The sequence below is a fragment of the Grampus griseus genome (assembly GCF_964374135.1).
Source record: "Grampus griseus genome assembly, chromosome: 11".
Classification (NCBI taxonomy): Eukaryota; Metazoa; Chordata; class Mammalia; order Artiodactyla; family Delphinidae; genus Grampus; species Grampus griseus.
In genome coordinates this window covers 97,708,807-97,850,440 of record NC_139005.1, presented here as the reverse complement: position 1 = coordinate 97,850,440, position 141,634 = coordinate 97,708,807, and the positions used below count along the sequence as shown (strand labels likewise).

The 141,634-nt window shown below is 54.8% G+C and overlaps 1 protein-coding gene across 3 annotated transcripts; it reads left to right on the top strand.

Annotated features, from left to right (window-relative positions):
- Positions 1-53,319: 53,319 nt before the first annotated feature.
- Positions 53,320-125,900, top strand: SHISAL1 (shisa like 1; the record flags this gene model as incomplete). Of its 3 annotated transcripts, XM_082666870.1 has the most annotated exons (5): positions 53,552-53,604; positions 81,178-81,273; positions 84,791-85,004; positions 95,903-96,220; positions 125,707-125,900. In XM_082666870.1, coding segments are annotated over exons 2-5 (597 nt in total). In that variant the 5' UTR covers positions 53,552-53,604; positions 81,178-81,209. The 3 variants fall into 3 exon arrangements, with proteins under 3 accessions (XP_082522995.1, XP_082522996.1, XP_082522994.1); XM_082666869.1 differs by lacking the exons at positions 53,552-53,604; positions 125,707-125,900 and adding an exon at positions 53,320-53,394 and having other exon boundaries at positions 95,903-96,224; XM_082666868.1 differs by lacking the exon at positions 125,707-125,900 and having other exon boundaries at positions 95,903-96,224.
- Positions 125,901-141,634: the final 15,734 nt, after the last annotated feature.

Sequence of the window (141,634 nt, the reverse complement as noted above, 5' to 3'; positions counted from 1 at the left end):
TCTCTCGCTGAGCCTGTGTGGTCCTTAACCCAGCCGATAGACTGCTCCTGGTAACGTCAGCCATCTCCAGGGTTCGGAAACCCACCTGTTCTCTCCTGCCTTTCTTCCTTCTTATCACTCAGCACACAGGCAGGACCCGCCCAGGGACTCTGCCCATGGGTTGGGGGAGGGAGGCTCAAAGGTCATGGTCACCAGCAACTCTGGTTAACAAGAGAGAGGAGAGACCAGACGAGAACGCCCCCATCCCAAATGGGCCCCCTGATTACCGCCCCCTGACCACTGCCCCCTGACCAGTTCCAGCCTTCGTACTTGGGCTTCTCTGGGCCCCGCCAGGGAGACCCACACTCCCTCTCCCCTCTGTCTGAGGTCTACTCTCCTCCCATCTCTCCAGCCTGATGCTGTCCAGTCTGCAGGGGAGCCGACTGGGTCAGCCGACTGGGTCAGCGACTGTGCGCTCCAGCGCACACTTTCTGCTCTTAGCAGCCCGGGGTGGGGAGGCCAGAGCCCCAGAGCCCAGTGAGCCACCCGAACAGGGTGCCTTGGCTCTCTTTCCTGCCAAGTGGATTTACCATGTTTTTGTTTCTTTCCCCTGAAGTAAATATTAGACATTGCTTTTCTCCCTGGCTTAATCAGGGCACCGGGTCCTCTGTCACCAGTCATCTGTCAGGCATGTGTGGTTCACCCGCTCCCTGGCAGCTCTGGGGAAGCTGGGCTGGGGCGGTGCAGGCAGAAGGAAACTTGATGTATTTGTTTGTCTTCTGGGGCCGTGGCCAGGTGTTGGCCTGGCGGCTGCGTCGTTACTCTGTCTCCCGGCCTTTCCAAGCCAGGGGTGAGACATTGGCTCCCTTGCTGGTTTGCGCTCTGCTCTCGGGGCTCCCGGCAGGGTTTGGGGAGCCTCCTGCTGCCCCTCGTTGGTGTGACCCGTGCTGCACCTCATCACCTGTTCCCAGGGCCCTGAGTGCGTCTCCTGCACAGGACTGGCGAGGCCCCCAAAGGGCGTGTGACTTGGGCCAGGCTGCCCGGCTTCTCAGCCTCTACAGCGCCTGGGCTTGGAAAATGCCTTCGGGACAAGTAGGAAATGCCTTCAGGGCCGTTAGGAAAAGCCCTGTTCCCGCCGTGCTGGAGTCTGCAGTGGGACAACCGGGTCCTCATGGAAAACCACCCAGAGAGACAAGAGGGCGCGGCAGGAATACCTGGCAAGCACCCTGAGAAGAGCCCGCGCTACTCCCCGAGTTCTTATCGCCCACCTTACATATGAGGAAACGGAGGCCTAGGGAGGCGGACACCGCGCCCGAGGCAGCAGGCAGGTGGCAGAGCTGCCAGGCCCAGCCCCATCTGTCAGCCTTCAGCTCCATCAGTAGAAAGAAGTCTACGTAACTGACGTCTCATAGAATTATTTATGAGTGCCTGAGACCCACAGAAGGGACAGGGGGCCGCCTGGACTGGGCTTCTGGAAATGGCAAACAAATGGTGTAGCTGGAACGCAGCAGGCAGGTGGAGAAGAAGAGGCCGGAGCTGGGCTGGGTCTTCAGAGCCCCGAGTGACACAATCACGTTTGCATCTTAAAAATCACTCAGAGTGCAGAGGGGAGAGTCATCTATAGAGGAGACGCAGGCGTCAGCCAGTACTCAGGACTCTGGGGCGGCCAGACCGGGAAGCCTGCCTCCCATTTCCTTCTGCCTTTCCTCTCTGCCCCTCTCTTCCTTCCAGTGCCCACGTCTACCCACCCTGCTTCCCAGGGGAACAATCAGGTTGTAGAGGAAAGAGAAGGTGGGCCAAAGGTCACCAAACTCTGGTTTAAAACTGACTTTCAACGTGCTGTGTGACCTTCAGGAAGTCACTGGACTTCTCTGAGCCACGGCTCTTTCTTGTCTGAAAATACAAACAATATTCCTGCCACCAGGACATGTGGTGAGGGCCCAACAGGTGATAAATGAGAACAGAGCCTGTGAACAGGAGGCAGGCGGCTGCAGGGAGGCAGCTCATCACGGCCACATTAGCATTCATCAATTCTCCGTCTATATGGATGTCCTGCCCCAGGGAGAGAGGCTGCCCAGCCACCCGCCTCTGACCCCCCCATTGGCCACGGGCTCCGAGTTCAGGCCATCCGCCTTCAGATGTTGATTTGATTAATGTACATGCCACTCAGCAACACTTCACCGAGGGGAATGCGGTCGGGAGAGTAATTATAATCAAGGTTGAGGAAAGCTGATGGTATTAATGAAAATCATTACACTCCTAGCAGCTAATCCCAGCAAAGGGAGGGACTGACTGTGTTTGAATTCCTCCTTTTACTGTTCTGCTGTCAATCAGGCACACTTTCAAACGCCTTGTGGGGGAGAGGCCGGCTTCTCATACCCACGCGGGCCCTTCCCAGCATTGCAGGCAGAAGAGGAAGACGCCGGGCCTGCCTGCTTTTCCCGGATGCTCTGTGAACATCCTCTGGGTCTTTCTCCCGCCGGTCTCCTCGTCTGTCTGTCTTTCTTGGAAAGGCTGGTCAAGGTCTCTGACAAAAGCACCTGCCGGATGCTGGGGTCCAGGCCTCCTCGCCAGTGCTGGACAGAACTTCCCAAGACCCACATCAGCCCAGGTCCTTCCCACCCGCTGAAAACTCTTCCCTGGCTCCCCGGCGTCCCCGGGGCTAAAACCCACACTCCCGCGAGGGCCTGTCTGATCCGCTCCCCTCCCCCATGCCCCCTCCACTGACCTCTGCCTCCCCCTCCCCAAACTCTATCCCAGGTCTGGGCCTCAACCCTCAGCTCGGCACACCCAGACGTCCAGAATCAGCCCTCCGTGCCTTTGTACACGCTGTTCCCTCCGCCCAGACACCTTCCCTCCTTCGTCTCCCTGGTCAACTCCTACTCATCTTTCGACACTCACCTCCTGCCTCGGTCTCCCTGGGAAGCATGTCCCCAGGTGCCCCGCCACCTCCACGGCCATCGGTCTGCTCCTCTGTGCTCCCTGGGCCTCCCGCATCTCCCCCGAGCTACAGCTCGTCTTTTCGACTCATGCTATGTGTCTGTCTCCCCCGAGGGACTCGAGTTCCCCAAGAAAGAGCCCCGCGCACCCCTTCCACAGCCCCAGAGTCTGGCTCGCAGTGGGTGCTCAGTAAGGAGCTGCTGACTCCTACGTCTTCACTGGCCAGTGGAGACACATAGACGCACAAGTGCCCAGCAGCCGTCACCTGAGGTCAGGGCGGGAGGAAAACAGTAGAGTCACGGTGGGCCTGGCGTGGGGCTCCTGCAGTCCTGACATCTCATGGCTGCAGGCAGCTCTGCGCTCAGCCTGTCCCTCACCTCCCCCCCCCACTGCCCTCCCACCGGGACCACCCAAAGGGCACAAAGGGCAGGTGTCATACGCCTCACCATCTACTCAGGCAGGCTGTTCTTACGGAGGACAGCTTTGCCTTCTAGAAAGTTCCTCCTTAGGTGGAGCCACTCCTGGGGAGCTTGCCCATCACGGTCGTCCTGGCACAGCTGGGCCCCACCTCCCCGGGATGGCCACCTGATGGGAAGGCATACGTGGGCACGCAGTTTGCAGCATCGTTCTCTTTCTGAAAGATGCCCGCTGGTGGGGGAGACCCTCTCGCGCTGGGGTAACAGGACCACCCTCCTTCCGCACCCACGGTGGCGAGGGGAGGGCTGCAGGCTTCGCACAGGCCGACGGTTCCCCGCGCAGGGCCTCACGCCTAGCAACTCCCCAGCCTGGGCTTCTCGTGCTCCCCAGTGGAAACTATCCTCCGGGAGGAAGTGGGTTTGACTCTCACCTCTGCCACTTACCGACTAAGTGAACTCCAGGGAGTGTCCACAGCTCTCTGAGCTTCAGGGGATGGTAGCACCATCTGGGGGGCTGTTCACAGCAGGCAGCAAGTGTGTATGGAGACCCAGCTCTGGTCCTGTGCCTTTCTAGGTGGGGATGGGGGGAGTTAAGCACCTAGTGTGTACCAGGCCTCACCTGGGAAGTTGTCAATGCCCCAAACTGGCATGGGCCCATGGGCATGTGGCCCAGGGCAGGAGGCGGACATTAGCTACCCAAGAGGGTGAGCAGCTACAAGGCAGATAACTGCTCTGAGCCCACCAGGGAGGGAAGGAGGCTTCCCTGAGCTGGGATCTAAAGGATGGACAGGACTTAACTAGGAGGAGAGGAGGGGAAGAGGGAGGAAGAGCATTCCAGACAGAAGGAACAGCATGTGCAAAGGCCCTGGGGTGGAAAGGAACCTAAAGTTTATAGGAAGAAAAAAGTTCAGGGCTTCCCTGGTGGCGCAGTGGTTGAGAGTACGCCTTCCGATGCAGGGGACATGGGTTCGTGCCCCGGTCCGGGAGGATCCCACGTGCCACGGAGCGGCTGGGCCCGTGAGCCATGGCCGCTGAGCCTGCGCTCAGCAACGGGAGAGGCCACAACAGTGAGAGGCCCGCGTACCGCAAAAAAAAAAAAGTTCAGAAAACAGAGTGGAGCAGGATGTGAGATGTGGCTGGAGAGGTGGGCAGTGGCCAGTCCCCAGCAAGCCTTACACAGAGCTTTAGCGTGAGGGCGACCACAGGCTCCGGGCAGCTCAGGAGAGTCCCATTTACACCCGTAATCCTGACGTTGTTAACATCTCTCTTTTACATTCAAGAGTAAAGACGGGTTTGGACGATGCATTATAAATCTGTGGGGGATTTGGGTGTTCATCCTAAAGGAAGGCAATGGGCAATCTCATCATGGAGCTGACACAGTCAGGCAGGTGTTTCAGGAAGAAGCCCGCTGACTGTGTGCAGGGGGATTCGGGGGACCAGGGGACCAAGCTGAAAGTGGTGGCGGCTCAGCCTCAGGTGTGGCAAATGGGGTGGAGGGAGGTGATGAGCACACACTCGGCCCCTCCCGCTTGGATCCCCAGGCCCGTGCCCCCATACGCACGCACCTACGCGTGCATGCACACGCCACACACGTGCTGGGCGCATATGCACCTGCCCTTGGACTCATCAGGGCGTGTTCCTTACTGGCGAGCAGGTGGTCTGCACCCCCTCGGTTGCCTGTGGCTTGTCTTCCACATTTCTCCCCGGGATGGACTCTCCGTGTGGACCAGCTGAGTGGCACTGGCTGGAGATGTCCCCTTCACTGAGTGACTGAGACTTAGCTTGGATCAAACTCAATGCCACCCATGCACGCAGGGCCAGGGTCCCCGTCCCCACTCACCCCTGCCCCCCAAGGCAGAGGGCAGGTGGGCCGCCGGGGAGGTGAGGTCAGTGCCAGGAGCCGCCCACACCAGCGAAGCTCAGTGCCCCCTGGGCCAAGCAGCCCATCCGCCTGCACCAAGATTACGATGTCTGCATGGACCGTAGTGCGCTCTGCCTGGGTGCAGCCCTGCGCAGGTCACAGGACAGTTGCAAGGTCATACAGCCTTCAGCTGAGCTGGAACAGGGGCCCAGCCTGGGGAAGCCCTGCCCTGACCTCCTCCAGATCCACTTCCCTCCCAGGCCAGCCGAGGTCCTCTCCCCAGGGGAGGGGAGGCGGGAGTCAGCACCCAGGAATCACTACATAAGTTGTTACCTGCCGGCCAAGACTCCAGACAAATGAGGGTGTCTCCCTGCGGCCCTGACGACAGCGGGCGCCACAGGTAAAGTACACACACATACATGCACACGCTCACAGGCGCTCCTGGGGCGTCTGCCGGGAGCCCCGCTCTGCCGCGTTCCCGCTGCTCTCCAGGGTCTGAGCCCAGGGACGGAGGAGCCGTGAGAAACCCCAACGCTGCCAGTGTTCGGGCCTTGACAGGGCGTGTTTGTGCATGTACACGACACGTGCATGTACGCGGGAGCTACGGGGACAGAGGCCACGTGTCTCTTGGCAGATGGGGAAACCAGGGCAGGGACGCGCCTACCTGCTGGTGTACAGGGGTGGCCTGAGCACGGAGCTCAGCCTCCCAGCCAGCACTCTGGGATGTCCTGAGGGGCCCTGGCCTGGCAGACAGGGCGCCGTTTTGAGACGTGACTTTGCCACCTGCTGGCTGTGTGACATGAGGAAAGCACCTCTTCTCTCTGGGGAGGATGTCGTGAGGGGATGCCCAGGGGGCTGGAAGAGGCGTTCATGTCCCCAGGTGGGGAAGAGGCTCCCTCAGTGGGCAGGTCCTCCCAGTGTTTCGACTTTGGAATAATTATATCTGAAAACTTGGAAAAGAGAGAAAAGCACAGAGAATGAATCTTCCAGAAACAACCAGAGGCGGCTGCTGCAGACGTGAAGGTCCACACATCTGCCATGAAGGGAGCGCGGGCCTGGAGCGCAGGGAGACCTCAGAGCCGACACGTGTGGGTGGGCACCTTCTGCATACAGTGGGGATAAAGCCAGGGTTGGGGGGCTAGCCAAGGAGGGCGTGGACAGAGGGCTTGGGGCCAGCACCTTCTGGGGGCTCTGCCACAAGGCTAGGGGCAAAGGGGGGCAGGGGCAAACACCCCAGGCCCTAGAGCAGAAACACAGGACAGGGACGGGTGGCCAGGGTCACCGCCACTTACAGCTATGGGACTTGGGCTGGTCCCATCGCCTGCTGGTCCCCAGTGCCCTCATCTGAGAAATGGGGTGATGTTGGGCCCCTCAACAGGCCAGTGCAAGATCCCGAGAGGGAGGGTTAGCTGACGACCGGGAAAGCATGAAGCCTTATCACGAGACCCCCAGTCGGAAGGCCCATTGTCGTGTGGCTCGGAGCAATTCCGGGGCTCTACTGAGATCCAGGAGGTGGACGGACCTTCCCTGAGTGCAGTTCCGACCTCTGACCTCAGCAGCGACCCCAGTAGCGACCCCAGTAGGCTCAGCTGAGGGCTCCTCCCTGGACGGGGCGACACTGAACAGATATCAACTGCTCCCTGATTTCCCCTCCCCCATCTTCCCCAGCACCTCTCCGTGTAGCATTCAAACCATGAGCGGGTCCTGCAGCCCCACCTTCAAAGCACATCCTGAATGGCCTAAACGGAGACGTGTAAGTCAGGCAGACAATGAATGAGGCACAACGACACCAGGGCACCGCAGCGCTGAGCAGTGGCGGGGTTGGGGGTGGGAAGGGCAGGAGGAGGTTAATAACCGCAGGCGTTTAGCCTGTGCCTGGAACCGAGCCGGACTCTCCCCTCTGCTTATCTCCTTATTTTCTCAGCAACACCTGCAGGCACCTGTTACTTTATACCATTTACAGATGAGGACCCTGGAGTTCAGGGAAGTTAGGTGACCTGCTGGGAACAGGCAGAGCCGGACTCCAGCCCAAGGCTGCCCAATGAGAGCCAGGCACTCAGCCTGGGAGTCGGGCAGACGCCGGCCGGTGGGCGTCTGATGCACATCGAGGAAGGTCTGGACGCTATCAGGAAGGCAACCGGAGTCACTGGAGACTTTAGGCAGAATGTCAGAGTCGGACTTTTCAAGGTTAATATGCAGGGGGATGGGCGTACCAGGAGGGACCAGATCAATCTGTCGCTGAAAGCCCCGGAAAGGACATCCCTGGAGGTCGTCGGAGCTGTTTGGGGTGTGGCCAGGGCTCACCTGTCACCTGCCCCCCGCCCTGGGAGGCACAGTCCCACCTGAGCTAGTCCGGTGGCCGATGGGGGAGGGAGCAGGGCTGCCACCACTAAGGTCCCTAACAATGAGGTGATTATGTCTTGAGCTTTGCTTGAAAAACCTTAATGGATTTTTTCTCCACTCCACAAAGCCGCTCTGTGATGCAGGAATGATGATTGAGATCCCGGAATGATGATTGAGACTAATGCCGCTGAGAGAGCATCCACTCCCCACCTCCAGCCTCCTGGCTGCCTCTCTTGATGGAGGACAGGAAGTTTCCAGTGGTGTGAGGTCCGAGCTGTCCATCCAGGCCCTCAAGCGTGTGACAGTAATCCTAGCCAGTGTCCCTCCGTGCCAGCACTCTGCCCAGGCTCTGCAAACAGGAACAAATGCAGTCCTCACGGCAGCCCTGCAGGATGTTTGCTGCTACCATCATCACATTCTCAGGATGCCTGTGGGCTCATCCTTTGTACCAGCCACCCCTCACTTCTCAGGAGGTGGGAGGGGGGACCCCTGACCCAGGAGCCCCACCCCTGCCTCCAGCACCGAGGCTCGCACACCTCTGGTGATGGGGTGCTCACCACCATTCTTCACAGTCCTCCTTGTGATCCAGCTGCTCTGACCACGTACCACGTGGGTGCAAGATGTCACAGCTCGTGGCCTCTCCCTGTCTTTGTCTCTGCCCTCCTCTCTCAGCAGCATCACTCCCTGCCTGGCCCAGGAGGCCCTGGGGGGAGTGAATGGATGGATAAGGGCCACATGTCTCTTGCACCAGCCGTCCCTGTGCTTTTCCCCCACAAGGGTCATCCTGGGCCCCCGCTTACCAGTCCAAGGGGTTTCAGAGGGAGTAACACGAGGGTGCCACCTGGCAACTGGATTCCTCTGTCCTAGAGCCCTGTCTCCTCTGAGCCCTTGCTCTCCTCCCCACACTCCTTGCCAGGAAGTCACAATGATTAACAACAACCACCACAGCCATGATAATAATAACAGCAGCTAACACATTTGCAGGTGCCAGGCCTTGTTTTCAGCAGTTCACAGACAGAAACTCCTGGAATCCTCTCACTATTCTATGCAGAACACACCATATTGATGCCATTTTACTATTGAGGACACTGGGACTCAGAGAGGTTAAGATACTTGCCCGAGACCACACAGCTCCCTAGATGAGGGGCACTAGGGAGAATTGCTCTCATTCTCTTGGGATCAGGAAGCCACAGGGCCTTTTGGTCCCTGAGGGGGGCCTCTGACTAGGGAGCAGTGCCCCCCTCCCGGGGTCTGGGACACACAGATAACTGGCGCTCCTGATGCCAGCTCCTTTCTCTGCAGAGCCGAACACCCCCAACCCCGTGCCTGTCACCAGGCCAGATGTTTACTAGAAAGAGGCTCTACTCAGGGCCTGTGCAATGCTGGGACCCCTTTGATCCCCGAGTATTTACAGAGTTCAGAGGTCCCTTGCTCTGTTCCCCGGAGTCCAGCAGCAAATGGGTCCTAGGGGACAGGAGGGCTCAGGGTCCCACGCTGGGCCCTGCCACCAGCCCCAGGCAGGTGACTTGGGCAAGCAGCTTCCAGTGCACAGCCCTGTCAGCCCCGTCGGCCTGAGAGGGCGGGGTCGCTATTTCCTGCACACTTGCTGTGCGCCAGGCCCCGGGAGCAGTCTTTTACCTTCTTGATCAATAGTCCGGTGAGGTGGGTGATGTTCCCATTTCACAGAAAAGAAAAGTGAGGCCTGCAGAACAAGAATGGGGTCCGTTCAGCCGTCATGCTGCTGACCCTAATCCCCGGTGCCGTGGGGGTTCTGGGGTTAAGAGCTCCCTCGTTCCCAGACCAATAGCCATCCTTTTACTCCCCAGGCTCTCTGGCTGTATTCCTCCCAGGGCCCCGTGTGACCCCGGGGCACAGAAGGAGAGAAAATTGGAGCCAACATTTGGGTCCACTTTCTTCTGGAATTGGCTGGATGAGTAAAGAATGCACCCAGTATGCTGAGAATCATTTTTATTTTGCATCTTTGAGCGCTGGCCAAGTTTTAGCTTAAAGAGTACAGAGTCGATTCACTCACCAGCTCTTAACACGCTGCTGTGCCATTAGCCCCCTGTCTCCCTCCCCTCCCAGGCCACCCCAGAAACAGTGTTATTTGTAAGCAGAGAACATCTGGCCTGCAGAAGCCTCAGGCCTGCCAGGAAGAGGAAGACAGAGACAGGCCCGCCCTGGAGATGCCAGGCACGACATGCCGGGGAGCCCTGCCTTGCCAGGACACAGAACCTCTGTGGCCCACCTGCTCACTCCTGAGGCCTCTTCTCCGGCCCAGGCCACTTTCTGTTACTGGAAGCACAGGTCGTAGCGTCGGATCTATGTTCGCATCACGGCCCTATGTGATTTGGGGCAAGAGGCTTCATTTCTCTGGGCCTCAGTTTACTTTTCTGTAAAATGGGTTAGCAACACGTGCTTTGCAGAGCTGCATTGGGAATTCAGAGAGAGCGGTTGCAGAGTTCAGCACCTGGCAAACGGCAGGTGCTCTTTTCATCCTACCCTGACCTGCCCTCACACCTGCCACTTTCTGAGCCCATTTTCTTCAAGGGGTCACACTGACACCCCACCCCCCTGAGGCAGCCCCCTTTCATGCCCTCGTATGCCTGCTTGCCTTTGCACACCGTGCTCAGATGTACATTTGTGTCTGGCTTGATAGTGGGTCTGGAATCCAGTTCTGTGAGTTCCAATTTTGTTCTCCTTTCTTGAGACTGTTTTGAACGTCATAGATCCTTTTTGCTGGCGTATACATTTTAGGATCAGCTTATCAGTGCCCGCCCCCCACAAACATACCTACGGGCCTGCTGGGATTGGGACTGGGATAGCATTCAGTGCAGATCAATTTGGGTTGATTTCAAATCATTACAATATTGAGTCTCCTTATCCATGAATGTGGCTCATCTCTCCACCTTTTTAAGGATCTTATTTGATTTCTCTCAAGAATGCTCTGATTTTTCCATGCAGATGTCTTACGTGTCTTTCATTAGGTGTGTTCCTGGGTGCTCTGTGCTTTTGATGTTATTGTAAATGATTTCTTAAACTGTCATTTTCTAATTATTTGTGAATGCTATAGAGAAATACAATTGATTTGGGCATATTGACTTTGTATACGGCAACCTTGCTGAATTTATTAGCTCTAATAGATTATCTGTACATTCATTCTTTTGGATTCTCTATCATAACCAACTATGTCATTAATATATGCTGACAGGGAATGCCGGCCCAGGAGGCTCGCAGCCCCGCCAGTCCCGGTTGTACCCGGTCTGCTTTCCTGCTTCCAAAGCACTGATGTCACTACGTTGCTTTGGTGACCTTCACCAAGGGACAATGAGATTTGTTCTGCCAGATTCCTTGTTATTGCATCCCCTCCTCCACCCCGTTTATTAGGAATGGATTCTCAATTGCTCCGCGAATTTCAGTTTCTGGATGGTAGGGAGACAGGATGCTGTGCGGGTCCGAGCTCGCAGCTGTTGTTGAGTTAGAGGCGGGCCGGGAGCAGGGGCACCTACTGCACCGTCGGGGGGCGGGGGACACCTTTACAGGAACGTCACTGATGGCTTCACCGAAGTGATGAGATCGTGGGCTGTGGGAGATCACTTGGCATTGAGCTGTGACGTTGCCAAAGAACATGATGTTCAAAATACTTTTGAAGAGATAGAGAAAAATTTAGGTCGAGTTAATTTCTTGGTAAATGCAGCTGGAATTAACAGGGATAACCTCTTAGTAAGGACAAACGCCGAAGATATGCTATCTCAGCTTCATACTAACCTCTTGGGCTCCGTGCTGACCTGTAGAGCTGCCGTGAAAACAATGATTAAACAGCAGACAGGGTCCATTGTGTATGTGGGAAGTACTGCGGGTGTAAAGGGCAGTCTGGCCAGTCCGTGTACAGCGCCAGTAAAGGCGGGCTAGCTGCGCTCTCACGCGCTCTTGCTAAAGAGGTAGCAAGAAAGAAAATTAGAGCGAATGTAGTTGCACCAGGTCAGTGGAAACTTCTTTTTCCTTTTAATTTATATGCATCTATGGCTTTTTACAATAACAGTAAAGACTGTTCTTGTGTCTGTAAGTACGTCATCGTCATCAGGCACTTCTCAGAGGTGCTGGGACAGGAGAAGGGGACCCGCACTGTTACTCGGTCCTGGAGCAGCGCCGCCCGGGAGGGCGTGACCTCGGTCTGATGGGACTCAGGGGGCCGGGAAGCTGCATCTGTACTAAAACCAGAAGAGAAACTTCTCATTTAAAAGTGAGTCGTATTGGGCTTCCCTGGTGGCGCAGCGGTTGAGAGTCCGCCTGCCGATGCAGGGGACACGGGTTCGTGCCCCGGTCCGGGAAGATCCCACATGCCGCGGAGCGGCTGGGCCCGTGAGCCATGGCCGCTGAGCCTGCGCGTCCGGAGCCTGTTGCTCCGCAACGGGAGAGGCCACAACAGTGAGAGGCCCGCGTACCGCAAAAAAAAAAAAAAAAAAAAAAAAAAAAGAAGGGAAGTTTTAAAAGTCAATTGTATTTAAGTTAAGACCTCTCAGGAGCTGGATGTAAGAATTTCATGTAAGTGGGGTGGGGCGTGCTGGTGGCATACACCCTGCCGTGGAACGGGTCCGAGTTGTGTCTCTTTGGAGAACTGTTTCCATTTTGTCTTTCTCCTTTTCTTGGGATGTTTCATTGATTTGCTGCTCGCTGGGATACAGTATTTGTTAATTTAGACTTTGTCAGTTTGTCAAAGCAGAACTTTCCGAGTAATGCATCTTTTACCTGATGTATTCCATACGTCTAGATTAAAGAAATAACACATCTTTATATTTAAAATATCTGAATAGCTCTATAATGCAATGTGCTTTTAATAACAGCGTGAACCAGAGGAGATAATCCCACAAGGCTATGTAGATGATGTCATTTGCACATTTCACGCAGTAATCCCCTACAATAACTGACGTACTGATGACCTCAGAGACACCGCTGGTTCGGTTCCAGGCACCGCAGTAGAGTGCATGTTACAATGAAGCGAGTCAACAAACCTTTTGGTTTCCCAGTGCATAGATAAGCTATGTTTCCACTATACTATAGTCTCTTAAGTGTGCAGTAACACTATATCTACAAAAACAGTGTTCATACCTTAGTTGAAAAATACTTTATTGCTAAAAAATGCTAACCATCATCTGAGTCTTCAGTGGTCAAGTTGTAGTGCTAACATCAAAGATCACTGATTACAGATACCACAGCAAATACAGTAATAATGAAAAAGTTTGAAATATTTTGAGAATTACCAAAATGTGACACAGAGACATGAAATGAGCAAATACTGTTGGAAAAATGCTGCCGATAGACTTGCTTGATCCAGGGTTGCCCAAAACCTTCAACTTGTAAAAAAAACACAGCGTCTGCAAAGCGCAATAAAACGAGGTCTGCCTGTACTGCAGAAAGCCAGTGTTTGTACAGAGAAAGAATGACCAGAGGTCACCTATGTTTGTTTTCAAAATGGAGAAGACACCTTTCACTGGGTGTCACTGTGCCCCAGGGAGCTACCCCGTATTCACGTGAGAATTTTAACACAAAGAAGAATTTGAAGGAAAAACGCTATTTCACAAAGACTCAGGAGGAAGAAACATCTTTTGAAAAGTCACTCTGGGAAGTAGTAGGTTGTAACAGTGATTTTAGCTGTGGTTGCCTCTTTAGTGAGCAAACGGGGCGCTCTGAGGCCTGCTGTGTGATGGTGCGGGGCGGCAGGGGGGCAGTGGCGGCACCTGGTAACAGAAGTGAGGGCACGCAGGCCGGCCGCCGCAGGTACTAGCCCGTGTGCGGGAGGTATTCCTCCGAGGAACTCAGGCTGCTAAAATCCGACCTGTTTGGGAGTGGCCGACAATGAACCTGGTTAGAGAGGTGGGAATTTAAGGAATCTTCAGGAGTAGAAGTCACGGGGCGGGAGGCGGGGTGGGGGGTGGTGCGCGGGGGATGGGACTCGCAGTAGAGCTGGCCGCCTGTGGAGAATCCATCAGGAACACTGGTGTTCTTGTGAAGCCTGTAGGAAGACCAAGCCAGCAGGGCGCAGGTCCCCTGGAAGACAAAGCGAAGGTGATGTGGGCTCGGTACCGCGGCAGTCAGAGCCTCCTGAAGAAGGCGAGGGGGGCGTTTCACAAAGTGCACCTGTTCCTTTCACTGTGCTGACTTGGGGCACTCCACACGAGTTGGAAATATTGATGGATTAACTAGGACACAAAGCCGGTTTAGCCTGGTTGGTCTGTTACAGGTAATTGGAAAATACTGAAACAGAATGATGGGAATTATAGTTTAGGTTGCTAAAGGCTAAAGAAATTCTCCAACTTGTGCTAAGACTTTTAAAATAAATTCGAATGTACAACTTACAGCTTGGTTTGTTGGTTTTCAAATGAGTTGCCCCAGTTTGTAACCAAGTTTATTCCGTTTGGTAGCCATCTGCACGCATGAACACAAAGTATTCTACAAACAACTGAAGCCCCATTTTAAACTTGGATTTCCACGGTGTGCCGAGTGACCTTCAGGGCAGAAGGGAGAGGGGGTGGAGTGACTGTGGACGCACTCCTTCGAGGCAGAGCTGCAGAACCAGCCTTTGCCTGGACCAGAACAGGTGCAGGATTAGGAGGAAAAACTTCCGCTGAAGCGCAATTCAAAAAGGTGAAATTGCCCCAAAGCTCCAGTTTTAGACACACGTCTCCCTTTCTGATGGGCACACGTTTTGAGCCCCCCGGGAGTAACTGAGACAGCCAGCGAGCACGCAGGCACCAGAAGACAGCACCGTGGGTGCGCGGAGTCCACAGGATGGTGGGAGCAGCTGCGAGCGCTTCAGAGTATGTACGTGAAAACGTATCAGATGCTCCCAAACGTGAAAGGCAAAGTCCCCGGGACTGTCCTGTTGGAATAGGCCAGAACCACTGAGGGTGCGAGTACTAACGACGGTGCTTCTGAGTCAGAAACATACCGGGTAGCGTCCCTAGGTGTACAAGCCAGTTAAGCACGTACAAAGTTAGTACTGGTCCAGTTAGAAATACAAAATGAAAATTATGGAAGCTGCCTCAAATATCTGGGATGCCACAAATTTACAAGCAGACCTGGGTAAAAAAGTTGACTCTAGTTTTAAGAAAACATTGCAGTTCAAATACAGTCTCAGGTCCCAGTGGTAGCCTCAGAAATCACGTGTCTGGAGAGTAGAACCATTTATACGTTTGTACAAATTTGCAGATAACAAAATAAACAAAAAAGTAGAAAAGAAAAGAAATATATATATATGCTGACAGGTTTTTTTCCAAGTCCTTACACTTTTTCTTGTTTTACTGTACTGTCTTAACGTTGAACAGATGTAGTGACGGTGAGTACCCCTGACCTGTTCCTGACCTCAGGGGGGTATGTTTTTAATCTCTCATCATTAAGAATGATGTTTGCTGAAGGCACTATAGATGCCTTCTAACAGATTAAAGAAGTTTCCTTCTATTCCTAGATCGCTAAACATTTAAAAAAATCATGAATAGGGCTTCCCTGGTGGTGCAGTGGTTGAGAGTCCGCCTGCTGGTGCAGGGGACGCGGGTTCGTGCCCAGATCCGGAAGGGGAGGATCCCACATGCCGCGGAGCGGCTGGGCCCGTGAGCCATGGCCGCTGAGCCTGCGCGTCCGGAGCCTGTGCTCCGCAACGGGAGAGGTCACAACAGTGAGAGGGCCGCGTACCGCAAAAAAAAAAAAATCATGAATAGTTGCTGAATTGTATCAAATGCTATCTCTACGCCTACTGAGATAAACATATGATTATGTGTGTATTATATTCTTCTAAAGTGGTGAATTTCACAGATTGACTGTCAAAAGTCAAACCAGTTTTGCATCCCACAGTAAATCCAACTTGATCGTCATGTATTGTTCTTTGTCTATATAGCCAGACACTATTTGGCTAATATTTTGTTTAATATTTTTGCATTTTTAATTTTTGGCTTTTAATGTTTTCCTTTTGTGTTAGTTACATATTGTTGAATAAAAACTTGCACTAAAGAATATTGGTTAAAACACTAATCTTATCTCTAATGGATTCTGCGGGTCAGGAATTCAGATGGGGCATAGCAGGGACAGTTTGTCTCTGCTCTACAATGTCTGGGCCCTCAGCTGGAAGACTTGGAGGCTGGGGACAGGATTCACATAAAATCTCAGTCACTTACAGGCTGACTGTTGACAGGGGACCTTGCTTGTGCTCCCTCACAATATGGTGGCCTGAGGCCAAGAGCAAATGTCCCAAGAGGGAGAGAGGAAGAAAGAGGGAGAGAGAGGCAGTGAGGCATATGCTCTATTCTTTTTCCTTTGTAGACCTAGCCTGGGACCTCACATAACATCACGTCTGCAGCTCTCCATTGGTCAGGGAGGTTACTAGACTCCTCCCAGGTTCAGAGAGAGTGAGAAGAGGGTCAACCCCCTTGTAAGAAGACAGGGCAAACATATTGGTGTGTCTGCCTTTGGAAAATACATTCTTCCCCCTTTCTTTTAAAGTTCTTCTCAGTTTTAAGTATGAAGGCTCTGCTTTGCCTCTAAAGCAAGTAGGAAAAGATTCCCACTTTTTTATTCTGTGTGTGATTTGTACGTGACTCATGTTATTTCTTCCTTAAATGTTTGGAAGCATTCATCACTGAAGCCATGTGGGCCTGGAGAGTTCCTTGTGAGAAAGTTTTAAATTATAGATCAAATTCTTTAATAGCTATCAGACTATTCAAACTTTTTATCTCTTCTTGGTTAGTTTTGTTTTTCTAGGAGTTTGTCCATCTCAACTGAAATTTTAAATTTACTGCCAAAAAGAGGTGTTCACAATATCCTTTTTTAATGCGGAAAGGTCTGTAGAGATGTCAGCTTTTTTTTTTGTTTTTTGTTTTTTGTTTTTTTTTTGCGGTACACGGGCCTCTCACTGCTGTGGCCTCTCCCGTTGCGGAGCACAGGCTCCGGACTCGCAGGCTCTGCAGCCATGGCTCACGGGCCCAGCCGCTCCGCGGCATGTGGGATCTTCCCGGACCGGGGCACGAACCCGTGTCCCCTGCATCAGCAGGCGGACTCCCAACCACTGCGCCACCAGGAAAGCCCGAGATGTCAGCTTTTAATTCTTGATACTGCTTTCCATGTTGATGATCTGTCATGTTAGGGATTTATAAATTTTATTATACATTTGAGAAACAAACTTAATACTTGGTGGATTTTCACTATTCCATGGTCATTTTCTATTTTACTATTTAAGATCTCTCTCTCTCTTATTTTTCCCTCTTATTTCTTTGAGTTTACTTTGTTTTTGTTGTTTTACTGCTTCTTGAGATGTTTATTTAGACAATTTCTTTTCAGCCCTTTTCCCCCTAAAATATAAGTTTTGAGACTATCAGTTTTTCTCTGAGTTCTGCTGGAGGTTCATCCCTTATTTTGATGATTCACTTTTATTATTGTCCATTTCAAACTACCTTCTCATTTTCATTGTGATTTCTCGTCCAACTCACTGAATTTAGAAGTATATTTAACTAGTTTACAAACGGTGGGCATAGTCTAGTTGCCTTTTTGGTTTGGATTTCAGTAAAATTCCACTGTAGTCAAAGAACATCTGATTTTAATTAAATGACATTCGTTGAGACTTGCTTTATGACCTGCATGTAATCTAGTCTTGTATATGTACCAGGTGCACTCGATAAGAACGTGAATTCTGCTGTTTATTTTTACAATGTTCCTTATATGTCAGTAGATCAGGTTTATTCATCATATTGTCTAAATTTTGTATATCCTAAGTTTTTGTCTACTCATTCTGTTAATTACTGAGAGAAATGCACTGGGCCCCCCCCCCACACGACCACTGCTTTGTCTATTTCCTCTTTTGGTTCAGTCCAGTTTTTGCTTTATTTATTCTGAGATTATGTTATAAAGTGCATACAAATTTACAATAGTTTATCTTCTTGGTTAATTGTCCCTCTTTACCTCTATTTATGATTTTTGCCCTAAAGTCTACTTTGCCTGATGTTATTATAGTGAAACCCACTCACTTCTGGTTAGAGTTTTCACGATCTTTTCCTGTTCCTTTACTTTCAGCCTATCACATAAGTCCTTTTATTTAAGATGTCTTTTCCAAGCAGCATATGGTTGGGTTAAAATTAAACCAGTTTAAGTGAGATGATATTTGTCTTGTAAGAAAAGTATTTATTTTCTACTTATCCCACCTCTTTTATATTTCTTCACTCACTTTCTTAATTTTAGAAAAATCAAAAATTTTTTATTATTCAATTTCCTCCTTTCCATTAGCTTGCTAGTTATCCTTTCTTTAATTGTTCTTTCGGTGGTTACTCTAGAGATTATACCATGCAAAGGACTTGTTATAGTCTAATTTAAGTAACTATTTTTACCGCTTCCTAGAAAATGCAAAAATGCAAGGGCCTCAGAGCATTTTAACTTTATTTGCTCCTTCTGTATATTTTTCTTATTGTTCCGCTGTACCCACATAGTCACACATTTACCTCTTCTTCAGCTTTTCATTCTGCCTATATTGTTATGTGTCTGCCTGAAGAACTTCTTTTATGGTATTTCTTTTCTCGAAAGTCTACTGAGAATAAATTCTTCAAGTTGTATTTTTCTGAAAGGATCTTTATTTCACTTTTGTTTTTGAAAGGAATTGAATATTTTCATAAGGTATATAATTCTCGGTTGGCATTTATATTCTTTTAGCACTTTAATGAAAGATGCTCTTCCATCGTCTCCTGGGTTGCATCATTTAGTTGAAGGGTCACCTGTCGGTCTTATTGTTGTTCCTTTGAAGGTCATGTGTCTTTTTTTCCTGGCCGCTTGTAAGCCTTTCTCCTTGTCTTTGGTTTTGTGACAGTGTGTTAGGGGTGACTTGGTGGCTCATTAAACTTCTTGAATCTTGGCTTAAGGTCATTCATCAGATTTGGAAAATTCTTGGAAATTATTTTGTCATGCATTGTTTCTGTCTAATTCATTTCCCCTTCCTCCTTCTGAGATTCCAGTTATACGTATGTCAGATCTTTTAACTGATTTCTGTGTCTCTTATCATCTTTTCTGTATTGGTCCTTCTTCCGTCACTCTGTGCTGTAATATAGATTTTTCGCACTCACTCATTTTCCAGTTAATTAATTCTCTATTCCGCCTAGTCCACTTTGCTCTCAACCCCATCAACTGAGTTCTTATTTTCAGTTATTATGTTTTTCAGACCTAGAGTTTCCTTTTGCTTCTTTTATTTATTTATTTTTAATCCTGGCTTTTGGCTGAAATTCTCCGGCTTGTCACCAATTTTCTTGAATGTATTAATCACAATAATATTCATCTCTTTGTCCGATAACTTCAGGATTTGCATCATCAGTGGGTCATTATTTTGTCTGTTTTTTCTCTTGTTCCAGTTATTGGTAGGCCTGGGAACTTTTAAATGAATATTGAACATTTTGTACAAACTTGCAGAGCCTCTGTATAATGTTATAATCCTCTCAAGAGGCTCGACATTCGCTTCTGGAGGCATTTAGAGTATGGAGAGAGAATATTAATCCACTCAAGGCCTGAGCTGATTCTCTGCTGGGGCTTAGACTTTCTCGGGCTGTGTTTATCTCTGACTTACCCTTATTCCTAGGACACAGCCACCTTCATGGGTCCAACTGTGTTGACACTCCTCCTTGGTGGTCCCTGAACTCCAATATTTTTTTTCTTCTCACGATCATGAATCTGCTGAAAGTTCTGCTTAGATTTTCAGTCTCTTAGCAGCCACTTTCTGCCAGCCTCATTCTGCTTAGGAGTCGGCAAGTTTCTGGAAGGGGAGATGGGGAGAGTGAGTACTGGGCTCACTTCTCTGTGCTTCTCATCTCCTGGAATTTAGATACTCAGGTCCTGGGTACCCTGACAGCCCTCAACTCCAAGTTTCATCTCCCCAGCCCCGTGAGATTTCTAAGAGCTCAGATTAGCTGCCACTGTCTGCCTAGTTTTGTTTTGTTTTGTTTTGTTTTGGCTTAGCTCCTTGGCCCCTAAGAACAGCTGCTACAACTTGTCAGCTGTCTCTGGGGAGAATCAGGGTAGATGATCATCTTTGCCTTAACGAGTTTCCCTTCTCTCCGGGATTTGGCCACTTCAGTCCTGGCAGCCTCTGTAGCTCTCTCAAGCCTTTAAACAGACGTGTCTTGCATTGTATCTCACTTTTCTCTTTGCTAGGAGATCAGGAAGGAAGGTAGGCAAGAGGCGATGCTGACCTCAACTCAGCTGGTGGCAATGGAGATGGCAGAAGAAGACAAATTGAGAGAGATGCTGTTGTGGGAATTTATTACGGGGGGAGGAGGAGTGCTAATAAGTGCAGATTGTTTGTGCCTCTGAGAAGCTGGGCACACACTCACCAGCACCAGGCTTCTGCAGGCTCCCCTCTGGATGCCCAAACCTCTTCCCTATGCACCTCCCCCATTAGAGCCCTGACCCCGCCGTGGGCATCTTTTGTGTCCTTGTCCACCTCCTTCACAGCTGGGAGCTCTGTGTTCCCAGCGTTGTCGGCACTGAGATGGTCACAGGTCACTGAGGGAATGAATTAATTAAAGAAATGCGAATTTGTCTAACAATGACCTGGGATGAGACTGGCATCTCCTGGGTCCAAAGGCGTCTGGCACCGACCACTGTGGTCCAGCTGGGTGTGCAGTGTGGCGAGGCTGGGTTTTCCTAGGAAGTGCTCCCCGGACCCCAGCCCTTCTGTTCCTCCCGGCAGCTGGCATCCCCAGACCCCACGCTGACTGGGTCACTGGATGAGTCCCAAGGCTATTCCCAAAGCAAACCCCTGGGCTCCCAACTGTGCCCAGCCCTCATCCTTGCCCGGCCAGGCCACATTCTCATCATCCCTACTCCCTTCTCAGGCCAGAGGTTGTGTGTGTCAGAGGCAGGCCTCTCCGTGGCAACGGGAGGGCTGGGGGAGTCAGGGTTTACAGCAGCTGGAGGAATAGAAGAGATGAACACTGCTGGTTCCCCCCCTTGGCGTCTCTTTCAGTGTAGGATTTAGACCAACAACAGAGGCCACCCCTTGACACCCAGAGCTTCCCCCCACCTTGCCAGCCCCTCCCTGGCTGCCCATTCCTCTCTGCTGATCACGTAGTGAAGAGCTGGTCCAGCAAGTTGCCACACACCTCTGACCATCCGGGCTTTCTCTGCGCAGGGGAGCGAAGGTCCCCACAGGGCAGGGGCCGCGGGACAGAGGAAACTCACGGGAGAGCCAGCTGGGCTGGCACAGTGTGAGGGAAACTCCTTTTGGCCTCAGATGGAGACTTTCTGAGGAGCTGTGGATGGGTTTGAGTGGGCAGGGCTGGGAGGTGAGGTCGGAGGAGGGGTATATGAGGTCATGTGGCCTGAGGGTACTGGGCTAGGGTCTCAGGTGCTGGATTCCGGTTCTTTCCCGAAGCTCCAGCAGCTTCTGGCTCCAGGTCAAACTCCTAACCACTGCCCACTGCCTCTTCCAGACCCTGGCCACCCGAAGGACTCCTCTTCCCCCCTCAAAACTGCAAGGCTGCCTCCTCTGGGAAGCCTTCCTCAGCCTCACCCCTCCGTCCCAGAGAAGGAACCATTCTTTCTCTAGGATGCCTCCCTGATCTGATTTCATGCTGGGTGGGTTGTCCTGGCATCTGTCTGCTCGGCCACTGCCCAGATGTGGGCACCTTGAGAGCAGTCTGCCTCAACCATCCCCGTGTTCCCAGCTCCCAGCTCCTTGCTTCTCTGAGGCTCAGCCACTCCCCTTAACTCACGGGTCACCCACAGGGCATGTCAAGGCCTTTGTCCCCACCGTGAGTGGCAGAGCCACCTGGATGGTGACCATCCAGGGCTTGTTTGCAGGCAGTGGAGCTATTTTCTAGGAAGCACATCTGGGGCTTCTCAGAATCAGAAACCGGAACCCGGCCAGGAAAGGGGCCAGGAACCAAGGCAGCCTGGTGGCTGGGGAGCCAGGCAGATCTGGCCGTGGAGCAGCCGGTCACGTCCCCCAAGGCCACCCTGAGAGGCCTTGTACAAGCTGCACTCCTCACTTGAGCCACTGCAGCCGGTTCCCGGCCACCGAGTGGCGGCAAATGACCCCCAACATGCGAGGCATCAACGGGTCAGAACCAAAGCCCATGCCTGAGGCGTCTGGTTTGCATATTGCAGGAGAAATGCCTAAAGTGCCTTCATGCTGACGGGGCCTGGGGTGCCAGGTGACGGGGGCTGGTGGCCAGAGAGAGGCTCCAACATCCAACCCAAGAGCCGTCAGGCCTAATGACATCACCCCACATAAAACCTCCAAGCACTCTGGTTACCCTGGGGTAAAGACCAAACATCTCAGCGGGACCAATAAGGCCCTGTGGGTTCTGGCCCAGCCCTTGACCACCCAGCACCCCTCCTTCTCTCAGCTTGGGCCACCCTGAGAATCCTTCATTACCTCAAATACATCTTGAGGTCCTGCCTCAGGGCCTTTGCACAAGCTGTTTCCCAGCCTGAGAATGCTCTTCCCCACCCTCTCCATGTGGCCAGTTGATTTCTCCCCACCTTGGGGTCTCAGCTTGAATGTCCTTTGCTTAGGCCAGACTCCCCACTCTTCAGTTTGCAGCCACAGCTTATTGGTAATGACCGTTTGATGCCCCCTCAAGGGACTGCAAGTTCCACAGAGAGCTGGTTCGCCGCCATATTCCTCTGACGAGCCCTGTGCCTGCCGCATAATTGGTGCTCCACGAATGTTTGTTGAATGACTCTGTGAGGGATCTCTGGCCTTGGCAGGCTTGGATCTGCACTCCAGCCTTCCCCTGCCCTTTACTTTTTATATGATCTCAGGTGTTTTTGAGCCTCAGTTTCTCCTACTGGCAGAATAAGGTTATTAACCCTGGCCTGTCTGCCTTGCTGAAAAGATGGTTTGGGACACAAGAATCGTCATATGAAGGACTCATTAATTTACCCAATGTTATGGAGCACATGCAATGTGCCAGGCACTCTTCTAGGCAGTGGGGACAGAGCAGTAGGACAAAACAGACAAAGTCTCTGTCCTTGTGAAGTTAACATCCTTGGGGGCGGGACAGACAAAGAACCAAGCAACAGATGACATGAGAAGTAATAACAGTAAAGCAGGTGAGGTGGCAGGGGGGAGAGGGGCGGGCAGAGTGGGCTGTGAGGCCTCGTGGGAAGGTGCCACATGGGTGCACACCTGCAGGGGTGCTCTTCCCAGCTGCCGGCGTGGCTGGGTGTACAACTGCCTTTGGAAAGAAGATCAAAAGGCTGACTGTAGGGCATCCAGGCAGAGGGAGCAGCGAGGGCAAAGGCCAGGGGGACGAGGCCAGTGTGGGCAGCAGGCTGTGGGGTGCACCGCGTGCTGGGCTGCACACCGGGGCTGGCTGAACCTGCCAGAGGCCTGAATGCCCTGCTGGCCGCTGCCCGCACCGCAGGTGAGCAGCTGAACTTTGCCCGGGGGTCCCTTGCAAGCAGCTCTGTGCAAGACAGCCTGAGGAAGACTTCCGTCTCAGCCGCCGCCCGGCGCCCAAAGCTCCCTCCTGGGGAGAAGGAAGGGGATTCGCGCCGCCCCCCACCCACCGCCGTGTTCCCTGTGCCCCTGTGCGTGCAGACACACACCCCACCCGCTTCTAGACGCCTGCCCATCTTGCACACTCTGCCCAGACAGATCGAGAAGGGCCCCAGCTGCGGCAGGGGCCTCCAGGTCCCCCCAAGGCGTGGAGGAATTAATTAGGTTGGAAGCAGCTGATAAATGTACCCATGGGCTGAAGAGGCCCAGACCCATTGCACAAACCACCCCAACTCCCCGCCCTGGGCAGGTGAGGGCCCTGAGCCGCTCCCACGCTGTGCCATTGCCAGAGGCAGCCCAGCCTGCATCAATTACCTCAAGCCATCAGCCCAAGGAGCGGTGGGAGGCCAGGCTCCCGCTGACAACTGCCCCGGCCCGGAAGGGTTCCCGGCTCCCTCGCCCCAGCTACTGATCATTCTCTGGGAGGGGCTGCAGGGGAGGAGCCCTGGGGGCTGGCTGTGCAGCGGAGTGGGGTCTGTCTCTCTGCCGGTGCGGGGAGGGGAGTGGCGTCGACTCTGGTACGTGTGACACTGGGAAAGGTTCACTTTGGTACGCGATCCGACGTGCTGGCTGGTTGGAGTCCCAGCCCTGACACGGACCAGCCAGGACTTTAAACGGCCCGTCTTGTCCTTCTGAGGCTTCCTCTGTAAAATGGGCTCCCACTTGCCTCCCTGTGTCTCCCGGAAGAGTCAGATGAGATTCAATGACTTCCTCTGGGGCAGGGCCTCCCGATCGTTCTTCCCCACTCAGGGAACCTGACTTCAGGGCACGGGGTGGGTCCACAAGCCAGATATCTGTCTGCAACTGTGTCTAGGTGTGTTTTTCAACTCAGGACTTTAGGGAGAAAATGAAAAGTGTGCTGCAGATCTTTGCTCTAGAATAAGAAACATGTGTCTGGTGTATTAGATCATAAACTGCACTATCTATATAAATATATACTGTATCTTAGCATATGCCATATGTAAAGTCATACAGTAAGATATAAGGATAGATCATGGGCTTCTGTATCCCTTCCCCATTTAGGGCTTGGAGAAACCCCTTAACTAAGAGAATTAACTCTGGGTCAAAAGAGAGGCCACAGTGTCCTTTGTCCTGAGCTATTTCCTGTGAGACTCATTGCTTCCTCCAGCAGGACCCTTCTTGTTGCAGAGAATGTTCAGGCTCTTGGTCAGTTTTCCTTTGCTAGTCCCTGAGGTCATCACCAACCACATTTCTAAGCCTTGTCTCCCCTCGCGGAGTCTGCAAAGTGCCTGCCTCCCAATCCAAGTCTTCAGGAAGGACGTGGGCTCTCTGCATCTGGGCAACTTTGCGGGTCAGTCAGCTGCTCTTTGAGGCCTGTGCTGGGCAGAGGGGGTTGTGGCAACTTAAACTTTTGGTGCGTAAAGAGTAATTTCCACACCAGTCTGCCCTGAAAGCAACTACCCCAATGCACAGAAGTCTTGAACACTCACACCAAATACCCAGCGTCCCAATCAAATATTAATGGCTGCATCAGTCAGCTTCTGCTGTGTAACAAACCATCCCGACTCTTTGTGGCTTTAACAACTGTTTATTTAGCTCATGATTCCATGGGTTGCCTGAGAAGTTCTGGGTCTGGGTTGGCTTAGCTCACTTCTGCTGGGCAATCTACATCTTGCGTTTGTGGTCAGCTGGCAGGTAGGTTGGTGATGGAATGACCTAGGATGGCCAACTCACATGTTTGGTAGTTGGCAGGCTGCTGGTTGGGGCACCTTGGTCTCCTCAACGTGGCGTCTCCAGCAGGCTGGCTCCGGCTCATTCACCTGTTGCTCTCAGCCTCCCAAGGGCATCACCAGGGCAAATCCCAAAGCCTCTGCTTGCATCATGTTAACGTCCCCTTGCCCAAAGCGAGCCCCATGGGCAAGTCCAGAGTCGATGCGGGAGGGACTACACAGATCAAGGCAAGAAGGAGGGGAAGAATGCGGCCAGTTTTGCAATTTAAGATCATTGTTATTTGTATAAGGAAGACAGGATTCATACAGCGGGTGGGGAAGTGGGTGGTGAGCAGTTCTCCCTGTGGCCATGCGCACCGTCTTGGTTGGTTGGTGGTGCTGGGGGCAGGGACACATGCTAGCAACCCCCCAGCCAAGGTGCCATTAAAAGCCAGCCAGTGTTACTAAGTGAAAGAAGCCAATGTGAAAAGGTTACCAACTGTGGGATTCCAAGTCTATGACATTCTGGAAAAGGCAATACTATGGAGGCAGTGAAAGATCAGTGGTTGCCAGGGGGAGGGGGGAGGGGAGGACAAAGAGGGGGAGCACAGAGGATTTTCAGGGCAGTGAAGCTCCTCTTATGATGCTGTGAAGGTGGATGCATGTCGTTATACATTTGCCCAAACCCACAGAATGTCCAACACCAAGAGTGAACCCTAATGTCAACTATGGGCTCTGGGTGACAGCGATGTGTCAGTGCAGGTTCATCACTTGTAACAAATATACCACCTGATGCGGGATGCTGGTAATGGGGATGGCTGTGCATGGGGGCAAGTGAATCTATTAAATAAAAACCCAAACAGCCAACTCCACTTCAAGAGGACATCCAGTGTGAGGTGAAGGCAGTGCTGGGCAGTGCTGGTGAACAGAGAGTGAAGCCAAAACAGGAAGGAGCTGGGGGCTAAGAGGGGTGAGAGAGCGCGGGGCCCTTTGCAGTAGGGAAGCTGTCACAGATGCACAGATAGGAGCGGCTGTGGCCCCGCCAGGCAGCCGAGGGGAGGGGGAGGGGGCTCTGCCGTCTGTCTGGCTGCCTTCCACTCTCTGTGGCCACCCCTCACTCTGCTGTGTGACCTTGGGGACTCCTTCAGCTTCTCTGTGCTTCCGTGGCCCTCTCTGGAAAGTGGGCCTGGTGATAGGCTCCACGGAAAGGGCCCTGGCGAGGATAAACGAGTGGCTACCTGGGCGCTTGGAGAACCCCGCCCATTGTGCAGGTGCTAGAAGGAGCCAGCTTTATCACTGTGTTATTCTCACTGCTCTTCAGAAAGCACCCGCTGGTTCATTCCCTCATCAGTTTGGTGTACGTCCTTCAAGCTGACTCAGACCAGTGCCTGCCCTGAAAGAGCCCCCAGCCGCAGTGCCAGGGCCGAGACACGGGGAGCCCGGGGCTGGGAGGGGAGCCGGACGAGGCCCACCCTCTCCCCTCCTAAAGCAGCAAAGGCCTCCCAGGGGCCGAGGAGTCTCAGAAACGCAGAGCAGCCCCGTGTGTGACCCTGAGCAGTGTCTCCTCTTGAGGCCTCAGGTGGACATCAGGCAGGAACAATGCATCCCTTTACCTGAGCCTCCGGCACCTCGTGCTGAGGACAAGGGACCGTGGCGGGAATCAGGTGCGGGGGAGCTGGGAGGTGCAGGGAGGCGGCTGGAGAAAGCTCAGCCGGGCTGGAGTCTCCCGAGCTGGATCCACAGACATGAGGAGACCCATAGTCCCTTCCTGCCGACCTATGACCCACTGGGAAGGCTGGGAGGCGTGGATGCCTGCCCGCCGAGGCCCCGGGAGGGCAGCCCTGGCCGCCGTCTGCGTGAGCCAGGGCTTGAGGCAGGAACACTTCTCTCTCGCTTTACTTAATTTCCACCAGAAACCATGCTTTTTTTGGATCCACTTGGGCCAAACTGCTGAATTTCTGAAACGGCTTAGAACAGTGAGGGAACTCCGGTTCCCACTGTGCCCCGCTCTCGCCCCAGGCAGCACGGGGCACGGCCACCCCCTCCTCAGGACAGCTGTGGCAACGCGGGCAGTGTGCGTGTGCGTGTCTGTGTGTGCCTGTGTGGGCATGCATCTGTGAATGTGTCAAGTGTGTGTGTCAGTCGATAGCTGGTGTGTTGGTCCACAGGCTAAGAAACAAAAGTGCAGATGGAAGCCCAAAGCATCCCTTCTTCAAACATCAGAAGCCCACGTCGTTATTTCAAAATCTGTCTCAAGTTTTCTGATGGCAAAAGAGCCCTTCCAGATGTGTGCTGACTCGGCTTCAAAGGCCTCATTACAGCGGCCCAGCTTCCGGGATCTCTGGACATGGAAGCGGGTGCCCCAGAGCCGGGTGGGAGCAGGAAGGATGCACGTGGGCGCTGACCTCTGGGAGGGGTGTTTTTAACCAGTGCACGGTCAGGGACCCTGCTGCGGGGCTGGGTCTTTGATGCCTGCAGCATTTTGCCCAGGCTCAGCCCACAAGCCCACGTGCCCCCTGCACAGGGCTCCATTCCCTCTTCACCCCCCGCCCAGGGGAACCCCGTCCCCTTCCCGCAGGTCTGCTCTCCAAGCCCCAATCAACTGGCTGAAGGCTCTTCATCACCACCACTGCCCCCCTCAACAGACACGCCCACCACGCACTCAGCGTGGGTTGGGGGCTTGGGGGTGGGACCAGCTTCATTCTCCATTCTGGGCCCTCGCTCCTAGCCGGCAGACTCTTCCCTCCCTCGCATGAACAGCGAGGGTATTTTCTATAGTTTTTCCAGGCACTTTTGGGTAATACGAAGTCCAGGCAAGTCTAATAATAAAACTTCAGAGCCTCGTGGAATTTAAAGCTCCTGCCTGGCCCCGCTCAGCTCAGCGTGGTTTAGGGGCCTGGGACGTGGTCAGTTTCTCCTCTGTCCCCCCTTCTCCCCCATTGCTGGGGTGCATCTTTTTTTTTTTTTGTGGTACACGGGCCTCTCACTGTTGTGGCCTCTCCCGTTGCGGAGCACAGGCTCCGGACGCACAGGCTCAGCGGCCATGGCTCACGGGCCCAGCCGCTCCGCGGCATGTGGGATCTTCCCGGACCGGGGCACGAACCCGTGTCCCCTGCATCGGCAGGCGGACTCTCAACCACTGCGCCACCAGGGAGGTCCATTGCTGGGGTGCTTCTTACCCCTCGGAGCTGGGCTCATGGCAGGGCTAGAGGAGGGGCAGGGAGGGTCTCCTGATGGGCGTGGCCGTCTTCAGAGACCCTCCCCAAGGGCCCCTCAGCCTGCGGCTCCCTGGGCAATGCCCTGCCCTCTGCCCCAGCTTCCAGGATCCATGCTTTCTTCAGGGTCTAACTTGGACCCAAGAATGAGCCCCGTCGTCCCACTGCTCCTCATGCGGTCCTGCCTCTTGGCTCCCCTCCAGCAGCCTCTTGTCCCCAGACCTGGATTCCCAGAGGACCCCAGGGGCACTGGTCAAGTCTGGGGGTGGTTTGCTTGCTAGCCCCACCCATCTTCCTCCAGCAGCTACTGCTACATGCCGTGCCTTTGTGCAAATTACAGCCAGGCCCCTTCCTCCAGGCTGACCCCCTGGCGTGGCTTGGCTTCGAGGCGTGGCTGGAGTCCAACCTCATTTGCATCCCCAGGCACAGCGATGGCTGCCTTTGGGGCCTGTGCCGGGGTCCGGGCTGGCTTGGGTGTGCACCGCCTCCAACGCCTTCACCCCGGGCTCTCTTGTCACCTTGTGCCCCCCCATCTCAACACTGACTACCTGGCCTGGAGACCACCGCTCCCACACAAGGTCTTAAAGGCAGACACTGCTTCCTGGACAGGAAGGCCTGGCGCACGGTGGGACCCCCAGAATATCAGAGTGACTTGGTGAGCAGACAACGTTCCATGAAATGGGGCCCAGGCCCATCTTGGGCCAGGAAGTCATAACCCTGGGGGGATGGGAGCAGCTGCTGCATCTCCGGGGATTGGGTTCCCCATGGGAAGCCACCCTCCCTACCCGTCCTGCTGCCTTGGGGGGAGTCACATGACCCTCTTCCCCACACCCAAGGTAGAGGGGCCCTACCCAATTCCTCCTTCCTTAGGCCAGCCAGTCTCCCCGCAGGAGGTGGGATATGGCTGACCCCACTGCTGCCATCAAGAATAAGGGCAGGACGACGGCAGCAGCTGCTGGAGGGGAGGCCAGGGTGGAGGCAGGGCCCTGAAGGAGCACAGCCACCCTGGTGATTGACAGGCAGCATCCCCCGCTGGGCTCAGTCTCCTCATCTGTGAAATGGAGCGGTGAGTCAGGCCCATCTAACTAAGGAGGTTTCTGGGTCCAGGTGCTCCGGGGGCCCCCACACACTCTGTCCCTCCTGTGATGCTTGGTGGCTCTATCTGTGGACCAGCCCAGAGCAGGCGGCTGGCGCAAGCACTGGTTCCAACAGCGTCAGACAGGGAGCTCAGCGGGGATCCGGAACGCCCTGGAAGAACGCTGGGTGGCGTCCAGGCGCCGCCAACCCGCTCCACAGGGAGCCCTCGTTACCGCTCAGCTGTGTCCTGATCCCGCGGCCGGCCCTTGCACAGGGCTGGGGCTGTCCTGGGCAGAGGGGCCTCAGGATGTGGGCCTGCGCCGGCTCCTTCTCTGAGCCCTGGGCTTGCTGACGAGGCTCCCTAAGGCAGCTGCTTGGCCAAGGAGGGACGGGAGGCCCAGGGAGAGTGGCCACGCCTGGAGGCTGCCCGTCCTGTGGCCACTCATCAGCCGCTCACAGGACGCCCTCTCTGAGCCAGGCTCCAGGTGGAGTCATCCCCGCCCTCCCAGAAGTCCACACCACTAGAAACAGTGTCCAGTGCTGACCAGTTCAGGCTGGTCCTCCCTGCCTCTCCCGCAGCCGCGCAGGGGGCTCGTGGTGGAGAGGTGAACTCGGAGACGCAGCAGGGAGCGGTGGCCTGAAGCGAGATCTTGATTCCCTGCCCAGGAATTGAACCTGGGGAGCCTGGATGAAAAGCAGGAATCCCAGCCACCACGCCCCCTGGCTCTTGCCTCCAGTGAAAAATGCATTTCTCACGGAGGCAAAACTGTAAAAACACGTACAAAGTTGATTATTAGAGACACAGCACAACAAGTGGGAGAGCATACAGAGAAGCAGTTTGCTTAGTTAGGACAGAAGCAGGGCAGAGATGCACACGGGGAGAAAAAGGGTGTGGGCGTCCCCCCAATGAGGAGGGGCCCAGTAAAGAGGTGGTGACATCGTTCATATAGGGCAGTTCTTCCGGGTTTGTTTACCTTTGGCCAATTACCTGGCTTCTTTTTCCACACGTGACCTGCCCTAGGACCCTCCCCAACACGCGTGCGCAAATTTTTTCCAAGGTGGGTTACAGCCCACAGGCCTGTGGGACGGCCTTAGCATCACCTATTATGGGGTGGTGCCCCCTCCTTTCTGACCCCCAAGGAGCCTTCCTGCGCACGTGCAATGTTTCCCTTGCCCTAAGGATGGGAGATATGTGACCACTTGATCTTTTAACAGGGTTTAGCCCCGCTCTGTCCCTGCCACAAAAGTGTCCAATGTCCAGTCATCTACCCTATTCCTGTTGTTTCTTATATCGAAGTGCAGATCTTGAAATACAGACAGGAGCCTGGTCACAAATATGTATTCTGGGGCCCGTTGGTCTCTTGCCTCTGGATATATAAACAGGGGGCTGGTAACGAATGTCTGGCCTGGAGCCCATCTATCTCCTGCCTCAGAGGGAGCCCATTTTCCAGCTGAGGAAGGGAGCCCGGCCAGGCGTAGGGACTCACTCCAGACCCCACAGCTGCTCGCTCCAGCAGTCACTCAACACGTGTGCTGAGAGACAGGGTTGCCCAATGGTCACACACTCTGCCGCGGGGGCCAAAGTACCATGGGTGGATCCTGGTGTCCCCACGTCCAGGCGTTCACCTTGGGCAAGTCACTTAGGCTCCCTGGGCCTCAATCTCTTTGTCTGTGAAATGGGCCTGATCACAGCCCTTGCCACAGGTTTTGGGCATGAGGTGGGAGTGCAGAGTGGAGCTGGCACACTGCCAGTGACGTCAGCATTTGCTGTCACAGTCACCTGCCGTGCAGAGCCTGTGTTAGGTGCTGGGAGGGAGACAGAGAGAGGGACGGAGTCTGCCTTCAAGACACCAGGACACAAACCAGCAGGTGCCAGAGGAGAGGCCTCCTCCAGGAGGGGACGTGGATCAGGCCTCGGCGATCAGACCCCAAGACCTTTCCTCCCTCTCTATGGCAGATAGAAAAGGAGCGCTGCAGGAGTGGATGAGAGAGAACTCCTCTCTGATCTCTAGTCCCTGAGCCAGCAGAGATGCCCTCCAGATGCCTCCCTCATCACCGGCTCGCTTCACTTCCCGTGTTCCTTTTAAAACTTGTCTTCCTTTCTCACGTGGCCCTGGGCATGATTTTTAGCCTCATAAAATAGGGATAAAAATATCTATCTTACGTAGGATGCTAAGAAAAATAAACAAGATAACTATCAAAAGCGTTTATCAGAGCCAGGCCTCATACAGCCGTTCAGAATCCATTAGTTCCCTCCTCCCGTTTCCCTCTGTAATTTTCAGACGCACTGAGCTCAAGCAACTTTAGAGTCTGTTGGGTGGACCCGCATGGCTCACTTAACTGCTTCTCTGAATGATTTGCTACCATGAAGACCACAGCAAACATCTCTGTGCCCAGGGCTTCCCCATGGACCGTCCCTGGAGGCGGATGCCGGGGCCTGGGTGCGACAAACTCCAGCTTCGTGCCTGTCGGGAATGGTGGAAGGCATTTCCTTTGAGAAAAGCATCTGGGATGCTCTGAGTGAGAACGGTTGGGGCCGGCTCAGGTTGGCCCTGAGGGGCCCGGGGGCTCCACAGATGTCATGCAGTGTCCCACGGCGTGTACTCGTAGGTTGCAGGTGAATTCAAGCCCAAGAGGCTCTGATGGCCATTTGACTCTTCTAACGTCAATACTGGTTGTGATCGTTTGCTGGGGCCCCTGTCGACCGGGCGGCGTAAGCAACAGACATTTATTTTCCCACGGTCCCGGAGGCCTGAAGTTCAAGCTCGAGGTTTCCGCAGATTGGTTTCTTCTGAGCTTCTTTCTCTCCTCGTGTCCTCGTGTGCTCGTCCCTCTGTGCGTGTCTATGTCCTCATCTCCTCTCCTAATAAGGACAGCAGTCCTACTGGATTGGGGCCACCCTAATGACCTCGCGTAAGCTTAATCCCCTCTTCAAAGGCCTTCTCTCCAAATAGTCATCCGCTGTGGTACTTCAACATATGGATTTGGGAGGGGACACGATTCAGCCCAGGACACTGGTGATTCATCATAATTCTAGAATTTAGGGATCACTACCCCGGTAACTCCTATAAAAACAGTCCCCCAACGCCAAGACTTCCGCCTCCGACGGGAAACCGTGGCTGGAGAGACTGTCACTTGTCTATGGTCACACAGCCAGCCGGGGGCTGAGAAGGACTTGGGCCAAGGCCTGGCTCATCCCCGAGTCCGTCAGCTTTCCACGTGCTACAACAGCTTCGTAAAATGGTCAGGGAAAGTTCTGGACTTCCGACAAGCCGCCTTCAGGGGCTGGGACACGGCGAGTTGCTTTATATCAGGTTGTCTGTTCCAGCCGGGGGCCCAGTCCTGGAAGGCGCTTGAGGAGACAGAACTTCAGACCTATGTATCTCGGCACCGCGGTGCCCCACCCCTGCCCGGCACACAGCAGCTGCTCGGGGATTGCTGGACGGACCTGAGGATGACGCAGGCGCGGTCGCTGCCCTGGGGGAATGCACTCACCCCGCAAGAGGGCGGCGAGCCAGCCGCACGTCCCAGCAACGGGGACATGCAGCCAAGAGCCAGGCGCTTCTCCCCTCTGGTTTGGGCTCCGCCACCCTCCATGCAATGGCCTCTGCGCATCTGCTGGCGGGGCTCAAGCTAATTCCGAAGCGCTCAGCTGTCCCGGAACTGAGTCACGACGGAGGTTCGTGGGATTCCTCGGCAGCAATCTGGCCCCCATGTGTTTTTGCCGGTCCTCAGCGGTGCCAGTGGCTCAGCTCTTTGCTACACCACCCAGAAATACCCAGAGAGGACGCATCCTCTTGGAATGAAAGGCCCCGCTGGCCCCAGCTCTGAAGTCCTCGCCACTTGTGGTCCCAGCCTGCTGCCAGCTGTGAACAGCCTAACAAGACGGCCCCGTAGGGCCGGGAGCTGCAGTAGCAGAGAACATGTGTCTTTGTCCCAGTTGGAATTTTCTCCCCAAATTACATTGGATGCAGTGGGCCTATATGTGGCAGCTCAGCTTACAAACCCCCAGGCTCCGGGGCAGCGGATCGGGGGAGGGTTCATAACTGTCAAACCCCTCGTATGTGCAGTCGCTGCTCCTGTGTGTTCTCAGTCAGCACCAGGGGCCCCACCTAACAGACGGAGAAACTGAGTCAGGGGGTCAAAGCACAGCCCCGATCGCCTTCTTCCTGGTCCCAGACATTGGACTTCCCATCGCCACGTCCCGGGACATCTCCGAGCCCTGCCCAGTCCCCAGAGAGAGCTGGATATTCACACTATGGCACTCGACCTCTTTCTCCTAAGGGTCTCCCCTCCACCTGACAGACTCCCTCCTGGACCAAACTTCCATCAGGCTTCCCGAGCCCTTTCCTCCTTGACCCTGACCTGCCAAGCCCAGTTTCAGCCAGGAATCCTGCTAAGCCAGGTTATCAAGGATGCCCTCCCCCATATCTTCATTCTCCCGACCCTTGGTATCGAAGTCCTTGACCCTTTAGCCAGAATCCTTTGGGGCCAATTTAGCAAGAATTCCCCTACCCGGGAAACCTAATCAAGTCTCTCTTAGTAATTTTCCACCCGCTGATCCCCTCACTCTGCTCCTTGGCTGTACGTCCCCAGCTGTCCTTGCTGTATTCGGAAACTGAGTTCAATCTCTTGCCCCTATCGCAGTAGCCTTGAATAAAGTATTCCTTGCCATTTTTAGCAGAAGCCCAGTGCAGTTTTTCTCCTTATCACGCACCCTTTGGCCCCCACCGATCTGGCCATCCTCCCAAAGCTGCTCAGCTCTGAAATCTTACTCTGGGTCTTGGTCCACAGCAAACTTGACAATCAGAGCCCTGACTTCACTTCCTGCTGCCCTCCCGGGGGGGTGTCTCATCTCTAAGCTCCCGGCACCGTAGTTCACGTCTCTAAAATAGGAACCGGGGAGAGGAGAAACCGCACTCACCGCGCACAAGGCAGCCCTCCGAGCGGAACATGTGTTCAGCAAATGGGCGTTTCTTTCCCCTCCTCTGGCTCCTGTTTACAAGATGCCTTCAATCTGGCAGCAGAGAAAGATTCCACGTTGCTGGGATGTTGTCTTCCAATGGGGAGAACAAAATCCCAGGTGGCAGGCGAGGGGCGACTCTCCGAAATGGCGACATCTGTCCAGCTCCAGCGTCCCCATTTATCGCTCTATTTCGGCGCTCAAAAAGGACAGGCAGGTGGCCAGCCGCAGAGCTGAAACTGAATAAAAGAACCGGGAAGCTACTGGATGGTCCAGGCTCGGCCCGGCTGGGTGTGCGTCTTCAGAGAGATTGCTTTGGCTATTCGTTTTCTCCTCGACTGGAACAGCAGGGCAGGGGGTCATGAAAGGGTTTAGATGTTTGTCCAGAGTTTCTTTTCTTATCCTCAGGCATGCAGCTCTCAGAACCGGCCGAAATGTCGGCCACAGCCTGCCCTGCTCAAGTGCCTCATGGGACATCTGGGTCCTTACCTTGGTTGGCTTTGAGGATGGGGCCTGGGTACTGGAGATGCTTAGCAGGGTGACTACTCCAAGCTCTTCTGGGGGATAGGCCCTTGGTGGCCTGCGTTTTTCATGCAGGGAGGCAGAGGCCCAGAGAAGGTCAAGGACCAACCCAAGGTCACACTGTGCTGTGGGAGCTGGGAACCTGGATGCCCAGATTCCCTTCCTTTTATGCCCTTTTCAAAAGTCACCTACTCTGTGAAGCCTTCCCTGCACCCATCACCCTATCCAGATAGGCCGGATCTGGTGCCCTCTGGGCCGCCGCAGCCCATCAGCGTCCTGTCATCAGAGCCCAGATCGTGCTGCACTGCGATCACCATTGGTGCGCCTCCCTCCTTGGGGACAGATGCGTCCAGGCACAGAGGTGGCAACAGTGACTGTGAATGGATCACGGTGCGCACATCTGGCCCTCTCCTACAGGCCGTCTCCTCTCCTGCACACAGCGGTGAGCAGAGGCCCCACCACGAGGCTTTCTGATCTCGACAGCCAGCTCAGACCTGCCAACTGACAGCTAATTACAATCATGCTATTAATAACAACAATAATAAACATAACCATAGCACTGCCGCCACCAATTACCAAGCCTTACCACGAACCAGGTGCGTTGCCACTGTATTTAATTGAAGGCTTGTGACAGCCGTGGGAGGTGGGTATTATTATCCTAATTTTTCAAACTAGGAACCAGGGACTGGAGAGCTGCCTCTTTGTTTGATGAGCGAGGGTGTCCCTCCCAGACAGACAGTTCCAGACTCGGTGGGGCTGCAAGTGGAGCCGCCGGGTGAGGGCCGGGGGCCGGCCAGTTCGAGCTTGGCACCGGCGTTAGTGTCCTGGGGCTGCTGTGACAAGGCACCGCGGACTGGGGGGCTCAAAACAACAGACATGTGTGCGGTCACAGTCTGGAGGCCAGGATCTGAGATCAAGGGGTCTGGTTCCTTCTGAGGCTCTGAGGGGAGATTTGGGCCAGGCCCCTACCCCATGTTCTGGGGGTTTCTGGCCACCTTTAGCGTTCACTGGCTTGTAGCCCCAGCACCCCCATCTCTGCCCCCATCTTTACATGGCCTTCTCCCCGTGTACATGTCTGTGTCCAAACGTCCCCTTTTTATAAGGACACCAATCATGTTGGACCAGGGCTCACCCGACTCCACTATGACCTCATCTTAATTACATCTGCAACAATCCTATTTCCTGATAAAGGGCCACATCCTAAGGTGCTGGAGGTTAGGACTTCAACGTGTAAATCTGGGGGGGGGGGGACACAGTTCAACCCGTAACAGCAATCCAAGGGCACCCAAAGGGTTGCTGCTGGTAATTGGGGTCAGCCACAGGCTCAAGGAGGCCAGGCTGCGTGCCACGTGGGCCCTGGGGGCAGGCCAGCTGGAGGAGGGGCCCGATGGGAGCTCTGCAGGCACCAGTGTGCATGAGGAACCAGCAGCTGGTCATGGAAGTGTGGCCTTGGTTCCCCTCCTACCCCGCTCCTCAAACCAGAAACCTGGGGTGGTCTCCGCCCCTCCCTCTCCTTCAGCCCCCAGATCTGACCCCCCACCCACATAAAGAACTCTTGAGTCTGTTTGCTCTTCACAAATAAGCAAGTGCATATATAATATAGCAGACAGCAATAAATGTCTCAGGGAAAAAACGCTGAGAAGGCAGGTGGGAAGCTTCAGGAGGTGAGGGGTGCTCTAGAGAAGGCTCTTCTTGAAAATGACATTTCAGCCAAGGCAGGCAGGAAGGAGAACGCCAGCTCCGGGCATATCTGGGGACAGCAGAACTATCTGGGAAGCAGGACCAGCCAGTGCAAAGGCCCTGAGGCAGGAGTGGGCTTGCTGGATTGGAGGAAGAGTTGGTGGGAAGGGTGGGGGGAAGGGTTACCTCGTGTGCCCCTGACCCAGGACTCAGCCTCTGACCCGACCTGGTTCTCCCTGTCAGGTGGCATGAAAAGCCTCAACATTCGAATCCCAGTCCTGTCACATCAAGGCCCCCAGGCCAGCCCTCTCTGCACAGCACTCCTGGCTCCCAAAATGGCAAGAGCAAACAGTGCATGATTTTCATTATTGAAATCACTTTATATAACAATATCATGAAACCCTGGGGAAGAGCAGTGAAGAAAACCCCCAGAAATAATGAGATAAAGACGACGAAGGCCTCACTATGAATAGAAACCCCATTTGCAAAAACCGCTCAAGGGATCACAGTATTTCTAAATCTTCCGGTAGCTTCTGTCTAACTGCTACGAAGTGCTGTTTTCTTCCTTATGGTTTGATCAACCAGTTTAGATGTATTACCGCGCTCGACTCCGCCTTGATTTCTGATAACTGAAACAAAAATATTTTAAAAACACTTGCACAGTTGAGAGCGGCGTGCCCAGATCCCTGCCCACGTCCTGCCCGGTGTTTCTGCAGAATCCTGGTTGGTTCGTTCATTTGGCAAATTTTTGCTGAGGGCCTACTGTGTGCCAGGCCCCAGGGGCACAGCAGATACGGAGCCCAGCCCTTGGCTGGTGGAATTTCCAGATCGAAGGGGATTTGTAACAACAGAACAAAGGACCAAAGCGTCCAGACGATCAGAAGGCACTTTGCCCGTAGCGGGAGAAACAGAAACCGAACTGAGAAAAGGAATCTTGATGGGGGACCGGCAGTGAGACCCCCTGAGGCCTTATTGAAGAGCTGATATTTCAGAAAGGATTTGACAGAAGTGAGCCAGTTTCTGTATGGGTCCCAGGACCAGTGCCCTGCGGGGAAGGGTGCTGTGAGGAGGCTTTGGTCTGGGTGCCGTGGGGCCCTGGAGGGTGTGAGTCCCATGGCTATCATTGACTGGCCCTGGTGAGTTCTCAGAGGGACAGACGGGCATCTACCCACAAAGCACCTGCCACACACCTGTTGGGAGGCAGAGGGAGTGGAGGTGGGGGACCACCTGGTCTCCACGAACAGGGATTGAGCTGCCAGCAACGTGTCCTTCATGAAGCTCAAATCTCCCCCCGCCCACCCCCTGCCTCAATCCCCTGCCTTAGACACCTGGGGCCAGACTCTGGGCTGGAAAGGGACCCTGCCCTGGCCCTGCCCACGGTCTGGAAATCTCCACGGCCAGCTCATGAGTCTCCATGTCAACACAGGCATCTCCAGGTCCCTAAGACCCAGGCCCAGGCAGGAGAAGGCCCAGGGCCCCGCACATCTCACTCCGATGGGCAGCGAGTGCCACCGGCCTGGCCACAGGGCTCCATGGTCTGGGCCAGGGACAGGGCCGCTCAGCCTGTGGAGGGAGAGAGGGATTGCGAGCCCCGGACAGAGGCAGGACCCTGCTGTGTTTCCCCCGGAGGGAGGAAGTAAGTCAGCAGAACCGCAGCCCCCTGGGCTCCTAACGCAAACCCCAGCCCAGCTGCCGCCTGTCTTGCATCCCCCAGCCTCCGTCGCCTCCATCGTGGTGGCTTCTCAAATGCGGATCCCCACCCCCGGGCCCTGATGCTCTGACATCCGCCCCTGGAAGACTCACTGTTGGGGTCCCTTGTTCTCCCAGGTGGGCTCTGGGCGCCATGCCTGGTCCACAGGACTCAGGTAGGCACCTTCGCAGGGACAACCGTGGGGGCGTCTCCATGTCCATCCCTGCTGTCTCTCCTGGCCTCTCCTGGAGGGGATCCCCAGGCACCCCAGCTCCAGCAACACAGGACAGACTCTCCAACCGGCCCCTGCCGGGCTGGAGGTGAAGGAGGCGGCAGCCCCCTCCCCTCGGGGACTCACAGTAGGACAGTAAGTCCCTCCAGCCTCTCTCTGTCCTGTTACGGTTGGGGACCCTGAGGTTCGGGGAAGGGTCCCTGCTCACTTTCTGCGTCCGGGGAAGCTGCACCACTGATACCTCACTGACATGTCGGTTAGAACTTCAGCCTTATTTGTCCAATGCTGGTGCTGGACGGACCCTGCACTTGGTGGCGGGGGGAGAGGGGAGAGGATGACCCCAGGCAGCTGCTGCAATTGTCAGTTATCCAGGTGAGAGTGACGGTGCGGTGGTAGTGGATGGAAGTGGACAGACTCCAGCAATGGTTAGGAGGTGGGGCCCACAGAGTCTGGGAGAACCAGGGAGAGGCATCTGATTGGAGGGCAGGATGCAGCAGGCGCAGTGGAAGGGGACGGGCTCGGGGCAGGAGGACGCAGAGTTCCACCACAGACTTCCCTGCAGACCCGGGGGCCTGAGGACCTGGTGATGTGGTTTTGCACTCAGGAGAGATTTAGACCCAGAGATTTGGTACTTGGCGGTCCACAGATGGACAAGAGAGGGAGGAAGAAGAAGTGGCAAGGTTATAAATATAACCAAGAATCAATCCCTCCCTACCAGCTTCTCTCCAGGTGGAGCAATTCCTGATCTGTAGTATTTACCGCTAAACCCTACTGAATGAATGAATTCTTATTTCAGGCCACGGTGGGAGGGTTTTAAGCTGAGACCTAAATGCAGAAACTGGCCCTCATTACATTGATTGTGTAAAATGCCCCCGAGGGCGCGGGGTACGGAGATTGTCAGAGGGCTGGAGGCGCACACAGGTTGCTGCCTTGGGAAAGCACAGCGACCTGCAGGGCAAGGACCCCGTGGGGGCGGGCAGACAGCTGTGCCCTCTCCTGCAGCGGGTCCACAGGAGGAGGAAACCGTCCGTGCGTTTGCCAGCAGCTCAGGACTGTGCAGCCACAGGGCCGGGAGGTGGATGGGCCAGAGAGCTACCGCCGGAAGCTGCAGGGCAGCCACACCTTCCCCTCCGGGAGCTACACAGTCTGTCTCTACCAGACCCAGATACAGATAAACCCCAGCGTCATGAAACCCCGGGGCAGATACCGATCCACGTACGTGTGAGTCGCTGTTGCAATCTCCCCAGGAAACAGGGGACCAGATTATTCTTGCTTGTCCCTAGGAATGGGGAGCTCTCTATCTGAGGGGACAGCCCATCCTGCCTCTCTCATCTCTGATAGTTGGGGCTATGCCTCCATCCAAATCTGCTCACACGGTCTCCCTGCCGGTCCCAGGCCTCTCCCTCAGAGTCACAAAGAGCACTTCCATTTCCTCTCCTCCCCAAACTGGCCTAAAACGTCATTCCCTGTGCCAGTCACCACGCCCAGCACTTCCCACAGGAAGCATGACGCCAACACCAAGCACCTACTATGTGCTTCCGAAGCACCTACCATGTGCCATTTTTGCACGCGTATCTCCCGCCACAGCGCTATGCCCCTGAGATGGGCCATAACCCCCATTTCATAGCGGGGGAAATGGGCTGGGAGAGGGCAAGTGACTGGTCTGAGGTCACACAGTCTTTGTGTGGTTTGTCTGGGGTTTGCCCCAGGCTATCAGGCTTCAGAGCAACGCTGTGAGCTGCTGGACGCTCCTGCCTGTTCCCACGGACGCAGGGGCGGCCACACGGGGCGCTCCCTCGGCAAAGCTAGACGGTGGCGGGCAGAGGCCTGGGGCGAGGGTCTCTGCCCTCCAAGTGCACTGGCAGGGGCCAGGATCGGGTGGGGGTCCCCAGGCCAGCTCCACACCCTGAAGAAAGGCATGTGAGTTTCCTCACCTGGAAAACAGAGACCAGAGGACAGGCGGCTGGCTGAAGGTCTCCCACTAGTAAGTGGCCGATCGGGGACCTTTCCCTGCTCCAGGCAGGACCTCCAGGACCGAAGCCAAGGGCTGGCTCAGCACTTTGGTTGATGGAAACCCTCCCTCCCCCTGGCTCCTCTCCTCCCGAACAGCTGGCAAGGCTCAGCCATGCCCCGAAGATGCCAGCAGCAGCTGGCCACGCCGCGGCGGGGCAGGACACGTACCCCCCTCTGCCACCTCGCACACACGCAGGGGAGGGAGGGCGGTGGCACGCTCGACTTCCCAGGCTATTCTTAGCTCCTCGGGACCCACAAGCAAGGTCACCCTGTTGTCTGCGAGACAGAAGTGACTCAGATTCAGACATACTGACAGAGGGCCTGCCCTGCTCTGGAAGGCGAGGCCTGTTCCTGGTTCCAAGAACCGACCGGGGCGAGCAGCTGGTGTGAACCCGGCCGCGAGACCCTTTCGCTGGTCTTGGTCGCTGTCGTTTAGTGATTCGACCGCGGATCACCTTCCTCCTGTAGGTGCCACAGCCCTGACCCTCGGGACGCCTGGAGTCACTGATGTATCCCAGCACCCAGGACAGTGCCTGGCACACAAGAAAGGCTCCGTCAATACCTGTTGAATGAACTGACTAGTCTGTGCACCAGGCCCAGTCTTATTTTTGAGAAATATACTGTCAGGTGGGGGGAGGCAGACACTTTATTAGTAATGATCATAGCAGCCATTCGCAAGCACCCCATGGTCAGGTGCTATAGTGAGCGTGGCCGCCTCATCCATCCTGGTGACAACCACCCAGGCGAGAAGTCTTGCTGAGGTCCTTGTTTTACACATGAGAAGGCCGGCCACGGGGAAGCCAGGGGTCGCTTCCTGCAGGGACCCCAGAGCCCAGCTGGAAACCGCTGTGGTGACTTGAAGATGGTGGGCAGTGATGGGAACCCCAGGGAAGAAGAGATTTCACTGGGCCTCCAGTGGACGGGGGGGACTGGCTTTCCAGAAGGGGCACTGCATAAACAATGACCCAGGAGCCTGAAGGCCCCTGTCATGGGAGGAAACCAGGGCCCTTTAGTGTGTCCACAGGCACTGGCTATGGAAGGCTGGGCACACCAAGAAGGCTGGGGGCCCACGGGCATTCGGGGTCAGAGGAGGATTTTAGCGAGATCCCCTTGGCTGCCATGTGGAGGGCACACAGGAGGGCCCAGGACGGCTAAGGGGAGCTGGGGGCCAAATCCAGCCACAGTTGTCGTGGGTGTAGACAGTTGGAGCTCCGAGGGTTGGTGAGATGGAGGGTGAGACAGTGGCCAAGGTTGACGCCAGGCTCCTGAGGTGGGTGTCTAGGGAATGCCACGCCCTTCCCTGGGGTGGAAACAGAGAGAAAATATCCAGGCTGTTGCCCATCGCTTTGACCTCTCGTCCACTGCTCCCTCCACCTCACCTCCCAGCCCGCCCGGCATCCCATCTGCTTGACTGAGCTCCTGCCCACCTCTCATCACAAACACACACCAGCCCGGCACCTGCCTGCCTGTCTACCCACCAAAACACCCATTCAAGCATCCCTCATCTCCCAATCCAGCACACGTTCCCCTCTAGTGATAGTTACAAGCATTAAATGAGCTAATGAATATACCTGGAACAAATACTTGGAACAGTTCCTGGAACCGCAAAAAATATTAGCTCTGGGCAGAATATTATTATTGTTGTTATTGTCTATCCAAAGACTCACCCACCCTTCATTCACCTGTTAACCCATCTAGCCACATATACCCATCCACCCATCATTCACTTATCCATCTGTCCATCCAGCCCTCCCTTCATTCATCTCTCTGTGAAGCTCTCCATCTAGCCAACCATCTTCTTGCATATTCATCTTTCCATGAACCCGCTCACCCATCATCCACCCACCTACCCATTCGTCCATCCATCCATCCATCCATCCATCCATCCATCCATCCACTCACCTACCCACTCATCCATCCATCCACCCGCCCACCTACCCACTCATCCATCCATCCATCCATTATCTATCCATCTACCCGCCCACCTACCCATTATCTACCCATCTATTGATCTATCCATTCATCCATCCACCCACCCACCATCTTTTCACTCATTCCCACATTCCTCAATGCATCACAAGTACTGGTCACCGAATACCCAGTCCTCTGCTCATTTCCCAGGATGCAAAGACATGGAAACTTGAATCCTACACGAGGACTCTCAGTGTCATTGGGAGGGGCAGGCCCACACAGAGCAATCACCTATCAGAACAAGGGTCTCTGCTCTAAAGGCCAGAGGGAAGCAGAAAAACCCAATGTGAGTGGACTAATCAGGGGAGTCTTCCTGGAGGAAGGGGAGTTGCCTGAAACTGTGATTTGCCAGGGCCCTCGGCAACACCAGTCCACCCAGCTAGCTTTGCACAAACCAGGCTGCGGTGCTACTCCACTCCACTCCCTGCCCCTCGCCTCTTCAAAAATTATCTTGTTATTTTTTTCTGATGACAAAACTAAGCTGTTAAGACAGCAAGCTCGTGCATGGCTTTATAATAACAATAATAAATTAACACTCCATCCCAAAGGTTCTGAGACCACCTGCTGGCCCAGGGGAGGGAGGAGTAGAAGTGGGAAGGGCCCAGGAGATGCGGAAGAGAGGATTCTAATTACACTGTGCAATGAATCCCAGGCACCTTTAAGGAAAGGACTTCACACATCATTATCTGCTGTGGGAAGAGCAGCTTATATGGGGTGTGGGGAGAATTAATTAAGGGTGGGGAGGTGCTCAGAGAGCTGAGAAGGAAAGGCGTAAGGCCAAATGTGCTTATTAATAAAATATCGGCGCCAAGTTGCCGACGCGGCCAGACTGGGCACTGGGTGTCCTGGCAGGAGCAGAGAGAGTCAGTCGTTCTTGGCCTCCTGGGCTGAGCCTGTTAGAACCACTTATGCAACTTCTCACACCGAGGCCCGCTCGGGGCTGGGCCCTGTGGTGGACAGCGTCGGCAACACGGAGCTGGGTCAGACCCAGGCCAGCCCTAAGGGAGCTCCTGGTGGTGACAGAAGCACAGACAGTGTCACTCAGTGTGGCCAGGGCTGTGATGGGTGGAGAAGCCCAGAGGAAGCAGAGATCCAGCCTGGCTCAGAGAAGGCTTCCAAGAGGAGGAGACAAATGACCTGGGTCCTCAAAGATAAAAAGAAGTAAGACAGGCAGTCCAGGAAGAGAAAACAGAGAGAGCTGGGGTCTGCTGACCTGAGAGCACGGTCTGATCAGGAAAGTAGGGAGGCAGAGCAAGCCTAGGGTGCCCTTGTGGCAGGAGATGGAGCTCAGTGGCAGGTGGAAGACAGACTTTATCTGGAGGCAAGTAGGGAGCCGTAGAAGGGCTTTGAACAGCAGAGCAATGCTGTCAGATTTGGGTTCCACGTGGATCCCTTTGGCTCGCATTGGAGGATGGCCCACTGGGTGGGAGAGGAGAGTCAGGGAGACTGTTGGCTACTGCACACGTCCAGGCAGGAGACAGTGAGGCTTGAACCAGCAGCTCCAGTGAATACTGGGAGGAGCGGCTCAGGGGCTGCCGGTGGAGGGTTCGGGGGGCTCTGCCCGACGAAACCAAGACACCTGGTGGCTGGTAAAGGTGTGAGCCTGCATGATCAAGGGCAGAGTGCCCACACAGATTGGTCCCTGCGTCCACGGCACCGACCCCATCCTGCTCTGAATGCCACCAGGGCGGGGCCTTGGCCAAGGGCATTTGTGGACCATCAGCCCCGTGGACTCTCCCTCTGGGGTGGTGCCCAGCAGCCTGCAACCTGCAGCTGTTGCCCACCTACATCCAGCCCCACACACTCCCCACTGGGTTTGGCGATGACCCTCCTTCCTCCTTCCTCCCCAAGCCAGCTCAGGTGTCCCCTTTTGGGTGGAGGACGAGACCTCAGCTTTTCAGACAGAGGTTCTGGCCCAGGTTTGAGAGCTGGGCTCGGGGGTCAGGCAGACCTGGGTTTTAGGAGTCTCGGGTAAGTTACTTCCAGCCTCAGTTTCTTTGTCTGTGAGATGGGCGTGGCCACAGCCCACATCACGTTAGCCCATATGATGCTTGTCAGATGCATAGAGCAGTGCCCAACACGAGGCTCAAAGACGTTGGTTGTGGTTATTTCCACGACGCTGAATATGCAAAGCGCGCAGTGTAGTGAGTCACACATACTAGGTGGTTAAGACCTAGTAACTGTTATTATGACCAGTAAATACCAGACTCTAGGCACTAGCTACCAGCGGGGTAGTGGTGGGGATAGCCAAGTAGCGGCCCTACTGTGTGCCAGGCTTTGTGCTAAGGCACTTACTAATATGGCCTCAACTGACCACGTATCACAGGGCCCCTGAAAGGTAGGAACTGTTGCCCCCATTTCAAAGATGAGGAAATCGAGGCTCAGAGAGGGAAAGTGACTTCTTCTGATGCGAGGCAGACCCAAGAGTCTGACCCTGAAGCTGGGGCTTATTTTGTAATTTTCACATTAAAATAGGACCTTAAGGTGGCGAGAAGGCTTAATGTGCGAGGTGACCTTGGCCCAGTCACTGGACCTCTCTGAGCCTCAGTTTCCTTATCTGCAATTAGGGCTCATGCTGCTGACCTTGGAAGGTTGCTCCAGCAGGCCATGATTCTGGGGTTCTCTCTCTGCAGGTGGTATGCCAGGATATTCCCATGATGCCCTGGGGGCAGAAAGCAGCCCATCCTCTCTTCGGCTAGGCTCCAGTACCAGGCATGGTGCTCTGAGGAGGCCTTAGAGCAATATGTGAGGAAAACTGACTGCAGAGGGCCTGGCCCCTCACGTGGTCTGGGTCTCAGATGGGGAGGGCTGAGACAAAGTCATCTCCTGGACACCAAAGTGGGGCCACATTTTCTCTGATCAAGAAAGTGATGTAGGGCTTCCCTGGTGACGTAGTGGTTGAGAGTCCGCCTGCCGATGCAGGGGACATGGGTTCGTGCCCCGGTCCGTGAAGATCCTGCATGTCGCGGAGCGGCTGGGCCCCTGAGCCATGGCCGCTGAGCCTGTGCGTCCGGAGCCTGTTCTCCACAACAGGAGAGGCCACGACGGTGAGAGGCCCGCGTACCACAAAAAAAAAAAAAAAAAAAAGAAAGTGATGTAAATGGTATAAAGGGTTCTGAACTTGGAAATCTAACATACGGCAGGCAGCAGCTTCCACTTACCCACTGTGTGACCCTGGGCAAGGTATTTAACCTCTCTGGTCCTCCCTATCTTCAGCTGAAATGGGGCAAAAATAATAGTGCCTTGCTTTTGGGGGGCCAGTGGGGCTCAGGAGAAAATGTTTGCAAAGCCCCAGGCCTGGCACGAGGTACCTGAATCCAGGCTCTGAAAGCTGGAATTTCCTTTCCCTTTCCCCTCTTCCAATGGAACCAGGGCTTGGCTGGCCCCGGTCAGCCAGAGGAGACCTCAGACAGGGCCGAAGGCACCCCCACTTCATTCTTATTCCAGCCGCTTCCCGTCAGGCCCCTGAGTAGCCCTTTGGAGGTTCTGATTCATCACAGATGTTGACCGGTGAACAGGCTGTAGCTGGCAGGCAGCCAGACAGGCGGGGGCTACCTGGCCAAGGCCACGGGCTCCACCCTGCGGCCCAGGCCGGGGCTGGCTTCCCCACAGCTGGGAACCTCACCAGAATAGAATTCAGACAGATGCCGGAACCCACCACCAAAGGCTCCTCTTTCCCTGGGTTCTGTGGAAACATGAGATTTTGCAATAACAAAGGTCGCTCTGTGAGACCGAGCCAAACCGTTTACAGCATCGGGAGAGGCTGCTCAGCAAAATCAAAGAAGCTTGGAGCTGGGACCCCAGCCACGGGAGCCTGATCTGTCAAACCCCGTACAACCTGCCTCCCTACGGCTGGGCTAAATCTGCAAGGAGCCAGAGCTGGGCTGAGTCTGCCAGGGCCTCACGCTCTCTGAGCCAGAGGGGCCTGACCGGCAGTGAGAACGGAGCAGCTGGGGAAACTGAGAAATGGGGAAGCACAGCCAGGACGTGCTCCCATTCCAGGGCCCTCAACTCTGTTCCTCCTTGCATCAAGGTCAAGAGCACGGGCCTGGAGCACGGGCAGGGGAGGGACAGACCCAGGTTCAAATCTTAGCTCTGCCACCTCCTGGCTGTGTGACCCTGGGCAAGTCACTTAACCTCTCTGGGCCTGTTTGTCATCTGTCAACAGGAATAAATAGAAGCAGCTCCTGGGACGGTGGTGGGGATTCAAGGAGACCACCCAAGTGACACTGGGGGCCACAGAGCACCCAGTGAGTGGGAGAAAAGGTTGATCTTTTTCGAGAGAAAAGGTAGATCCTCATCCCAGAGAAGTTAGGCAACTTGTCCAAGGCCTTATTGCTACAAAGCTGCGAATCCTACCGTAGTCTAGGTTGCCCTGCCCTTGGGGATTTAAAATGACTGATCTTTGGAGCAAAGCCCCCACTCCAGTCCCCTAGACAGAGGCTTCTGAGAAGGGGCTTCCAGAGCAGTAGAAAGAGCACTGGCATTGGAGTCCTCAGATTCCTGCCTCTCGCGAGCTGTGTGACCTCAGGTCCATCACACAACCTCTCTGGGCCCCCGCCCTACAGCTCTGAGATGAGGGTAGATCCCTGCCCTGACTCCCCGCATTCTTTTCAAGGTGTACATGGGTGTGGAGGGCATGTGACTGAAAGGCTCTGCTTACGCCAATTATCCTGATTACCATTGTTGTTATTATTCCCCGGCTGCCCGTGGGGAGGGCTGGGCTGTGTGGAAATTAGGCCTCCATCTCGGGGTGCTTGGCTCAACCTACCAATTTGCACCATATTAATTCTCATCATCTGTGCGCTGGGTTTGAGAGGCTGGGGAGACGCAGGGAGGCCATGAGAGCCGCCGCCAGCTGTGGCAGAATCCAAACCCGGGATAGACACAGGGGATGGAGCTGTCGCCGTTCCTATAAGCTGATGCCTCGAAGGTTTGGAGCGGGGGCGAGTGCCCCGGAAGTAAGGGTGGGGGGTCTCTCATTCCACCCCAAAAGCACTCCTCTGCCTTCTGCCATCAGCCTCGCGCTGTGCCTCCCTAAGCCAGGAGACTGAGGCCGGCGTCATCCCAATTCCGATGAGGAAATGGTCTTCGAGAGGTGAACCGATCTGCCCAAGGCCACCAGCTGGCACACAGGGAGCCAGGACTCAAAACCAGGGGCTGTGAAGCCAGGGCTCTCTCAGTCACCAGCTCCCCCTGTAACCCGGGCGCTGGGGTCACAGCGCATCACCACCTGCGAAACTGTTACAGTGACAGATAGGATACCGGCTCCTACCCCATAGGCTTGTTATGACTGAGACCAGAGCCTGGTGCCACCTGAGTGGAGGTTATTATCAGTGACAGTGTACGGATGAGGAAACTGAGGCTCCAGGAGGCCAAGGGCACACTGAGTCCGCTGGGGTTTCTTGTTTTCCAGCCTTGGGAAGGGTGATTGGGTGCCCATCCCCCTACCCCCTCCACTCCAAGCCTTCCTAATTCCTGCTGCCCTTTTGCATCAGACATGCTCCCAGGAACCCTGGTCCACACAGCAGGCTCTGAGTCTTAGGGTCCAGAGGCAGGCAGGTCTGCAAAGGGGGTGGGGGTGGGGTCTTCCGAGTTTTGCCGTTTCCCTGGGATTGATTTCTGTTGCCTTAATCAGCTGCCCCAAGCAAGTAGCAGGGCCCTTGCTGTCAACTCTCTCCAGACTGATGAGAACGGTGTCTTTTCTTCCCCGTCTTGAATGTTCTAAAACGTGGAATTTGCAACTGTGCGTAGAACATTGGCTGACGTCTCCCCAGTATCCACATAAGCAGCTATCGGGGATGTATTTAAAGAAACGGAAACACTTGGGAACATGTAGGTGCTGAACTTGAGTACGGGGAACCGTGATGATCCCTGACATGTGCCTGATGAGAGACCCAGGCTGCTCTCTGAACAGCACACGTCGGGCAGGGCCACTCGTGGGGACGTGGGGGAACAGGGTTCAGAATACAGGGGGCCTTGAATGCCAAACCAGGGGCTCAGACATCACCCTGAGAAGGGGCAGCCATGGAAGGTCTGCAGGCGGAGGGGCGGCTAAGTCAGGTTGTACAGTACAAAGACCAGCCCAGGGGTCTGCAGGGGGAGGGATGGGCCGTAAAGACCTTCGCCCCCTAAAAATAAAGGAATTGGCACAAGCGGTTGCTGGGTATATTGGTTTCTCTGTGGCTTGTAGCTAATTCAGCAGCTTAAAACCGCGCCCATGTATTATCTCACCGTTCCGTGGGGCAGAGTCAGGGCGGGCTCCGCGAGTCTCTGCCTAGGGTCTCACGAGGTGGAAATCAAGGCGTCAGCCAAGCGGGGCTCTTAGGGGAGGATCTGGGGAGACTCCAGGCTCCTTCAGGGTGCTGGCAGAATGCAATTCCTGTGGTTGCAGGACTGAGGCCCCTGGTCTCTTCCTGGGTGTTGGTTGGGGGCTGCTCTCACCTCCCTGCCCTGAGACCCCTCCACCTCAGCGCCAGCCTCCCTGATGTCAAATCCTTCCTTTGGCCGCCATCTCTTTGACTTCCTTTTCTGCTGACAGCGGAGAAAAGTCTCTGCTTTCAAAGGCCTCCCGTGATTGGCTTAGGCACACCAGATAATCTCCTTATCTCCTGATCTTACTAATCAACAGATGAATAACCTTAATTACATCTGCAAAACCCCTTTTGCCACAGTGGAGTAACAGCAGGGGGAAGGTGATGAGGCCCTCCTGGAACTGGGTCTGCCACGCGCCTTTCTGATGCAGACAGGGCGCAGACGGAAGCCCCGTTTCCTCCCGGCTCAGGAGGGCTGTAGGTAGTTCACACCCAGGGCCAGGAGGGAGGCAGGCAGGAGTCGGGAGGAGGCCCCCCCCACCCCGGTGAGTTTACAGCCCCTGGCCCAGCGCAGGTTGGAGTCAACGGGGTGTGTCTGGTCAAGGAGGCTTCTGGACCAGATGACCTACTCGTCTCCCAGATCTCCAGGACGACAGGCAGCCGTAGCAGCGGGTTCCACACACGGAGCACCTCCTGTGTGTCTGGACTGGAAGAGTCAAAAGCCACAGCGTCTCACAGAAGAGCAGACTGAGGTGGAGAGCACGGCCCGGGCCACTGTGGGCTGCCAGCTCCGTGCCCGGCTCCAGAGCCAGTGTTCTAACCACTGGCATGCCCTGCCACCCACGTGACCCAGCCCTGCAGCCACGGGGAGGCTGCGGCTTTGCTGCCACACGTAGCTCCCACGGCCAGTTGGGAGAGCCGGAGCAGCAAGGGCATAAGGATGGCTGTGACCTAAGCCTCGAGCTTCAGAGGGGCAGGGCTGGGCAGCAGGGGCCCAGCTGGGGTCGGGCTCCTCCAGGGGCCTGTCTCCTCCCAGGTAAACGGGGTGTAGCTAATGCCTCCCAGTGGCGGCCGGCCGCAGCCTGGGGACCTCAGCCTCTTTGGACTGAGAGGGAAACAGGCTCAAAGAGCCAGGCCTCCTGCCCACCACCTTCAGCCACTTCCTCCTCGAGTGGCCAGCTGGCCCGGAACACGAGCCCCCAGGCCAGGCCAGCACTTCACACTCCAGCTCGGCCACATCCTCCACGGGTGACTTGGTGGCGGGGGAGCCCCAGTTCCTTATGTCTTGAATTAGGGAAATGGGGGCTTGGAACCCTGAGGTCTTGGGTTGGAGAAGGAGGGACTTGGGGGGCTCCTGGGAGGGGGAGGGCTGCTCCCCAGAGGGAGGTGGGGATGCTGATGCAGAGGCAGGGTGCCAGCTGGTCGTGGCCCCTCCCCCTGCCCATCCCAGAGTCTCCCTCCCCTCTTCCCAAAGGGGCTCACGGGCGTGGACCTCGCTGCCCCCAACTTCTAATTAAACGGCAGCAACTTTGACGTGGCAGGTGATCTTCTCGGGAAGCCTGGCTTTAAATTTAGCTCCCTCCCCAGCCAGCTCTTTGAAAAGGCTGCTCTCGGCAGTGAGGGAGAGAGCATGAGTCATCCTCCAGGCCGCCAGCCCGCCCCGGGGCGGGGGGGGGGGGGGGAGTGCGGGGGGGGAAGCATTTGCGGGGGAGCAGGCCTCCCGAAGGCAGAGACATAGTAAATAGGGAAGGGATTAAAGGCGACAGAGCGCGGAGCACCCCGCCACCTCGACTCACAGTAGGTGCTCAGAAATGGGGGCAACGTTTCCCACGCGGTCTGGGTAATTACCTGCACAGCCCCGACCCCCTTCACCTCTCCCCCAGCCCCGACCAGAGTGGAGACACACATGTTTGTTGAATGGGTCCACGTAGGCTAGTCTTCATGCTAGTCTCTGCTGATTCTCCCAGCGGCCCTACCAGCCCAAGCTGCCCTGATCGCAGATGCACAGAGTGTGGGAGGCTGAAGATGCCCCCCACCCCAAAAGAGACCCCCGTCCTAGTCCCCGGAATCTGGGGACCTTATCGTATGTGGCAACAAGAAAGGAGCTTTGTAGATTTGATTAAGGTCAGGATCTTGAGATGAGACATTATCCTGGATTATCCGTGGGCCTTAAATGCCATCACAAGTGTCCTGAGAGGGAGCAGAGGGGCTCTGACACACACAGGGGCGCAGCCACGTGAAGACGGGGCAGACAGAGGTGGGAAGATGCTGGCCTTGAAGGCTGGCGTGACGCGGCCACAAGCCAAGGATGGCGGCAGCCACCAGGAGCTGGAAGAATTCTCCCCGAGCACCTCCCAGGGAGGCGGCCCTGTCCACACCTTCAGCCCAGTGAAAATGATTTGGGGATTTCTGGCCTCCAGAACTGTAAGAGAATAAACATATGCTGTTTTAAGCCACAAGTTTGCGAATGTTGGTTATGGCAGCCCCAGGAAACCAGTGCACAGGGGTTGGGAGAAGCGAACTTGCCCAAGGTTACACAGCTGGTGAATGGCCAGGCTGAGATTCAACCCTAAGTCCGACCAGTTCCAAAGCCTGCTGCCCACTCTACCACCTCCTGGAAGGACGGAAGGGCCACTCCTGCAGATCAAGGCCCTCATTTATTTGGGAAAATCAACAGGACCGTCTTCTGTTTGATACAGCCTCTTGTTTAATCTTCATGCTGACTCTGGGGTGAGTGGAATCATTTCAGTTTTGCAGATGAGGAAACGGAGGCACAGGGAGGCAAAGTGGCTTTGTCCGAGGTTGGGGAGCCTGCCTGTAGGGAAGGGAAGGTACAGGGCCCTGGGAGCGCACGGAGCGCAGCCCAGCCTAGCGCAGAGGATGGCCAGCTCCCAACCCAGCCCCACCCGCCTCCAGCACTGGGCCCTTCGGTCTGTTTCTTAGCCCCCTTGGTCCTTGGTTTCTATCATCCCGTGGGATGATCAGGTTCCCCACTCTTGGGAGGGTTTGCAGAAGCTGGGTGAAGTGCTTCAGATATCCTGCCTCATCTAATCTGCGAAACGTCTTGTGAGGGAGACGCTACTGAGATCTCTTTAGGGAAGAAAACTGTCACAGGTGGGGAGCCTGGGCCTGGAAGTCGGGGGCATCTGGGCTGGAGCCCTGGTTCTGTCCCTTGGCGGCTGTGTGGCTCAGGGCAGGTGCTCTAACCTCTCTGAGCCTCAGTTGCCTTACCTGTAAAACGGGGAAGACACTCCCCAGCACTGTGGTGAGATCTAAGTAAAATAAGGTGTATGAAGGGCTCAGCCTAGTTTCCGGGGAGGTTCAATCAACATCTGTAAAAATGGCGCCAGATCCAATGACGTGGGAGACACAGAGTCTGCCCCGCTGGGATCAACCTGCCTTCCGGAGCACTCAAGACCACGCTCCCTAACCCTGCACGACATAAACCATCCTCATTGCCGTCCCCTCCCTCTGCGGGGCCTTTGAAGAGGCTGCAATGTCCCCCCACATGTACTTCTTTACCACCAGAGGTCACTGGGCCAGGGACAGGTGGGGGTGAAGGTGGGGAAACTGAGGCTTAGTGAGGTTGGCTCACTGGCCCCAGGCCACACAGTGAGTCCAGCACGGGGTTGTCCTGCAGGTGAGGGGTGAAATGGGGGTGGGGGTGGGCTGCTGGGGAGGAGAGGTGGAGAGAAGGGGGCCCGGAGCAGGAGAGGGGTACCACCGCCTGGGGAAGTCGGGTTTTCTCATTGAAAACTGCACAGAAGACCTTGTCTGATGTGAAGGATTCTCCTGCCCAAGTCTGACCCTGCCATGGACCACCTCCGCCTGACCCTGACTTTGACCACCTCCCGCGGTGGCGGGGTGGGGGGGGGCTGGCTGGAAGGAATGTCTTGCTTAGCACCGCAGGGGGAGGGGCACTGCAGGTGGGGCCCTCCAGTGGCAGGCTGCGGGAGGGGCGGCAGGAGGGGCTGGCAGGACAGCGGCCACCTGGCTGGAGCGGGTCTGGTGTTCCCGCAGGGAGGGGCTGGGGGAGCCCGCCTCCCAGCAGCCGGGCCTGGCCGAAGGCTGGGGAGCCGCCAGAGAGGAGGCAGGTGAGCTCGTGCGGTGGGGCTGGGGAGACAGAGAATCAGAGATGGGGTGCCGGGAGGAGGAGAGAAAGCAGAAAGGGAAGGAACAGGAGGAAAAGAGGGAGGAGAGGGGAAAAGGAAAGGAAAAGTAGAAAGGAAGGAAAGGAGTGGGGGGAAGGAAAGAAAGTGAGAAGAGAGTGGAGCACAAAAGAAAGGAAGGAAGAGATTGCAAAAGGGAAAAAACGAAGACAACACACACGGGGAGAGAGCGCGCGAGAGGGGAGAAAGAGATTGCGAAAGAAAAAAATGAGAAGAGGAGGGCGAGAGAGAGAGGGAGAGGGAGAGAAGAGAAAGAGAGAGGGAGGGAGGGAGAGGGAGGAGGGCGCCGCGGGCGCTGGGGAGGGAGCGCGGCGCGGCGGCGGCGAGGGCAGGACGGCCGGGCGCCGCGAGCCGGGAGAGGGGGCAGCAGAGGGCGAGCGGCGAGCGGCAAAGAGTGAAGTGGGCACCGCGGCTGCGGCGGCGAGCGCGGGGCCGGCGAGCATGAGCGCGGCGGCGGCGGCGGGCGCGGCGCGGGGCTCGGGGCCGGCGGGCTGGCGGGCGGCGCGGGCCGCCCAGTAGCGGCGGGCGCTTGGCGGGGCGGCCGGCGGGGCATGCGGCCGGCGGCCGGTCCGCGAGCCGGAGCGCCAGCCCGAGCCCGCGCCCCGCGCGCCTAAGAGCGGGCGCTCTCCCGGCGCCGGCCCCGGAGCCCCGAGTCCTCGCGGCCCCGCAGCCCCCGGAGCTGGGACAACTGTTGCGGCGGCGGCTGGGGCACCGCGGGGGCGTGAGCGGCCCCGCGCCCCGGTAGGCGGCTTCAGCCCCGCGGGCGCCGGCTCCCGGCGGCGGAGCAAGGAGCGAGCGGGCGGCGGGCACAAGGTGAGCGGCTCCCCGGGCGGGCCGGGCGGGGACCGCGCGGGGGAGGGGAGCGCCGGGCCAGGGTCCGGGCGCAGGGGTTGGGGAAAGGGGTCGGGGCGGAGCTCCTGGCGGAGGAGGGTCCCGGCCAGTGGGGGGCGGGTCTTCGGCGCCCCGGCTTCCGAGAAGGTGTGCGGGCGCCCGGGGCGGGGAGAGGTGGGCCCGCTGGGAGAGGTGAGTTCGGTGCATCGGGGGTCAGGGGTGCTGTGGAAAGGGACGGGGTACGCCCGGGGAAGACTCTGGGGGCAGGAGCCTTGTCGGGCAGCCGGTGCCCTGGCATTGCGGTCCGCGCCAGGGCTCGCCAAGGTCGGGGTCTCTGGACCTTGGAGAGGACCGGGCCCGGGTCCGAGGACCAGTCCAGGGCGCACCGTGCAGGGACGCGGCAGCTGGGACCGGCATCCGCGTCCGAGGTGGGGACCGGCGTCCGAGGACCAGTCCTGGAGCTGAGCGAACCGGGAGCTCCGCGCGCGCCGGGCAGGGTTCCGGAGCCACGCTGGGGACCCGACTGGTTCCGGGGGTCCCAGCTGGGCGGCGCGGGCTACCAGGAAGACCCCTCCAAGTGCTTGCCCCTCGCTCCCCAGCCGCCGCGGGGCCCCAGGGGAGCCGCCGCCGCCTCCCGGGGCCGAATCAATATTGATCCCGCGCCTGGGGCCGGGTGGCCTGGCGGCGGCCTCCGAAGTGCCTTAGCTCCAGCGGTTGCCATGGCAACGAGACCCCAAGCGTCTTCAGGTTATATTTATTCTAATTATTATTATCATTGTTAGTATTAGTATTTGTTACTCAGCCAGAGGAAACCAGAAAGGAGGGAAAAAAAAGCCAGCGCGTCCCGGCGCCTCCAACTGTCATCTCTTTAGAGAGAACTGATGCCGGCTGGTGGGTCAGGGCCGTCCGTCTGGGTCTGGTGCCCTGTGCCGTTGCCGGGGTGGCAGCCCTGGGGCGGTGGGGCTGGGCAGGGGAGTTATATAATCTGCCGTGGGAGTGTGTCTGTGGGCCTCTGGTGTCTCCCCTGCCTCTCTCGGCCTCTCTGATCCCTTGCCTTAGTGACGGCTCCTCCCGCCCAAGGGAGCCCGGGGAGCCCAGGCCGGGATGGGAAGAGCAGAAAGTGCCTTGCACCAGGAATCACAGCCGGCGGCCTCCAGCCCCCTCTCCCCCGCTGTGTGACCTTGGGCAAGGCGCTTGACCTCTCTGAGCCTCTGTTTTCCCATCTGTAAAGTAGCATGGGCGCCATTCCCACCGCTGAAGGTTGCTGCGAGGCCACGCCAGGAAAGCTCTGTGAGTTCTGACGGTGTGACCCTAGGCAGATGCCTGTTTCCAAGTCTGTGGAATGAGGGCCTGGACCCCAGGGTGTCTGGAGTCACGGTCGTCCTGTGAATTTCACTCCGGGCTGCGATTGAAATACTGTTGAGCCAGCAAGCTGCGTTCAGACCAGGCTTAGGGGAGCTCCTCCGTCACCCCCTGTTCCCTCACCTGTCAGGTGGTCTGAAGGTGGTGGGGAAACAGGCAGCCCAGCCTTGGTCCTTGGTGTCAGCCAGGACAATACCCATGCTGGTCAGGGTGGCCCGGGATTGGGGGTCAGTCCCCCACCATCCCCTAGACCTGTGACAGCTCAGGGTGGGACACCTCCCTGCGCGAATCCATCTCCCCAGAGAGGCTGTTGGCTGTGCCTGTCCTGGCTGGGGGTTGAATGTGGAGCAGAAGCAAGAGGTGGCCAGAAAGTTCGCTGCAGCTAGGCAGCCCCAGCGCCTCATGGCTCCAGCTGAAAGCCCCAGGGAGGGGTTTCTGCCTGTTTCTTTACTGTCACCAATCACACTGAATTCTTGACTCTGTCTCAGGCATCTGGGAGGTATGATGGGGAAGCTGGGGGAGCAGATTGGCTTGGAGCCATGTGGTGTGTGTGTGTGTGTGTGTGTGTGTGTGTGTGTGTGTGTGTGCGCGCGCGCGCGCGCGCGCGCGCCCCACCCCCGCTCTCCCAGGCCCCCAGCCTGGAACTTATCGGGGCAGCTGGATTGGACAGGATGGGTGGGGGCAGGGCGAGTGCTGCTTAGACCTTTGTGAGTGAAAGAGAAAGGGAGTGAGGCCTGTCCCGAGGGAGATCGGGAGATCAGGAGACCGGAAGAGAGCCACTCCCTCGGTCCCAGTCACCCATCCATCCCTCCATTTATTCATTCTTTCACTCACTCCCCTTCTTCAGCCAACTCGGCGAGCCCCCTGCCTGCTGCGGAAGGGCATCAGCTCTGCTCTTGAAAGCTTTTAAGGAAACAGCCCCCGACAAGCCAGTGCGGCTGGAGCCCTGCCTGGGGGAAGCTGAGTGGCAGGGGTGCAGGTGGGGAGCATCTTCCCAGAGAGCCTGAGGTGGGTTCGGGGCTGGGGGAGCCTGGTCCGGAAGGCAGGCCTGAAGCAGCCAGAAGAAGAGAGGAGCAGCAGTGTTCCGGGCAGAGACCCTCCACGGGCAAAGATGGGGGCCCACAGGGGGCAGGGAGGGAGGCATCTTGTGGACCGGCGGGCGGGGCTTGGAGGGGGGCGTGGTGGGGCAGGGAGGGGCTGCAGCCGGAGTGAGCAGGGGAAGGTGGTGCAGCTGGAGCAGGGCTAGGGCAGGAGATCTGGGCACCACCACCACCCAGCCTGGGTGTGGGTTAGATAGTGGGGGTGGGGCAGGGAGGAGGGGCGGATGGTCAAGTTCAGCACTTGGACACGTCCATGGCCCGTGGGTGGAGCCTGTGATTGGGGTGAAAAGAGGGAGGTTTGCGAGAAGGAGAAGAGTCTGGTTTCCAGCTCTCTGGGGCAATCGGCCCAGCCCTTGCAAGATGCTCCCCACTTCCGGCCACATGGGGGGAGAGGACTGCCTCCCCGCCAGGCCCTTGGCTGCTAGGAGGGGAAAGTAGCGAGTGGACATCAGGTCAGGCTGCTTTAACCGTCCGAGTCTGTGATAAACGACTTCACTGCATGAGCCTAAGGACGCACCTGCACGGCAATAGGATTGCGCTCGACCACAAAGGCCCAGAGGCCTGCTACGTGCCAGGCGCCGTGCGGGGCAGGCACTGAACCCCATCATCCCATTTAGTCCTCACACCAACCCTGTGAGCTGGCCGTGATCGATCCTGTTGTACGGCTGAGAAAACAGGCTCAGAGAGGCTAGAAATGAGCCAGCTATTCTCACGCTCCTAACCGCTGCACTCCACCACCTGGAGCCCAGCCCGTGCCTGATGGCAGCCATGGTAGCTCTTCAGACGCCGTGCAGTGAGCCGCTGCAGGTCAGGGTCTGCTGAATCCCACATCCTACTCATTGTTCTGTTTTTTCTCTTTTGGACGGATCCAGAGCGTGGCCCGTGTTAGGCTCAGATGAAAGATATCACCTCCCTTCTTGGGGATGCTCTACCTCTATAAATTCAGCCTCTTGCTTGAGCTTTGACCCAGCTGAGTCACACGACAGATTCATATTGATCTTAGAATGAACTCAGAGCCCATCTCCGGCTCTCCGAGAGTGGCTTTTCCCAGCCCAGCCACTCTTTCTAAAAGTTACTGAAGCAGTAGTCAAGCCCTAAGAACTGCGGGGCCTTGTTTCCTAAACAGTCTTCTGTAAGGTGGGGTCCTGAACGTCTGGAGCCAGTGAAAGTGAGAAGGGTGACCAGGGGCCCTGCCCACCCTGGGCCACGCTCTCCTGGGAATGCCGGATGTCACCCACTCTGTTGGTGTCGGTCTCGCCCCGCACAGGGACTGGCAGGGAAGAGGTCCTGTCTCCTCCTCCCCCCTCCCCCCTCCCTTTTTTCCTTCCCTGCCTTCGCTCCTCCAGCACACACATTCCTTGACACACGCCCATGGTTGACCCCCTAGAAAGGTAAAGAACAGCCCAAGACCCCTCAAACCCGCCCCTAGACGTGACCAAGGCTCAGGATCTGTTTGACAACTGACTATGTGAGTAAATAACTCTGAGCTGAGACCGTGGCTGTCCCAGCACCCCTGGCTCTGCTAGCGTACCCCCTCCCACACGCCAGCTTGGCCCACTTGTGACGGGCTGCTCCTTCCTTTTCCCCCTTAGCTGTGAGCGGGTTGGGAATCTTCTGGAGGGCCTCCTCTGGGCATCCCGGTGTTACCACTCTCCAGCAAAGCCCTTGCCCTCTGAGCCTGGGTTTTCCCGTTCAGCAATGCAGAGACTTGGTGCCTGTCTAGTGGGTTTCATGAAGGTGGTGGTGGGAAAGGGGCTGGCAGAATCTTCGGTGTGAGGGCCTCCACACTCCACATCCTGTAGCTGGGGGGAGGGGCAGATAGAGTCAAGGACCCCAGCATCTCCGAGGCCCCTGTGCTGTGCTGTGCCGTGATGGTGGGAAGCCCGAAGAGCTGCTGCTTAGGGGCCTGATAGGGAGCTAGAAGCTTGTCCGCTTACCCATGTACGGTTGGGGACACAGAGGCCCAGAGCGGGCTGGTGGCATATGCTCAAGTTCACAGTGAACTGGGCGTCCTCGAAGGCCAAGGATGTTCATGACACGATGCAGACCCGGGTGTCAGCCAGAGCCGCTGAAGCCGCTGCCCAGGGTGGGGGAGGGGTGTAAACAGCTCCTTGGATGGTGAAATTTGCCCTGAAAACCCCAAGGCTCTCCCATCAGGAAGAGGCTTCGGAATCTCTCCCTCCCTGACCATCCAAGCGGAAAAGCAGAAGTCGAGGGATGAAGTGCAAATGCCTCCTGTCCCGTATTTCCGGCCATCAGACATGAATGGAGCGTTCCCTTTTGGCGTATTTTGGACAGGCTGCCCCCTTCCTCCCCTGTCTGGGGCACACACTCCCGTCACCGCCCATCTGTCTGCATGCACACCTACCCCAGCAGATGCGTGCAAACTCGCCTTTAAGAAATTAAGAAATAATGCATGAGTTTCCCGAATTACACCAATTTAACACTGCATTAAGTTCTGGAATCTCTTAACAGGACCCTGGGAGGGGCAAACATTTTTTTTTCTGTTTTTTTTTTTTTTGGTTCACACTTCCCTGGAAAATGAGACAAACCGTGATCTTTTAAAACCCAGCTACATAATCTGATTATTCCTTCCTGGCAAGCGTCTGAGAAACGCCCGGCGGAGGGCGGAGACGTCCGCCGCGCTGAGGCTGCGAGATTTGCATTGGGAAGCGGGGCTGGGAAAGTTTGTCTCCTGTGCCAGGTCTGAAGCTCCTCGGCACACGATGGGCTGAAAATAAAGTGCCGCTTTCTTAGATATTGGCACAAATGAAAAATAAAGGCCAATTCCTTCCGTAATCCGGCGCCGTAATTTCCTCCGCGGCTCCCTGAGCAGGTTACCGAGCCGATGGTGATTCGCTTTCACTTTGAGTTCCTTGCCTTTGTCGGGAGAATCGTCCATGTGCAGCTGGATTTATAGACCAACAGAAAACGCATTTAAGCGTTGGCTCATTCCACATTTCCGGGGCACCCACCCTGTGCCAGACATAGTGCCAGGCTCCGGGGACAAGAGACAATTAAAACAGGACCCTGCCCTGGTGGGTTTTGCGGTGTATTTGTTGGGGGCAGGAGAACAGAAGAAAAACAGTCATCTGCAAGGTCCCACCCTGCCTGAGGTCAGGTCAGGGAGGGCTTCCTGGAGGAGGTAACTTTAGGTTTGAGTCTTGAAGCGTAGATAGGCGTGTGCCAGGCAGAAGTGGACAGAGGGCATTCAGGCAGAGGAGCAGCCTGAGGAAAGTCTTCAGTGGGTCTCAGACAGGCATGGCCTCCCAAGGGCATCTTCAGATTTTAAAGTTTGCAGTTCCTTTATTGCAAAGCCCTTTCTTGTCCATTATCTTCCAGCACCCTCAGGCAACCCCAAGGCCAACCTCCAAGTCTCCCTTTCCCTAAGGAGAACAGCCCAGAGAGGGGAAGCAGGTGGCCGGGGTCCCAGCCAGAGCTCTGAAGCCCAAGGCTCTGGGTCAGATGGGCTCTCTGGGGACAGCAGAGCAAGTATCAGTATCGTAATCTGCTAAAGGGAAGTTCTAACAATTAAAGAATTACAGACAGTCATACCAAAGTCTGGAAGATCCCCTTTCTCCCTCCACCTGAGCCCTGCTTCTCCTTCTCGGCTACAGCCCAGGCTGGGTTTCCGGACAGGGGTCCCAGAATGTCCGTGCCAGAGCTGCCGGGCTCGGTCTCTGCATCCAGAAAATCGGGGGACGGAGCCTCTCTCTACCCATTTGCGGGAAGCCTGGCATCCTCACCGAGCCCCGGAGGCCTGGCCAGCGGAGTCCAGCCTTCAGCTCAGTGGGAGGACAGCACGCCCTCCCATGGGCTTGCTTCTGAAGGGCTCTGTTTAGATTTTTCCGGGAGCAGATCGGGAATATGGCATCACCTGGGTGTCGCTGCCCGGAATCTGATCCCTGGGACCATGAGGCCTTTGGGGAATGAGCAGAGCCTCTGAGCTGAGGCCCATCGTCAGGGCGAGAAGCAGAGCTGCAGGGAAGCTCCTGGCGCAGATCGTGGGGGAGCAGCCTCGGATCCACCCTGGACATGTCTCCCCCTCTGCTTGTTCCTAACTCTGTGACCCTGGTCGAGTTACATAACCTGTGAGCCTCAGTTTCCTCATCTGGGAAACGGCTTATTGCACGAACCGGGTAAGAGGAATTTGCAGCTTCCTTAGTGCATCGTGTCTATTCAAAGACAGGTCAGCTCTTTGTAGTCTCACCTTATTAACTGTTACTCTGCCAGCATTGCCCCAGCCCTTCGGGGAAGCAGCCCGGCAGGAACCAGACCCGATCATCTGGGAATCCCCCGCGCAGGGGATTCCAAGACTGCCTGTGGACTGAGTGAGGACATGAATCAAGTGAACCGTTAGACCGCTCTGGTGCCTGCCCAGTGCCATGGCAACCACAGAGCAGGGCGGCAAGGGAGCCAGCTCTGGATCTCACCTGCCTGTTTTCACACACCAGCTCCACCCCCTACCTGTGGCCGGTGCTGGGCTGCTTATCTCACTCTCTGAGCCTCAGTATCCTAATTTTTTAAATCCGCTTGAGAAAGCTGATAATAATAATAATAACTTACAAGGGTGATTTTGAGGATTAAAGGTAAGGACTGTGACATTCCAGGCCCCTGGATCAATTACAGTGATAACCATTATTTATTATCTTATCCCTGAGTTCTGAAAGGGGCTATCAGGATTTGAATCCCAGTTTCCACCGCTAATAGCTGTGTGACCTTAGGCAAGTTATGTGACCTCTCTGAGCCTCAGTTTCTTCCTCTAAAAATGGGGATAGCACTTACCTCGCAGGGTTCTTGCAGGAATTAAAAGAGTTGATTCAAGGAACGTGTTTGGTGTAGAGCCTGGCACATAGTAAGTGCTCAGTAAATAATACTGTTAGCATTATCACCACATTTAATAACAGAAACACCCAGTGGGCACAGAAGCAGTGGAGTTTTTCTCTGTCCTCAAAGGGTAGAGACCACCTTGTTCCTGGTTTAGCTCTGTAGCCAGCTTCTAGCTCAGGCATGCTTCAGACGGGTCTGTGAATGAAGGGATGGACTGATGGATAGATGGGTGGATGGATGGATGGGTAAGTAAATGAATGAGTGAGTGAGTGAGTGATGGCTGTCAGGAAACTTCAAAAGCCTAAGTTCGGGGAAGCTCTGGAAGGCGCCCAGGGACGGGGGCAGAGGCTTCTCTTTGAGGGCCATGAGCCATGAGATGGAGTGAGTTTTTAGCCAGATATGATCTCTCTTCTCTGCATGAGCTTCTCCCCCACTTCCAGGCACCAGGGTTGGTGACCCGAGTCTGGGGCCCCAGGTTGCTTGGTGTCCCTGACAGTGCGGTTTTGGTGCAAGAAGGAGCTGCATTCAGACTGTGACCTCCTCCCCTTCAGGGCAGGGAAGTTCCAGGGCTTATCTGAACCTCTCTTTCTTCCTCCATAATACGGGAGAAGGCTGTCTTCCTCTGGGGGGACGGTGATGTGCAAAGACCACGCACTGAGCGTGGTTTGTGATCTGTAAAGGTGCACGGGAAGTCAGAGGAGATGTTTGGGCTCCACGCGGCAGACGGCAGGTTGCAGGGAGGTTCTGGAGCTGGGGACGGGCATGGTGCAGGCAGTGTGGACCACCAGCCTGTGGGCCATCTGATTCCTTCCCAAGGGGGCTCCAGGCACGGAGTCGGGGAAGGAGTGAGGGCGGAGGGCACCTCCAATCTGCTGAGGCCACGGAACGGCCCCAGGGATGGGGTGCTGGGCCCAAGGGTCCCCAGAGCCCTGAGCTGCTGAGAGCTCCTCCCGTCTACACCGAGCCCTTTCCTGGGTGCTTTACAAACACTGCCTGCTTTAATTCTCAGAACATACCTGAGCAAGGATGGATTGCTGTCCCACCCAAGGCTCAGAGAAGGGCTATGGCTTCCCCAGGGGCACACAGCTGCTAAGTAGCAAAGCCAGGACTTGGATCTTCTCACGTGGGGTGGGGGGAAGGCAGAGTGCCCTCAGTGGTCAGGAGGGCGCATGCGTGGGGGTACGGGTCACCACACTCCTGTGCCCACCCCTTCACATGTGGGTGGCGTTGCCCAGCCACCTCCGTCCTCTCTGCCTCAGTTTCCTCCTCTGCAACGTGGGTCCACCGCAGGCCCTCCTGCAACGCGTCCAGTGAGGGTCACGGAGGCAAAGCGCTCCAGGAGGGAGCCCTCCACGCGTCCCCACTCATTTGTCACTGTTATTTGAATTCCTTCTCTTTGGCGGAGAGAGACATGGGGTAGCGAGCCCCTAAGGACGGGCGGGGCCTGGCAGGAGCCAGTGAGGGTCTGCACTGAGGCTGCCCCAGCGTCGTCTGGGCCTGGAGCTTGAGGGCAGTGGGGTCCTTAACATCTGGAGTCTGGTTTCTGCTGCCGCCTGTGGCCTCCTCCAAAGGGGCTGGCTGTCAGACAGGAGCGGCCAAGCCATTAGCCTGGGTATGTGTCATGTGATCATTCCCTCCAAAGACTGCACCCAGGGCTTGCCCTGGTGGGGCTCCAAGTCCGCAGGAAGGCTCTTCTGCCCGGGTTCAAGTCCCACGTAAGGGATCGCACCGATGTGGGTGAGAACAGGAGGACAGGGCAGGGACTCTCCCTGGGGAAAAGGGGCCAGACATCAAGGAGGACTTGTCAGAGGAGGTGGCACCCAAGGAGATGGAGGATGAGTCGACCAGGCCGATAGGCAAGGGGTGGGGTGATCTTGAGGTAGAGGAAACAATGCATATGGAGCCCAGAGGAAGAGGTTTGAGAAACTTCTGGATAGCATGGCTGTCCCATGGTATTTGTGGAAAGCTGTGGAGGTGAGGCTGTAGAAGTCGGCAGTGGCTTGATCTCCAAGGACTCTGGCTAGTTAGGGAGTTTGGACTTGACTCTGTAGATGCAGGATGGCAGATATGTGGCTTGTGTACCACCACCAGCCACTGCTGTGCCTAGGGCAGACATTGCTAATCAATCCATCACAGCATCGAGTCAGGATGTGCCTCGGCCCAGCCCCCCAGGCAGTCCCAACCAGTCGATCCTGTAGGCACCCAAGATGACACCTGTTTGCCCTGCTGCCATAGTCAATAGGAATAATGACAGCACTTCACAGTTGCTTATATTGTGTGGCTCATCCAGGCACCCAGAGTACTTTCCTGATAGGAGAGGAGGCAGGTGGCAGCCTCTCATTCCACCTGGGCCACCAGGCTCCTGTGTGGCTCCAATGCCTTACAGTGTTGGGCAAGTTTGGTCCTTCCTGGGAAAACAAAGCCTTTCTTTCCAGTGGGTCCAGGCATGAGCACCATCTGGGAATGCAGACCCGCCTATCCCGGGTGAGCCCCTGTCTATCACCTACAAGTCCATAGGCCAGCGGGCAAGTCCAGGTCAGCCCCGGACATCCAGCTGGGGGCTGGCCGAGGAGTGGGGTCTCTGGGGGAGGGCTGGGGCCAGGCAGAATTCTGGGCAGGACTAGGGAAAGATTAGGAGATTTTTCTCCTGAAATTTAAACAATTGGACAATCTGTTCTGGATCAATTTAGAAGCAGTGAAGTGAAAAAAAAAATCAGAAAATATAGTGTGAAAGCTATTTTCTATCTCAGTTGGGAAGAGCGATGAGCTGGAGTTTATTCGTAGACTGTCCGAGGCCATGGCCGGGGCCTTTCACCCCCTCACCGCCCGCTCCGCCGCTTCCCTGGCCCCCTCCTACCCCCTGCCCAGTGCTGGGCTGGGCCGCCAGGGGTCTCGGAGGGACGTCCTCCCCGGCTGCAGCCTCGGGGAGCCAGCAGTCTGCAGGGGCCTCAGACATGGACGTACCAAAAAGGCAGACCAAGGCGTCTCCATGCCAAGGACCGGGTGTGTCTGGTTCACTCCTGTATCCTCAGGGCCTAGAGCTGGGACTGGCACCTAGTAGGTTTCCTGCCTGAATGATGGATGGAAGAGAGGGAGGGAGGAACAGAGGCTTTGAATGAAGTGACCAGCTCATGGCCACCAGTTTGTTAGTGGTGGAGGTGGGATTGGAACCAGAGCTGCGACCCCAAGACCTGGATGTAGCCCCCCACCATCCCTGGGGCCAGGAACCAGGTCTGAGAGCCAGGAGGCAGGACCTCCCCTCCAAGGATGCTTTCTTTTCCTGCCGACACAACTCCTGAGGGGTCTTTCACCACTGGGGCCAAATGCTGATTATTTTAAAGTAAGCTTGTTCAAAACAAATAAAAAAATAAGCTTGTTCAGTGTGGGGCCTGAGCAAGGGGGACTGGGGAGGAGGGTAGGGGGGCAGCAGTGCAGATCCCCCCTCTCCGCTTTCCAGTCTGAATTGTCCCCCAGAGGGAACAGACTCCCCGGGGGCTGTGATGCATTGAGTTCCAGAGGGAGTTCAACCAGGGGCTGGACCTTTGGGGAAGTCCTGAGTGCCGGGGCGGTGGTGGTGGGGGGAAGGGGAGGGCTCCAGTGCTGGTGGGAAATGAGACCAACAGATTCCCATCCCCAGAGAATGGTCTCTTCTGTTTTCCTCCAGGCATTGGGAGAGGGGGAAATTCCCAGTGGTTTAGTTTGGGGCAGTGGCAGCTCCCTCCTTCCCCAGATACTCAAGGCCAAGAGCCTAAGGCCCAGAAAGAACCTTGACTTAGAAACCAGACCAGCTCGGGCCCAAGTCCCAGTAGCTCAGCAGCTGTGTGACCTTGGGCAGGTGACACAACCTCTCTGAGTCTTAGTTGTCTCATCTGCAAACTGAGCGGTCGTCCCCCTTTTTTTGAAAATTAAAGGAGACCATATTTGTCAAATGCCTGTCATGGGGCTGGACAGCACACAGTAAGTGCTCAAGAATGGTCTCATTCTCCTGTTTCCACTGTGTGGAAGCCCAGTCATTAGACACTGCTTAACTCTCGTTTGGGTTCTGTGTCTGCACCCTGGAGCCCAGTCCAGGGCAAGTCGCCCCCAGCTGAGAAGGGGGGTTATGCCACAGCACGGAGGGCCCTGCAAGCCCCAGATGTCTTCGCGCCCACCCTTAACCATGCCGGGGATGTGCAGACTGTGCTGGGCGAGGCCAGCTTGACATAGTGGGGGGAACCTGTGCTGAGACTCTAGGGCCCCAGGTGCTAGTCCCAGGTCTACTCTGTCTGAGCTGTGTGACCCTCAGAAACGACAGCCTCTCTGAGCCTCCGCGTCTTCAACTGAGGCTAATAACCTCCCCCGGCCACTGCTCAGGATCACGTGCAACTCACCTAAGAGAACGGATGTGACAGCATATGCGACAGCTCTAAGCCAACCCCCAGCCAGTCAGAGGATGGGAATGGAAGCCCTGTTTACTGAGCACCTACTGAGCTCCCAGCTCGGGGGCCAGGTTTCACTTCTACTATCTCATTTAATCTCACACCACCCACGTGAGGCTGGGGTGAGCACCCCACTTTCCGGGAGAGGCCCAGAGAGGCTAAGTGGCGTGCCCAGGGTCACAGGGCAACCGTGTCCCCTCCTGCAAGCCTGTCTGCACTCTCTGTCCTCTCTCTGGCCGCCCTCTGCCCGGCACCGGCCTAGCACCCACCTCCCCTTGAAGTCCCGCCCTCGCACCCCAGTTCTGATCCGGTTTCCTGTCGGCAGGGCTCTCCCGTAAATGCTTTTTGATGTTACCTCTCCGTTCCCCAGAAATTTTAGAGCCAGCATTCCCCACAGTGGCACACGAATTAGACCTCCATAATACTGTTTACCTAGACGTCAACTTACACTATAAAATTTATCAATTTTCTCTGCATGATAAGCAATGTTCAGTTTTGCAAAGGAGGAAGCCTGCCATGATGGGCCCGGGAGCTGCGTTTGGCCCCTGTAGGACCCAGTGATAGAGGCTCATCCTGGCACCAGCCTCTGCCCCAGTAGCAGGGACCACCCCTGCTGGGAGGGGCGCTGTCAGCCTGAGGGCGGGGACTTCCCTCCATCAGGGGCCTGTGTTCAGCCCCTTGCTCCCTGCTCCCTCTTAAGTGTCTTAGGTGTCAGAGCCCACCTGGGGGACGGTCAGAGGGCTCTGGCCTCTCTGAACGCCGCCCGAAGGCACATTTCTTAGCAATTCTTTTGTTTCCAGAGTGTAAAGTCAGAATTGGAATGGGTCACCAATGTGGGGAGGAGAGAGCAAAAGCAGAGGGAGTGCGGGCTGCTACCGGCTTTGCTGGGGAGGTGCCCCAGGCTGGGAAGACGGGCCAGCAGACAGGAAGAGAAAAATGTCAGTGAAATGGCTCAGAGCAGTTTGGTCTGATTCCAGAATCCAGCCTCTAACCAGACACCTGACAGCCCCTGGACATGATGACCTCGGGCCTGAGAGCTGGGCTTCCCTCCCGTCTCCTAGGACATATGACACTGCCGTCCTCCGAGACCAGGATGAGGACTCAGGGAGCGCCCCTGAAGGGGCGCGCGGGAGAGGGGTCTTCCGTGTCTCTCTCTCCTGGCCCCTGCCCCTCACTCCACTCCGGTGGCGGCCACTCACGCTTCCTGGGACATCAGCTAAGGGTGGGGCCGGCAGAGGGAGGCAGCAAAGCCCAATGGGCTAGGATGGCTGAGGAGTTCAGTTTGGGGTGCAACAAATGTGGGGTGCCGGGGCTCCCAGGAGTGGAGATGGGCAGGAGGAGGCCACTGTCTGTCCAGGTTGGGGCCCGGGAGAGCTGGTGGCGGTGAGCCAGAGTTTGCAAGCGCTCGGGGAGGCTGGCCGAGAGCCGCCTCCTGCCCGCTTTGGGAGTGTCCTGTGTTCCTCCATGTTCAGCCATTGCCGCCAGGGAGCCCTCTTGGTGTGCAGCACCCCCTGGCCGGCTCCCTGAGGGCCAGGCTGGCGACCCAGGCCTGGCGAGCCATCGCTTTCAAACGGGGGGCTGGGGGGCGGATCCGCTGTCTCCGGGTGGCTGCTGGTTCACCTCCCTCTTGGCTCAGCCGCTCTGGTGCCAGTTTACAGAGAATGTGGGTGGCAGGCTTGTTAATCCCCAGAAGTGGAGCTGGTCCATGGGAACGTGGCCGCGGGCCCTCCAGGCCGGCCGCGGGGGGTTGAGAGTGCCGGGCTGGGTCGGGGAGCCTACTCGGCACCACCCCTGTGGTCTCTGCTGTGGCCCTATTTGCATAATTTTGAAGTTGATTGGCCTAAAGGCAACTTCACTTAATCACAGCTAAGTCTCTGGTTGCAACGGCAGCTGCTTCCAATTAGCCGCGTTGGTACCATGGTTTGTTAGACTGGCTAGGCAGCCCCTCTCCCAGCTCCCCCGCCACCCGGCCCCCCTTAGACCCAGAAGGAACCCGCAGGGCCCGTAGCTGCCTGCAGAACTGAGTGTGGACAGGTTAGCACACAGCCTGGGATGCAGCAGGTGGAGGCCCTGCCAGCTCCCTGGAGATGCTGCCGCGATGGGCTGCGGACTGTACTTTGGGTACCAAGGCACGGGGGTTAGAAAACGGGGCTGCCTGGCTCTGTTAGTAAAGTTTTATTAGCACACAGCCGCTGCCGTGCAGCCTGTATTGTCTAGGGCTGCTTTCTTGCTGTAACGGCAGAGCTGAGTCACTGTGATGAGCCCTCCTGGCCCACGAAGCCCGTGATATCTGGTGTGTGGCCCTTCACAGGTAAACGTCCCCGCCTCCGACCTAGCCCACTGGTTCTCATACGTGAGTGTGCGTCAGAATCCCCCGGAAAGCTGGTAGAACGCATATTCCTTGCCTCATCCACCCTTGTTCTAATCCGACGGGTCCCGGGGGGCCCCAGACCCCGCGCTGCTAATGAGCTCCCAAGCGGAGCGCGGGGCCACACTCCAGGCAGCCCCGGTCCAGCCACCTCCAGGGTCCCTCACAACAGTTTCCATACTCCTTAGACGGAAGAGAAAGCCAAGGCTCTGAGAGGTCCCTCGCTTCTCCGAGGGCCTGAGCTGATGCACTCTTCTTCCCCAGCACATGCTACACCCTCGACCCAGGCACCTCACCCCGGGCGCACCACGTGCCGGGGCACAACAGGCCCAGCTCAGTTACCTGGCCTGGTCGGTTCCATGTCTGGGGTCCACACCGGGCTCCGCCGTCGGGGACAGTGACGACTCTTCGGCAAGTCAGAGTGTGTTGCCTTCCTTGGGTTGGGGGAGCGTGATGGCGGGAAGGCAGGGTGTCAGGGGCACAGCTGAGAGCGCTTGGCCCCTATCAGGGGCTCTGCTGCCTCCCCCACCCCTGGCATCTGCACTTTGCGGTGCATTCAGTTACCAACGTCTGTTTGGTTTCATCCCCTGGCTCAGGCAGAGACCCGGGCTGCCACCCCCGAATCATCTAACGTCACTTTGTGAATGATCGAGGGTACCTCCCACACGGCGCCCTCTTCATCTCTCATCTTCCCGTGACCTGGGAGGGGTGGGAAGGGGCAGGACACCCACTTACAGAGGAGAACCTGAGCCTCCCCGAGGCCAGGTGACCTGCCCGGGCAGCTGCGAGGTGGCGGTGGGATTCCATGCCTGGGTTACCTCACAGGGGCCCACCTGGTTGGGGCGCGCTGCCGGGCACAGGAGGACCTTTCAGGGCCAGCGTCCCCAATTTATAGGCGAGGAAACCGAGTCATCGACAGCTCATGACCAGGAAGTACTTGACGGGGCAGAGTGTCTGGGGCTCCCCGGAAGGAGGAGATCAATCCTTGCTGGAATCAGAAGACCCCAGCACAGGGATAAACATCCTTGAACCTGCCAGCCAGCGTTAACAGCTGGAACACCCCCCGCCCCGTCCCCTGGGGGCCACACCGTTACCCCCGCTCCTCTCTGTGCCCTTATCACGGCTACACGCCTTCTACATTTTTAAGCTCTTTTTAGCTTCCTAAAGTGGATCGTGCAGCGTTTGATCTGGGGACCGAAGTTTCTCCCTGAGCCCTGGTTGCTAAAATGCCCTGTGACGTTTGGTGTGGCGACGGTTCAGTTTGGCCGCTGTAGAGCATTCAGTGTTTGGACATCCTGCCATGCGTTCTCCCGCCTATCCAGCTGGGCCACCTCCAGGGTTTTCCTCTCAAAAATGGCCTCTGAGAACGTTCTCGTACCTCGCGCCCGCGGGGGTCAGCAGGGCCTTTGCTGAGCCCAGGAGGGGTGTTAGTGCCACTCATCCCACAGTCACTGAGGACCCACCGTGCGCAAGAGGATGCCGTGAAATTAGCCTCCGCGAGCTTGCTGTGGGGTTGTGCTCTCTCCAGCCCGGCCCCATCCCCCCTTCCCCCGCCCCCCACCAGCCCGCCAGGCAGGCTGGTCTGTGCTGGGATCACAGGCTCTGTTAAAGAGGATAGAGGAATTCCTACTGCATGGGGTCATCACCAGGAGTAAAGGCAGTGACACAGCTGCACCTTCATATGACGTAGGGGCCCGGGATCTGGCTGAGGCAGCCCAGCTCAGAGAGGGGAAGGCACTTGCCCAGGGTCACACAGCTGAGAAGTGGCAGAGCCCAAGCATTAGGACCCCAAGGTCAGAGCCCTTCCTTCTTTTTCTCTGCTGCTGTGCTGACCCTCAGACCACAGGCAAGACGGGAAGCCCCGTTACCTGGGTGAGCACTGCCCCCAAACTGGTCCCATATTTATTGCACTGAATGAACCCTCACTTTGCCGCGTGTGTCTTAGTCTCTCTGCCGGGAATGCCCTCCCACACTTACTGGTCCATCAGGAGTTACTGCCAGACCCTCTGGTGAGTTGAATCCCAGCTTTACCACAGCTAGCTGGGTGACCCAGGGCAAGTTACTTAAACTCTCCGTGCCTCAGTTTCCTCATTTGTAAATTGAGGATAATCACAGCACCTCCTGATCGCATGAGGATTAACTAAATCCCCATCCCCCCATCCCACCAGACGGTTGGGCACTTCTCCTGGGCCATCATGGCGCCCTGGTTTCCCCATCACAGCCCCAGTCACCCTGGGCTGCCACTGTCCACCTGGATGGTGACTAGATAAGGGGAACCCAGGCCTGTCTGGACCTGGCACTCTGTCTGCCGTAAGCAGAGCACCTGTGACTTCAGGGGATGAGAAAAGAGGTTTATGTCTGGCCCAAGGCAGGATCCAGCGATGGGAGGGAGGGAGAAGGAGCCATCCTCCTTTGTGGCCTGGCTTTAAATGCCACCGTAGCACTGGCCACGACAGAAATGCCAGCTATGGGGGCACAGGGGGCCCTGAGTGTGGAGATGGTGGTGGGCGGGGCAGTGCCTGGGGGCAGGGGAGACCTGGCTGTAGAGGCCTAGGGCCCTTTGACTGTGTCCAGATGGTCACATGATGTGTTGCCAACAGCAGCTGGAGCGGAGAGCCCTCCGTGGTGGACAGGTCTGCTGCCGGCTGGAGATGGGCTGGGGGTGCGTGGGAGGGGGCAGCCAGGAAGGCAGCCCAGCTTCGGAGGCAGGTGGACAACACCCGCTCCGTGTGCCTCGGTTTCCTTCCTCAGAGGGCAGGGGGCTGAACGCACTCACGAACGCACTTCACCTGGGCAGTGCCCGGGATGGAGGACGGTCTCCAGCGGTGGCATCACTGACCCGCATCTGACCAAGGACGGATGTTGAGGGCCTCGGGGGGAATCCACACGCATGGTCTCTCATCCTGTGAAGTGTTAGCCCAGATGCGCCCCTGCAACCCCAGCTCAGCCGCTTCCGAGCTGTGAGACCTCCCAGAGAACAGCCTCAGTTTGCTCACCTGTAAAATGGGACTTTTGGTGAGGCGCTGTGAAGACACCAAGGCAGGGGGACCTGAGCCTGGCCCCGGGGACAGTCCCCAGGTGGCGGCCCCAGGCCTCGGGCTTGAGCTGGGTCCCCAGCGGTGGCGTAGGCCTGAGGCTCTCTCCAGCTGCTAGCCTCCTCGTGGCCCCGGAAGAACCAGCTGAGTTCCTGTCCACACAGGCCGGCAGCCGTGCTCCTTTGCCGATACAAGGCCCGACTGAGTCACTCTCATTTTATTGGGGTGCAGGGTTGATCGTGGTGGGGAGTGGAAGGGACAGGGTTTCTGGTCTCTGCCATCCAGAGCTGGGCAGATCAGGATGTTCCCAGATCCACGGCGTGCAGAGGCACGACTTCCTTCGGGAGCAATAAGGGTGAGGGGCTCACCCTCACTGAGCCCAGCCGCGAGCCCGGGTCCCTGCCCTGGACGAGCGCACAGCCTGGGGAAGGAGCCAGGCGGGGCCAAAAAGTGACCCTCAGTCCCAGAAGGATGTGAGGGGCCCCAGGGGAGGCTGTGACGGGCAGGTGTGGGGAGAGCAGGCTCTGGACACAGAGGCTGGGAGCCCTGTGTAAGGAGCGCAGATGCTGGCCCCGGACCACCTGCTCAAGTTCCGGCTCCTCTGCCTGCAGGCTGTGTGATCTCGGGCGAGTTGCCGACCATCTCTGTGCCTTAGTGTCTTTGTATCAGGAGCTTAGCACACAGGGTGGGTGAATAGAGGGGCAACGGCTCCGACAAGCTCCATGCTTTGTGGACCAGTGAGGAAGCTGGGATGGGAGGGAAAACAGGGAGTGCGGGGGAGGCGTGAGGGTCCGACCTGGACCACCTCCAGCCTCCTCCCTCACCCCCACTCCATTCTCCCTTCAAGCTCTTTACCGAAGTCAGCTGCCCTTGGGGCCCTGCCCTGGTGACCTGGTGCCCTTTCCCACCTCCCCTTTGCACCCAGCTGCCCCAAAGGTCTCTTCCTGTGCGCGCACCCAGCCGGCTGGCCCGGCGTGGCCAGGCAGAGGACAGGGTGGGCAGAGCCCGGGGATGCCCTGAGGGTCATGGCTGGTCCCTGTGTGAGCATGGGCCAGCGCCTCCCTCCTCCCCTCACCCGGCAGGTTCGGGCGTGAGACTGCACAGCTGTCCTGGTGCGCAGTAGGTGCTCAAAGGACTCTACTTGTCCTCGGCTCTGCTCCCCGCCCCTTCCTCACCTGAGAGGGCCAAGCCGCCGGTTTCTGGTGGCCCTCGTGACCGGTGGGGGTGGGCGCCAAAGAGACCATTAGCACCCACTCCGTGCCAGCAGCGCCCACTGCCTGCCGGCCGCGCCTCCTTCCCTTGCCCTCCCTGAGCTCGGGCCCACCCCTGGGCCTTTGCACCTGCTGGCCTCACTGCTGGCGCGCTCCCTCCCCAGTCCCGCCTCGCCTGGTCCAGCTGAGCCTGCCTGAGATCTGGCCTGTCAGATCTCGTGTTCCCTGGGGACACCCCCAACCCAGACCAGGTCAGGGCCCTCTTCTGTGCTCAGGTGCCCAGAGTCGCCACGTGTGGTTGGCTCCACAGGGGCAGGAGGGGTCTGTTTAGCCCACCATTGTGTCTGCAGTCCTTAGCTCAGGGCTGCCCAACATCACACTCGGCAGGGAATGAATGAATGAATGCCTCCATCACCTCCACGGCCCCTCCCAACACGCCTTCAAGGGGGGCGTGTTATCCCCACTTACAGATGGGAAACTGAGGCTGGCCTTTGGTTTCTGTTCTCCCCAGTGAGGGAAGGTTCCTGGGGCCAGAGCCCCCTCCCACGGAGGGGGGCTGGAATAGAGGCTCCCAGAGTGGGGAGAGAAATCCAGGGCTGCCCTCCGACGGTCTGTGGGCCTGTCTTTCCTCTTCCTGCCCTGACACTTTAAGTGATCCATTCTTCATGTGATATTTTCATGCTTCTCCAGTGGGAAGAAAATGCCGCTGGGATTTCCAGGGGTTGTTTTATCTGAATGGTGTAGCCAAATAATTCGGGAGAACACATAGGGGCAGAGGGCCTCACGAGCTCTCAGCTAAGCCCTCCCCTTAACTGGGGGAGCCATGCGCCTGGTGATCTGGTGTGGCTCTGAGCAGGGAGCAGAGCGTCCGGGCCTTCAGCAGGACTGGAGTTTCCAGCCCAGCCTCTCTTAACTGCGTGCCCTCGGGCAGATCTCTCCCCTCCCTGGGCCTCGGTTTCCTCACCTGTGAAATGGGAGAGCAGCAGTGCCTACCTCAAACATTCAGGAAAGAGACATGCACGGAGGACCCGGTGAGATTCCCAAGAAGGGATGATGGAAACAAGCCAGGTTTGGAACTTGAACCCAGAGCCCAGTTGGCAGAGGTTGGGGTGGAGATGTCGCTGAGGAAGGAGAGCCCTTTTGGGAACCAACTAGCATGTCCTCTTGAAGGAGGGACTTGGGGGGCAGGAGTGGTTTCCAAGTTGGTGGTGACCTGCACACCATCCCGTGGTCACACGCACGCCGACACCCCACACCGCACTTTGCAGAGCTCACCTCTCCCTTCCTGAGTTGACCCTACACTAGCCCCATGGAGCGGGGGACATTGGGTGGGGGTCAAGGGACGTAGATCCAGGACCCTGCGCTGTCCCACCTGGGCTCCCCTGGACTCCGGAGTTGGGGTTTCCTGGCTTAGAGGAGTGGCATCCACCACAGGCTGACGCCCAGGTTCCCTCGTGGTGTTGGCAGTGAAAGTTGACACCCCGTCTCAGTGCGAGTTGCACTCGGGCCTCTGCCTGCATCTCTGCTGTTGCCATCAGAATGTTTGCTCTTTGCAATAAAGTGGACCCCGCATCCAGGCCAATGAGTGTTGACACAGTTCCCACTCTTTGAACAGCAGCACCTACTGTGTGAAAAGCCTCCTCTGTGGGTGATAGAGACACAGAAGGCTTTGTGCCCTGCAGGGAAGCAATGAACAAGCAGGCGGGGCAGAAGGAAGTTGGTGCTAACTCAGGGCATAAGCCCTGCATGAAAGGAAGAGTTCAAACACACTTTCCTCTGCACAGCAACTTCCCAGGGACCTAAACCACCGGCTTTGGAAACAACAGTGGGCAACACCAGATAAAAGCCATTTACGGAGCACTTGCTCGATGTGCCGGGTGCCCCGCTAGCGCTCCTGGACCTTTTCACCTTTCTTTAGGACCCCAGCAAGGGGTGGGGGTCATGGTTCCCATTTTACAGACGAGTAAGCTGAGGCCAGTGAAATAACTTGCCTAGAACACTCAGCTACTTAGCAGCAGGGCTCAGATTCCAGGCCGGGGGAGACTGACTCCAAAACCTGTGCCATCACCCCAGCACCCACTTTGAGCCCCTGCTTGGAGTCAGACAGACCTGAGTTCAAGTCCCAGCCCTGCCAGCCTCCAGTTTTAAGCCAATCACTTAGGCTCCCTGAGCTGCGATTTTTTTATCTGAAAAATGGAGATGGTAAAGCCTGCACTCGCTCAACCAAGCCAACAAGTGTTTATAAAGTGCCTACTGTGTGCCAGGGCCCATGCTGCGTTGTGAGAATCCAAAAGCGAGTCAGCCAGGCCCGCTTCGCGGCGTGCGAGCCACGCTCAGAAGGGCCCGTGCTTGGTTTCATGCTCCGCCGTCGCTGTCTAGAAACGCTGATTGATTTTTGAACAAAAATGGTTCTCTGCATTTTTCATTTTGCACCGGGCCCTGCAAGTTACGCCGCCGGTCCTGGGTCACAGCCCTTGTCCAGCTTACAGTCTAGGGGAGCGGAAGACGCAGCTCAGAGAGAGCCACTGTGCAAGCGTGCGACTATAAACCACTATCTGTGTGTGAAGGAGAGGTGGACAGGCCGTGAGCACGCACGGCAGGGTCCCCGACCTCGTGTTGGGGTCAGGGGACGCCTCTTGGAGGACACAGGCACTGGGGGATTCCTCTGAATCTACCGGGTGAAGGGAAGCCACAGGGTGGGGTGTGGGGCATGGTGAAGGGGCTGCAGGATGGCCAGTGTGGCTGGAGGGTGGGCCTCCCTGGCCGGGGAGGTGCCAGGACCCTGGCAGGAGTCTGGCCTTCCCCCTGCCCATCCCCCCACCCCGTGCCCTCGGAGGGTTTTAATCAAGGAGTGATGCAATGGGGTTTGCATTTTGAAAGGCAGCTGTCTGGCTCCGAGGTGAGGGTAGGTTTCGGGGACAGAAGTGTAGGGGGGCCCCATGTGCTTGACTGATTCATGGGGTGGGGTGCAGGCCACCGAGATGGGAGCAGCGTGGACCTCAGGGCCGGCGTGAGGTTGAGAAGATGTGGGAAGGGAAAGGGGCTGACCGACACAGGCTGGGCCCCGGCTGGGGTGCGCTTCACGGTGGCCGTGCCTGCTGGCCATGCAGCCCAGAGCCCGGCTGCAGGCAAACCTGTCGCTGTCTGACCCGGTTCCGTCTTGTTTCCTGCTTCCCCACCCGCCCGCCACTCCCTCCGCAGGCCCCAGGGGTCAGGAGGACACACTTTGATCTTGCTTCACACTGGCGTCTATTCCTGGAATTCACGTTTCATACTGAGATTTCATAACCTCCAAGTGTGTGTTGCCCTAAAAATAAAAGTTCACAAACTCAGGAATAGGTCTGCATCGCCAGAGAAAGGCCCTGGAAACTTGGGGACTTGCTGGAGGATGAGGTCGCCGCGGATAACGTGTGTGCCCGTCACATGTATGTCTGGGCAGCAGGGGGTTGTGCATGCATGTGCACGCGCGTGTTGTTGCAGACGTATGTGTGCAGGCGTGTGCTGCCTGGTGAGTGAACACGCCCATCTGCCCATGGAGACAGGGCACAGGAGCAAAGTGCGGGCTTGGCATCCTGGCTCTACCCCGCCCGTCCCTCCATCCACACCCCGGGGAGGGCGGTGGTACAGCCTAAGGGTGTCAAGAAGTCAGTGAGCGCATCATAGTCAAGCGCTCTGCAGGCCTCCTGGCCCAGGGTGGGCGCCCAGTGGCTGTCTCCAGGGTTATTTCCAATACCTGTCTATCGGGCACCTGCTCTGCCCACAGGACTGTTTGTGAGGCCCCAAAGGGCTCTATCCTTGTTTAATTACTAATTCATAATGCTCATACTACTATTAATAATAAGAAGAATGCCCAAGCTTAATTACTAATTCATCATGGAATCAGTGGCTTCCTGACTGTTGCCCCCAGGCCGTCGTCCCATGGCGACCAGACCTGGTCCATCTCGTTCGTGGCTGAATCCGACCGCCACCCAGCGCTGGGTCTGGCCCCCTGCAGAGGCCCGTTAGGCATTCACCGATGGGCGTGCAGAAGAGGACCCACTCCCTGGACGTTGGGGGTGGGGAGGACAAGTAGCCGGGGCAGCTTCATGGACCAGGTGGCATTTGAGCTGGACCTCATGGTAGGTCTGATCTGGACATCTGAGTTGGAGGAAGAGATGCCCGGGGAAGGGCCAGCCCGAGCAAAGGGCCCGACTCCTGTGCTCTACCACCAGCACCCAATGCCCAGGAGGCTGGGTCGGGACCCATCCTCAGCCCGCCCGCCATGGGGCTGACTGCAGATCTGCACCCCTGCAGGGGTGGGGCAAGGTGGGATGTGTCTGGGTGACAGGTGTGTAACTAGTCACGTGCCCTTCTTTGTTCTTGCTGCTGGGACATGCGGGGCTCAGGTGGCCGGGTCTAAACAGGTCAGGCCCCTACGGCAGGGGTCTGGGTTCTCAACGCCCCCGCCTGCCACCCGTTTTCTCTAACCCATTTGCTCTCAAGCTGGGACACAAACTAATCAGGCAGCATGGTCCCGCCCCTGCCAGCCTCGGGAGCCCACCCAGGGGAGTGAGAGAATCAGAGGGAGAAAAGCTTTGCTGAGAGACGGGCGCCGCAGCTGAACCTCAAAAGCTGGGTCCAGGCTGCCCGCCTGCAGGACAGGGGAAGGGTGTCCCCAGTGTGGGGACAGCGTGTGCAAAGGCCCAGAGGAGAGGCACATCCTGGAGGGCTGAACCTTGAGGAGTAGAGAGAGACAGAGGGGGCAGCAAGCCAGACCACCTGGGGCCTGGGAAGTGAGCATGGACTTGAACCTGGAGCTGCCAGGACCCCTAAGGAGGTGGCTGGGTGGTCAGATGGGCATTTCAGGAAGTCAGTAGGACCTGGATTGGTGGGCGAGGCTGGGGCAGAGGTATCTAGCGGCACGCAGCAGTCCCCACGCGTATTTTGAGCTCCAGCCCCATTCCAAGCACTTTGAGGCATTGCTTCATTCAATCATCACAAGGACTCTGTGAATTAGATGCTATTTTCATCCCCCTTTTAGGGCCGAGGAGACTGAGGACACTTGTCCCAGGTCACACAGGGTGTGGCTACAAAAGGTGGAGCCAGGCAGTGTGGCCCAAACCCAAGGCCCACCCTCCAGGCCACCCGGCCCTCGACCTGGTCCAGGCAAGAGGGGGTGCTCTTGGCCACGCCCAGGGAAGGTCATGGTGGGCTAAGCAGGGGTCTGGGTAAGCCGAGAGAGGATGAGGAACCTCCAGGCATTGAGCCGGGGGCCGCCAGGCCTGGGGGGTCCTGGGGGGTCCGTGGCAGTGCCCCCTGCCCCACATCAAGGGCCCGCCTCCCCTCCCTCCCTCCCGAGCCCTGCCTAGTCTGGCTGATGGAGAACAGATCTGCTGTTGTTGCCAGTGGGGTTTAATTCATCTTCGCCGGCTCTGTTTCTCTTCACATGCCCTCCATCCTCTCCACTCAGGCCTCGCCAAATTCGGTGTTTAAAAATAATCCTCAGATCTGGGAACAGCAGTCCCCGGCTGACCCAAGGAGTGGATGCAGAGATGCGTGCTTGACTTGTGGTTCTAGAGGCAGTCAGCCTGGGGGGTCCTGCTCATCCAGAATGTTCCCCCTGTTGAGATTTATATCACTGGCCACCAGCTACCATTGTGGGTAGATTACCAGTGTTCAAAGAAATAGAACCCGGGTCAATAAATCGAACCTGTCTGTGGTAAATGTGTTTTCTGAGGAGCGAGGGTTGGGGGCTCCGGAGGCTCTGGAAACTCCTATAGTGCCAGGAGGGAGAGTGAGTTTCGAGGCTGGGCTTGCTTCCTGTCTGAGACACTGAGTGGCTGTGTGACCTTGGGCGAGTCACTTCACCTCTCTGAGCCTCAGTGTCCTACTTTACCAGATGGGAGTTTGATATCTGCCTCATCAGGCTGTCGGGGACTATCTGAGATAACATGGTGAAAAGCCAGCGTCCGGCACCTGTGAAGAGCCTGGCTGGTCTAAGCCAGTCCCAGGGCGCAGCCCCACGGCCGCAGACCCCAGAACCAGGGCTGGGCCCAGGGGGCAGGATGAGGGATGCTCACTCTTTCAGCCCCAGCTCCTACCTCTGCTGGAGGGGCTCCCCCCAAATGTCACCAGTGGGGGAGGGTCCCAGGTGGTGGCACCTGACAGCATGACACGCCCAGGTCCCCCTCTGCGGACCCCACAGGGGGGCTAAGGTGAATATGGGGGCTGTTGATGGTGTGCCCTCAGAAGCTGGCCCTCTCATGGAAACCTCACAGGGATGGCAGCCGCGGAGTTTCCAAAGCAGCTCTCCCACCGAGCCAGGAATAGAGATGCTGGCTTATAGCTTTCCTGTCTTCGGTCATTAGAAATGGAATTTTTATGTAACTTCCCAGTGACACATGGTGGGGTTTTCTTTCCACCACGGGTTCAGCCTTCAGTGCCAGCACCTAAGCTTCCCCGGGGGTCTGAGGAGGGGGGGCAGCCCCCACCTCCACCTTTGTCCCACCAACAGGGCTGTGGCTTTTGTCACCCGTTGACTCATCCTGAGGCAGCCGTGGGTGACCAGGCAGGGCGGAGGGCGCACGGCCAGGCAGAGGGGACTGAGCAGATCGCAGGGAGGACCCTGCTGGACAGGGGACAGACGAGTCACAGTGCATCACTGTGACGGGGTACACCTGTGCTGTGCGGGACCCACACATCCACAACAGGCCCTGTTGCTTCAGCGCCCCCAACGGGCCAAGGGCTTGAGGCCGGTGCCAGTCGTGCTGGGAGTCTCACCCAGTCTGCGTGACCCCCAGTTGGCCAAGCCCTGGCCCAGGACTCTCACAGTCGGAGAGAGGAGGGCATGAGGACCGGTCCCATAAGGTAGAGCTGCTGGGTGCCCTCACCCAGGACACCCTGAGTCCCTAGAACCTGGCCCAGTCCCTTTCCGGGTGTCAGCAAGCGGATAAGTGGGGGTCAGCAAGTGGATGTTGAGAGAATACATGAATGAATAAATGAATTAACACATTAAGGAGAGAAGAGATAGAATATGATACGCCTCAATGGAGAGACAAACTTCTTCAAGCTGATGGAATCAAGGCAGGCTTCCTGGAGGAGGTGGCATTGTAACAGCTTCTAAGGTGGTGCAGGATTTGGACTCACAGGAAAGAGAGGAGGGCACCCCAGGTGTGAGTGATAGCCCCCCTCAGTATATGCAGGACTTTGTAGGGAGTGGGAGCAGCAGGAAGGAGGGCTGGGCACCCGGCAGAGGTGGACCCCCACCCCCACCCAAGCATTTGTTCCATGAACCCACCAGCTCTCAGACTGGAGCCCCGGCTTAAAAAGTGAAAAGTGAAAGCCACCTTTCAGGGGTTAGAAGGGCTTGGAATCTGGACACCCGTCTTGGCCCTCGGCTTCCCCATCTGCGGAATGGGGCCACATGGCAGGGAGGACTCATCTCAGAGGACCTGTCACTCCCCACCCCCACAGTGCATTTTCCAGGACTGATCTTTAGGTTCCCCCAGTATGAAACCCTTTCCTAAGCACTTTCAAATGCTTTAATCTCCGTCATCCTCCCAGGAGGGCCCTGAGGGAGGCAGGGAGGAGGCCCAGGCTCAGAGCGATTAAGAAGCTCACAGCCCTTGGGGGCAGGGCTGCTCCTGGGGGAGCAGAGAGGCCTCCACAGAGAGGTGGGCGGGTCCCCCCAGGGACTGGCAGGGACTGACACCAACACCACCACGAGTAAGCGTCGTATTAAGGCGTTCAGGCTTCGTCCAACAGCCCTGCCACCCCCTTTTCTTATTCTGGCTCACCAGCCTTCCAAGCAGCACTGACACCCTGGGTGCCTCCGTGCCGCCCGCGCTGCAGGTGCGAAGCCCCAGGCCCCACAGCAGGGGCAGGGCCTGGCGGTGAGCAGCCTGTGTTTGGCCGTGAATCTGGCACTGTCTCCTCAGTCCGAAGCTCTGGCCTCTGGGTTGCCCCCTTGGCTTCCTGCCCTGCCTGCCCACTAGTCAGCAGGATTCGGAGCTGCCTTGGACCCAAGCTGGGGTCCCGGAGCTCTCCCTGGTCAGGGGTGCCGTGAGGGTAGAGGGTAGTGTGCAGGACCTTGTTTGGCCTGGAGCCTGGCACATAGTAGGTGCTCAGCAAATTGCTCCCCAGCCACATGCAGCTACAACCCTGGTGGGGCTCTAGCAGGCCACGCAGAGGACACTTGGTCCTCCTCTGCAGCCTCCATTCCCAGAGCCCGGGGGCGGCGTGTGGGGGTGGTGATGATAGTGAGGGAACCTGTCCCTCAGGTTTGTCCTGAGGTTTCAACAACCTGATAGAAAGTGGCCACTGAGGGCCAAGGCCCTGCCTTAGGCGGCCTGTTGCTACCCACCCCTCCCCTCATCCTCCACTGGCCTCCCTGCTGCTCCCACCTCAGGGCCTTTGCACCTGCTGCTCCCTCAGTATGCAACGCTTCTTCCAGTCACCACCATCCATCTCCAGAACTTTGTCATCTTTCCACACTGAGACTCTGTCCCCATGAAACTCACTCCCCCTCCCCCAGCCCCCGGCACCCCCCCATCCTACTTCCTGTCTCTATGGCCTTGACTGCGTTAGGGACCTCGGATGAGTAGGATCACACAGTGTTTGTCTTTTTGTGTCTGGCTTATTTCACGGAGCGTGATGTCCTCAAGGCTCATCTGTGCTGCTGCCTGTGAGAATTTCCTTTCTTTTGAAAGCGGAGTCATGTTCCACTGTAGTACGTGCCATGTAGTGTTTGTCCATCATCCGTCCATGGACATTCGTGTCGTCTCTTCCTTTTGCGATCGTGAATCGTGCTGCTATGGACGTGGGTGTACAAGTATCTGCTTGAGTCTCTGCCTTCAGTCTTTGGGGTGCAACCCCAGGGACCTCATAGCCTCTGAACTACTCATCTGTGAGCTGTCAGCCCTGGTCACTAGAATGCAAGCCAGGGCAGGGACAGCTTCTATTGAGTTCCATCTCGAGTCTGTTTAGTTCACTGCCATGTCCCTAATTCCTGGAAGGTGCCAGCTGGATGCATGCTGGTGGGGGTGGGGTGGGGTTAATGGAAGTCACCGTTAGCGACACAGCAGGGAGACGTGGGTCCCGCCAGCCCCCTGCAGGTTCATGAGCTCGCCTCTAATCCCCTCTCTCACCACTGTTCTCATTCCCGTGCCTACCGGCCTCAGCCCGCTGGTTATTTCCACCACCTGAGCCATCCGTCCTCCTTTGATTAAGTCTCATTTTGCCGTGAAAAGAAAGGGAGATGACAGCTGACTGGTGGGGGAAGGTCATTCTTCCCGGAAAGGAAATTGGATGGCGGAGTTTCCATCATCTGCGGCCCGGCCCCTGCTCCCGGCAGACCTGCTTCCCTGCCCGTGCCCGTCCGGCCCTGCCATGGGCAGCAAAGCCAGTGTCTGCACCGCAGACAAAACAGCCCACACCCGGCCTCTCCCGGCTCTCGTTCGACAGGCAGCGCTCGACGAATCGATGCAAGCCAAACGATGACCAGTTGTGGCCAGCAGCCCTTGAACGTGCTCGCCGTCCTCTCGTTGCTGATTTCCGCAGGTAGAGCCTCCGCGATGCTTGGCGGGAGGCGGGAGGGGGAGGTGGTCCCTTCCTGGTGTCAGGGCTATAGCTCAGCCGGGCTTCTGGGTGCTGAGGGGCTGCCTGCCCTAGTAGCATCAGCCTCGTGAGGGGCTCATGTTTGGTGAGAACCTACTGTGTGCTGTGCCCCACGTGCCTGCCTCGGGGAGCTCAGCTGGAAGATTCTCGCGGACACTGTGGGGTTAACGGTGGCTGCCGGTAAGTCCTGGGAGAAGCCCTTATGTGCAGTGAATTCTCCCTGACCCCAGCAAGTCAAAGTCAGGCGGTGTCGTAGTCATCCCATTGTCCAGAGGAGGAAACTGAGGCTTGGAGAGGGAACTGACAGCCAGAGGCAACACAGCTAGTGTAGGGGCTGGATTCCAACCCAGACAGAGTGGTGCTGGGGCCCCGTCTCCCAGCAGCCGACCAGTCCCCTAGGCGGGCCCCCTGATCCCAGCAGGGGGGCTTTCACGCTCCTGTTCGCAAAGATGAACATGAACCAAGTCCTTCGGCTGCTCCAAAGCGAAGCTGGCTGACTGGAGAAGTGCACCCTGCCTCCTGCCAGCAGGACTGGCCCCGCGAGAGCCCTGGTCTCAGCGAGGTGCCTGCTCTCGCTGTGTCTCTCCCTCTCTTATCTCTGTGTCTCTGTCCCTGTCTCTGTCTCTCTCGTGCGTGTGCACCTATGCCCTCGTGCCCTCCTGCTCTGGCGGGGCTGTGGACACCGGCCTGCACCTTTGGGCCCCTTCTGCCCCTTTGCTGGGGGTCGTGGTTCAGGAGGACGCCATGAAGGACCCTGGGGTGGCAGAGAAAAAGCCAGGCCAAGGCCATGGGTCTGGGGGTCCCTGTGCACAGAACTCCTTCCCCGCTGCTTTCTCATGCAGTAGGTCATCTTGTCCCCTGGGAGAGAGGAGCTCCCCACCCATTTACAAATGAGGAACCTGAGGGTCAGACCAGGAAAGAGACCTGCCTGAGGTCACATGATCAGCGGACACTGTCACCTGGCTGTTAAATGATGGCCACGCAGACCCTGAGCCTCGCAGGTGTGTGTGTGTGTGTGTGTGGAGGGGGTGATCGGGGTCCTATCTTGGACGCCAAGACCCCGGGACCCAAGAGTGGCTCTCCCCCCGGTGTTCCCTCTCCACGTGGGCCGGTTTTCCTGGTGACTCAGGACACGCTGGCCTCCTAACGACCATCCCCCTGCCCTCGGGCCCCAGGCACAGCCCCAGAGCCACGGTGCACCCGTGCCTGGAGGCCGGAAGTGCTGTCCTTTATCGTCCACTCTTTCGCTCACACCCTCCCTGCTCCAAGCGGGCCCTGCGCTTCGCTGTTCACAAATGCTTCTCGGAGCCCCCAGCCCCGGGAGCCCACTGGTCTTCCATCCTTGAGGGCAACGAGGCACAGAGAGGCTGTGATGGCCCAGGTGATCCTGTGCGCTCCAGGATTCAGACCAGCTGTCCTGGCTCCGGGCCAGGACTCCTCGGGCTCTGGCACATTCTTCCTCAGGAAGCAGCAGTGGCCTCGTCTTCGCACATGGTCAAAGCAGATGGTACCGGCTGTCCAGGGGTGGCCGGGGTGAGCCACTGGGGACTTCTCCTCATCCCTTCCCTGGCTGGGCCTCCCTCCCACTTCCATCTCTGCGCATCTGGCTCCTCTGAAGCCCAGCTCAAAGGCTCCCCCCACCACTCTGCTCCTTCCCTCCCTGGGTCCTGTGGCCTCAGGGCCCCAGCTTGTCTTCTTGACCAGCCACTGGGTGTTGCTGACACATCGAGCCTCCTGCAAGCGAGTGTGAGCTGACCCCCCCCCCCCCAATCAGGGCTTTCTCATCAATCTGGACGGGGGCTGGTCAGTGGCTGGAATTCACTTCCTGCCTCTGCCTCTCACCTTTAGCCTCTGGTACGTTGTGCCTCCAGGCCAGTGGGTCCCAAACCAAGTCTATTGGCATCCCCTGCAGGGCTTTCTAAGACTCAGGCTGCGCCCCCCACCCCCAGAGTTTCTGATTCAGAACGTCTGCTGTGAGGGATGCAGACGCAGCAGGTCAGGGACCACACTTTGAGCCTGGTGCTCTCAACCTTAGTTTTCTCCTCTGTACAATGGGAATACATGAGATCAAATGAGACGGTGCATCCCCCTGGGGCTTCCTTAGTGACCACGGCATCCACATGAGGGTCTTCTGTTTCCCAGGGTCGAGGCTGAGAGCTCCCCTGACTCCTGAAAGGCTGAGACCCTTTTCCCGCAGTGATCCTACCCGTCCCCACGAGAGGGTGCTGTACTTTGGGGAAGGGGCCCAGGATTTCACGAAGCCACCCAAGCCAGCCTCGGCGCTCCAGCACATGAGGCCCACCCGCCCACCGGCCAGCGCAGCCCAGCTGCGATCCCCTCGGCAGCCCCTGGCGCTGGGAGCTGTGTGGGCTGGAGTCTAATAACCTCTCAGCAGAGACAGAGCTCTCAATTAACTGAGGCGCTTCTGCAGAACTAGAGCCTTGGTGGTTGGAGAAATGCATTCAGCCTTGGAAGCCCCTTTTGAGCGATACAAATTAGATACAGCGGTCCCTTTCATGAAGACACTAATTAAGCTAGAGACAGCGGGCTCCAAGTTGCTTTCCATTGTTATGTTTGTTCAGGCTTTCACTCGTCTTTATCATCAGCAGGACAACTAGTAAATACTGTCCTGGGTTTTCAGCGTCATCAGTGGCTGAATAGGGGCCTCTGGCCTTGAGCCAGGAGAATGAGGGTCCAAGGCCAGGGCAGCTTTGTCGCCATGAGCTGGGGCCACCAAGGTGGGCCCTTGGGGACCTCCGGGTATAGGGCATCAGTTTAGTAGAAACCGAGATACGAGGGGACACCGCTTTCTCTACAAGTGGGACCTGGTTCTTGCACCCATGCCACTCACCACCCAGGCCAGCCTGGACTTGTTGGTGAGTCCACCATCAGTCCGCACAGTGATGGAGGAGTGCAGAGGCTCCTGGACCTTGGATCCAGGCAGGCCTGGGTTGGATTCCTGCTCCACCACCTCTAACCGGCTCAGGTAGGTCACTGTACACCTCTGAGCCTCGGGTTCCTCCCTCTGTAAAGTGGGATCCCAGACCTGCCTGCTGGGATGGCCAAGTGGATTAAATCTGCTAGAGCCTGCAAAGCACATAGTAAGTGCTCAGTTAGTGTTGCTTCCTAATTGAGTGCCAGCTGTGTGCAGAGCCCCTGGAGGGGATCCACGTGAGGCCTAAGATCAGCCCTGCCTGCAAGAAACTCCCAGTCTGAGCAGCAGAGTAGAAGCAGGATGGTAGCCGAGGGGGGCCTGGGAGGTGACAGGAGCCAGAGCAGTCCTCCTGGCAGAGGGGAGGCTCACACTGGACCACAAAGCCTTCCTGGCAAAGGAAGAGGTGGGCGCAACCCTAGAATAGGCCAACCGGGCTCTGCCCGTGGTCCTCATGGACTGGTGGGGGTCTCGGGCCAGCTGGGCCTGAGGAGGGGCCCCACCAAGCCTGGTGACTGTCTTTTCCAGTCTTGTCCGCACACTTCCGTGTCTGTGAGCCATACACGGACCACAAAGGCCGCTATCACTTTGGCTTCCACTGCCCCCGGCTCTCGGACAACAAAACCTTCATCCTCTGCTGTCACCATAACAACACGGTTTTCAAATACTGCTGCAATGAGACAGAGTTCCAGGCGGTGATGCAGGCAAACCTCACGACCGGCTCCGAGGGCTACATGCACAAGTAAGTACTGCGCTGGGGCCACAGCCCCACTGCCTTGGGCCCCAGTCAAGTCCGGGTGCTGCCAAAACACCCCAGCCTCCAGGCCAGCTGTTGGGCAACCAGTGCAAGGATGCGTGGACCTGGAAGGAGTGTGGGAAAGTCTTCAGGTGACAGGTTTTCTGACCTGTTCTGCCCTCTGGACTTTAGCCTTCTTATCTGAGAAATGGGCATGTGATACCTGCCTCTCAGGGTTGCTGTGGTAGTTAAATGAGGTCAAGGATGTGGAAGACTTTCAGGCATGAAAGGTGCTTGGACCTGGAATCCACGGGGCCTGAGTTCCTTTTTCATTCATTATTTGTTCAACACATATTTGTTGACATTCCTGACCCAGAGATTAATCCCATGCAGCCCCTTTTCCTAAGGTGATTAAAACACATGAGACCAGGGCCCTGATGGAGGGGATATGAGTGTAAAGAAGGAGGAGGAGTTTGCTGGTAGAAAAGCAGTGAGAATATGCTAAGTAAAGGCACATAGGATCGAAATAGCATCCACTGATTTCTCTTACTATGAGTGACACTGAGCATATTTCACATGCTTGAGAGTCACTTGTATTTCTTTTACTGTGAGCTAACTGTTTATGTCCTCTGCCATTTCCTGTTGAATTTTTGGCCTTTTTCTTATTTATTCACAGGAACTCTTTACATATGAAGGAAATAGGATGCATTGTAAATATTTTCTCAGTGTGTCTTTGAATTTGTGATGCTTTTTTCCTCATGCTTAATTTTTAATTGTTATGTAATCAAATTGTACCCATTTTTTTTCTTTTATGTCTGGTGGGGTTTGTATCATACAGAGGAAGTCTTTCACTACTCTGAAATTGTTAAAAATCCCCTCGTGTTGTCTTTTACGTCTTTTATGTTTTAATTTTTTGCCTTCAAATCTTTGATCTGTGAGGAATTTATTTGGATGTAAGATTTTTTTAAAATTTGGATGTAAGTAATTTTTTTGGATGTAAAGTAGGAATCCACATTTATTTTTTTCCCACATGGGTAGACAGTTATCCTAACAGCAATCATTGAATTGTCCATCTTTTCCTCACTGATGCGAAATGCAAACTTATTGTATACTATAGTATACTAAATTTGAGTATCTGGGTAGATTGTGATGGCTTTCATTGGTCTATTTATACATTTGCTAGTACCTCATTGTGTTAACTACTGTTGCTTTTGATGTGTTTTAATGTCTTCTTAGTCTATTCCCCCAGGTCTTTTGTCATACGAACTTTAGAATTGGCTTTTGTAGTCTCCCTGCCCAAAAAAAAAAAAAAAAAAAAAAATCTAGTTAGTACTTTTTACTGAGATTGTGTTAAATTCATAGATTAATTCAAGGACAATGGACTTTTCATGACGTTGAATATTCCTATCCAAGAATACAATGTGTCTCTCCATTTGTTCACATTTTCTTTTATAATGTTTTGGAGTTTTCTTCATATAGATATTGCACGTATCTTTTGTGTTTGTTCATATTTATTTCTTTTCAAGCTGCTATTTTATAATGGGGTTTTTCTTCTACTATATCTTCTAACCCAGGGGTCCCCAACCCCCAGGCCGCGGATCAGTACCGGTCCACAGCCTGTTAGGAACGGGGCCGCACAGCAGGAGGTGAGCGGCGGGTGAGCGAGCAAAGCTTCATCTGCCGCTCCCCATTGCTTCCCATCGCTCACATTACCGCCTGAACTATCCCCCCACCCGGTCCCTGGAAAAATTGTCTTCCACGAAACCGGTCCCTGGTGCCAAAAAGTCGGACACCACTGTTCTAACCAACTGTTGTTTAAATGATAAAACCTAATGATTTCTAAATATGTATTTTTTTACTCAGCCACCTTACTGAAATTTCTTATCTTTGTAATACTTTTTTCAGCTGATTCTCTTAGGTGTCCGATGATGCCATTTGCAAACAATGATAATCTCATCTCTTTCTTTCCAATTTTTGTGCCTCACTTCTTTTTCTTGTCCAATCGTGTTGGCTAGTACCTCTAAAACCATCTTTAAAATTGTCAGGCAATCTTGTCTTCTTCCTGACTTTAATGGGGATGCTTCAGATATTTTCCCGGTAAGCCTGAAGTTGACTCTTGGGGTAGATGTATTTTTTTCATGGTAAGGAAAAATCCACTTGGAAGGAGTGTTTGTTGAGTGACTGTTGAAGAGATTAGTGGCACCGCTGGGAGTGGTGGGGTGGGGGTCTGAGCCTCCATCTCTCTGTCTGATATTGGGGCTTGGATGTTTTGCCACCATGCCATGCTCACTGGGGGGAAGTTGCCTCTTCCCTTTGATCAGGCAGGAGATGCAAATCCCTTGACTATCTTCTGAATCTCTCCTCCTCCCACCAAGGCCAGCTCCCCAGCCTTCCTTCCTCAAATGCACGGGTGCTTCCCCTGAATATCTTGCCATCTGCTCAGACCTCAGAATAATTCTGTGTGAAGTAGTTCAGCAAGTCTTTTCTGTCACGAGGACTGGAATCAAGCCTGGAACTTGACCCAAGCCTTTTATAAGACCAAAGACTAATTCCCTGAGGGAGGAGGGCGGTGCCAGGACTGGGGTTAGGACCCTGAAGTGTTGTCATTGCCAGCTGAAAGCCAGACAGAAGACAGAGGCTTGGCATGACGGCCAGACTTTTCCGAGGCTCTGGCGATGGTGTCTGGGATCCTCATTTCGAAGCCCACAGGTTTCTGTGATCTGCACACTTACACGGGATTCACACGGAATTCTCCAGCGTTTAGGCACAGTGGGTCCCGGCTGCAGATAATGAAGAGTTGGACCACAGAACAGAGCCCTTCCCCGGGGAGGCATGGACGCATTGAGGAAGTTTAGCTTGGCTCTTCCCCTGGCACCTCGGCAAGCATTTATGGAGCTAGCGGCACGGGGCCAGCTCTGTGCTCAACCCTCTGAAGCCACTTAGCAGCCCACCCTTGGCCCCCTTTCCACACAGGAAGGTGAGGCGTGGAGAGGTTGACAACTTGCCTGACTGAGGCAGCCAGTCGGGGTGGAGCTGAGAGCCAGCCTGGGTCCAGAGCTGCTTTGATAAATCCGGGACGTCCACTGATGGAGGGCCTAGAGCCGGGACCCCCCCTGCGGCCCGGTGGACACCTGGAGCCTGATCCTCCTTTCTGGGGGCTGCTCTGTGCACTGTGAGACCCTGGCCGCCATCCACTAGACGCTGATCGTGCCCCCTCCCCACTGACTGGCTGTGACAACCAACCGTGTCTCCTGACGCTGCCAAGCGTGGGGCGCGGGACTCTCCGGGTTGAGAGCACTGCTCTGGAGGGATCCCTCCTGATTATTCTCCACCGAGCTTCCTGCCATCGCCCTTCCCGCAGACGTGGACGGAGGCCCAGAAGAGCTGGGCTGGGCTCCCCTCCCAGGCTGTTCTGCTCTCCTGGGCTTCACGAGGGAGGCGTGGTTCTTGGTGTCCCGTATCCGAAAGCGTTGAAGAGGGTGGGAGCCGCACAGCCCAGAGGAACGAGCGTTTCCAGACACAGTTCCCTGCAGCCTGAGTGTGAAACGCCAGGGGAACCCTGGGGCAAGGCGGCGGGGGCTGGCGGGGTGGGGTGGGGCCTCGTGGACCGGGGGCCGAGGGGGAGGGGCTTGGGCTTCCTCTTGAGGGTGGTGAGGGGTCCCGAGAGCTTTAAGCTGGGCTTGTGCTCACGGACGGTGCCTGGTACAAGGACCTAGGACACTGCAGAAGTCATGAGGATGACTTGGCCAAGACCGGGGCCCTGCGGAGAGGAGAGGCTGGGGTCACCCAGGAGACAGCCAATCCAGAGCTCAGATAAGAAGCCCTGGAGGCCCCCGTTTAGCTGCCTGAGCTGGGGCATCTTGGGGAGAAGGCCTGAGCCCAGGGAGTGGGGCCAGGGCCTTGCGTCCGGCCAGAGCTTGCAGCAGAGAGGGGACAACTGGAGGATGGGCCACTGGGTGTGGGAGGATAGGTTAGTGAATGGGTTGGGACAGGCCTGCCTGGCCAAGAGGTCCTGAGTGCTCCAGGTGTGTGAGGAGAGCCAGGTAAAGTCCACCTCTGGGACCGTCCTGCCCTTTGGAGCTCTGACCCTTCTGGGCAGGATGCCTTTGTTGTCTCATTAGTCCTCACAGCTACTCTGAGAGGAAGGAAGAAGGGGCTGGGCCCAGGCAGGTGAAGTCACCTGTTCCACCCAGTCAAGGCCAAGGGACACCAGGGCCCTTGTTCCGGCCAGTGGGCTCTGCCACTCCCAGGTGCATCTGGAAAGCCAGGACTTGTCTGATGCTGGGGAGTGTGCCAGACCTCAGCCGAGAGGCCAGGTGTTCCAATATCCCAGGAGGTTAGCGCCCACTGGCAGCCCCTCTAGATGGACCAGCGCAGCTGTGACCCCCGTTGGGGCTTTGCAAAGATGCATGGGGCCTGTCAACAGCAAGGCTGCCTGACATTCGCCTGCCCCGCCAGTGAATCAGCTGGGAGGCGGGGCTGGTGGCAGGGAAGAGGAGAGCGCTCCTGATGACTTGTTTATTTGTGTCTCCGGAGGAACAGAATGGTCTGTTTTGGCTCTAGCTGCCTGGCAGAAAGGCGGACAGAGCTAGGGAAGCAACCTCGCCAACCCTGCCGCCACAGTGAGATGCCACTTCTAGCCACTTGGGCAGAGTCCCTGGTGTTCAGGAGTGTACTGCACGCCCTCCCATGCCAGCTTCCGGCTGGGACGCCAGCAGCAGTGACCACCCAGGGCCCTGAGCAAGCGGTGGCAGCCTCTATCCAGGGCACAGGGTGGCACGGGGTATATGGGCTCAGCGGTCAGCTCTCTCTGGGGTCAGCGGTCAGCTCTCTCTGGGGGCAGAGGTGGTATGGACTAGAGGCTGGTGCAGTGCGTGGGTGTTCTCCACCAGGCAGATGGGCTGCCAGGGGTGGGAACCTGGGGCAGGAATGCTCAGAAGACGGAAGGGTCTTCAAGGCCTCAAAGTGGGAAGTGATGGGTTGTCATTCTTCCCTCGGCTGCACTGAAACCTCTTTCCTCCAGTAGCTTTCCTTTCCCAGCACCCAGAGGTGCTCCAGCCACACCGAGAGCTGACATGTGGCGGTGGGCCAGGCCTGAGGACCTGAGAATCCCAGCACCCAGGGTCTCCTCTACCTGGGCCCTGTCCTGCAGGCTTACATCACCGTCAGACATGCTTCAAGCTCGGAATCCAGCTCCTGAGTTGGGTCGGAAGTTCCTGGATGTTCTTGTCAGTTCTCAGCCCTATCAAGCCCCTTTAGGCGTAAAACATACCGACACACTGTCAGCCTCGTGACGCTCCAGAGGTTCTAGAATCCGCGAGGCTTCCTAGTCTGAATACACCCCTCCAAGCCAGGAAAAGGGACGTATATGAACGTTTGCGAGCCTTTAGTGAAAGGCAAGGGGCCTTACTTGCCCTGACTCCTTTAATCCGAGTAGAGGTATTTATGAAGAAGGTCCCGCTGGCCTCACTGCACCAGGACTGAGGCTCAGAGAAGGTGAGAGCTTTCCTGTAGTCACACAGCACACAAGTGGCCCAGCAGGGTTTGGGACCGGTGTGTGGGTCATCTGGGCTCAGTTAAGGAGCAGCCCCAGAGTCCCTGGGAGTCGAGACACAAAGGCTTATATTTGTTTGTTTGTTTGTTTTGCGGTATGCGGGCCTCTCACTGTTGTGGCCTCTCCCGTTGCGGAGCACAGGCTCCGGACGCGCAGGCTCAGCGGCCACGGCTCACGGGCCCAGCCGCTCCGTGGCATGTGGGATCTTCCCGGACCGGGGCACGAACCCGCGTCCCCTGCATCGGCAGGCGGACTCTCAACCACTGCGCCACCAGGGAAGCCCCAAAGGCTTATTTTTGACTCACACTCCATGTCTTTCTTGGGTCACCTGGGGCTCTGGGCAGGGAGCGTTCTGTGACCGGAGCTGATCAAGCAGTCCTCATCCAGAGCAGGATGTCTCCATGGCAGCGGGAAAAGAGCAATGGTGAAATTACAAGGTAACTCCTAAGCTTCCACCCAGAATCAGCCTGATACTTCTGCTGACGCTTTTTTTGGCCAAAGCACATCACTTGGCCAAGGCTGTTACCAGCAGGGCCGGGCCCTGTAAGCAGGCCTGCAGGGAGAACAGTGAATATTTTGGTATTACTGGACGCTACTTCATTAGCCCCAAGCCCATGCTCCTCCACGGCACTGGACAACCTCAATCCGGCTGTGTGACCTTGGGCAAGTCACTTTGCCTCTCTGGGCCTAGATCTATTGAGCATTCCCTCTGTGCCTTAATCACAGGAGCCAGCACTCACTGGGTCCTTTCTCCTTCAGGCCCGTGTTATCTCATTAAGCCTCACAATTGCACCGCCAAGTAGGGCATATTGTTATCCCCATTTTACAGATGAGGAAAGTAAAGCTCGTTTTCCCCAGATCACGGAGAAAGAATTTTGCCGAGCTGGGATTTGAATCCACACAGGCCTAATCTCCTGGGCCCAGAATTCAGTCACCAGTCACACTGACTGACAGGCCCCCCTGTGAGCGGGTTCAGTTATTTTAGGTGAAGTCGGCTGAGGGGCCATGAACCATCTCCCAGCCAGCCTGGGGCCAGCTGTGAGCTCTGCAGCTGATGCTCCTTTCTGACAGCATGGCCTCAGGAACTCTGTCCTCCGTCCTCAACTGGGACTGCCCACGGGTGGCGATGGGACCTCCATCTGGCCTCCGCCGGCTGACATACCTGCTCCTGTCCCCGGGAGGTATTCAGTGACATTCCTCTGTCAGAGAAGGTTTTGTTTACTGCTTGGGAAGCAGCAAAAGAATCTGAATCATTAAATCTTCCAAAAGATACTGAAAAATTGCTATCTGTGGCTTTGGCTGGCTTCACATCTTGTCCCATAAAACAGCCTCTATTTTCTCTCCTGCCCTTTATAAAACACCCACACACACACTCAACAAAGACCCCTGCATCTGGATGAAATTAATTTCCAGATCACATTTTTAAATTAGATTAAAAAGACCAGAATGCTTCCAGCCAGGCAACCATGGAGAGGGCAGGCCCTGGAAGGCAGGGAACTGCCTGGAGACGGCGTCCATGGCCCAGGCTTCCCAGCCGGCTGCCGCCTCCAGGGTGGCCTCCCTTGCAAGGCAGAGGGAGTCAGCAAAGGTGGCACCTCCTGCAGGTGTGCCCCTCCCTTCCCTGAGCTGGGGGGGCGGGGTGTGGTGAGATCATGGCGGTGAGATCATGGGGGGTGCTACCACCCCCCAAACCCCATGCCAGTTAGAGCAAGCTGGCTGCGGAGGCCTGCAGGCTCAGCAGTGCCCATGCAGCCCGTGATGACGACACACTGAGATGCAGGATGCTGTTGCAGGGGAGGTTGGGGCCTGTCCGCAATTCCTGGTAGAGGATGAGCCAGGACAGGTGGGCCAAGCAGATGTGGGGAATTCCTGCCTGGACATCTATCTTAGACCTGACCTTGGGATTCCCCAAAACTCAGCATACTCCGAGGTCAGATAGACCTGCTTGTAAATCCCAGTGCGGCCACTCCCCAGCTGTGTAGCCTCTGGCCACTGACTTTGCCTCTCTGGGCCCCATTTCCTCACCTGTAAATGAGGGATACTGGCTCCTAACTCACAGTATTGTTGCAAAGATTCGGAAACACGAGCCACGGGCACGTTGTGATTGCTAGTATCGCTATTAACTACTAGAGAATATGCATAGAGAAGGTAAAGGCTAGTGAAGAAGTTATTCCTATCAAGGCTGCCACTGACACCAGCTCGCTATAAGCACTCAATATATATTAGCTTAAGGAACATTGAAAGCAGCCCCAGGCCGAGCATTGAACTCTGACCCTGGCCCCAAGGAGCTCTGATCTCGAGGTGCAGACAGTCCTACAAGACAGCAAAGACAACACAATGTGTTCTGGGAAGCCCGGTGGCTTTGGGAGCCCAGGAGAGGGATTGGACTTAACATAGGACATCAGGGAAGGCTTCCTGGAGGAGGTGATAGCTGCGCTCAGGCATGGGGGCGGGGCCAGCTGCCTGCACAGGAGGTAGGGAGCGAGTTCCAGTCAGGGGAGCAGCACAGGCAAAAGCCTGGAGGCGGCTTGTCTGCCCAGAAAACATGGGTGGCACCTGCCTTAGGCGGTATGGTGCAGCGGTTAGGAATGTGTACCGTGGAGCTGGATTGCTGGGTTCAAATCCTGGCTCTGCCACTTAATGGCTGTGAGCTCTTAGACAGCCTCTGAATTCCTCTGAGCCTCAGTTTCCATCTCGGGGATGGGGACGATAGCGGTAATGCTTCCTTCCACGTGTGTTTTGAGTGTCGTCGGATGAGCTAATATGTGTAAAGCACTTAGAGCAATGCCCACCGGCTGCTGCTTTGCTGGCTGTTATTATTTCTTAGTCCTGATGGTTTAGGCCCAGGCGTGTCCAGCTCCCACCCCCAGCTGGCGTCGTGGACTCCCTCTCTCAGTGTGGCAGCCCCTGCCTCTCCCGCCCCGCCGGCTCCCTCAGCGCCCGCGGCTGCCGCCATGGGAACCACCAAGGCAAAGCCTGACGCTTAGAGCAACTCTGTGGGGGCAACAGAGGAGGTTGGAGAGGTGGTGCTGGGGAAAGCAGGGACGCCAGGGGCCGAAGCCAGGCCCTCCTCCCCGTCCACGTGGACTCCTGCCTCGGCACGCCAGACAGGGCTGCTGGCCCCTGTTCCCTGGCAGGCATTCACACCTGGATATCTCCAGGTGAAGCTAGCTTCCCCTTGAAATGAGGCAGCTCAGGGGGCTGGGTCGGTGGGGGGAGCTGGCAGGCAGTCATTCACACCTTAGCATGAACAAGCCCCTGGGACGGCCGCGGGCCTCATGGAGGTGGTGGCTGGAGATGAAGCCGCAGAGGGATCCAAGGTGCCGTGATGCGGAATTGTTGGGTTACTCGTTCCTCAAGCGGATACTAAGTCCTAAGCACCTGCCAGTGTGCGCCTGCTCGCGGGACACACAGAACCTCCCCTCGAGGAGCCCCCAGCCGGTGTGGGGAAGGAGGGCGTTCCAGGCAGGGGGCACGTGTGGGCAAAAGTCAGCCTCCCCACCCAGCCTGGGCCCAGCCCTGGTAGGGGGCTGGAGGACCCAGAGGGGAGGGACGCCCATCTCACTGCAGTGGCCAAGGCTGAGCAGGTGAACCCAGCTGGGAAGATGCAGAGTCTGGAAACCGAGACCGGGAGGGGCTTCACATCATCTCCTCCAGACCCAGAGACACGCGGGCATCCTCCCAGGCCACACGGCAAAGTGAGGCCAAGGAGAAACCAGAGGCAGGGCCTCCTGGCTCCAGACCCGTGCGCCGCAGCTTCAGACAGCATCCAGAGGTACCTCTCGAGGGACCCCGGACACCCGGGAGCCTGTCTGCTGAGAGCCAGGGCGGGTCCCCCACAGGGGGCAGCGAGGCTGGACACTGGCTTTGCCTCGTCTTTGCCGCCTGCCAGCTCACACCCACCTGAACAGATGGCCGCAGCAGGGAGCCGGTGGAGGGGGCATTTGAGTGACTAATAAATCCGTCCCTTAAACAGCCGCAGTCCCGGGCGAGCCCCGTGTGGAGCTCCGCTGGCCCCCTGCAGTGGTGAGGCCAGGAAATGGCCCTCCCTGGGCACCCGGGAGAGACTCAGACCCTGGCCTGGGCGGGAGGATATACCCGGACCCTGCCAGCGTGGCCCCGGCTGGTGGGGGGAGGGTTTGAGGGGCACTCAGTTCAGAGGAAGGGCCCAGCAGTTTCCAAGAGGCAGTGGGAGTCAGGCTGGGGAGGAAGGAAGGCGGTGGGGGCACAGAAAGCGGTGGCTGGGCAGAAGGCGCAGTGTCCCAGTGAGCTCCTCAGGGGGCAGCCAGCTTCCCTTCACTAAGGGGCATTTGCAGCTCAAAACCAACCCCATCATCTTTGCTTCTGGAGGGCAGACTGGCCCTCAGCGTGGAAATGCTGGGTGAAGGAATTAAAGAACCGACGTCAGGGGGCCCTGAGACCCCCAGCCGTGCAGTCTGGGGGTGCCTGGTGGAGAGCGCTGTCGGGGAGCGGCCTGAGGGTGGGTGTGAAAGGCATGTGGCTGGTGGAGCAGATGCACCAGTGTCTGGTTCGTGGGGTGTGGGGAGGGCAGCTGAGCTGATGCCCTGACTCCTGGGCTTCCGAGGGAGGGAGCGTGATGGCGCAGGCTGGAAGGGAGCGGGCCCCAGGTGGGAGACGCCCTGGCTGAGTCCCACGCAGAACTTGGGGGTGTGAGGTGGCCCAGTGTAGATGCCAAGGGGCAGGAACTTGGGTCAGTTTGTCCTCAGACGCCAGACTTCCTGCATTTGCCCTGGGTCCAGAAAGATGGGGAGGGGAGGGGATGGTGAGGGATGAAAGAGAGTCTCCTAGATGGCGGGGGGTGGGGGGGTGGGGGGGTGGGGGTGGGGGTGGGGGGGTGGGGGGTGGGGGTGGGGGTGGGGGCGTAAGCCAAGGCCAGGAGGCGGGGCAAACGGGAGGTACCTGCGGGAGAGAGCTGGCAGGTCCGGGAGTAGCGCCCATGCTGGGGGGGCAGGAAGGTGAAAGTAAGGGCCACCACAACGCAAGAGCCCCAGATGCCCAGCGGAAATTTTCTTCCAGGGGGCCTAACAGGGTGAGGCCCCCTGGGCTCCCGGCCCAAGGACTTGGGGCCTTGGAGGAGATGCTCGAGGGACAGGCCGAGGGCAGTGGATTGCAGGCATCTGGGAGGGGCACACAGGTGGGGGAGAGGAAAGTAGGGAGTGGGCATGACAAGAGGGAGCTAAGATCCCCTGCCCCCCAGAGGGGTTCACCTCCTCTCGGAGACCCCGAAGTAGCCTCCGTGCCGCATTTTCTAATCAACCCCCCCGATTAACTCCAGCCTCGATGAGGCTGCTGTCCCGGCCTCTCTCAGCCTCTCTCTGTTTTCCCGCAGCAACTACACCGCCTTGTTGGGAGTGTGGATCTATGGCTTCTTCGTGTTGATGCTACTCGTCCTGGATCTTTTGTATTACTCGGCAATGAACTACGACGTTTGCAAGGTTTACCTGGCACGGTGGGGCATCCATGGACGGTGGATGAAACAGGACCCCAGGCGGTGGGGGAACCCTGCCCGGGCACCCCGGCCAGAACAGCCGGCCCTGCAGTCCCAGCCTCCCCCGGGTCCCCTGCCTCAAGCCCCCCAGGCCGTCCACACGCTGCAGAGAGACAGCCACAGCCCACCGCTGATGAGCTTCCAGGGTTCGTCTGCCTGGTGAGTGGCTGCGATCTCTTGTCTTTGACGAGCTTGGAAAATACCAGATCATTATTGCTGCTGTGTTTGGCTTGTCAATTACCGGATGATTTGCTTATATTATTTGCCAAGAAAGATGTGAAGTGGCTCGTGGTAACAACGCGTGCCTGGACAGAAAAGTCGAAATGAAGGGTTGAAACAGAGCTTAGAAACAAAGCTTGCAAGTTTATTTTGCTTAGATTCTGGCGTGAGAGCTGTTGCCACTGAGCGTGAAGTGGAGTTGTGAGTTTCCTAGCTGCCAAGGCAAAAAGGGAAATTGGATGGCTTCCCAAGTTTTCACAGTCTGGTCAAAGGAAGCAAGTCGATCTGTCGGGGGCTGAGGGAGAAGCTTTTCTTGGCATGAAATTTGAAAATAAGCATATTTATTACTGGACTCCATCGTGCATGTATGTTGAGTCGCAGAAAGGCATCTGAGGGCGATGCAGGCAGGCTGCTCAGCGATGGCTCAGGGGAAGGGAAGGAAGCCGGTCAGGGAGGTGGGATCTCGGCTGGCCTTATAGGGTGGCCATCGCAGCAGAGCCTGGTTACCCTGCCCTAGGGGCGAGTTCATGATTTCCTGGAAAGGGACAGACTGCCACTCTCATGTCTAGCCATCTCCAGTCTGGTGGGAGGCAGAGAATAACCTAACCTGGGCGTCCCTGGACGGTGCAGAGCTGGAGGGAGAGAGGAGGGGTCTGTGCATTTTGAAGCAGGAACCTACTGTGTGACTGGCCAGCGCCAAGAACAGGCATCAGCCCCTGGCAGGAGCCAGGCTGAGTGTAGATGCTCAAGTCCGGGGCTCGGGTGTGGGGTTCAGCTGCTCTGCAGGGGCTGAGCTGCAGCCATGGGCACACAGGGCACGGGGCACATCATCCCAGGACATCACAGTACTGAGCCCAGCCTGCAAGATCCAGTGCAGAAACCTACAACACGGTGACCCCTGCCAAGCCATGAGTTTTGCAGGCAACCCAACCCAGGTTCAAGTCCCAGCTCTGCCAGTTACCAGCTCTGCAACTTCGGGCAAGCTCCTTCACCCTCTTAACCTTCCAATCCTTGTGAAGCAGGGGAGAGTGAGAATCCACCCCCCACCCCCGCCACCCTGGGATTGTCTTGAGGATCAAACAAAATGCCTGGCACATAGTAGGTGCTCAGCTAACCATTGCTCCTTCCTTGCAGGAGATGCAACCAAGCTAGTTCATGATCGTTTAAGCAGCTAACAGATAGTGACCTTTTCAATAATGAATGACTTAAATAATTAATAAGATACACTTTGCCACAACGGTCATGCAGGAGGCAAAGACGCAGCCTTGCTCAGCTCGGCTGGACAAATGTGGACTGAGCCGGTCCTCTGGGCGGGGCCCCCGAGCAGGCTTCTGGTGGTGTGGAGGTGATGGGTGGAGGAGAGGCTGCTCTTCCCCTTGAGGAGGGGGGAGGGGACACACAAGCCCACCCAAAGCTACAGACCATGAAACAGCTGTGGGCTCTGCCCCAAAGGTGTGGTCTCCTGAGATGTGAGTCTCGCGCAGCAGACACACCTGGGGTGCTCGTCAAAATCAATTCCTGGGTCTCAGGCACAGCCTCCTAACCAGGAATCTCTGGGGGTGATGCCTGTAGGCGCTACCGTTTGAGAACCACTGGAAAACTTCATTACCAGGACCCAAGTGTTTTGAGAGCTGAGACTCTACCATGTAAACGAAGGTGCTCCCCAGCCCCTGCCCTGTTCCTGACAAGACGGTGATGTGAGCCAGCCCTTAGGGGCTGTTGCCGTCCTGCCTGCAGAACCCGGGGTGGTTTGCTTGCACGGAAAGGGACCGCGCTGGTCCATTTCTGAGTCGCTGCTTCTGGTCCTAACAGTTCTCAGTGTCCCTTGCTGTTAACCGTTGCCTGTCTCTGAGGTCTCCCCCTTTCCATATTGCACACGTCGTGCACCTCCTGCGTACCAGGCCCTGTGCTGTGCGATCCAGATGGGGTTTAAGGACGTCAGCTATGGAGGGGAAGGGGGCATGCAAGCTCGTTGGCATTGCACGTGAAGTCTGGGTTCATGGCATCTTCATGAGAGGCTGGGCTCCCAGCCCACGGGCTCTGCCCTCTGTACAGATGGTTTCATTTCTGAGCTCAGAGCCTCTTTGTGTCCTGGTTCTCATAGAGGCAGACTCAGAACGGGGTTTCCATCACCATATGAGTCTCCGTACAAGAACAAGCATCAGGAACGTGCCAGGACGCGATGGGGGTTAGGGGATCCCCAGGTGCCGCCCAGCTCCCATCCTGCCCTCCACGCTCTGTGTGACCTTGGGCCGGAGACTTCCTGCTTGGGCTTCCTTTTACCAGCCGAAGGGAGAGGGGATGGACTTTGAGACCAGAGCAGACCTTCACTCGCTGGGCCTCCTGGTGGGCGCCCATGGTTCCAGCAACATCTGCGGAGCACTTGCCGTGTTCCGGGCCCTGTTGGCACGCCTTCATTCTCACTACGACCCTGGGGGCCAAGTGCTGGAAGCACGGAGCTTTCTGGAGGAACCCAGCCAGTAGGGTCAGTACGTGATGGGGGTGGAGGGGGGTGAACAGCTGGCTCCAGCTCCTGCCCCGCTGCCCCTTGCTTCCAGCTCCGCCCTCTGTGGCGGCAGGAATCCCTCCCCTTCCCGAGTGTGTACCCGTCTTCCCTGACGTTGTTTGGTTTGGCTGAAGTTTCCCAAGCAGCCACTACCCCACCCTGGCTCTGTGCCGGGCGCTGGGGACACAGAAGCAAGCGGGGCAAGTGAAGACCTGGGTAACTGTCACAGGATGATGGGGTACAGGCTGGGGGGGCGCAGGCGGGATGAGGGGCACAGCCAGGCCGTGGGCCCCAGCAGTCTGAGGCTAAACAAGCCTTGCCTTGTGGACAGGAGCGGAGATGGGGCTTCTCAGGCAGGTAGAGGTCTGGGACCAGGTGCGGTGGTGGGTGTGGTCATGCGTGATGTCAAGCTGGGGGTGAGGGGAGGGTGGAGAGTCAGGACAGCAGGGTTGTAATCAGTGTTTCTCCCGGAACAAGAGTTATAGCGCCTGCGCTGCTTTACTACCAATTGTCACCTGGATCCCCCCCCGCCCCCCCACCCCCCCCACCCCCCCCACCCCCCCGCCGCACGTCGCTGAGATGCGTCTCCTTGAGCACGGATCCCCTCAGCCGCTCCCCAAGGGCCTCTCTCTCTCTCTCTCCCTCCCTCCCTCCCTCCCTCCTCTCTCTCTCTCTCCCTCCCTCCCTCCCTCCCTCCCTCCCTCCTCTCTCTCTCTCTCCCTCTCTCCCTCCCTCCCTCCTCTCTCTCTCTCTCTCTCTCTCTCTCTCTCTCTTGCCGTATTAGGTGGATGATCTCGGCTTCTCCACCTCCTGGAGGCTTCTCCATTCCTGGCCCAGGGCCCAGCTTCTTCCCTGGGGAGAAGGACCAGAGTTCTTCCTCTTGGAGGAGGGGCCGGGGAGGAAGCGGGCTGCAAATGCACACTCGGCACCTTGGTCCCTGGAGTCCCCATCCCGAGGTGCCTTCCTCTTCTGGGGTCTCCATATGCCTGTTTTGAGCCCTTACTTGGCGATGGGGAATTCTGGAGCCAAGATCCAGCCCAGAACGACTCCAGGGGAGACTGAGGCAGGAACTTATCATAGGCACCCCGGAGGGGAGACCCAAGGATGCTGCAGCTGCCCGGTCCGGTGGCTGGGAGCAGGTACTAGACCTGGACGCCTGGCAGTGGACTGGGCTGGCCTCGGCGCCCCCAGCTGAGCCCTGTGAGGGGCCAGGCACCTAGCAGGGCTCAGCGAACACTCAGAAACCCACGAAGGAGGCTGTGGGCGCTGCTCCCTGCACCCTCCTCCAGGCAGCCAGCATTGATCTACTCAGTGTCAGGTGCTCAGGGCACAGAGACACAGAAAGAAACAAGATGGGAGGACAGGAAGCGGACGGCAGTAGCCGTTGCTCAGTGCCGACCATGTGCCAGGCACCCACACCGGCTCCGTCAGCCAGGTGGGCACCGCTCAGCCATAAAGCCGTCGGCCTTCCTAAGGGGATGTTTCTAGCGCTATCATCACTGTCGATATTATCAGAAGCAGCACGTGTGCCTGGGCCGGGAGTCAGACGGCCCAGGTTCAAGGCCCACCTGTGCCACTCGGAGGCTCTGCGACCTTGGGCAGCCCGTTCCACCGGCCCCTGCCTCAGTTTCCCCATGTAAGCACCAGGGGTCATAATCATCCTGAGAATTAAACGGGCTGATCCTCGTGCAGGCCTGGCACCTGGTCCTCACGTGCCGGCGATTCTTGGGGTCATTTCACGTTTGGGTAAATAAAGGTGGTGGGGGTCCTGCCCTGCCAGGGTTGGGGGGGCGGGAACAGCATTCACCCCGTGCCCCACACAGGCCAGCCACATGCCGCCTGTTCTGTAGGGCTGTTGAGCCCCATTTTCAGATGTGGAACCTGGGGGGCTCGGAGGAGTTCATTGACTTGCCCAGGTCAGCCGGAGAAGGGGAGACTGATGCAGGGTCCCACCCCAGGGCCATGGCCTCTCTGCTGAGACTCGCAGAGCCTCTGGAGAGGCAGCCTCCTCCACGGGAGGGGGAAGGAACGTCTTCGTCAGAAGCTTCTCTGGTGACGCGCGGACTGAGGCAGCCCCCAAGCTGCCACTTCAAGAGCAGTATCGGAGGTCGCGCATCAGGGGCGCTGCATCTCAGAGCAGTGCCTGCCTCCGTGGTCCCTGCAGACCCACACTCCATCCATCCCCATCCCCGGAAACGCCATCTCCTTGCTGCCTGGCAGGACCAGGCCCAAACTGCATCACCACTCGGGATGGCATGGTGGTGCCCCTGCCTCGGAGCCCACAGTCACTGAGTTATGGACCCGGCCTGGATCCGGGGGTGGGGAGGTGCGGTCCGAGGGGATGAAGCACAGCCGCTTTCAGTTAATTTCACGGAGAAGCTGGCTTTCCCTTCGTTTAGAGCACAATGACCTCGGACTGCAAAGTTTTCTGCTAAAATCCCACGGACTCGGCCTCCCCTGCTGCCCGCACCTCCGTGGCTCATTGCCTCCCGGAAAGTGGTGACAAGGTGCCCTGCTTTTCTGCTCATGATGTCTCCCTTGCTCACTCGACACGCTCTGGTTTTCTCCCGAGCTTAGGGAACGTTTCACCTCGGCCCTCGTCGCACCCCTGCTGGCTCCCAGGCGGCAGGAGGGCAACTCCGGGCTGTGCTCCCCCTTCCTGCCGCCCTCCCCTGCCTCTCCCTCCACCTGACTTTCTTTTTGCCCCAGCTCCAGGTCTACCTCCTGGTGAATCACATCTCTATTATTGTGCTACGGTTCCCCCGGGCTGGAACCTATGCCCACTGCAGGCATCTTGTCTCTGGTGTTCAGGGCACATAGTAGGTGCTCAGCTAATGCTGTCTGATGGACACAGCAGCAACAGAGCTGGAGTCAGCCCTGACACATCACCCTAACCCTCAGGCTGCGTGCTTTATTGCTAGAGCCCCCCTAGGCGTGCAGTGGAGCTAAAGGAGAAAAGGGAGGTGGCCTGGGGTGCTGCAGGTACTACCCAGGATCCTCACTGCAGCTTCAGGGAGAGGGATCCCCGAGGCACGGTGTCATCCCAGCTGCCTCGACGCTTGTGTGCGTCATCGTCCCTGTTATGGGCCCAGGGGAGCAAGCAGGGGCTCCAGGTCGGACACATCTGGCTTTGAATCCCAGCTTGACTCCTCAAGACCTGTCTGAGCCTCGGTTTCCTCATCTGTAAAATGGGGACAATCACAGCCTCACCTCACAGGGGTCTCAGGACCAGAGGAGGTTCTGGCTGCCCTCTCAGGACCCCGTTGTCCCTGCCTCACTCCCTCTGGTTTGTCCCACCTCCCCACCCCCCGAGAGGGTCTCAGCTCCTAACCTGGCCCCCAAGGCCCTCCGCAGCCTCTCACTCTCTCTGAAGCCTCGGGCTGCTGCTCACCTCCCTCTAAGATGCATGCATGGGAGCAGGTCGAGCGCTGGGAACCGCGGTTACACTTACAGTTTAGACGCCCTCCCCCCCGCCAATCATTATTTCCCTTGGTCCTTGGAATTCCCACCCTGGGAACTGAGCTGCACAGCTCTACTATCCCCTTTTACAGATGAGCAAACACAGGCCCAGAGAGGCTAAGTGACTTGCCCACGGCCACACAGTAAGTCCATGGACTTAAGCCAGGGTCTCCCTAGTCCACAGTCTCTCGGAACTAAGTACGACACTGAGCCAACTGCCACAGCCCCTGCCAACCTCAGAGCCTCACACCCCACAGCAAGATAGGACTACAGGGGCTTCTATCTTCCCCACCAAGGAAAGCTGTGCAGTCTTCCCCTCCCACCTCATCCCTCATCCCTGCCTCACACCTTCCATTCAAGGCCTGGTTCCCCTCCAGCTCTTGCTGATTCACACCTCCCTGCTTTTGCACACAATTCTCTTCCCAGAATGCTCTTCTTCCGCATCTCCCTGAGGAACTCCTATTCATCCTTCAAAACCTTCCCTGAGGTCAGGGTCCCTGGTCAGGCCTAGAGGGCTTAGATGGGGTGGTGACTGGAGGAGAGACAGGAGGCTGCCCAGCCCCCAAGCCTTCCCAAGAGAAAATTCCTGACTGGACCTGGGAAGGGGGTTGTTTGTGTATCTCAAACTTTAATGGGTATTCAATCCCCCAGGGTCCTGTTAAACTTGCAAATTCTGATGTGCATGGTCTGGGGTGGGCCTGGGATTCTGCATTTGTAGACAAGATCCTGGGAGATGCTGATGCTGCCAGTCTGGGGACCAGCCCTTGACTAGAGGACAGAGCCGTGACCGTTAGAGCTGGGAGCTTCTCTAGGGCAGGCTGCCTGACTTCAAGGCCCAGATTGGCAGAAGGAGCCCTGGAGGCCTGGGGGGCTGGCTCTGGAGTCCAGGGGGGGATGCTGAATTACCTGGCCCCCTGGGCAGTAGAGGAGCAGCTCCCCCTGGTCCACCTGGCCAGCCAAGAAAGCCTCCAGCCAGGGAGGGGCTTGTTTGCAAGGAAGTGTCCCATCACTTGAGAGAACAGCCACAGTCACATGAAGTGCCCAGAGGACCCAGAAGAGCCCACGATGAACTGCGGGGGAGGGAGGAGTCAGGGCATGCTCCCTGGAAGAGGAGGCGATGTTGCGCCTCACCTGAGGAGGTAAGGGGAGGCCACCTGGTTGGCGCACAATGGAAAAGTCACCTCGGACAGAGGGAGCAGCTTGAAAAACGGCCCCGGTGACCCTTGAAATCACGTGACTTTTGCAGATTTCGTGTGGGAGAACCAGACATTCTTTCCTGATGTTCGTTCGGGGGCTCCCCTCTCAGCCCATCACTCTCCCACCTCCTCCCTCCCCCACCTAGAACCCTCACAGCTCATTGCAGAACTCATCCGTGCCTCCCCGTGGGGTCCCTGGAGTTCACCCAACCCTAGAGCCTCCCCCCCGGCAGAGCCCAGGCGTCACTTTTTTGCTGGCTCTGCGGCCAGAGTTTCTGGTGTACGGTTTCTGCAGGGACACCAGCCAACAGCGAGAAATTCCAGAAAATTAGGAGACAAAGGGAGAGGACCAGGTATCTTCTTTCCTTGGCATCACATCAAATACCAAGGAGGCCTCCGTGATCGGAATTCAGAAAACAGTGACTGTCCCAATGGGGCTGGAGTTTCAAATGCTTAGGGCTTCCAGCTGGATCAGGACACTCTGGCCCTGTCCCCTCCGACCCCTGTCCTTCCCGGCTGGGCCCTGGCTTCCTCCCACCCGGCCTAGTTGACACAGGAAGGCACCCTCTGCCAGCTCTCCCTGTTTTCACCTTGTTCACACGGCTTTGGTGAAAACCCAGGAGAGTGTTTGTTCATTAGTGATGCTCCACAACCAGGGGGTACCATGAGGGATGAGGGGTGACAGAAAGTCCACACCAGAGGCCTCACGTGCTGTGTGTCCTCAGGTGAGCCGCTGACCCTCTCTGAGTCTCAGTATCTACTCTGGACAATGGTGATGAGAGGTGAAGGACGGCACACAGAAAGGCCCAGCCCAGGGCTGAGCACACAGTAGGGCTGCAGGGAGTGTTGATGCTATTCCTGGGGAGTGTCCCCCCGTCCCTCACCAGCTGGCCTGTCCCTCCTTACCCTGGAGAGGGCAGAAAGCCAGACTTCTCAGTGGAGAAGAGCCGGCAGCGGGATGGGGGGTACAGGGGCGGGGCAGTTAGCCCAAGAGGGAGCGCTTGGGTTTGGTGCTGGGGAGTGAATTTAAAATCACAGCAACCCTGGAGCAGGGGTGCAGCCGGGTGTCATTCCAGCACTCGGACCGGGTGCTATGTTCCTGCCCCAGCCCCGCTGGAACATAAGAATGAGGGTTTCGTTTGCTTGATTCAATGCCTCCCTCCCAGCTCCCACACACTTATTTGACAAATCCTCATTTTACAGACAAGAAAACGAAGGCACAGAGAGGTTAGGTAACTGGTCCAAAGTCACCCAGCTGGTCACCTGCAGATCAGCACTTGAACTCAGGCATTGTGCTCCACCCCAGGCTGTCAGGCCCGGGTCTTCAGCCTGGTGCCCTTGGCCAGAGAGCCGGATGAGAGAAGGCAGGAGTCAGGAGATAGAGCTTGAGGGCCTCTGCATGCCCCTGAAGGCTTGGGCAGGGAGCAGCTCCCTGCTGCAGGCTCCAGCCAGGGCAGGGCCAAGGGCAGGGGGAGGGGCCAGGAGGAAGACGGGGTATAGCGTCCAGTTCTGGTCCAGAGAGGGGCAGGGATGGGAGCCGATCTCCCCCACTCCTATCCTGCGCCAGTCTCTGAGTTGGGCAACTGGACACACAGTCAGACTGACTCAGGTGCAGACAGAGGAAATGAGTGATCAGATCTGATCAAAGGGAGCCCAGAGGAGACACCTGCCCATCCTGGGCATCAGGGAGAGTTCCCTGGAGGAAGTGGCGGCTGGAATGATCTTTAAGGATGAGTAAGAGTTAGGCAAAAAAAAGAAAAAGCCGGGAGTGTGTTGCTGGTAGGAAAAACAGCACATGCAAAGGCCCAGGTGAGGGGTCAGGCCCACGAGGTCTCCGAAGGGAGCAGCTGTCCAGGAACAGAGTGCGACTCAGGGTTCTTTTCTCTGATAGAATTATCAGATAGATTCTTCTTCTAGTGAACCCCCCTTTGCTAATAATATTCCACAAGAGGCCAGAAACGCCCTCCAGAAAGTCTTCTGGTGCTCAAGGCCTTCTCTTTTTCTGCTCTCTCCCTTCCTCGAGGGCGATAAACCCCAACAGAGACCCCAACCCTTGAAAGTGCCAGCCTCCAGGGTCCAGAAAAAAGAACCAAACAGTCCACGTTCAAAGGGACCTGGGGCTATGCTGGTGGATTTTCCCACTCATACCAAGGAGTAAATTGTGATATTGGAGCAGAAGGGAAGGGGGTGGATGAGGCAGTTTGGAGGGGCAGTCCTGAGTTCAAATCCCACGGCTGCCCTCCTGAGTCATGTGACCTGAGCAATTCCTGCAACATCTCGCCCCCTCCCTGCCCCCTCCCTGTCTCTCAAGGCTTAGGGTCTTCTCTGGGAGGGGATGATGAGATGCGTGGAGAGGCAGGGCCGCCTGGAGCCAGAGCACGGGGCCCCTTATCTCTGGTCTTGATTATTATTTCCTCCACCTCAGCCCTCCACCAAGTAGCCGTGACAGTTTCCTTTCTTCTCATGCCAAATTTTCCACCATAAAATTGCCCATGCTCAGTGGAGAGCACGCGAGCAAGGGACCAAATGGCCACACCACCAAACGCGGCCCCTCCTCCCCTCCAGCCCTCTCTTGTCGTCAGCACATCATTTCGCTTTATAGCTGTTGCGTTCGCCCAGAAAATTGTGTGTCTGGGGTTTTTAATTCAACATTATGTCATGGCGAGCTGCCCGCGTTATTGAGAACTTTTCATGAGCAGTGCTTTAATGGCTGCATTCATCGTGCCTTGAGAGACGGTCCGTCACTCCATGACCCACTTCCTTGTCTCTGGCTACCTGGGGGCTTCTGACCTCCCACCTCTCAGAGCATCGCTCTTCTCGTGCCCTGGTCCCTCGGCCTCCAGGACGAGAGGGTTTCTGGTGTTGGCGCTGAAACCCCCTGCCCATCCCTGCCCAGGCGTGTGCTACCCAGTGATGGAGGGCTCACTCCTCTGAATCCAGCTGCCTGTGTCCGAACAACTCCACCTGCGACGAAACTCTATTTTTTTACAGGCAGGAAGCAGAGTGGTGAGGGGCAGAGGCTCTTGGAGGCTGGCAGACCTGGGTTCAAATCTTGCTCCCCTGTTTCTTGGTGGCCAGAGGACCTCCAGCACATGATTTAGCTGAACTGCCCTCACCTGGAAAGCAGGGTGATTAAATCAGCCTCACAAGGTGCTGTCTGGCTAAATGAGACGTGGGAAGAGCCTGACATATAGAAACTGCTGTACAAATGTTGTTCATCTCTCCCCGGCATCACATCGAGGTGTGGCAGGCTTTCTGCAGTGTTGAAGATGGCAGTCGGCTGTCCCCAGGGTCCACAGCCCTTTCGGCTGAGTACCAGACAGTGATCAACACAAGGAAGGGTTTCACTGGATGAGTAGGAGTTTTCTGGAAGTGGAGAAAGGGCAGAGAGAGCAGCTTGGCAACGTCCCAGAGGAGGGAAAAGGCTGAGGAAAAGTGAGGAGCCCTGGGGAGCCCCGGGTCCTGGGCACTACCCCATCATAGCTCCCGGCCTCTCACTGGCCCCACCTCAGTCCACGTCACTGCTCCCTCCTCGTGTCTGCAGCCTTAGACACTGGAGGGACCTTCCTTGAGCCTCTTTTTCCCATTTCCACCCCCCGCCCCGGGAACCCCACCCGGCCCACAGTTACAGTCTTGTCCCCCTGTACCTGACCCCGGGTCTGTCTCCACCCGCGTCTCCCCCGACTCCAGACTCACCCGGATGTTCAGTAGACACGGCCGACAGACCAGCACATCCTGGGACCCCCGCCCCCTCCCGCCGGAGCCAAGCTGACCCCACCCTCTCTTTCCCGTTTCACACGTCCTGTGAGCGATACCTGAACGAGCCCAGAACCCTCCCTCCGCACCCCTCTCCCAAGACCAACCATTCCAGTCCATCTTCCCACCAGGGTCGAGACAACGCCTCCTAATTCTCTTCCTGCTTCTATCCTCTGCCTCCCAACCGCCCCCCCCCCGCCCCCCAACCACATGCAGCGGCAGAACGATCCCTTTCAAATGTGAATCAGAACCCACCGATGCCTGTCTCACTGGGGGAGAAAATTCTCTCACTGGCTCACAGCTTGACCTGACGCCCCTCCCCAGCCCCTCTGTCCTCCTCTCCCCCACGTGATCAGCCACACTGGCCTCCCTGCGGCTCCCGGAGCTTGCCAAGCTCACCCCTACCTCAGGGCCTTTGCACCTGCCACTCCCCCTGCCTGAAAAGCTCTCCTCCCAGATAGTTGCATGGCTTGCTCTCTCTCTCTTCCACCAGGTTCCTGCCCAGATGTCACCTCCTCCAAGAGGCCCTCCCTGGCCAAGGTTTATATGATAGCAACAGCCTTCCCACCCCACCATCCCCCTCTACTCCCCCTATTTCTCTTTCGGTTTCTACATGGAGCTCACCACCTCTGTTGTGTTTGCTTTCTTGTCTGCTGTCTCCTCTGCTGTAAGGAATCCCGGGAGAGCTGGGATTGGTCTGTCTTGTGCCCAGCCGTGCCCCCAGCACCTAGAAGTAGGCTAGGCGCTCCATAAGTAAGTGTTGAGTGAATGCATCTTCTTCTGCCCGGAGCCTGGCACGTATTAGGCACCGAGTAAATGTCAGACCGATGAGTGGATTGCATCATTATTGTTCATAAAAGGAGCTCCCATTTACTGAGGAACTGGTGAGCTAAGCGGCTGCAGCAGACGGTGCCAGTTCACGTCCCTAGCTTGGCCACCCTGAACTCCGTGCATGGAGGAGGAAACGGAGCCTCAGCGAGAGCTAGCAACTTTCCCAGAGCTGCACAGCTGCTGAGGCAGAATTCACACCCAGGTCTAGCTGACTCCAAAGCCCACATTCTTGGAATGGGAAGCAGGGTCTCCCCGGTACTTCTCCTGCTGTGAGAGCTACACCCTGAGCTGGTGCTCACGAAGCACCCAGCCGCATGCTGGACCTGAGGACAGGCTCCCTGTGCAAGTCAGGCCTTACCCACCCCTGGGGCAGGACCCTGAGGGTCCTCCGAAAGAGCATGAGGTCTGGGGCTCCAGGCGCCGGCAGACCAAGCCCTCTCTGATCTGGACGCAGTACCGACCTGGGGTTCAGAGGGTGCCTCCACTTGCTAGTGGGGAACCTCAGGCAAATTATTTCACTTCTCTGAGCCTCAGTTTTCCCATCTGTAAAATGGACCAGTAGACCAACCCTGCGGGGCGACTGCGAGGATTAGAACAGGGCCCGGCGTGTGATAGGGGCCTCCGTAAATGCTCATTGTAATTATTGGTGTGTTATTAGTGCAAAGAGTAGAAGTAGACAAGAGAAGCCACAGAACCCCCCAACACGCACAGGTGTTTTGCATTTTCAGCTTTCTCATGCACGTGCTTTTCCACTCTTCCAATAATGACGTACAGTGTTTCCCCCTTATCCAAAGTTTCACTTTACCGGGTTTCAGTTGCCTGCGGTCAACCTCGATCTGAAAATATTAAATGGAAGATTCCAGAAATAAAGAATTCATACGTTTTAAATTGCACACCATTCTGAGTAGCGTGATAAAATCTCAATCCATCTTGCCCCAGATGTGAAACATCCCATTGTCCAGGGTGTCCCGTCCATCAGTCACTTAGTAACCCTCTTGGTTATCAGATGGGCAGTTGTGGTGTCACAGAGCTTGTGTTCAAGTTACCCTTATCTACTTAAATACGGCCTCTCGGAGCAAGTGCAGTGATGCTGACAAGTCAGTTGTGCCAAAGGGAAGCCACAAAGTGGATCCTTTAAGTGAAAGGATGAAAGTTCTCAGGGTGGAAAGAAAAATAGCCAAGATCTTGCTAAGATCTACGGCAAGAACGAATCTTCTACCCGTGACGCCGTGAAAAAGGAAAAAGAAATTTGATAGTTTTGCTGTCACACTTCAAACTGCAAAAGTAACGGCCACAGTGCCTCATAAGTGCTTCATTAAGATGGAAAAGGCATTAAATTTGTACAATAAGGTATTTTGAGAGAGAGAGAGAGAGACCACTCTCACATAACTTTTATTACAGTGTATTGTTCTAATTGTTCCATTTTATTAGTAGTCATTGTTGTTAAATGTGCCTTATTATACTTATTGTGCCTAATTTCTAAATTAAACTTTATCACAGGTATGTACGTATAGAAGAAAACATAATATACGTAGGGTTTGGTTCTCTCTGAAGTTTCAAGTACCCACTGGGGGTCTTGGGATGTATCCCCCATGGTTATGGCCGGGGAATGACTGTACACATCATTCTGCATTCTAATTTTATTCACCTAACATTAAATTAGCCATTGTCCTGTGGTTTTGACTTAATTTTTCTAAATATCGTTTTAGCAGCTCCCAAGTAGCCCAGGTTCCATATGCTGGCGTTAATTTAGCCATTCCCCTACAACAAGGCATTTATACGGCTTACAGTTTTTTTTACTGTGACAAAAAACATTGCAGGGGAGGCACATACTCCAGAAAATCAGGGGTGGCAACAAACACCTTTAAGTGTTTATGGTTTTCCCTTTTCTGAATTATTCCCTCTGGATAGATTCCAGGCCGGCAAATTATTGAGTCTAAGGATGTGACAGTGTTATGGTTCTTTATATAGGTGCCAGCCTCACTCCCAAAGGGACTGTCACCCACCAGCATCTTCTGAGGTTGCTCATTTCACAGCCCCCTCTCCAGCACAGGGGTTTGCATTTTTTTTGATTATTAGTGAGGTTGAACACCTTTCCTTTCATCTGTTAATTAGTTGTATTTCCTCTCCTGTGGGTTGCCCACTTATTTTACTGTGCCCCCAAAACAGGTGATAATTGAAGCCATTTCCATCAACAACATTTCTTTCCCAAACTTCAGCTGCTAGGTGTTCATCTTGACTGTGTATCTCTCTCCCTGTACTATTTACTTACCACATTTTTAATTGATCTTAAATCAAGCCATTTTTTTTTGTTAGAAAACTCAGACTTGCTCTAAGCAATCATACCTTTACATATTTCCAGGGAACCCTCCTACACTATTGGTGGGAATGTAAATTGGTGCAGCCACTATGGAGAACAGTATAGAGGTTCCTTAGAAAACTAAAAATAGACCTACCATACGATCCAGCAATCCCACTCCTGGGCATATACCCGGAAAAGACTAAAACTCTAATTCAAAAAATACATGCACCCCAATGTTCATGGCAACACTAATTACAACAGCCAAGACATGGAAGCCACCTAAGTGTCCACAGTCAGAGGAATGGATAAAGAAGATGTGGTATATGTATGCAATGCAATACTACTCAGCCATAAAAAAGAATGAAATAATGCCATTTGCAGCAACATGGTTGGACCTAGAGATTATCACACTAAGTGTAGTAAGTCAGAAAGAGAAAGACAAATACCATATGATATCACTTATATGTGGAATCTAAAATACAACACAAATGGACTTATTTATGAAACAGAAACAGACTCACAGACATAGAAAACAAACTTCTGGTTACCAAAAGGGAAAGGGGTGGGGAGGGGTAAGTTAGGAGTTTGGGATTAGCAGATACCACTACTATATATAAAATAAACAGTAAGGTCCTACTGTAGAGCACAGGGAACTCTATCCAATATCCTGTGATAAACCATGATGGAAAAGAATATGAAAAAGAATATATATGTATAACTGAATCACTTTGCTGTACAGCAGAAATTAACACAACATTGTAAATCAACTATACTTCCATTTAAAAACAAGTTACATTTTTCCTAATACACATAAAACAAATCCGTAAACGTATCCAAGGGTTGCTGGGGCCGCCGCAGCAGCACTGATAGTTAAATTCTGAGAAATTTTCAGAGCCCGTAGTTAAACCACTATAAAAATTCACTGTTATAAACTTCCAATTAAATAAATTTTATTCAACACAAAGGTAACAGATACTTGAAACTCTTCACTTCCTAATTGCATGGCTACATCGGCTACTTTCTATGCTCTTAGGGTTTGAGGTCTGTTGTATCTGTGTGATGCAAACGCGCATGATGGTGGCTACCACCCATCTCTCCCCAGCTCTGCAGTCAGCTACGTCATATTGGCAGTATTTACACCATGGACATGGGCAGCAAATGCTACAAATCAGGGCTCCCCGCTGGAGAACAGGTCATTAAATGTTCACCAGCTCATCGCTATACATGGCTCAGATCTGCCTGCCCCAGTGGTCTGCCCCGTACTGTGGAGAAGCAAACATGTTCTTAGGTGCTTGTGAAAGCAGGGTCCCGGCGTTCCCTGGGACACCCGTAGGCAGGTGTCCCGGGCAGCAGTAGCTGGGACAAGAAGCAAGCTGGAGGGAGATGCATCCACCCTTTCCAGGTCCTGGTTCTTCTGGGCACGGAGAAAGCAGGGGGCGTGAGAAGGCAGAGAGCCTGGTCAGCCCTCCCTGTCACACGTCTGGGTCTCAGACCCCGAGGAAACAGCTCGGACGTCCCTTTGCAAACCCTCCGGCTCCATCCTGCTCCTCCTTCCCTGAAACAGTCCGCATTGTTGTGCAGCTGCAGCCCGGGCACACTTACCTCCCTCATTTATCCAAGGTCAGCACTAGGTCACGGCTGTGCTAAGTGCTGGGGGTAGAAAGGTGAGACAGGATCAGCCCTGCCCGCAAGGAGCGCTGGCCGGTGATGGGCAAGAAATCGATCCTGGCCCTCCACTTGCGTTGCCTGGAAAATCAAGGTATTCAGCCACGGGGAGAATAGACCTCAGGGAAGGTTTTGGGAAAATCACTGAAAAGGCATTTCCAGAACGAACTAGACCCACTGTCTCTGGGCCCAGGATGCAGCTCAGCCAGGGCAGGGGTGGGGAGGTGGGAGTGAGGGCCTTGGGTCCAGCCAACCAGATCCACAGGCCCTGTGACCTTGGGCCAGTCACTCGCTCCTGCCAAGCCTGTTTGCTTGTCTGTGAAAACGGGGGCATCAGGAGGACGGAGATGGTGCCCACTAGGAGCCTGGCACAGAGCAGGAGATCAGCCCCGTGGCGCTCCCATTCCCGGGGGCACACTGCCAGGCGGCCGCTCAAACCCTGGGAGGGGCTCCTGCAATCCTGCCCTTGCACCTGGCCACCCAGCCTGGAGGAGACCCACACGGCCCACCCAGCTCCCAAGTTTGAAATCAATTAAAATTCCGTAACCCAGTAACTGCGGTAGCTACTGTGCAAACAAAGATGCCAGCTCGCCTGAGCAATTAACAAAGAGATGTTTCCATGAAGGCCTGGGCGAATCTCGGGGATCATTACCCCCAAGAAAGGAGGATGCTCCTTTATGGCAATCTGACAGGAATTCCATAGAATCGCCCTCTGGGCTGCAGCAGGTGTAACCAGAGAAAGCGGGGTCACCAGGGAGGGAAGTCGGGTTTGGGCTTACGACTGTTATGTTCCCCCAGACCCTTTATTTCAAGGGTTCTTCCCAGGCCCAGCTCCCAGATCAGGGCAGGGGAAGAAGGAATTTATCTCCATGTGGGTCGGGGGGGACCACGGAAGCTTTCCTTCTTTATCCTGCTCCCCCATCCCCGCCATTAACACTCTGGCTTTAGCTGCTAAAATATTTGCTTCCGAGAATAGATGCTCGTTGGTGCAGCAAATGTCTCCCGATGTGAGCATTCCAGCCCCGTCGGAACGACGGAAACCTGCACTTGCCTGTGGGCCAAGAGGGCCCCCCTCCCCCCTCCTCCTCAGCGCCTTCCAGGATGGTCTTCCGGTTGTTTCTAAGGCACGCACAGGGTGCTGGGGAGAGCCCGCTGCCAGATCGCTTTGGCCGCGAGATCTGGGAGTGGTTCCATCCTGCCCTGGGTTCCGGGAGCACGGCTTTGGGAATCTCTGGGTGCTGCATCCCGGGAGTCCCCTGGGCTGCGCTGGCACCAGGCTCTGAGCTGCCCAGCTGTGCATCCTTGGGCAAATTGCTTTATCTCTCTGAGCTGCAGGTAGACATTGGTGGGCGAGCAAATAACCCCCACCTGGCAGTGGGGTGGATAGTGAAGACGGAATCTGAGAGGGTGTGCAGAGGACCTCATCCAGCACCCCACTCATAGGAAAGACCCCCAAAGTACCCCCTTTCCTTGTCTCTGCTCACTTTGTGGGTGGGAAAAGAGCTCCCTGCCAAATGCCCCCTGCTCAGCTGGAGTTTGCCGAGGGTTTATGTCACAACTCGTCCAAACAGACGAGACCAGGACCTGGAAAGGGTGGATGCATCTCCCTCCAGCTTGTATTTTGCTCCTGCCTCTCTGGGCAGCTGAGACCTTTAGGATGGAAAAGAGTGAGCTGCTGAGGTTGGAGGAGATTGAGGTGGGATCGGGGAACATTCCAGGCCCCGGAGTGGCATGTGTAAAGGCACTGAGGCAGAGAGAGCCAGTGCATTCATGCACCAGAAGGAAAGTCGAGGTGCAGGAGTGTGGGGAGAAAGGGGAGCACAGGAGGGGAGGGATGGGAGTTGCAGGGGGTGTCTGATGTGCAGGGCCATGGTGAGGGGTGGGCTTCCTGATCCCGGGACCAGGGAAGCCCTCCAGGGGAGGGACAGGTGCCTTTTTCAAAGCTCCCCCTGGCAGGGAGTGGGGAAGGGAGCTGGCCGTCCAGCAGAGGCTGGCACTGTCTTGCAGGCTGGGTTGTGGCAGGAGCAGAGAAGGAAGCAGACAGCCCACAGGACCAGCTGGTGGATTGGGTGGGGGTGAGGGGCTCCAAAGACCGTGTCCCGGACTCTGGCCTGAGCCACTGGGGAGATGCTGGTGGGATTTTTCCAAGGTGGGGACCCAGGGGCAGGCGTGGCTTTGGGGATCAGCCTTGTGGAGTGTCTGCTGTCTGAGGTGCCTGTGAGCGTGGATGGGGTGATGTCGGTGCCGCACACAAGTCGGGGAGGAGCTCGGAGGAAAACCTGGGTTGAATCCCAGCTTGGACTTGGCCAAGGGGGCTTGTCACAGAATCATGTCGTGCAGGGGCCAGGAAGTCACCTGGGGAGAGGATGACGTGTGTGAGAAGGGACCAGGGGACGTCGGCAAAGGAGTCTGGGTAGGAGCAGCCCCTGAGGCAGATGGAACCCAGAAGGCCTGAAGACGGGGTGATCCTGGAGCGGCGGGGTCAGCCTCAGATGCCAGGACCGAATGCCCTGCCCTCTGCCCGCCGCTCCCACGATGCCCGTGTCCATCCCGCAACACAGTCAGCGGCTCCTGCAAACACACGGAGGCGACAGCTTGTCTGACTCCCAAAGGCATCATCTCTCCTTCCCATCCGCCTGGCCTTTTACGCAGCTGGCTTCTCTCTTCAGGAAGAAAGTGAGGTTTCACGTTGGATTCTTTAAAATGAAGCAGTGCCTTATGACCCCAAATCATTCTAATTTGTCCACAAACAAGACCTTTGTTTTGATGGTCTCTCGTTTCTCCTGGAGACCCGGTGACCCACAGCTGGGGTGCGAGGGGCACTTGGGAGAGCGCTGCCCGTCTCACCTGCACCACGGCCTCTCAGGACAGGTGTTTTCTGGCCATTTTACGGATGTGGAAACTAAGGTTCTGAGAGGTCGCTGGCACATTCGAAGTCAAGCAGCCAGTGAGAAGCAACCTGATTCCACGGTCGGGCTCTTTACACTCTGCTGGGAGCACCTCCACGGTGCCAGGTCTCAAGGGGGACTCAGTTAGCCCAAAGCCTCCCCAGCGCACACACATACACACGCGCCACACACATGCACACACACACATACACACACACCACACATACACACGCGCCACACACAGAGACACTGTTGACATCACACACCCAGACATCCCACACCGACACACCGACACACACACACATACACACACACCACACACACACACATACACACACATATGCACGCGCCACACACAGAGACACTGTTGACATCACACACCCAGACATCCCACACCGACACACACACACACACACACACACGCACGCACCTTCCCCTGCTCAGCCCCTCCTTCTGCACTGGGATCACTGCCCCTCTTCATCCGTCTAGAGGACCAACAAGCTGTCTTGCTAAAGGCAAAATAAAAATTTCCTAGAGGGTCTCTAACGTCCCCTTTGTGAAACGCTTGCCCCGCCCACTTCACAGGACATCCGTGCCCTGAGCGCCTTCTGCGGGCGAGGCGCTCTCACACGCTCTGCTTCCTGGGAGCCTCACGAGGTCCCCACTTAGCAGAAGCGTGAACCCAAACTCCCGGAGTAGGTGACGGACAGCGGGTGACGGCAGTGAGCGAGGACACAGGCCGAGTGTCTGCTGGGACCCCAGGGGCCTGGGCCCTGCCTCACTCCGGGCAGCTCTCGCCTGAAGCAGGGGAGGACGGAAAGAAGCCCTGATCCAGAGAAGGCTGATCTCTCTGAGGGTCGTGGAGCCTGACCGTGTCTGCAGGACTAGAGTGAGGGACCCCGAGGCCGAGCTGGCAGCAGGGGGAGGAGGAGGCCAGAAGCAGGTTACGGGCTCAGGAGAGGAAGAGCCTCCTGCCAGGAAGCCTCCCTTCACAGCCCAGCAGCTTTCCTCACTAGGTAGTGAGCTCCCCATCACTGGGGCATGCAAGGTGAGACCAGAGGCTCATTTCCTGAGGTTGTTCACGGTTTCCGAGTTGAAGTACATAAAGTGCCCATCTCGATGCTACAGTGTGGTGAATTTCAATCCGAAATTGAAACATCCCAACACCCAGAAGGCTTCCTCGCGTCCCCTCGGCACCACTCCTCTGACATCCAGCCCCTGAGTGGTTTTGCACAACCGTGGGCTGTTCCTAGGCTGGCATTGGCTGGTGTGGGGCCTGGGGTCAGTGTCTCTCACGCAACATTTCATCTATGAGGTGAATTCCTCCGTGTTGTTGGGCATATCAAGAGCCTGTTCTTTTTCAGTGCTGTGTAGTACTCCATCGTATGGATGTAGCACGCTCTGCTTATCCCTTTGCCTGTTGAGGACATTTGGGTCGTTTCTATTATCCGTAAAGCTGCTCTGAACCTTCACAGCCAAGTACTCTGGCGAACGGGTGACCACGTTTCTCTTGGGTGTCGTACAAGTGTCCTGGGGCTGCTGCAACCAGTGACCACGAACTCAGTGGCTTAGAACAGCACAAATTATCCTCTTATAGTGCTGATGGGCAGAAGTTCAACGTGAGCCTTGTGAACCCCTAATATTCAGGTGCTGGCAGAGCTGGTTCCTTGGAGGTTCCGGGGAGAATCTGTTCCCTGGGCTTTGCCAGTTTCTGGAGGTGACCTGTGTTCCATGGCGTGTGGACCCTTCCTGCGATGGCATCACTTCGACCTCTGCTTCCATCCTCACATCTCTTTCTCTGACTCTGACCCTCCTGCCCCCCTCCTTTAAGGACCCTTGTGATGACCCCAGGCCCACCCGGTAACCAGTCTCCCCGTCACAAGGCCCTTGACCCATTCACACCGGCAGAATCCCTTTCACCACGTGAGGCCACATTCACAGCCTCTGGGGATGAGGATGGAGACCTCTCTGGGGGCCTGGGTTCTACCCACACAGGTGTATGTGTACCATCAGGGGACAGGCATATTCAACTTCAGCAGGTACAGCTCCCCAGTTTCCCAAAGCAGGTGAACCATTGTGCGCTCCCCAGGTCGTGGGTGAGAGTTCCTCCCCCACCTCACCAGTCTTTCTCATCTTAGCCCTTTGTTTCAGGGGGCTTGTAGGGCAGCTCCCTGTAGTCGTTTTACGTTGCATCTTCTCCACGCTCGCGTTTCACTTTCTATCATCATTACCGAGCACACCTCCTCCATGCCACCCCCCATGACCACACCTTCTGCCACTAAGAGGCCACCATCTGTGCCGGGGGACTCTGCTCTCCCCTCCGTGGCAGTGCCCTCCTACCACCCTGGTGGTCCTGCATTGTTCGCCCCTTTGTGAGGAGTGGTCAAAGCGTCTCCACCTCTCAGGTTGCTGTGAGGACGCAATAGAAATTGAGCTGAAGGCTCCTGTCCCCACTCCCGGCTTATCGTCCCCACTAGATCCAGGCTGAGCTCTTATCAGTGCCGTGGGCACAGTATCTGCAGCTCACCTGGCAATGTAGCCATGCTGTGCCTCGTGAGGCCTCTGCTTTTATCCTGAGCAGTTACTGTGACAGATTCTCCGCCTTCTGGAAGCGTCCATTGTTATGCAAATTGCCAGGAGCTCTGTCTTATCTCCCCAGTTAGGTTGCAGAAGCCAGCTGGAGACCCTCCTTATCCTGCTGGGCCCCATCCGGGTCCCAGCGCTGCATCCTCTCTCCAGGGCAGCGGTGCCTGCTGCTCAACTGGCCTCCCCACAGCCAGCCTAGCCAGGCCACCACCCGGCACCTGAGGGGTGGCAGTGCAGCCCAGTGGCCGGCAGCACAGGCTGGACTCCTGGCTCCACCACTACCCAGATATGTGACTCTGCGCAAGTCACACTACCTTCCTGAGGCTCGGTTTCCTCACCTGTAAATAGGGGAAATAGGGCTACGGCTGTTGGGAGAGCGAAGTGAGACTAGGCATAGAAAGTGCCTGGGGCTTCCCTGGTGGCGCAGTGGTTGAGAGTCCGCCTGCCGATGCAGGGAACACGGGTTCGTGCCCCGGTCTGGGAAGATCCCACATGCCGCGGAGCGGCTGGGCCCGTGAGCCATGGCCGCTGAGCCTGTGCGTCCGGAGCCTGTGCTCCGCAGCGGGAGAGGCCACAACAGTGAGAGGCCCGCGTACTGCAAATAAAAAAAAAAAAAAAGAAAGTGCTTGGACAGTGCCCAGCCCAGAAGAGATACCCCATCACAGAAGCCCTAACTCTGACCTTTCTTGGGATTAGGAAGGATCTTCCACGTCTACGTCCCAGAGCCCTGGGATCTCGTGTAGGGCCTTCACCTGGCAGTTGAAGTGCTCCGTGGCTGCCTGTCTAGCCTCAGCCCACCAGGAAGATCCTGCGTCACCTGCTGTGACCCTCTGACTGGCCTGGACTCAGGCTGCCCCCTCCTCCTGGTGTGCCTTCCCCCACTTCCTGACATGAGTTTTCCCTGGGTCCCCGCCCCCATCCAAGCCACGCCCCCAGCCACTCAGCACTGACACAGTGCGGATCTGTCGCTCTCGTTTTAGGGTCCCAGTGTGGCTCCCCCCAGCTCAGAGCACTCGAGGGCTGGGCCCACTCCTTCCAGGTCTGTGTCTCAGCCCCCAGCCCAGGCCTGGCAGAAGATGCTACCAGCAGCGGCTTCCAGAGGCATCATTCTGCTTTGGTCTCCACTGCGTGGGGAGCCATTGTTTCTGAACCAGTTCCCCAGTGATGGACATTTCTTTGATCCTAATCCTCCACTTTTACCCACATTACTGCAATAAATGAGCTTGTAAGGATTTTGCCCTTGTGAGCGTATTTGTAGGATAGTGGTTAAGTGGAATTACTGGGTCAGAGGGCGTGCGCATCTATAACTTGGGTGCGCGCCAAGCTGCCTTCCAGGAGTGACCTGACGTCCCTCCCACCAGCACAAAGCAGAGGTTTCCCCCCCAAACCCAGCAAACACATGGTGCGCTCAACCTTTTTGATCTCTGCAGACGTGATGAGTGGAGGAATGTAGAAGCTTCCTTTGAGCTGTGCTCTGGAACGCCTTCTCATTATGGCTTTCATTTGCGTTTCTCTTATTTTATAGACTTTGGATTTGCCGTTGGACAGTTTCTTTCTGGCATTGCTTTGTTTAGATTCACTTTTCCTGGATTCTCTGGGCGGTTTCTATTGTCTTGGAAATTCACCCATCTCATCCAAGTTTCTGATTTTTGCTGCACAGGGTTGAGTGGGTAGGTTGTGTGTTCCCCCCATCTTTCCTGAGCGCCAGCTCTGTGCCAGGTGTCGTTATTGGTCCTGGGGGTAGAGTAGTGGGCCAGCTCCCATTTATATAGAGGCTACAGACAATTTAAAATACGTGTGGAATTCCCTGGTGGTCCAGTGGTTAAGACTCTGCACTTCCACTGCAGTGGATGTGGATTCCATCCCTGGTCAGGGAGCTCAGATCCCACATGCAGGGCGGCACGGCCAAATAACAAATAAAATATGTGGACTGTTAGATGGTGATAAGTGCTAGCGAGAAAAACACTATGAGAGCAGGGAGGGAGTTGATGATGGAGTCCAACTTTCAATAAGGTGGTCAGAGAAGGTCTCAGTAAGAGGTGACTTGAAGGACGAAAGGGAATAGACACGTGTTTATCTGGGAAAAGAGAGGGAAGCATGCTGGTGCAGGTGCTGTCTTGGTCTAAGTTCTTGGAGAAACACAACCAGTAGGATAGATATCGATACAGATATAGATATAGTATAGACACAGATGTAGATATCTATATATAAATCTAGATTATAGATAGATATCTATATATAAATATATGTCTATATATAATACAGATAAAATATGTGAAATCTACACAGAGACAGCTATATATATAAAGAGACATTCCAAGGCATTGCCTCGTGCAGATTTGGAGGCTGAGAAGTCCCAAACCTGTACTTGGCAAGCTGGAGATCTCGCAGGGCTGATGGCCCAGGACCACTCCAAGTCTGAAGGCCTGAGAACCAAGAGAGCCAATGGTGTAAATTCCAGTCCAAATCCAAGTCTGAAGGCAGGAAAAGACTGATGACCCAGCTCAAAGACAGGAAGGCAGAGAGGGAATTCTCCCTTCCTCTGCCTGTTTCTTCTATCCAGGCCCTCAGTGGATTGGAGAAGGCTTACCTGCATTGGGTAGGTGATCCACTTGACTCAGTCCACAGATTCAAAGACGGATCTCATCCAGAAACACCCTCACAGACACACCCAGGACCACGTATGATCAAATATCCGGGCACCACCCCCTGTGGCCCAGTCAAGTTGACACGTAAAATGAGCCTTCGTGGCTGGAGTGGAGTGAGCAAAAGAGAGAAGATAAGGGATGTGACCAGAGAGGATGGAGAGGAAGGTCTTTGGCTTCTACTCTGAGTGAGATGGGAGCCAGTGAGGGTTTTGAGCAGAGGAGGGACATGACATGACATGGATTTTCACAGGATCCCTCTGGCTGCTGTATGGAGAGTAGACAGAAGAGCTTGATAAGCGAGGAGGCCATGGTAGAAGCAATGGAGGTGGCAGAGGGCAAGGTTGATGGATACATCTGAAGGATTTACTAGTGGACTGGATTTGGGGATGAGAGAAAGAGATGCTCTGGGACTCTGTTGGAGTTGTATTTACTGAAGTCAGGAAAATTGTGGGAAAAGCTGATTTGGGGCAGAGGATCAGGATTTTAGTTTTGAGCATATTAAGTTTGAGATGTCTATTAACTATACAGTTGGTGATGTCAAGTAGACAGTTTGAAGCTACGGTGTGAGCTTGAGGCTGAAAGAGACATTAATGTATGTAGAGTAGTTAATTCCTTGGGAGGAGATGATTTCCTCAGGAGTGAGTAGAGATGGAAAGGAGAAGAGGAGACCGAGAAGATGGGGAGGGACCCACGGGGGAGCCTGAGAAGAAGCAGCAAGAAAATTAGGAGGAGAACCAAGAGACGGGCCTGGAGTGTCCTGGAAGCAGGAGAAGTGATCACCTGTATCAGTGCTGCCAAGGGGACAAGTAAAAGGAGGACCAAGAATTGACCACTGGATTTAGCAACATGGAGGTCTTTGGTGACCTTAACAAGGGTAAACCCTGCAGAATAGTTGGGTCAAAAGCCTATCTAGAGGGGTTAAGAGATAGTGGAGAAGCGGAATTGGAAAGGAAAAGTACAGATAACTTTTAAGTGGTCACTTTCTCCTTCTGCTTTATTAAAGTCACCAACAGTTAATGTGTCCTGTTTTTCAAAAAGAGTAAGAAATTGTATTTATTTATTCATTTCTTCCTTTTATGTGTTTAACTTCATCTCAGTTTTAATTTATCAAGTGCTTTCCTATGCCTTCCTTCAGTATTTTGCCTTTTTTTCTAATTTTTGAGCTGGATAGCTAATTCATGTTCTCTTATTTATTAATATAAATATGTAAAGCTATAAATTTTCCTCTGAGCATTGCCTTGGCTGCATCTCACAAGTTCTGAAATGTAATCTTTTTATTTTCATTATTGTCTAGATATTCTGCAACTTTGAATTTTTGCTCTATCTTTGACACAAGAGTTATTTTAAAGCATTTTAAAACTTCTTGGGTTTTGTTTTGTGGTTTTTTTATTAACATTTTCAAATTCTAGTGTATTGTGATCAGAGAATGTTGCCTTACATCTACTTTTTGGAATTTAATTTCTTTGTGGCCTGATAATTGCTTTTTGTGTGTGCATTTTCAAGAGCATTTGAACAGAAGGAAGATTCTGTTTAATACACACACATAGGGCTTCCCTGGTGGTGCAGTGGTTAAGAATCTGCCTGCCAATGCAGAGGACACAGGTTCAAGCCCTGGTCCGGGAAGATCCCACATGCTGCAGAGCAACTAAGCCCATGCGCCACAACTACTGGGCCTGCACTCTAGAGCCCACAAGCCACAACTACTGAGCCCACATGCCACAACTACTGAAGCCCATGTGCCTACAGCCCGTGCTCCACAACAAAGAGAAGCCACCGCAATGAGAAGCCCACGCACTGCAACGAAGAGTAGCCTCTGCTTGCCACAACTAGAGAAAGCCCATGCACAGCAATGAAGACCCAATGCAGCCAAAAATAAATTAATTAATTAATTTTAAAAAACCACACATACTATGTTATTAATTAGGTTATTTGGCTCTCTATACCTTATTTATGTTTTTGTCAACTTAATCTGTGAGGGACTGAGAGAGGTGAATTAAAATGCACCAATATTAACATACTCTGTCTTTTTCTTCCTACATTTTCAGATTTCTTGCTCTATGAACGTTGAGGCTATGTTACTTGGTGCAAAGACACTCATTACTTTAAGTCCTCATGGTGACTCTCATCCTTGATCCCCACACAATGCCGTCTTTTTCTCATTCTCTATTTCTTGCCCTGACTTCAGCTCTGTCTAACATTCAGATCAAGACCCCTGCTTTCTCTTGGTTTGCACTTGTTTTGTTTCTGCCCATTCTTTCTTGTGTAATTGTGGCAAAACACATAACAAAATTTACCATTTTAACCACTGTACCGTTCAGTGGCATTAAGTACATTCACACTGTTGTACAACCATCACTACCGTCCATCTCCAAAACTTTTTCATCAACTACTCATCTTATTATATGAAACCTTTCTGAATTATTCTACCTTCAGTGGATTTTGCTTGTAAACCATTCTGAGTCTTTTTTTTTTTTTTCAGCAAGTGTGTGTGTCTCATTAACATTTACTAATACGGCAGCTACATTTAGTCTTAGTTCTGTCATCATAGTTTATGACATGCTTTATGCTTTTATAGCTTTTGTGGGGGTTGTCAATTTTCACCATATGGCCTCTGTTTTCTTTGTTTTCTTTTTTGTTTATATATCTTCTGACAATTTGGAAAGCTGTGTTTTTCATCCCATAGTTATCTTCATAATTATACTGTCATATGATACACTTAATCCTCTATTTCTTTAGACACTGTTTATTTTCTCCCTACTATGAATGATGCCCAAATTAGAACATATCTACTCTCCCTCCCCTTCTCTCACTTCCATCAAATGATTTTAGTTGATTATATTATATTAATTTTTCCATTTACCTTTGCACCTCTAATGTTATTTCCATCTCTAACTGATCCTTTTGGACTCCCAACTATAAGCAAATAAGACATAGTTTGCATATGTTACCTCCCTCTTTCTGACCTCCACCTTCCCTACTATAGTTTATATCGGTTCTCTGTTTCCTTTTTTGTTCTTTTCTGTAACAGTCACAATACATTAATTTCAGACATAGACCTACAGTTAAATAGATTCTCATTGCTAGTACTCTTGCCAGAGTTGCTCTATTTACCCTTTGTTATCCTAAGGTATAGGATGTTATCCTTTATTATCCTCTATGTATCCTCTGTTAATTTATGCAAGAAGGGCTCATGGGAGCTATAATTCAAAAATGTGTTTTTAGAAGTTTTTCTGTTGACTTTATACTTAAAATCGGGTTCATCTGGGCTTCAAATTCTTGCTTCATTCATTCATTCAACAAAGACTTATTATGTGTACCAGTTACTGCTCCAGACCCTGCAATGCAAAAATGAACACAACACACAAATACCTTGACCCTCATGTAGCTAATTTTCTAGTTGGGAGAGACAAACAATAAGCTAGACCAGGACTTCCCGGGTGGCGCAGTGGTTGAGAATCCGCCTGCCGATGCAAGGGATGCAGGTTCGTGCCCCGGTCGGGAAGATCCCACATGCTGCGGAGTGGCTAGGCCCGTGAGCCATGGCCACTGTGCCTGCACGTCCAGAGCCTGTGCTCCACAACGGGAGAGGCCACAACAGTGAGAGGCCCGTGTACTGCAAAAAAAAAAAAAAAAAATGCTAGACCAGTAAGTAAAATATTTGGTGTACTAGATGGAGAATGATAAAGCAGGTGATGGGGGACCACAGAATCTGTCACCCAGAGCGCAGTGATGCAGAATGGGGTGTTGACTCTGCCATTTGGAGTATCAAGCCCTCTGGAAAGATGGACTTTGTTGGCTTAACCCCTCCATTATCTTCCCCCCTTGCCCCTGGGACACACTGGAGTTTGGTGGAAGATGGTTTATCTGCTGGTAGCTGTAATCAGATACAAGTTGCAGAAACCCAACTACAATGGTGTGGAGGTGGGCAATCTGGGGCTGCCACCAGAACCAGGTTTCTCCCTGCTTCCCACTCCAGCCACATTAGTGAATGTCCTTTGTTCTCATGCTCTTCCTCTGGATCCATGTCCCCTTCCCAGTAGACTTCCACTTGCATAGCATTGGCCAGAGTGGGTATGTGACCACTCCGGTCTGCAAGGGAGTATGGGAAGGTGAATATTTGTGACTGGGTAATTATCCCTATAAATGGCTATAGGACAGGGGATTCACTGTGTCTGCCAGAGATGGAGTTTGTATTTCTGTTCCTCATTATCCTTGTTTGGAGGTGATCTCAAGAGGAGAAAGAACAAAGGCAACTCAACTCTGCCAATCAAAGCTGTAAGTGCCCCGTGGGCTGGCGTTTACACTCTTGACCTTATCCCAGTGATCTTGTGATCTGTCCATGTGCCCGGAGTGTCCTGGTTTCCTCTCCATGGCTTTGTACGATATGGTCCTATCCAGTGGTGTACCACCAAGGTTTACAATGGTTCTTTTTATTATTATGAGTGTTATCTGTGTCTGTTCTTAATATTTTCTAGTTTGTTATAACAAGGGTGACCATCTGGTTTATCATCCAAAGTAGAATACTTTTGAGGCTGAAAAGGGAACAATATTAAAAATTTTGTCAGAACAATAAGTATTAACTGGGACTATCCTAAGCTAAGACATATAATCACCCTGGTAACCGTTGAGGTAAAAAAACACTGTTGGTTTTATAAGTTTTTTTGTTTTTTTTTTTTAACACCTTTATTGGGGTATAATTTCTTTACAATGGTGTATTAGTTTCTGCTTTATAACAAAGTGAATCAGTTATACATATACATATATCCCCATATCTCCTCCCTCTTGCGTCTCCCTCCCTCCCACTCTCCCTATCCCACCCCTCCAGGCGGTCACAAAGCACCGAGCTTATATCCCTGTGCCATGCGGCTTCTTCCCACTAGCTATCTACCTTACGTTTGGTAGTGTATATATGTCCGTGCCTCTCTCTCACCCTGTCACAGCTCACCCTTCCCCCTCCCCATATCCTCAAGTCTGTTCCCCAGGAGGTCTGTGTCTTTATTCCTGTCTTACCCCTAGGTTCTTCATGACATTTTTTCCCTTAAATTCCATATATATGTGTTAGCATACGGTATTTATCTTTCTCTTTCTGACTTGCTTCACTCTGTATGGCAGACTCTAGGTCTATCCACCTCATTACAAATAGCTCAATTTCGTTTCTTTTTATGGCTGAGTAATAGGTTTTATAAGTTGATCTGGTTTTGTCTTACAGATTGAAAATTGTATCTTTGTATCTGCACTCTCTGTTCTAATAATTAGCCTGTTGATTCTCTTGGGTTTTCTATGTACGTGATCTGCCAATAATGGTAATTAGGGTTCTTCTAGCCCACTCCTGACACTCTATGCTCTTTTCTTGTCTTATTGCTTGGGCCAGGGGCACTAGTGCTGTATGAAACCATAGTGATAGCAGACCTGCTTGTCTTGCTTCCAGCTTTAAAGTCAAACAGGTCTCAATAACTAGAAGACAAAAACATGTCATGTGCTCAGAGAAAAACCTGGGTTCTCCTGGAACTGAGGCCAGAGAGAAATGTCCCCAGTGCATCACCCTGGAGGAGACACCATGTGATACTTTGTTCCTTTCTGCTTCCCTAGAAAACCCTTTTGCCGTGCCTCAGGATGGGGGAGGTGAGACCCAAAGCACCTGGCTCAGCCTCCGAGAAGTACCACTTCAAGTCGCCAGGGAGAGCCAAGACGGCCGCGGTGGCGGCAGAGGAGAAAACGCCGCCTGTGCCCGAACCCTTCCTCGGACTTCTAACACTACGAGCAAACTCAGGGGTGGGGGCCGGGTGCAGGGGGGGGCTTCTGAGCCACCCATCCGCAAGCAATAGTCCCATTTTGGGCCAGTGGTTTCTGAGAGATGGCGCCATGGTGGACTCAGGATGACCGACACAGCTGCTCCGGCCAAGTGAAGCCGGGAGGATTCAGGCCATGTGTCGTACCCGTGCGTGGTTCCCTTGCCTCTGCTCCCTCCAGTAGTGGCCTGTGGGCCTCTCTGTGTCAGAATATTGAATGTGAGTGTGTGTGCGTGCGTGTGCGTGTGATCAGGGGTATCCTTTTTGTTTGTTTGATTGGTTTTATTGGGGTCCCCCCAAGTTCTCTGATGGGCCTGAGTCACCTTGTGCTGGGGGTCTGGCCCAGCGTCCGGGCTCCAGCTTCTTGCTGCAGCTGTGAGCCAGATGGAGTTGGCAAGCACAGGGCACAGCCACGCTTTGTCTCAGGGGGTGTTGGGGATGCGAAATGCCGGCGGGGTTTCGTTCTTATGGAATTTGTTCCCATAATGACAGTGATAATGAGAGACACGTCTCAGGCCATCCTCGGGGCAGGCACTAGATTATCTTCACGTACGCCCTCTCTCATCACCTGGGAGGTGGGTGGGATGAACTCCCTGCAGAAATGGCCCATGTCTCACAGCCAGGAGGAGACCAGTCCTCGGTTTGACCTCAGAGGTATAAGAACCCAAAGTCCAAGCTCCCCAGCCCAGGGTACCCCCAACACAGTCCCTGGAGCATCCCCCCAATGGCTTCTCAGTGGATGGGCCATCACCCAAGCTCTCCATCGTCGCTTCCGCAGGACCCTCCTACACACAGCACATTCTGGTTAAACACCTACTGTCTGCCAGCCCTCTGCTGGGCAGCGATCGGGAAGGGAGATGAGTCAGGCTGGCCTCGTCCCTGCGCTGGAGGAGCCGCATCTGGTGGGAGAGACAGACACACAGATCTTTGCTGGACAGAGTGATGAGCACTGTGGAAATGCAGAGGGGAAGGTTCTAGAAGCCCTTCCCATTTAAGGAGGGACTTCCACAAAAACTTGGATGCCCGTAACATCTGTCCACAGAGCTCACCACTGCCACCACCCACCCCGCCAGCCCGGGGGCACACACACGGAAGGGCCTGACCTAGGAAACGATCACATAAATCCCCGAGGGCCAGGGTGGCAGTGTAGACACCCTCATTCCCCTGGTGTTAGTGAAGCCAAAATCTCCCCCAGCGCCCAGCTGGGTGGGCCCGGCTCCTCTGCTCGCGTACCCTCACCTAGCAGGACCCAGTGTCTTCCACAGACCCTCTGCCCATCAGACGTGGCAGTGAGCAGGCAGGCCCCTGCTCGTGGTGCTGGTGTCCTAGCTGGGGGAGAGGACAGGGAAGAAATAAGCAGTGAATAAGGAAGGTAGCAATAGCAGTGAGCCCTAAGCCGAGAATTTGGTCAAAACAATGTTCACGGGGGTCCTCTTGAGCTTGGGTGGTCTGGGAAGGGCTTTCTGAGTGGGCTAAGCCTAGCTCTGAATGATAAGCAAGAGCCAGCCATGGACTTTAAAGATATTCCAGGCAGAAGGAACAGCTAGTGCAAAGGCCCTGAGGCAGCAACTAGCTTGACGCTTTCAAGGAACAAAAAGAAATCCAGGTTGGCTGGGACACAGAGGAAGGGTGGAAAGAGAGGTGGGTGAGAGCCCAGATGCCGTGGTCCGCTGTGAGTCACCTTAGCCTGGAAAATCATAACACCTGTCCTTTGATAAAGCAGAAAGGTTTCCAGGGTGTCAAGCGTTTTCCACCCAGCCTGGCTTTTCGTCCTCTCAAAGCCCATAAAGAAGGGACTCTCCCCATTTCGTGGCCTACAATGCTGAGCCTCAGATGGGTCAGGTGGCTTGCCCAAGGTCACACAGGCAAGCTAAGGAAGACCCAGACCTGTGGCTTGAGTCCCGTCTTCTCCAGACGGTGCCGCCAGGGCCCGGGTGTACAGCTTTGGCAGAGGCAATGTCAGAGAACCTCCGCTTGGGGTCTTGATTAGGGATAGGCGTGGCTTCCTTTACCCGGGACGCTGAGACACGCCAGCACCTGCCCCTGGGCCTTGTCCATGCGGAGCAGTAGTCGCCATGGAGGGGAGCTCAGTAGTCATTCAGCCCAGCTGGATCAGCAAACACCTGCATCCCATGTGCATGGCCTCGGGAATCAGAGAGACCTGAGCCTTGGGGAGAGCGGTGTGGGCGCAGACCCAGATTCTGACGTCAGCTCTGCGCTGAGCGCAGTGTGACCCCAGGCAAGTTCTGTGCCTTCTCTGCCTTGACTAAAAGAAAGGGCTGTCGAAGCCCTTCCCACTTAAGGCGGGACTTCCACGAAAACTTGGATGCCCGTAACATCTGTCCACAGAGCCGACGTCAGCTCTGCAGGGACTTTTAGGGGGCTTGCTTCTCTGGCTTCCTGCGGTTCTGGGGCTGCTCGTGCGGCTGTTCATACGGAGACGCTTCCCCTGCCAAGAAGGAGCTGGCCTTGCCTCTCTGCCCCGAGCACTAGAGCCAGAGGTCACTGTCACAGAGACCAGCAAGGGCTAGGGTTCCCCTGATCTGCAACCCTGGGCTTGAGAACTTGCAAGGCGCTGCTCCCGACTCCACCAGAGGTCTTTCCAGGAGCGAATGATGACCCCGCGGAGGTTTACTGTTGCAGCCGGGCTGGGGATCAGAACCCTCTGTTGTGTGCAGGCGGCCCCTCATCGTGAAGCTCAGCAGACACCACAGACTTAGCAAACGGACACAGGGCAGCCTGGGATGCAGGGGGTGGAGTGCAGGGACCCACAGCACTCGCTGCCCCTTCCCCGCTGGGTGGTGTTGGGCAAATCGCTTCACCTCTCTGAGCCTCACCTGTCAAGTGTGTGGGGTGTTGGCGTGGGACGGAGTGGCTGAGGGGAGAGGGCAGTGTGCGTGGGTGTGAATGCCCATCTGAAAGGCACACGTGTGCGGATCATTCCCTCTCAACGTCAAGGGCTCCTCAAAGCCCCTGGGACACGGGCCATCCTGACAAAAACCTGCCCCATCCTACCACGGCAGGCAGACGTGCCAATGAGTAGTGTCCCTGAGAATAAGATGCAGGGTAGAGACAGGTTCAAGTAGAGATTTACAGAGTTAGTGTTTTTTAGTGACTCCCTAACCTGATTTTTCAAGCTGCCTAGTTTTACTTTTTACTGTGAGCTTCTGGCTATAACCACATAATTTGTAAAAATAACAGTAATAATACTACGAAAAGCAAAACAAAAAGAAGAGAGAGAAGATGGCAATACATCCGCTGAGGAGCTTGTCTTTGACTCCCTGTATTTGTAAGGACTTTTTCCCACTGGGAACTGTGTGTTATAACGAGCAGTTTTATGCTTTCCTTCTCATCTGTGTATAGCGTAATTGTGCGTTTGGGAATCTCTACACAGAACCAATATCTGCTGGCACCCATGGGCCTCTCTGCCCCCACCTGAACCTCTGAGATCCCCCTGCACCTCAAGGAGCAGCCCGCTAGCTCAGAAGGGCCTGGGGCCGCCAGCTGCCAGCCCGACATCTGACGCTGACCGGGACCTATAGGAAACAGGCCTTAACTGAAAGCACACGCACACGCACACACACACACGCACACATGCACACGTGTGATTCTGCAGGTAGTTCCCGTCTCTCGGATGAGCCCGTCTCTGATGCTTTAGAGAAAGAGCAGGTAGGCAGCTAGCATTCCTGGTGTGGGGGCCTTTCTCCTCTTCATCCAAAAAACCCTTCAGGCAAATTCATCCCCAGGGCTGGAAAGGAGGGCTTGGGGGCATCAGGGGAAACACAACCAGGAATGGGGGTTAACAGGCTTCTACCAAGAGATGCTTCTCAGCTCACCGTCAGATCAGAAGCTCCCTTTAGGCCATCCTGTCACATCGAGCCTGGCACCATCTCCCACGCGCCCAGCAGACCCCCAGACCCCTGTCCGCACCAGGCCGGTGTCCCAGCCCTCCGCTGTCCCTCCGGACCACGGTCCTGCCCAGGCCCTGGCTCCTGGCTCCTCTGACACCCCATTTACTGTGTCTCCTAGAGGTCGTGCCGTAAAAGAAGATTAGTTTCCCAGAGTCACAGACTTTTTGAAAATTGTTGATTTATTTTCATTTTTTCAGCTTTGCTGATTGGTCCTCACCGATGGCAGGAGCCATGCCTTAGGTGGCCCTCAGAGGTGAATTTACAGATTCCGCAGCGATCCAAGTTGACATGAGAGCCCCGAGAGGAGTTGCTGGGGGCATTTCTTGTCCATGTGGAGGGGCAGCCAGGTCACCACAGACACATCTGGGTGGCCCCCTCTCTGCGGCAACCTTGGGGGATTCTTATCTTACCGCTCACCTGGCGGGCATAGACAGTGTCTACCTGTCCCCACTGGCCATCTGAAAGGTCAGCGGGGCAGCCACCCACCCAGTGAGTGGGTGACACTCTGGTCACTGCCACCTGCAGCCCCAGAACTCACCACCAGGCTGGGGTGATGTCCTGTCCCCTCCAGAAAACAAACACGGCACACCCTCCGTCTGACCGATGCCACGCCAGGCTCCCCAGCCCCTCCTTACAGCACAAATGCAACACCAGATGGTGATTAAGTGAATGTATGCAGCTTTGGAGCCCGTGGCCTGAAAACTTGAATGTTGAGTTGAGCAGTCAGGTGAGGTAGAAGATTCTAGAAATTCTATTTGTTCATGCATGCATTCATTCATCTATTCAACAAATATTTACCCAGTGCCCTTCTGGGAGCTATTCCTGCTGTAGACGGAGATGTCAGGGAACATGCAGTGTCTGAGGGAGAGGCTGGGATCACCTGTGAAATGACTTGTTGTGCCTAACGGTTAGGAATGTTCAAATTCATAAAGAGAATAAGTGACCTTGGAGGTGGCATTGTCTCCCCCCTCGCCCCACCCCCAAGTTTTCAGTCCAAGATGCTGCCAGACAGTTGGTGCTAGATAGATGCTTGATGAGTGAGCAGCTTTGACTATTAGTTACACTCTACCTAAAACTCCTATCTTCACGTCAAAGCCCTGACCTGTTTGCCCTTGACGGACTGAAATTCAGGGCTGCTGCAGTGCCCACCTCCAGGGGGCACCGTTTCTATAGACTGTGCTGTGAACAGTGACCCCAGGGATGGTGCAGTAAGGCGCCCTGTGAATTGCCCTAAACTGCTCTCCGAAATGTGCAGGATCCCATCAAAGTCAGCGAACCCCAGGAAGGGTCACCGTGCACATGACCAAAACTTACAGATTACACAGCCTCTGTGGGCATCCAGTGTGGTCACAACTGGAGCCAAACTGGTGTCCCCAAGAGAATCTCTTCTTGGAAACTCACCTCAAGTTCTCACCTCGGTTCCTTCCCGTCTCTTCCCCATCTTCTAGGTTAAAGCTAGTGGGATACGTCACTGTCAAATAACCAAACAGTCAGGGTCTGGGTGATGGGCAATAACTAAGTGGGGACTGCGAGAGTGGGGGGCTTTGTCACCCTGACAAGGTAGGACCCCCCCCCCAAGGTCGGTGTGTCCTCCCCAGGATCAGCCGGACAAGGGCGCAGACACCATGGGACAGACTTGTCTCTCTCCTGTAAACCCCTACTTCACGTGAGCAGGCGTGGGGTCTCTCTGAGAGCTGATAACCGGGAAAACCAAAAACCAATAATATTCCTAATAATAATATAATGTAATAATAATAATGATGTGTTTTACACGGACCGCTGTTGCACTGCTTCTGTCTTTATATACAGTAGTTTTTATAAAGATGTCCTTAGGTTTTAATAAAGGAGTGTCACGTCAACTCTTCCCTGTATTAAAATTTGCTTTAATGTTTCAAAAATGTGCTCGGGAGAAGCCGCGCTCACAATTGTGGTCACTCTGTCGGGAGGGTGGACGGTCAGAGCCTGGGGTCTCAGCTAAGAAGCTGCTGGGGTGCTGTTAGGGGCAGCTGATCACATGGGTCCCTCCGCGAAGCCTCAGAGGGTCCAGCCCAAGGGCAGATGGGGAGGCCTGATGGACACCACCTCCCAGAGGGCAAGATTGAGGTCGGAAAGGAGACAGAACCTCCAAAGGGGCACTGGAGGGCGGCAGGAGGGGCTGCAAGCTGCGGGCCATCAGCGACGATTGCTGGGGATGCAGCGCCGTCCCCTCGCAACCCCCACCCCCAGCAGCACCCCCTTCCCCTGCACCCGAGGCTGGGGCAGCGTGAGAGCAGCTCTGCGGGTCAGTGTGTTTCCAAGCCTGGCTCAGAAGACAGCCCCCAGTGGCTGAGTCCACCTCCAGCCGGTGGGTCCACGGAGGAAGACCAGACCCCCTGCTCCAGCAGGGACAGACACACTTATTGGGCAAATAGGGGTTTTGCACCTCCAACAACTGTCGCCCAAGGGGGCCACGTTGGAGCCTCTCCACCCCCTCCTCAACCTCATTCCCAATTTGGCCAGAGTAGTGTCCCTCCGGGCCCAGCTCAGCTCAGAATTTCTGTCTTAAGGGCTAGTCAACTCTTCCTGCCACCCCAATGGACTTGAGTCCCATGGGATGGCGCAGACTCTCAGCGCACACCCTCCCCCCCGCCAACACCACCAGCCTCGTGGCTGGGGCAGAGGAAAAGGACCGGGAAGAGGCCAGGGTTGACATCACTGCTGTGTTGCGGGCACGTTCTTGGGGCACGTTGAGGCTTTTTGGAGAGCCCCGTGGAGGTCTTCCATGCCCCTGTTTCCAGGCAAGGAGGACCGGGCCAGGACCCAGCCACATGCACACACACACATACACACACTTACACACCTCCCTGCCTTGGCCCTGGGGAGCGGACAGAATAACCTTCTGAGTAAAGATTGTGCTAGAAAGCTGCCTTCTCTCTCCCAGTTGTCCCTTACCCTAGAGCAGGGTCATTTCTGGCCCCAGCTGGCAGGGGTGACAACATGAGAAGGACTCCAGATGCCTCAGGGTCTTGGGCACCCAGCCGAATGTCTCAGACTTGAGTGTATGGGCAGTGGGGAGCCATGGGCAGGCTGGGGGCAAAGGAGAGACACCACCGGATCTACCCCGTGGAACAGCAGCATCTGAGCGTGGAAAGGATGCACTTCTGGGCAGGACTTCGTAAGCTGGTGGCCGTCAGCGGCGGCGGATGAGCTGAGCATGGCTGGCTCCCACCCTGCTTGTTCAAGGACCTCCACAGCTTCCCTTTACATCCTTCCTCCCCTCCTCAGCTCCTGAGCCACGGGATACAGCCAACTGGAGCTTTCACAGGAAGAAAGCACAGCCCATGGCTCTCACTGGACAAGCACTAGTTCCCCCCAGAGAGAAAGGTCTGCAGAAAGCAGGGGCCACCTGCCTCCACACCATGACCGGGCCAAGGGGTCCTGCCGGGATTACCGTCTTCACTCCACACAGGCAAGGAAGCTACCACAAAACGAAGCATCCGGGCTCCTACCTGCAGTGGCTCATATCTCAGGATAGCGTATATGAACGCATATATGTGGAATCACGTAGAAAAATGGTATACGTGAACTTATTTGCGAACGAGAAATAGAGACACAGACGTAGAGAACAAACATATGGATACCAAGGGGGAAAGGGGGCGTGGGATGAACTGGGAGATTGGGATGGACATATACACACTACTATATATAAAATAGATAACTAATGAGAACCTACTGTACAGCACAAGGAACTCTACTCAATGCTCTGTGGGGACCTAAATGGGAAAGAAATCCAGAAAAGAGGGCATATATGTATACGTATAGCTGATTTACTTTGCTGTACAGCAGAAACTAACAAAACATCGTAAAGCAACTATACTCGTTTAAAAAAAAAAAAAGATTCCATCCCCCGTTGCCTATGACAACATCCCCCTCAGTCCTACATCCCGGATATCCCCCTCTGGTAGGTCATTACCACCAGTGTTCGAATATGTCTTCGTTTCACCCGTCTGAAAGGCGCGCTCCAACATGCACCCCCAGTGATGGCAGATCAGGTCTTCAGACTACCCCGCCCACCCCAGCCCCACCCTGAGAAAAGCTAGAAACCCTGGGCCACATGTATTTTTTAAAACTACCGGAGGGCATTCGAGAGCTGACAAGGTAGCAAAGAATTTTGGGTTCAAGGTCTGGGAGAAGACAGAAACTCAGAAAGATGAGGTCTGCACTTGGGGCTGCTTTTTCCCTGGGGACTTGCTGATTCTGAAACAGGGGGATGAGAGGATGAGCCATGGTTTTCCAGCTTAGCAGGCTAGGGGGAGGGGGTTGGAGTCCTGGACTACCTGAGGGAGGGATGCGTCACCCCCACTTTGGATGGGGACCTCAAAGGCTGCACCCAGGAGTAAGGGTGGACCCCCCTTACACTCAGTTCCACTTCACCTGGGGGCCCAGAGACACCCAAATCCTGAAATTGGATTAAGGGGGTCCCAGATTGCTAGCACTCCCATGTAACTGATAGCACCATACACTGATCTTTCTCCAGAGAGGTTTCATCATCCCAGGCTTCAAAATATTTCTACAAACAATTTATCAGATCTATTCTGTCTGTCACACCCTGTACTGTCTGTACAGTGCAGCAATGTACATCAGAAACAGCAGTAATGGATCACAGGAGAGACCCACAGAAGTTCCAAACCAGCTGCACTTAATATGCTCAAAATGTACAAAATTATTTCTCAAAACTGAAAACCGTAAAAATATAATACAGGAAAATTTTAAAGAACCAATTAGAAATTGTAAAAAATAAAAAGTATGATAACCAGACATAAGACCTCAGTAAATGGGTTTAAAGGCAGATTAGATGGAAACAAGGCAAGGATGTCTGCTCTCACCACTCGTATTCAGGATGGTGCTGGAAGTTCTAACCAGTGCAACGAAGGCAAGAAATGGAAATAAAAGGCATGAAGATGAAAAAGGAAGAATTAAAACTGTCCCTATTTGCAGATGATGTGATTGTCTACAAAAAAAAAAAAAAGGCAAGGAAGCTACAAAAAAGACTTCTAGAACCAATAAGTGAGTTCATAAGATCATGGGTGAGCACACAAAAATCAATTGTATTTCTAGGTACTAGCAATGACCATATGAATGCTAAAATTATTACAATATCATTTACAATTTCTTTAAAAGATTAAAGTGTAAGTCTAAAACAACACATATGCGAGTTTTATGCTGAAACTATAAAAAGCTGCTGAAATCAAAGAAGATCTAAATAAATGAGGAGGGGCTTCCCTGGTGGCACAGTGGTTAAGAATTTGCCTGCCAATGCAAGGGACACAGGTGCGAGCCCTGGCCCGGGAAGATCCCACATGTCACGGACCAACTAAGCCCGTGAGCCACAACTACCGAGCCATGTGCCACAACTACTGAAGCCTATGCGCTTAGAGCCCATGCTCCGCAACAAGAGAAGCCACGAAAATGAGAAGCCCGCGCACCGCAACGAAAAGTAGCCCCCGCTCACCACAACTAGAGAAAGCACACACACATCAATGAAGACCCAACACAGCCGAAAATAAGATGTACCTTGTTCATGGATTGGAAGACTCAACATAGTAGAGATGTCAGTTCTTCCCAAATTGATATATAAGGTTAACATAGCTTCTATCAAAACCCCAGGAAGATTTTCTGAAGACATATACAAGATTATTTAAAAATTTATATGAAAAGACAAAGGACTAGCAAAGCTAAAACAGTTTTGAAAAAGAAGAATAAAGTGGGAGGAGTCATTCTACCCAATTTCAAGACGTATTATAGAGCTAAAATAAACAACAATATATGGTGTTGGTGGAGGGACAGACACACAGATCTATGGAGCAAAATAGAGAACCCGGAAATGGACCCACACCAAGATGCCCAACTGGTTTTTGAAGAAGGAGCAAAAGCAATTTGTTGAGGGAAAGACAGCATTTTCAACAAATCGTGCTGGAGCAAGTGGACATTCATAGGGGGAAAAAAATGGAATCTTGACCTAAGTACCTAAGTCTCATACCTTAAGGGAAAATTATCTCTCAGTGGATCATGGGTTTACATGTTTACTGCAAAACGATAAAACTGTAGAAAAATTTGAAAGAGAAAATCTTCAGGATCTAGGGCTAGGCAAAGAAGCATGATTCTTTTTTTTTTTTTTTTTTGCGGTACGCGGGCCTCTCACTGTTGTGGCCTCTCCCGTTGCGGAGCACAGGCTCCGGACGCACAGGCTCAGCGGCCATGGCTCACGGGCCCAGCCGCTCCGCGACATGTGGGATCTTTCTGGACCAGGGCACGAACCAGCATCCCCTGCATCGGCAGACGGACTCTCAACCACCGCACCACCAGGGAAGCCCAAGCATGATTCTTAAAAGGCAAAAATTGATCAACTGGACTTCATCACGATTAAAAATTTTGCTCTGTGAAAAACCCTGTTAACTAGATGAAAAGACAAGCTATAGACTGGCAGAAAATCTTTGCAAACCACATAACCAACAGAGAACTAGTAGTTGGACTATATAAAGAACCCTCAAAAGTAGAAAGAAAAATATGGAATCATAATGTCATGCACCTGAAACTAATATAATGTTGTACATCAATTACACCTTAATTTTAAAAATTTTTCAGAAAGAGTAGCTTAAAAATTTTTTTTAAGTAAACAGTAAAAAAAATTCCAAGCAATCCTATTAGATATGAAGAAACATTTTACGAAAGAGGATCTCCAGAAGACCAATAATTTTGATGAAGTCCAATTTATCTATTTTGTATTCTGTTGATTGTGCTTTTAGCTTCATATCTAAGAAACCATTGCCTAATCTGAGCTCAGGACGATTTATCCCTATGTTTTCTTCTAAGAGCTTTACAGTTTTAATTCTTACATTTAGGTCTTTGAACATTTTGAATTAATTTTATGTATGGTGAGGTAGGGGTCCAACTCATTCTTTTGCTTGTGGACATCCAGTTGTCCCAGCACCGTTTGTAACTGTCTTGGCACCCTTGTCAAAAACCAACTGATCTCAAATATGAGGGTTTATTTCTGGACTCTCAATTCTAGTCTATTGATTGATAAGTCCATCCTTATGCCAGGACCACAGTTTTGATTAGTAGCTTTGGAGTGAGTTCTGTAAACGGGAAGTGTGGGTCTTATGATTTTGTTCTTCTGTTCCAAGAGTGTTTTGGCTATTACGAGTCCCTTGCATTTCCATATGAAATTTAAGTTCAGCTTGTCAACTTCTGCAAAGGTGCAAGCTGGAATTTTGATAGGGATGTTGTTGAATCTATAGATCAGTTTGGAGTATTGTCATCTTAAATATATTGTCTTCCATTAAGACTTCCAATATTAAGTATTTTAAAACACGGGATGTCTTTCATTTATTTAGGTCTTTTTAAATTTCTTTCAATAATGCTTTGCAGTTTTCAGAGTGTAAGTTTTGCACTTCTTTTGTTAAATACAGACAACAACAAATGAGTACATGAAAAGATATTTAAAATCATTAGCCATTAGGGAAATGCAAATCAAAACCACCATGTGATACCATTACACACCTATTAGAATAGCAAAAATTTAAAATAGTAACAAATGCTGGTAAGGATGTGGAAAAATTGGAACCATCATATGTTGCTGGTAGGAATACAAAATGGTATAGTCACTCTGGGAAACAGTTCAGCAGTTTCTTTAAAAACTCAACGTACAACTACCACACAATCCAGCAGTTGTGCTCCTGGACATTTATTCCAGGTAAATTAAAACTGATGTTCTCACAAAAACCTGTATGTGAATGTTGATAACAGCTTTATTCATAAGACCCCCAAACTTGGGAAGTATCCCAATACTTGTCGACTGGTGGTTGGTTAGACAAACTGTACGTCCACACTGTGCGACACTACTCAGCAATAAAAAAGGAAGGAATTGCTGATGTGTGCGGTGAGCTGGTTGAGGCTCCAGGGAATTATGCTGAGTGGAAAAAAAAAACCAATCTCACAAGGCTACACGCTGTATGATTCTATCTATTTAACATTCTTGAAATGACACAATTATAGAAGTAGAGAACAGATGAATGGTTTTCAGGGATTAAGGAAGAGGTGAAGGCAGGAGGGATGTGGATGTAGCTATAAAAGGGTAACAGGAGGAATCCTTGTGGTGATGGAAATGTTACGTATCTTGACTGTATCAAGCTCAGTATCCTCTTTGTGATATTGTGCTTTCGCAAGAAGCTACCGCTGGGGAAAACTTGGTAAAGGGATCTCTCTGCATTACTTCTTACAATTGCTTGTGATATACAAGTATCTCAAAAGGAAAAAGTTTAATTTAAAAAAGCAGATTTGGGCTTCCCTGGTGGCGCAGTGGTTGGGAGTCCGCCTGCCGATGCAGGGGATGCGGGTTCGTGCCCCGGTCCAGGAAGATCCCACATGCCGCGGAGTGGCTGGGCCCGTGAGCCATGGCTGCTGAGCCTGCACGTCCGGAGCCTGTGGTCCACAACGGGAGAGGCCACAACAGTGAGAGGCCCGCGAACCGCAAAAAATAAATAAATAAATAAACAAATTAAGTAAAAAGCAGATTAGATGCAGCAGAAGAGAGAATTAATGAACCTTAAGATGTATTAGCAGAAAGTACCCAGAATAAAAACCATGGAGACAAAAGGATGGAAAACAGAAAAGCATTTAGCAGTCATAGGAAACATGTAACTGACATGTACTGTAGTTCCAGAAGGAGAAGTGAAAGAGAATGGAGAAGAAATAATATTTGAAGAGATAAACAGATGAGAAATTTCCACAATTGATTAAAGAAACCAAGCCACAGATTCAAGAAGCCCTATTAAACTAAATCAGAAGACAGAGAAAATCTTAAGTATGGCCAGAAAAAAAGAGCAGGAATGAGGGGGAGGCAAAGGGGAGAGGGAGAAAGATTACCTTCAAAGGAGCACAATTAGACAGACTGCAAACGTTACAACAGAAGTAATGAAAACCAGAAGACAAGAGATTCATATTTTTGATGTACTAGAAGAAAGTAACTGCCAACTCAGAATTCTGAGCCCAGTAAAATTCTCTCTCAAGAATGAAGGTAAAAATATGATAGTTTTAGAAAAATTAAAATTGAAAGAATTCATCACTAGTAAATCAGATGAAAAATCAGTAATACAGAAGACTTGAACATGATTAAGAAACCTGTCAAAGGGACATATACCAAACAATGCATCCAACAAATATAAGGCACACATTTTTTCCCCAAGCAGACACAGAACCTTTGTGAAAAGTTACCATATACCAGATAATTAAGCAACTTTCTACCAACCTCAAAGGACATTATTTGACCACAATGCCATTAAGATAAAAATCTATGAAGAAAAAAATAACTACAAAATTCCCACTTGTTTGGAAACTAAATAGCCTAAGGTCAAAGAAGAAATCATAATTGAAATTAGAAAATATTTGAGCATAAAAGAAATGATACTATTATAACATACGTGCTGCAGTTAAATTGGTGCTTAAAGGGAAATTTAAGCTTAAGAGCATATATTGGTAAAGAAATCAAAGAAGATCTAAATAAATGAGGAGACATACTGTTTTCATGGGTTGGACAACACCATGGTAAAGATATCAATTCTCCCCAAAATGATATACAAATTTAACTGACTGAAAACTAATGATTTATCTGTACTTTTCACAAATTAAAAATAGGATAGTCAAATAAACACAAAGGAAAAGGAAAAGAACAATGAAGATAAATATAAAATTAATGAAAAAGAAAATAAACATAACAGAATCAGCAAAGCCAAGTGCCAGTACCCTGGGGAAAAAAAGTTAATAAAATTGATAACTTCTTGGCAAACGTCATCAAGAAAAAAAACCCCACAAACTCCCAATATCAGAAATTAAAAAGAAGATACCACAGCACAGCCAGAAAACATTAAAAAAATGAGACAGTTATGAAAAATTGTATCCAAAACATTTGAAGATTGAAAACAAATGGATAATATTCTTTTAAAAATTATAAATTCCGGGCTTCCCTGGTGGCGCAGTGGTTGGGAGTCCGCCTGCCAATGCAGGGGACGCGGGTTCGTTCCCTGGTCCGGGAAGATCCCACATGCCGCGAAGCAGCTGGGCCCGTGAGCCATGGCCACTGAGCCTGCGTGTCCAGAGCCTGTGCTCCACAACAGGAGAGGCCACAACAGTGAGAGGCCCGCGTACCGCAAAAAAAAAAAAAAAAAAAAAAAAAAACTTACAGAAAGCATCTTACAGGTCTTAATGCTTGAAATATTGAAAGTTTTCCTTTCAGAACAGGAACAAGGCCACAATACCTGCTATCACCACCTCAATCCAACATTGAACATGAAACCCTGACAGCACCATAAGGCAAAGACAAGGAATAAAAGGTGGAAGGATGGGAATGGAAGAAATTAAAATGTCACCTTTCAAGATGATATAATTATACAGGTAGAAAGTCCAAAATAACCTAATTTAAATTAAACCCAGTGGCTAAGCATTAAAAATACCCAAAAAAAACATATCTCATTCAAGCAAAATCTAATATGGGTTGGTAAGACCCCCCCCCCCTTCCATATACCACTCTGGGACCTAGGCACCCTCCTGTCCACCAGCATCTCATCTTGTCGTCTCCAGGGTCGCCATGGCAAGAAAAGACACAGTGTAAGGGTAGCTCTTCAGTTCTTCAACAATTTGGCTGGGAAGTAATAGGTGTCACTTCCACTCACATTTCATTGGTTGGAACTAGCCACATAGCCCCACTTAACTACCTGGGAACTGGGAAGTGCTGTCTTCCCTGGTCCGCAACTATTCAAGTCACACACCTTCCCCAACTGCCATGGGTCTCCGAATCCAGCTTGAAATCTCAGATCTTCGAGTGAGTGGCTGTGTGGTTCTTTCCAGGGGTTTTGTACCTGCCTCCTCTTGGTCTGGAGTTCTTGTGAACTAAAATGTTGCCTGCCATATCAGTAAAGCAACGATGTTACAGCCATCGAGCCATCACGTTACAGCCACCCCAGTGTTGAGCCCTGAGGACTCAGGATAGAAACAAGATGCCCACCATCTAGCAGTCAACTGCCTCAACCAACCCCAACGGTGCACCCTGAGGAGACTCGGGATGAGAAAGCACAGGATGCTGGCCCCATGTAGCTGAGGTGCATATCAAAGGAATGATTTCAAAGAAGATGTGGCACATACACACAATGGAATATTACCCAGCCATGAAAAAGAGAATGAAATAATGGCATTTGTAGCAACATGGATGTGCCTAGAGATTATCATACTAAGTGAAGTAAGTCAGACAAAGACAAATATCATATGATATCACTTATATGTGGAATCTAAAAAAAAACTATACAAATGACCTTATTCACAAAACAGAAACAGACTCACAGACTTTGAAAACAAACTTATGTTTACCAAAGGGGAAACATTGAGGGAGAGGGATAAATTAGGAGGTTGGGATTAACATATACACACTACTATACGTGAAATAGATAACCAACAAGGACCTCCTGTATAGCACAGGGAACTCTACTCAATATTCTGTAATAACCTATATGGGAAAAGAATCTGAAAAAGAATGGATATATGTATATGTATAACTGAAGCACTTTGCTGTATACCTGAAACTAACATAACACTGTAAATCAACTGTGCTCCAATATAAAATAAAAATTAAAAAAAAAATTTTAAAAGGAATGATTTCAGTGAGCCCAGACTCTTGCATCTTCCCATACATAGAAAAGCGCTGAATTCCTTAACTTGAGATATCTGGTGTTTTTTACAGTAATCCTTTGATGCTCGGACTACCTGGTCTTTTGTTGCAAAAACTCC